At 50.0% G+C, this 113,602-nt stretch overlaps 5 protein-coding genes and 1 long non-coding RNA gene across 13 annotated transcripts; 4 read left to right on the forward strand and 2 right to left on the reverse strand.

Moving 5' to 3' along the window:
- Positions 1-8,588: 8,588 nt before the first annotated feature.
- On the forward strand, positions 8,589-10,922 carry FZD9 (frizzled class receptor 9). The gene has a single exon (XM_009501342.2). It carries the CDS (start codon positions 8,766-8,768, stop codon positions 10,515-10,517), a length of 1,752 nt encoding a protein of 583 aa, XP_009499637.2. The 5' UTR covers positions 8,589-8,765; the 3' UTR covers positions 10,518-10,922.
- Positions 10,923-15,068: 4,146 nt separating this feature from the next.
- On the reverse strand, positions 15,069-73,989 carry BAZ1B (bromodomain adjacent to zinc finger domain 1B). 6 transcript variants are annotated; one of them, XM_064467994.1, is made up of 19 exons: positions 73,715-73,987; positions 67,142-67,258; positions 64,879-65,023; positions 63,785-63,983; positions 57,940-58,061; positions 56,868-57,065; positions 46,496-48,191; positions 41,936-42,074; positions 41,359-41,510; positions 39,666-39,777; positions 32,226-32,324; positions 31,635-31,812; positions 30,276-30,461; positions 26,106-26,253; positions 24,324-24,471; positions 22,373-22,491; positions 19,804-19,976; positions 17,992-18,095; positions 15,069-17,370 (listed from the first exon to the last, which is right to left on the reverse strand). In XM_064467994.1, the coding sequence occupies exons 1-19, from the start codon at positions 73,825-73,827 to the stop codon at positions 17,004-17,006; spliced, it is 4,515 nt and encodes a 1,504-aa protein (XP_064324064.1). In that variant the 5' UTR covers positions 73,828-73,987; the 3' UTR covers positions 15,069-17,003. The 6 variants fall into 6 exon arrangements, with proteins under 6 accessions (XP_064324064.1, XP_064324066.1, XP_064324065.1 ...); XM_064467996.1 differs by having other exon boundaries at positions 41,380-41,510; positions 73,715-73,986; XM_064467995.1 differs by having other exon boundaries at positions 19,804-19,955; positions 73,715-73,986.
- Positions 73,990-74,307: 318 nt separating this feature from the next.
- LOC135316113 (uncharacterized) lies at positions 74,308-82,081 on the forward strand. 3 transcript variants are annotated; one of them, XR_010375563.1, is made up of 4 exons: positions 74,308-74,470; positions 74,858-78,072; positions 79,016-79,062; positions 79,480-82,081. It is a non-coding gene; the product is annotated as an uncharacterized LOC135316113 (long non-coding RNA). The 3 variants fall into 3 exon arrangements; XR_010375564.1 differs by having other exon boundaries at positions 74,858-76,769; positions 77,484-78,072; positions 79,016-82,081; XR_010375562.1 differs by having other exon boundaries at positions 79,016-82,081.
- Positions 82,082-93,662: 11,581 nt separating this feature from the next.
- LOC104051151 (fibrinogen-like protein 1-like protein) lies at positions 93,663-98,874 on the forward strand. The gene is made up of 4 exons (XM_009512158.2): positions 93,663-95,169; positions 96,573-96,716; positions 97,534-97,842; positions 97,993-98,874. The coding sequence occupies exons 1-4, from the start codon at positions 95,166-95,168 to the stop codon at positions 98,619-98,621; spliced, it is 1,086 nt and encodes a 361-aa protein (XP_009510453.2). The 5' UTR covers positions 93,663-95,165; the 3' UTR covers positions 98,622-98,874.
- Positions 98,875-100,563: 1,689 nt separating this feature from the next.
- On the reverse strand, positions 100,564-102,474 carry LOC135316037 (fibrinogen-like protein 1-like protein). The gene is made up of 3 exons (XM_064467593.1): positions 102,368-102,474; positions 101,653-101,763; positions 100,564-101,312 (listed from the first exon to the last, which is right to left on the reverse strand). The coding sequence occupies exons 1-3, from the start codon at positions 102,369-102,371 to the stop codon at positions 100,681-100,683; spliced, it is 747 nt and encodes a 248-aa protein (XP_064323663.1). The 5' UTR covers positions 102,372-102,474; the 3' UTR covers positions 100,564-100,680.
- Positions 102,475-105,565: 3,091 nt separating this feature from the next.
- On the forward strand, positions 105,566-109,553 carry LOC104052054 (fibrinogen-like protein 1-like protein). Its single transcript, XM_064468221.1, has 4 exons — positions 105,566-105,569; positions 106,797-106,940; positions 107,916-107,978; positions 108,750-109,553. The coding sequence occupies exons 1-4, from the start codon at positions 105,566-105,568 to the stop codon at positions 109,376-109,378; spliced, it is 840 nt and encodes a 279-aa protein (XP_064324291.1). The 3' UTR covers positions 109,379-109,553.
- Positions 109,554-113,602: the final 4,049 nt, after the last annotated feature.

The raw sequence follows: 113,602 nt of genomic DNA on the forward strand, positions 1-113,602 counted from the left end.
GGTCTGGACTTCCCAGTGGAGTGTTTCTGGGTGGGGTGTGTGGCTGCGGGAGGGTGCCAGGCAGGTGAGGGGTGTTTGCTGATCATTCAGGGGTGTAAGAGCCTGTCCGACTGGCTCGGCGCGGTGAGGAGCAGAGTGAGCAATCAGGAAACACCTGTTTGGATGTGAAGTCCGAAGCCTGCAGGTGGGGGGAGGCAGCGGGGCAGAAGGGCTCCGCGATCATCTCGAGCAAAGCAGAAAATCTGTTGCCCCAAAGTGGTCAGAATTCAGTGTCCCTTGAGCTGGCTCTGCTGGGACATCAGCATCTGTCCCTTGTAGAAATAAGGCACTGGGGTAATTTGGCTCCTTAATGCAGCAGCCTGTCTGCAGCAGCTCTTCTCCAGGGAGGGCCAAGGGGAGGTTGCGATGGAAGTTATTGCACAACAGCAGCACCCTGGTAAGCAAATTGGGGACACAGCTGGAGAACTTCCCCTGGTGCTGCTCCTCTGGCCAGGTTAGAGGCGGTGGTTTCACAGCACACTCCACGTGGAGGAGAGGAGAAGATGATGGAGGTACTCAAGGAGGAACCACATCAGGGAGGAGGATGCTGGTACTAGATGATTTGTCAAGAGCAAGAAGTGACCCAACCTTGGGTAGTAACCATCACTTTCTGATGAGGACTGTGACCTCAGCATGGACTGATTTGGCGCCTGGGAAGAGAAGAAATGCAACGTGGTGTTTCCCAGTCCTGATGAGCTCTGTCCAGTAACAAGGAAGAGGACAGAAGATCTCAGATGTGTGCAAATACTCAACCAGAGGTTGCAAAGAGAGGAGAGCTTCAGCCTGGGCTGCTCCAGCCTGCTCGTTACTCTTGGTCCAAACCAAGTTGAAACCAACCCAACCCAAAAGCACTGGAAGCGCCAAAATCCTCCCTGGCCAACCCTGATGAATCTATGCAGCTTGGAGGAAAGTGTCTCCATCCAGCTACCACAGCTGAGCTGAACTTTGCAACGACCACAAGGAGGACTTTGACCACAGCACTGCCAGCATTGCCAGCCCATGTATGTGGGGGTGGTGAAAGGCCACCTGTTGGGGCACCCAAGGGGGGTTGCAGGGTGACAGTGCCTTGAGGTTGCACCGGAGACCTTTGGTTTGACTTGGTAACTGAATGGGGAGCTTGGCCAATTCAGTATTAAGTTAAAACCATCTCCAGCAAGTTCTGGTCCTCGCATCCATCTCTGCTCCTGCGGCAGCACAGCGTGGGCTCGGGCTTGGATCTGCAGGGGTGCTCCTGCTTCTGGGGGTTGCTTTGGCCAAGTCCCTACCAAGGTACAGCCCGACCGTCCTGCCCGTGAGCCACATCGGCTTGAACCGGTGCCAATGTTCTTGGCCCGTGGCACCGTTTCTGAAGGGTGGCAGAGAACAGGTGAGCCGTGCACAAGAATGGGCAGGGTATGCAGGAGCTTTCTGCTGGGCCATGAGCACGTGCAGTGCTGGCCTTGGGGCTGGCAGGACTTGAGGGCACTCCCACACTTTCCAAATTGCCTGGGGTAAGGTATCTTTTCCAGCCAGGTAAGGGTGCTGGTGGCCAGGTTCTGTGCCCGGCACGGCAAGCACCTCCCCAGACGCTTGCAGCGGCCCTGGGGCTGTGGAGCTGCCTCCTGCCTGGATTGCATTTGCTTGGATTTCAGCAGCTCCTTCGAGAGACATGAGGCACTTGGCGCCAGACGGGGGGCATGGACATCCTGGGAGACACAGACACTGTGGAGCATCCCGGGACCCTCCTACCCCCTCCTGGGTTGCTCCCAGCCCTGGTGCCGCTGGGCTTAGCCCCAGCCCACGTCCTGCCTGGCTCCAGGCTGCCCTGTGGTTCTCCCCTTCTCCTCTGGATCGTATTTATTTATTTATACGCTGAATGTAATAAAACCCCAGCAGGAAACGGAGGCGATTCCCTGCCATTCCCCGCAAGCCAGCCCTGGGCCGGGGCGAACAAGGAGGCGCATTGTGCGGTGCAGACCTGCCTGCCAGCACCAAGCTGCACGCGGGGCCGAGGGGCGAAGAAAGGGACGTGTGTGTCTGTGCCTGCACCAGGACCCAGTGCCGACACCCTCTGCCCAGCAGCGGGCGACTTGGCGGTGCCATGGGATGGGGTGTCCTGGGGAAGAAGCTTCACTCTGGGGGCTGGGGATGAAAGGGCTCCTGTGCTGGCTTGGGATGTCATCTGGTAGCACTGCAGAGCCTTCTCCCAGCGCTGGGCGCCTCCTCTGCCCGTCCTTGGGCTGTCAGGAAACAGGTGGGCACTGAAGGTCAGCTGCGGGGCAAACAGTTGCCCCATGGCCTGGTCATCATATGACCTGCCCTTCCCAGGGCTAAAACAGCTGGGAGGGAGCTGCTACAAACTGCAGATGCTGCCATCAGTAGGGTTCAGAGTGAATGCCTGCTTGCAAAGCTCACCTGGGTCCTGTCCTCCCCCCAGAGGGGTCTGCAGGGGTGAGTGAGGTGGCTGGGGGCAGGACTTGGCTCAGTCCAGCTTCCCCTTTGATGGGGAGGGGGTCCCCATAGCCAGGGATGTGTGTCCCAGCCCCCCAGAAGGCTGTAAGCAGCCTGTTGTGCTGCACTTGCCCACTAAAACACTGCGGGAGAGGTGGGGGACTGCCCAATGTGCCCTCTCATCCCCTTGCTAGCCAGCTCCCCACCATGCTTCCAGTGGGGGCTCCCCCAGGACACCCCACTGCCCTCCTGCGCTGTCCCCTGAGCCCACAGCTGCATGCGGTCCTTGTCCATGTGCTGGTCCCACAGGCTCCCAGGGCTGCTGGGGGCGGTGGGGACATGCCCTGCACCGCGTGTCTCCTGCCTGCTTCACATCATGGCTGCATTGGCGGGGGTGGCACGGCCCTGGGTCCCTGTGGCCATGGCCAGGGAGGTAGACTGGCAGCAGGACTGTCCCTCCACGCCACCCCCAGTCTGCAGCAGCCACAGGGTGCCCATGGCTCCCCAGCTGTGGGTGACCAGCTTGCAGCACGCATCCCTGGGGAATTTGTGTCACCCTGTGTCCTTGCACCAAGGGCTTGGGTTGTCACCGCAAACACATGCAGGTGACCCAAGGCCAGGAGGTGACCAGGGAGCTCAGGACACCACGTTGCCTGGGGACACTGGTGTCACCCAGCTGCCTGCCACTGCCCCAGGATGGCTGGAGGACCCCCCTGGGCAGGTGGAGGCTGCAGGGGGTGACAATGGGATGGCAGCAGGGGGATGTTGGTGTTGAGCACAGCATCCCCCACACTATGGCCCCATCACCTTGCGCCCGCAGCACCTTCCATTGCCGCAACCACAGAGTTGCCTGTTCATGCAGTGAAGGCAGGCACAGGCTCTTGTGGCTCCTCGAGTTACTGAAACCACACACCTGGGGAAAAGGGGGTAAAAACCTCCAGCTCCTGCAGGAAATGTCTCTGCAACCCCCTCAGCGGTGGTGCAGAGATGTGGGCGCTGCTGCTGGTGGGTGGCAGGTTGTGCAGGGGACAGCCGGGAGGGCAGGTATGCCATCCCGCTGCCCTGAGGGGCACTGGGGCATTTGGGAAGAGGTTTCCTTTCCTGGGATGGGGGGATTGGGTCGGGCCCTGACCTGGATAGGAGGATGGGGCGGGGGGGTCTGCAGCTCCCTGGGGACCCAGCAGAGCCTTTGGCATGGCTGGGGAATGAGCCAGCCTGTGCTGTGTGAGCTGGGACACTCGGAGCACAGGTGGCAGTGGTGTGAGAGAAGGAGGGGCACCCCACCGGGGTTCTCGCTGCTATAATTAATGCGAGAATTAGGGAAGAAATGGCTTTTCCATTCCATTGGCACAGGGTGGGGCTGGGCAGGATCCCTGCTGTGTGTTCACCCAACTCCTCCTGCTGGTGTCAGGTGCCTCCACCTGTTTGTCTGGGGACTGTCCCCCACAATCCCCATCTTCCCAACTTGCTGCCGCCTGCCCACGACTGGGAGCCTGGCAGGTCGCTTGTGGGGCACGGAACAGCGCTTGCCCCATGGCATGCATGGTCTGGTGCACACGTGTGTGCATCTGAATCACACCAGACTGTGCCTGGGAGTAGGAAGGGTTCAGGCTTGAGGATCGCTCCTGCTGGTGCACTGGAGGGTGTCCCCAGGGAGATGGTGGCCTGGGCAGGGTGCAGCTGCCCCTCCAGCTGGTTGGGTGCCAGCCTGCAGCCCTGCATGGTGCCCGGCGTGGGGTGCTCCCAGGATGGAACCCTCCACCTGCTAGCCAGCCCATCCGGCCCCAGCACCAGCATCGCTTTGAAATTGAAGCTGCTGGCCTTTCGCACCAGCTATTCCTGTGAAATTCTTCAGGAAGGGAAAATTATCCGCCCAGATCCCTGTGGGGCTGTGCCATTGCTCTCCCTCCGGGCTGTGCCATTGCTGTCCCTCTGGGCTTGTCCCCCCAGCTGGCACGGGGTGCCGCAGAGCCCGTATTTGCCCCTGAGCATGGCCAGTGGCCTGCCCCTGCTGTTTTGGGTTTTCCCTCTCTGCGGCAGCCCCTGCCTGTGGACCTGGGAGCTGGGACCACCGAGAGTCCGTGGGCTCGGCCTGCTGGGGAGAGGCAGGGGCGAGGGCAGCACAGCTGGTGTGGGACCCCTCACCACCCTGCAGCAAGTCCTGCCTGCCCTGGCCAAGGCTTGACAGGACAGCGCCCGTGGGCCCCTCTGCAGCTCCATCACCCCCTCCCCAAATCCATTGTCGCTTCCCTGCCTCTATCACCCCATCCCCTGCCCTATTGCCTCCCCACCTCCATTGCCCTCTCCCGAGCTCCATAGCCCCTCCCCTCATCCATGGGTCCATCACACCCTCCTCTGCTCCATGACCCCTTCCCTGGCTCCATTGCCCCCCCTTTTCCAGTTCCATCACCTTCTCCTCTACTCCACTGCCCCTTCCCCACCTCCATTGCCCCCTCCCCTCCTCCATTTCCCCTTCTTCTGCTCCATCACCCCTTCCCCAGCTCCACTGCCCCCTCCCTGGCTCCCACCGGGGCTGTCCCCATCGCTGGTGCTGAGGGGGATCCCCAAACCCTGCAACCCAGGGAAGATCCACCCATGTGTGGGCATGAGGGGCATTGCTGCAGCCTCTCTTTATCCTGGGGCGACAGTGAGGATTTTTCTTCACCCTTCCCCCTCCCCTCGCTGAGTCTCTTGCACAGGTTTGCAAGCACTGTTGACGGGAAGAAAGGAAATGGGGCAAAGCTGCTGCCAGGAACCACAGGCTCCTGGGCTCCTGCGATACGGCCCCGCTCCTCCAGGCTGGCCGCTTCCCGGGCAGGATTTCTGTGCAGCCTCTGTGAGCCCTTTCTTCCAGCTGTTGATATTGGATTCCCAGCCCAGGGCCACTTCCAAGGCCGTAAATCTGCTGTGTTGCTCTACCTGGTGTTCTTGTTTTCACTGCAAGGCTTCCAGACCTGCTGGAGATCTCGGCTTCTGTGCATGGCCATGATGTCCCCATCCAGGCGGCAAACAGCATGCGGTCCCCTCCCTCTTTCCCGGCGTACCCCAGGGGTGCGGGCACAGGTGGGCAGGTCACTCCCCAGCAGGGACAGGCAGTGGTGCAATAAAAGGGCAAGACTCGGGCAAGGGTTGGGATGCTGGTGGCACCCCCTGGAACCCCCTGCCCACCACTGCGCGTGGGATGAAGCTCCAGGAAGGGCTCCATGCGTCCTTTGCTGGCCCCACTGCAGGTCTCTGAGGCTTGGGCAGGGCTTGGGCATCCCGTGGAGCATCCAAGGAGGGTGTCAGGGTGGGGAGGAGCACCCCAGGTGCCACCCCCAGTGTGTGGGGTGGAGGTAAGGGGCGGCCGCTCCTCTACATTAAAAGGCGCCCCTTGACTCTGAAAAATCCACATGTTGGTCTTGGCTGGGCTGCGGTGCCTCCTGCCAAGAGCAACAGTTTTACATATTAAAGCTAAATTAAATTAGAAGACATTATTTGTGTGTTTTCCCCCTCCCCCATTAACCCTTCACAGCCCAGGCGACTGGGCTGGGAGGTACAGGGGCACCCACAAGGGTGAGCCAGGATGGTGGAGCTGGCACCTCGGGGTTGCATCCATCCCCTGGCCATGGGTCCTGCTGTGCCCGTTGCCCATGAGAACCCTCACTGGGCAGCCAGAGCTGGGTTCTGAGACGTTTGGGTGTTTCCAGGTGATGTTTCCAAGCTTTCCTTAGCAAATGGCTCCCTAAAAGGAAGGCAAGAGCTGGGCTTTAGGGTGCCCTGGAGCAGTGGCAGTTGCCACCCTTGGGTCCCTCAACCTACATAGGATGTGCATCTGAGGCTGGGGTTGGATGGGATGAGGGATCCCAAGGACAGGTCCCAGCACCCCACAGGTGTCACCTCCACCTCAGCCACAGCAGACACAGCTGTGGCTGCCAGCTCTTCTGTGGGTGACGATTGCCCCCAAACCAGCACCACAGCAAAAAATGCTCCCAACCCACCTGTTTCTTAGAGCACACAAGGAGGAGCATGGCCTCAACCCGAGGTGTGAAGCCCCCTGAAGCTGGCTACGGCTCCATGTCACCCGGGCACATGGGACAGTGCTTTCTGGGACACCCCCGCCCCCCCCCCCCCCCCCAAACTCTCCTCCAGCACTCCAAATAACCCAAAAAAACCCTTTTCCCAGGGCGCTGGAGCTGGGTAAGCAGTTTGCCTGTGCTAGAGGGAAATTCCAGGGCAATGGCTTATCTCCTGCACCATTACAATAACCGATAAGCAGCTCCCATGGAATTTCCTTATAGCGACAAATCGGGGATGTTTAAATAATGTATGGCTGGGGTGTCAGTATGTGGCTGGCGATTAGGAGCCGCGTTGACAGGTTGTTATGTTGTTACTAAAGAAATCACAGGGCTGTGGGAATGCCTAGGAATAGTGCGGCGCCTGGACCCCCAGGCGCCAGCCCGTGCCCACACCCTGGTAGGCAGGGCATCCCGGGGACCCTGCCCCAACTCCCCCAGGACAGCTGAGCTGCTTGTTCCCCCGTTGCAAATGGGTGCTGGGGATGGGTCAGAGCACCCTGAGCAGGCACCCCAGGGCCAAATGTGGCATCAGCAGCTGGTGGTGTCCTGTGAAGGTGGCATGGGCAGCAAAGCCCATCCCCGGTGCGCTGCTACCCCCAGCATGCTTTTACTGCTGGCCTGAGTGCCCTTGGCTCCTCCGGCCGGGCACCCTCAGCCTCCCCTTGCGCCCAGCATGGGCCATTTGTCACCCTGCAAGCAGGACACTGGATTTTGGGGCTGGCACCCCCAGCTTGGCCATGCTGACTGGTGTCACCACCAGTCAGCCCTGGCCTCTCACATCACCACTGCCAGGTGCCATCGCCATCCCCTGCCCATGGGCACGGGGCACCCTGCCATCCCACCAACCCCGGTGACTCCCAGGGACAAGGACACAGCTCTCCCAGCCTGTGCCATGGGCACTGGGGCTCAGCCACCTCCCACAGTTCCCGCTGTTCTGCCACGGCCCCCCAGCCCCGCGGGCGCAGGTACCCTCTCACGGGTGTGCTCTGGCAAGGTAAGTTTCCCCCTGCTCAGCAGCGGGACCAAAGTGGCACTTTCTGTCCCCAAGCTAAGGCACGTCACCCCGCCAGGCTGCGGGGAGGGGGTTTCCCAGGGAACTGCTCCGACCCACCGTGGCAGGGCCAGCCTGGCCGCTACTGTGAGTGGGTGAGCCCTGGGGTGGGCACCCCGCGGCTGCCTGTGCCCCACGCACCATCGCCCGGGTGTGCACAGCCCCTCACCCCCAAACAGCTGCCGTGCTGCAGGAGCCCCGGGGAGCGGGGTCAGGCCCCCGCACCACTCCGGTGGGTTTAGGCGAGGTCATGCGTGTTCCTGCGCCCACGTGATGGGAGTGTGTGTGCCAGTGCACAGGGCGGGCCCCACGGGTGTGCAGGGCCCCACGGTGTGCCAGGCTGCTGCAGGCGTGTGTGTGTGTGCACGTGCGTGTGGCGTGTGTGTGAACGGGTGTGCACGTGTGTTTGCGTGTGCGTGTGGGCTGTGTCAGCAGGGCTGGGGGTGCTGGGGTGCAGACGGGATGTGCGGGGGGGGGGTTGGGGCTGGGGGCGGGGATAGGTGGGGGCTGGGCTGAGTAGGGTGCGTGGTCCGTGCGTGTGCCCCACCGGCGCGGGGGCCGGACGGGAGGTCACCCCGTGGGACCGCGTTGGCGTGCTCACCCGTGGGTGCCCCACGCCTGCGAGGGGTGCGGGGCGGGTGACGCCGGCGCTAGGGTCCCGGCCCCGCACAGGTGCCGCTCCCGGTGCGGATCCCGCTCCCGGCTGCCGCCGCAGATCCCTCTGCCGCTCCCGGGGTGGTTCCCGGCGCCACCGGTTCCGCGCGCGGGGCCCGCCCCGCCCCCGGAGAGGCGTGTGTCCCCGCCCCGCCCCGCGGGCATGTCCCGGCGGGCGGGGCGGGGCGGGGCGGGGCGGGGCGGGGCCGTCCCGGCCGGCGGGCCCTGCGCGGCGCGGCGCGGCGCTGCCGGGGCTCGGCGGGCGCGGGGCGGCGCGGGGCGCTCGGCGGGGCCGCCGCCGCATGGCGCGCGGGGCCGGGGCCGGGGCCGGGGCCGGGGCCGCGGGCGGGGGGAGCCGCCCCGCCGCGCCGCCGCCGCCGCTGCCGCCGCCGCCGCCGCAGCAACAGCAGCAGCAGCAGCCGGAGCCGGAGCCGGAGCCGGAGCTGCAGCCGCAGCAAGCGGCCGCCCCGGGGGCGCGGGGGCGGCGGGGCCGGGCGATGGCGGCGCTGTAGCCTCGGGGCCGGGGCCGGGCGATGGCGGCGCTGCGGCTGCGGCTGGCCCTGTCCGTGCTGTGGCAGCTGGCGGCGGCCGGGCGCGGGCTGGAGCTGGGCGGGCTGGAGGGGCCGCGGGGGCGGGCGGCGCGGTGCCAGCCCGTCGACATTCCCATGTGCCGGGGCATCGGGTACAACCTGACCCGCATGCCCAATCTGCTGGGCCACGAGAGCCAGCGCGAGGCCGCCCTCAAGCTGCACGAGTTCGCCCCGCTGGTGGAGTACGGCTGCCACGTCCACCTGCGCTTCTTCCTCTGCTCCCTCTACGCGCCCATGTGCACCGACCAGGTGAGCGCCAGCATCCCCGCCTGCCGCCCCATGTGCGAGCAGGCCCGCCACAAGTGTGTCCCCATCATGGAGCAGTTCAATTTCGGCTGGCCCGAGTCGCTCGACTGCGGCAAGCTGCCCACCAAGAATGACCCCAATGCCCTCTGCATGGAGGCCCCCGAGAATGCCTCAGCTGCTGAGCCCCACAAGGGCCAGGGCATGCTGCCTGTGGCCCCCCGGCCCTGGCCGCCGGGCACCGCTGAGGGCCGGGGACCCAATGGCCTAGGGGCCTGTGACAACCCTGAGAAGTTCCAGTACGTGGAGAAGAGCCTCTCCTGTGCACCCCGGTGCTCCCCTGGGGTGGACGTCTACTGGTCCCGGGAGGACAAGGACTTTGCTTTCATCTGGATGGCTGTCTGGTCCACCCTCTGCTTTGTCTCCACCACCTTCACCGTCCTCACCTTCCTGCTTGACCCCCACCGCTTCCAGTACCCTGAGAGGCCCATCATCTTCCTCTCCATGTGCTACAACGTCTACTCTGTGGCCTTCATCATCCGCTCGGTGGCAGGGGCTGAGAACATTGCCTGTGACCGGGAGAACGGTGAGCTCTACATCATCCAGGAGGGGCTGGAGAGCACGGGCTGCACCATCGTCTTCCTCATCCTCTACTACTTCGGCATGGCCAGCTCGCTCTGGTGGGTTGTTCTCACCCTGACCTGGTTCCTGGCCGCCGGGAAGAAATGGGGACACGAGGCCATTGAGGCCCACAGCAGCTACTTCCACATGGCCGCTTGGGGCATCCCGGCCATGAAGACCATCGTCATCCTCACCATGCGGAAGGTGGCAGGGGACGAGCTCACGGGGCTGTGCTATGTGGGCAGCATGGACGTCAGCGCCCTGACTGGCTTCGTCCTCATCCCCCTCTCCTGCTACCTGGTCATTGGCACCTCCTTCATCCTCACGGGCTTTGTTGCCCTCTTCCACATTCGGAAGATCATGAAGACGGGCGGCACCAACACGGAGAAGCTGGAGAAGTTGATGGTGAAGATTGGGGTCTTCTCTATCCTCTACACCGTCCCGGCCACCTGCGTCATTGTCTGCTACTTCTACGAGCGTCTGAATGTGGATTACTGGAACCTCAGGGCCCTGGAGCGCGGCTGCCTGCACCTCCCCGGCCGGCGTGCCGCCAACTGCTCCTTGGAGGCCTCGGTGCCCACCGTGGCCGTCTTTATGCTAAAGATTTTCATGTCTCTGGTGGTTGGCATCACCAGTGGGGTGTGGGTGTGGAGCTCCAAGACGCTGCAGACCTGGCAGAGCCTGTGCAACAGAAAGCTGGGCGTGAGGACGAGGGGCAAGCCCTGCAGCGGGGTGAGCTGTGGCGGGGTGCACTGCCACTATAAAGCCCCCACAGTCATGCTGCACATGACCAAGACGGACCCATATCTGGACAACCCGACGCATGTCTAGAGCTGGGGCTGGCCCTTCCCTGGGGACGGTGGGCCAGGGGAAGCCGGCCTCACGGGTAAGGGGCGAGGGGACACTGCTGGGGGGTGAGGGCAGAGGCTGAGCGGCGGTGAGAGGGGGGACGCACACTGGTTTGGGGTGGTGAGGCCCTTGGGACCCACCCTGGCACCGCTCAACCCTGACAAGTAGCTGCTTTTTCCTAGAGGTTGTTTTGTTGTTGCTGTTGCCAAATCCAGTGACTCTTCTAATGCTTTCTTTGGGGGGGGGTGGGGTGGCGGGGACGGGGCAGGGAGGGGAATAATCCAGCCCATGTTTATTTAATTCTGTAATTTATTTTAGATTTTTTTTTTTTTAATCATTAGCTGCGAGGAATGGAAAAAACAATAAACCCTGGATGTGTTATTTCAACCAAGCCTGGTGCTGTTTGGAGGAATTCGAGGGGGCTGAGAGCAGCCCCACGGGAGCCCCCCCAGCTCAGCGGGTTGGGGCTGCAGTCCTCGTGGTGGGTGCGTGCCAGGCCGGGGGGGGGGGCTCTTTAGCTGGTGGAAAGAGGAGCGGGCCATGCTGGGGTGCTGCCGGCTGTGGCAGGAGCCTCCTGTGGTACCGGGCGGGCTCCCTGCGTCCAACTCCCCCTGTGGCTTCCCCAGGGCCCGGTCTGGCGCCTGCTGCCTCCCGGCTGAGGAGGAGGGTGTTCCTGCGCTGTCACGCTAACGAATCATCTTTTCCACTCTGTGCTCTGTAGGTGATTTGTGTCGGCGCCATCGGCTGCCGGGGCCTTGGTGCCAGGCCAGGGGGCTCCGCGCTCCGGCACCTGGGGGCATGGCAGGCCAGGAGCCGGGGTGATGGGCTGGGAGTGCAGGACCTTGGGGCTTTGATGTCCCATGCAGAAGTCCAAGGTGCGGGTAATGGAAACTTCTGCGCAGCCTTATTTATCCCCCCGCTCCGGTTACAATCCCAGCTTGCCTTCCCCATTGTCCGGAGGGAAATTCAAGCCTCAGCTGGTGTCGCTGGGGCTGGCGGGGGGAGCCGGGGCTGTCCTCGCCGCAGGCTGGCCGGACCGTGAGGCAGGCGGTGGTGGCGGGTGCTCAGTGGTGGGGACGCTGCCCGCCCTGCCCTGACACACCTTGGGGAGTCGGGGCGGGGGCAGCAGCTCATCTCTGCAGAGGGTTTGTGGGGCTGTTTGCCCGGCTGCCCCGGGGGTCTACTGTGGGTTCCCAGTGCCAGGGTGGGGAGAGATGGGCTCTGCCTCGGCCCCATGGTGGGCAAGGGGCTGGGAGATGAGCAGCCTGGTGATGTTCAGACTTGTCCATCATCCAGTTGCCTGTTAATTAGCCAGCGTGCAGGCTGGGGCAGTGCTGGTCCCCAGTAGGGTCTCTGGGGCCCCATCCCTTTTGCCCAGGGATCAACAAGTCAGCGAGGGACCGTCCTTTCAGTACCCAAATTAGCACCTACTGCCTGCATCAACAGCTCCCAGCCCCTGCCCCAGCGAAGCCCTTGTTGCTCAGAGCCCCGTGTCAGAGCCGTAGCTGAAGGAGAGGTACGAGACCACCATCCTGAGCTGGAGGTGGTGGCAGGGGCTGGGTTTGGTAGCCCCTTGCCCACTGCTGCGCTGGCTAGGGGCTTTGTGGTGCTGTGACTGATGCAGTGAAGTGCTTTTCATCTGCCCCCCGCTGCCCCATGGGGTGCCAGGGTGGTGGGAGAAGTCAAGCGACTGATCTGAGAAAAGCCTTCACCTCCCCTGGGAGCCGGCATGGCAGGCAAGGTGTGAAGGACCCCCACCCCATCGCCTGTGCAGTGGCAGTGGTGGGGAATGCTGAGGGGCTTGTGCCTGATTTGGGGTGCTGGAGGCAGGGGTGCCCCCGGCTGGCCCGGTGGGCACCCAGCCCTTTTCCCCAGGCGGATGGTGGTGGTGGTGCCAGGGCAGGGACCCTGCCTGGGCCCCACTGCTGGGGCGGGGGGATCGCAGCCTCATGGGCTCCCCCAGGAGGGTTTGTTTGGGCAGATAAAAGGGCCGTGACCTGGGGCAGGAGGGTCAATATTGGCTGCAGGACAAGCTCCAAAGTCCAGCTGATGGAGCTGGGCACAACACAGGGCGGTGGTTGCCTGGGGAGGGGCTGCAGGGCCTCATCCTGGTGCCAGGTGTACAGCCTGTGTGCTGGGTTCCCTGCCCTGGCTGCAGGCAGGCAGCCCGGAGCCAGCTCAGCGCACCTTTGGCTCGCATGCCCAGGCACGTACCGTGGCGATGGTGCCGAGGCGTGTGCGTGTGCCGGCTTGCAGCACCCAGCAGGGACAGCCTGCCCTTGAGCACCCCGGCACTTGCCAAGTAACTCGCTGCCGCGCAAACGGTCACCCAGATAACGGGGCCCATCAGGCCCAGCTATCAGGCAGCAGTGGGGCTGCTGGCGCCCAACCACCTCATGCCATCATCAGCCCCTGCAGTCCGGAGGGAGCCAGCCCCGAGGCGCTGGGTGCGGCTGGCCCTGCTGGGGAGACAGAGCTTTTCCCCAGAGCCTGCCCCACAGTGGAGCTGCCCCTCGGAAGGGCTCTGTGCTGCGTACATCAGCCATCCTGTTGTCACAGCCACTTTCAACCCTGCGCTGGGGAGGCTCAGCCTTCCTCCGTATCCCCACCCCCAGATCATTCCTGCATCCCCCCTCCATCCTACTCGGAGCAGCCCCAAAGGCAGCCAAACACCCGGCTCCAGCAGGGTTGGATCAGCTGCAGCATCCCCTCAGCAAGGGGTAAGCAGGGCTCAGCAGTGTGTCACTGCTGCAGGGGCAGCCCCCCCCCAGCTTGGGTACTGCCACCATGGCTGCCCATCCCAGTGCCAGCGGGAGGGATGGCTGCCGAGGCTGAGCCGTGGCTGCTGCTGGGTGAGCGCGGTCCAGCTAAGCACAGCGAAGTTGAGCCTAGTGCCCCCAGCACTCACTGACCTCTGGATGTTACCCACCCTCGGAAGGCAGGATGGTCCCTCCAGGTTTTGCGTAGCAGAAGGAAAGTCACTGTGCTCTGGGAATGTGCTAAAAATCCCACGTTACCCAGACTATTAATTGGTTCATATTCATGATTAAGCCAAGGGGGGGCCAAGCTCAGGGCTCATGGCCTCATCCTGTGGCCATGCTGGTACGCCAGAAAACAGAGGTGCCCCACCAGGGTTTGTCACAGGCCAGCCTTGGTGAGACAGCGGCACAGCCGGGCCGGTGACCGTCCCCAGCCTGCAGTGCCAGCGGGCAGCAGGCTGCCTGCCAGCCCCATGCACTCGCCTGCCAGGCATGGGGACAGCTATTTATAGCCCCTGCACAGGACACTAATGCCATGCAAGGGCTTCTATAAAAAGCAAGTCTCTGAAAAGGTCTTGGAGCAGATGCTGGTGTGGGGTCTCCATGCTGAGGCCTGGAAACATCCCAGCTTGAGTCACACTCTGATTCACCCAGGTCCTGTTGCAGGCCCAGCAAACCAAACCACCTCCTGTGGCGAGGGGATGAGGCTTCTCTGGAGACAGCAGCATCTGTCCATTGCCGAGAGCCTTCAAGCCCTCAGACCCATCAGGGGATTTCCTTGGCCCCACAGAGCTGAACCTGGCCGGAGCACTCCCAACTCGGTTGCTGAGCAAGGAGGACGATGAAGACACCCGGGAAACCATCACCCTCGGGTCAGCGCAGCACTAGCACAAGTGCAGCCAAAATGCTGGCCAACACATTTGCTTCACAGACAACAGGTTGGACATCAGCACCGCTCCATCGCCTCCCCAGCCTGTGCTGCCTTTGGAGCTCAGTATGTCAGGAGCCCAGCGTGGCCCTGTTCGGCTGCCGGAGGCCAGGACGGTGGGCTGGGAGTCATGCTCTCAGACGCAGTGGGAACGGCCCTTGCTGAGTGCTGAACCGCAGCGCACGAAGCTGTGGTTGCATCGCACACATGAACAGAACCAGGGCGGCAGTTTTGATGGCCACCCACCCAGGCAATGCTGGGGTGAAAGAACAGGGACGTTTCAGCTCCCCCATCACCCCCTTGTATTCCCTTCAGGAGAGCTGCCTGGTGCCAGCCTGCACGCTGCAGGACAGCTGTCACCCCGCCAGCCCACAGGAGAGGTGTCGAAAAGGGGAGCCAGCGGAAGGACTGCTCCTGCATCCCAGTGACCTCGCCCAGTCCAGGGGCAGGAAGAGCACAGCCCCATCTGCTGTCTGCAGGCAGGACAATCGCCAGGGCCAGCTCTGAGCGCACACGTCCACACCAGCATGTTCTTTTGTGCCCAGCAAAGCTTAGGAAAGGCGGTACGTGCCAGCAGCGCTGCTGCAGAGGGCACGGCCCAGCCCGGCTGCCAGAGCAGGTACCGAGACGTAGCCCCGCGGCTGGTACAACGAAACCTGAGCAGAGCACGGCCTAGAAGATGGCTCCCCAGTGCTGTGAGCTGACCTGACCCACTCGCTGCTCCCTCGACCCCTTGCTCTGCAGCTCCATCGTGTCTGATGGGGGCTCCAGGGAAGGCAGACGTGAAACATCCCAGACAGTCCCACATGAACACCGGGCGCCTGCAAAGGACTCGCTGCAAGTCGGTTTTACAAACACAAGTACATAATGTTTATTTTTTGCGCTTCCAATTTATTACAAGTACAGCCCTTAGCAGAAACCCCCTCCCCCCAAAATGACATTTATTTTTAAAAAACGTACAGTTCCAAAGGTTTCACTGTGCAGGACCTGCAGAAAATGTTCTCTATGAACAGGACAAAACAAAGCCTCTGAAGGGGACGTGCGAAATACAAATGTCAGTGCTATTCTGTGGGGCAGAGAGCTGAGGCTGGGGAGAGGGGAAGAAGGAAGTGGCTGGAAACCTGCCTGGTCAGCAGCCATCGACAGTCCAGAACTGAAACGAATACCTGTTTAAAAAAAAAACAAAAACAAAAACAAAATCAACCAACCCGCCCCCCTCCCCCCACCTGAAAAAACCCCAAACAAAAAACCCCCAACCCCAAACCTAAAAAGTTCACAAAACTAGGCCGCAGATTTTAATCAGTGATTCTTTTATTCTCAAATCACAGGAGCCTGCAACGGCTGCTTTTGCTTTTCTGTTATGAAATCAGTGTAGAGCACCCCTGTGGCTGGTTTGTTCCAAATTCAAGACTCCTATAATAAAAAATTCCTAACTGTAGGATCAAAAACTTCCATGGAGAGGGAGAGGTGATGACAAAACACACCCTTTTCTTAGAGAAAAGTCACTGTCTTGGGTGGCAGGACCCACTGCTGGGGTCGCAGCAGAGCGGCCTCCCAGCGGGATTGGGCTGGTCGGCTGGCATCGGACAGTCCTCGCTGTGCTGGGGGAGTATGAGGGAGGTGAACTAGGGAAGGTTTTACTATAAAACATGGTGAGAGCATGGCTAGAGAGGGACTGGGACATCCCCCGCCAACAAGTCCCCTGGAGTAACTCCAGCTACTGGTAGGAAAATGAGTTTTAAGAGGGGGGAATATATAAAGCAAACACGATTTCATATAAACTGTACATGTGCCAAAGCAAGACAACAGTATCTTACAGGTGTTCTTTGTACAAGATCACAGCTAGAAACAAGCCACTTTTAACTAGAAAATTAATTTAAAAAGTTACACAGAACATGTTTCTGCTGCTCCCCTCACACCGGAGCTCCCTACAGGGCATGCAGAAAACCACGCTCTCTTGTATGCTTCTGGCACTCGGTTCGTCCAAAGGGCTACATGATTGTATACTGTTCAAGGTGAGCAGGGAAGCCAATTGCCTCCTCGTTGCCATGTACGTGTGAAGAGCTGAGCTCAGAAGAAACCTCTTCGGAGTGCAACCTCTGGAGATTGCTCCCCAAGAAGAGAGAGGGGAAAAGCAAGAGCACCTCGAAGCCAATTGTGTTAGGATGCTGGTGAAAGCCGTATCTCCATAAATGTAAGTGCTTGCTCGCCCTATGCAGCCCTTCACTAGGGGCTCAAAATTAACACCATATAAATATATACATACAAGAACTAGCAGCCCATTGGCTTGATCTCACCCAGTCCTTCCGTGAAGCAATATGATCCCTCCCTGCACCAGCTCAACGCTGGTTTCACATCACAGGCAGCAGACAGCAGAGGTCCCACCACGCTCCAGCGCTGGCTGCTTGCAGAGGGGAGGAAGTGGCTCGTCCCAAGGAAGCCGGCAGCGCCCAAGCTGGAGTAGGCTTCGTGTTCCCCTGCCCAGCCAGACTTTGGCCAGGCCTTCCCCTTGCCCTCCCACCTTCCCCTCCTGGCAGGACAGACTCGTTAAGAGCTTTGCGGATTTTGCAGGAAGCAGTAACTCATCTCTGCACACTCAGTGGATGACCAAATACTTGAGGAAGCTGCAGAAAAATTAAAATTAGGACGGGCCACATGGAAGGCTGGATTAATAGTTAAGTGCCTGCTGCTTCCCAACTCCCTCCAGACAACCCATCCTGCTGCCCGGCAGCACCAGAAGGCCTGCTCCAGCTCTGGCTCTCCCCCTAGTCTCCCCATTCCTCATTTCTTCCTTTTCCGTCCCCGGGAATGTTCAGGGGGCTCTGTCTCACTGTCCCCTTCCTGCTCCTCCAGTCCCTGGCACCTGGCAGAGAGCTTCTTGTGTTTCCTGCGTGCATACGTGTGGCCAGGCAGGTGTTTGTGCACCATGTCAATCAAACACTGTTCCGTCTTCTCCAGGCACGACAGTACGTGACTCCCGTTCTGGTTGTAGCGCTCGGCGTTGGAGAACACCTGCTTGATGTCGGAGAGGAACTCCTGCACCGAGCGGTAATTGCCACAAGAGCACTTGCTCTGCATAGTCTGGAAGTCCATAGGGTTGCTGATGACCTCAAAGTAATCTTCGGCTTCCTCTGTGGTCACTGGCTCCCTGCCGAACGAAGAGCCACAAAGATAGGAGGAAAATGACGGCCCCAGCCGCACACAGTGCAGAGCTGTAGAGGAGCGAGAATCACTCCCACCCCCTCTGCTTGAGCGGCAGCCCTGACCTGCACCCCCCAAGTGCCATAACAAACCTAAGCAGCACCTCGACAGCGCTACAGACACGTCAGCCCCACAGCAGCCACGGCGCGATGGTGGGAAGGACAGCAGCTTGCTCTTCTGCCCAGAGAGTTGGCCCTGGCAGGGGGAGTGGCACGTGGCCGGTATGGCTACCTTCTCTCAGTCACACTGCCTACAGTCTGCCCTGCAAATCCTGGGGGCTGCAGAAGGCACCCACCCCTGCCTCCCCTCTTCGGCCCACAGCTGACCACCCTCTCTTACACTGCCTCAGAAGGGCCCCACGTCTTCAGTCTGGCAGAGGACTGAGAGCGCAATGGTTTCTTCTGGAGCAGCTTCACTCCCTGTCTTACCATTCCCATTGTAACTTGCTTTTGAAACCCCAGTCTCATGGGCAGCAAGTGGATCCAGCAGGACTGCAGCACGGCCAGCCCACACCTACAGACTGCCTGCCAACAGTTCTGCGCCCTTGGAGGAGGCCACCTGCCCTCACCTGAAGGGCCAGCTAAAGCGGTACTTGATCAGCTTGCTGAGGATTTCCTCACACTTCTGCAGCTCGAGGTTTTGGCGACGTGCTGTCTTCTTTGTTTGAAGGACCTGCCCACACAAAGGATGCTGTTAAGAGGAGGGGAACCACTACTGGCTTTTGTGTTCAGCAAACGGTTTTGAGGCCAAAGCAGCTGATTCTTAGCAGAGCTTTTCTTTTCAATCCTCTCACTTATGAGCTAGTGTCTCAAGGGGTGGGGATATGTAGTACTACTGCAGAAACAAAGTTCAAGCCTTTCAAACGCAGCCATCTTCCACAATAATCAAAAGGCAAACTGCTCTGCTGCAGGATTTTTGATGGTAACAGCCAAGATGTGCAGTGGCAGCTTGAGTTACAGAACAGGAGCCCCATCCAGAAGCTCTGGTGGGAAGAGCACACAACCAGTCTGTCTTTTCTCAGGGGGCAGCAAGCTTTTTCAAGATAGGCTCAAAGACAACACAGTCAAAATAAGCAGCCAAAGAATAAATGACAGCAAATGGGGTGTGTGAATTCCTTCTCCCTGCCTTCTCTGAGCCCCTGGTGGACAGCACGCAAGAGGCAGAGGGAGAAAGCACTTGTGCTGCTGTACTGACATTGCAGAGCCGACCATGCCATTTTAAATACCAAAGAGCAGCTGGTGCCTCAAGCACTGCTGTCCTGCACACAGGCTGAACACAAGGTCAGCCATTTGCCTGGGGATCTGCAGCAGGTCAGCCACCAGCACAGGGACATACCCTAGGCTCGGAACACACAGCTTGTGAGGCATCACTGCCCAGGGTACGTCAGATAACAGGAAGGTCCCACCAACACGGGGTACTATTCCTGAGCAAGCTCCGGTCTCTTCCCAGGACAAAGTAAGTGAAAGAGCACCAGCAGAGACCTCTTCCCCAAGACAGTGTTTTGTTAGACACCCTGACCCAGCTGTTCCAGTACGATTTTCCCCACTTGAACATCCCTCTAGGCTGGCGCTGGCAGCCCATGCTGGGCTTGCTGGTTTGGTTGCTCTCCAATCTGTGACACAGATCAGCTGAAGGGACACTGTTGATCCACTAGCCGGACCACCCACACCCAGCACAAGAAGCAGCGAGCCCAAAAACCGTTATCAAGACTGCTCAAGAAGAGTGACAGGATACACCAGCACTACTAGTGCTGGTCAGTAGACAGATGGCAGGTCTAGCAGAGGCTCGTGACGTGGCCCATGGGGCTAGAGTATCCTCGTGTATCCCCTGTGGCACGTCCCTCCCCAGGACAAACGGCACAGCACACTGCAGCTCCACCCCACCTCGCATGCATGCACACACACACACAAGATTGCTCTGTTCAGGAGCATAAGGTTTTATTCTTTAAATGTCAAGTGAAACCTAAACCAGCCAAATTATGTCCTGGAGGTTGGGGAGTGACCATACGGACAACAACTGTCAGAAAATGGCCAAGGCTGGGGAGCAAGGGTCCAACATTGCTGGCATTCTCTGACCATCCAGGATCCCCTCAGTCCCCCCACCTCTCTGCAGAGAGATACTATTTAAAACCGTTTAACAAGCTGCAGGCTGCCTGCTACTCAAGGCGGACAATGTGTGAAAGCGGCTGGGGAAAGATGCCTGGCATATCTGTGCTCCGTTTGTACCAGGCCCTTAAGGATATGCCTCCTTTGTTAACCCACCCCCAGCCCGGCCTGGGTTTCACGGTATTTCTTTGGGAAGGGGAGGGGAGGAAGTGAGACACCTGTTTCATTTATAACTCACAACGTGAGCAGCCTCCAGGGAGCAATTTGGCTCTTACCAGCTCATCAATGTCTGCGCCGTTGACAGGTGCAGCCCGCTGCCGGGGTCCCCTGGTAGGGTGCAGTGATTGCTTCTTCCTTTGGTGCCTTCCCTGCCTCGAGGAGTACATGGCTGTGCTCTGCTTGCCCCGGGCTGCCTTTCTGGGTCTCACTGAAACATATAAGCCACAGGCTTAGAGGAATGGGTTAACCTAGAAGCAGAGATCACAAGCCCTTTGTCCAGCTGCACACACCAGGCAGACCCTCGCTCACAGTGCAGAGGAGCTAGTGAACCCATGGACGTCTGCAACAAGCCAGCCTGTCAGCCTGTCCTCACTCAGCACATGCTCGTGTCAGCTGTGCTCTTGATACCCTCTCCAGATGAGATATGTGGGTAATTGCCTCCTGTCCAGAAAGAGGCCATTGCTGTCTGGCAACAGCCTTCTGCTAAAGGGTGTTTGGGATGCCAGCCAACAGCACTGACAAACCCTCGAGCTCCGAGGGAGACCTGGGAGCTTCCAGCTCCTCTGCTGCAGGTAAGGTCTGCTCAGGGCTGCAACAGCAAGCCCCTCTGCCTGCAGAACCAAGTGCTGAGAGCCCTGATGCATCAAGACTTGAGGGAGGGCAGAGGAAATAATGCACAGAAAGACAGTTGTCTCAAATATAACTGCAACATCCCTTCTGAAAGCACTGGGAGCAGAAACTTGCAGTTTCCCCAGTTCCTGCTGCCCCCTTGCTCCTTACCAGTTTGGGGATGGGTGCTTTTCCAAGCATTTACAAGTGGCCCACACAGTGGGATAAGCCAGTTGCTAAGCCCCCCTGAAAAGTGAACTGTGTGCAGGGAGAGTGTCAAGTTACTGCAGCCAGGAGCTGCTCCACATGCTGCAAGTGGGGAACAATGGGATTTTATTCCCCGAGACTGGGGCTGCTGCATTATAACCCCTAGAAAGGCACTTCCCCGTTTATTAGTCTGCCTGTCAGAGCTTCACACCGATGGAAATGCAAGCATGCTGACACCCTCCCTTGTCTTAATTTTCTCCCATGACCCCTCTGTATCAGGAGAATGTGTTAGTCTTCTTCCCCAGCCAAGCTCCTTCCACCTGGTCACAAGTGCTTGAGTAAGCTGTATCCAGCATGCTGTAGCACTTCATCTGCAGCCTCTAATCCAACCCTGTCCAATAAATCATCTTGCCGGGCCCCCCGTATGAGAAGCGTGTGTCAGGGCAGTGGGACGTCTGCCTGCTGTCGCTCTGCTTGTGTGTCAAGCGTGCGGCACGTGTTAAATGTCTGACAATCCAACATTCTAGGTTATATCCCTCAGGATAAATGCTGTGAGGATTAATGGGACTTCTCTGTTAAAACAAAGTTTTCCACAGTGACCTTTCCATGTTAATGCTCTTTAAAACCAGGGGTTGCATTTAGCGCTTTATTTTTAGTGACTGCAACCCTCTTTTGCTATTGTTTGGAAACCTTGGCTCAGCTCCTGACTTGGCCATGCAACACAGGCTGAACACACTCCAAGTGTGGACATGGATACACCGCAGAACAACAAGCAGTGCCCATGGCCAGGGGATCAGTGAACATACCTGAAAGCAGAATAAAGAAGGGGAATCAAGACTGGTAAAGCAGGATAGAAACCCTTGAAAGAACATGGGATAATCCTGTAGGTCCCAGTCTCTGGATTTCACCATCTGCCCTGGTTAAGACACGCTGAAGTTAATTTTGTGTCAGTCAAGGGCATTTTGACAGAAAGCAAACGCTGGCAGCGTGCCATGCCAAGATTGATCTTTTCAGTGCATCAAGTTGCCCAAATAAGACTGACTCAAATTCACCTAAAAAACAAAGTGGATACACATACTAAAAAGTGGTTAAGTGGAGAAGCAGTCATTGAGGAGTCTAGAAAATGCTGTTTTATTCCATTCAGCTGCCCAGGAATGAGCCAGTTATGCATCCCGAATGGTCTCTGTATGCAACCAAAGGGTGCTGGCAGTCCGGGTCACACTATACCTCGAGTACTGTGCCTTCCCATAGGAATAGGCAGAGGAAGTGCTAGTCCTACTATCTGGAAATGCCTCCTTGCCAAATCACTAGAAATCCTGCATTTAAGAGGTTATGAGCTGGTAGGAAGGGAAAGATCAAGGAGAGAGGTTGTGGTTAAAGCTCCATTATCATCTATTAACAGCATCCAGTTTACCAACAAACCCTGTAGGCACAGAGACTGCCAACACCAGTAACTGATAATGCTGTTGCCTCACCCTGCCCTGCTGCAGCCTCTGCTGACTGCTCACAGCACTTTTAATGGTCTCAGCAGCGTTTCCCAGGGGAGTGACTGGGCAGTGAGAGAGAGCTCTCTGCAGTTTCAATTCTTGCTATTGCTGACCCCATCACAAAGGGACGAGAGTGCACTCCAGCTCCCCAGGTAACGTACAGCACCACCACAGCCTTCCCCCGTGACACCTCCCAATGTTTCCAAGTAAGAACTTGCTCTGCGTGAAGAAAAGCACAAGTCCCAAATGGGACGAGAACTTTGGACACTGAAGGCAGAGTCTTAATATTTTCTGTTACTTTCTTGCGTGGTCAAAGCCTTACGTTTCAGTCCAGCAACTTCATAATCTTCTTCCTCCTCTTCTTCCTCCTCAGCATCTGGTTCATCAGAAGCTTCCTCACCTTCTTCACCTTCATCTTCAGCAGAATCCTCTGCATAGTTCCTAGAGTAAGGCAGGTAAACACATAAATCACACAAAAACCAGAAAGTTGCATCAGAGCCTGGGCATCACAGGCCCTGGGCTCTGTCCTATTTGTTCACAGGCAGAGACTTGTGGACCTCAATGTAAAATAAACACCCGAATCTCAGACTGAAGCAGTCTGCTGTATTTCAGAGAGTATCAAGTTGCAGCTACAGCTAAAAGGGCACTTCCCAGGCTATCGTCCGAACATCGGGGCTGAAAATCCCTAACAGCTGAATCTGTACATTTTTTGCTGTTCTAGGCACCTCGACCACGTGATAACGGAGTCTAAGATCGTGATTGCTGTGCAATTACTCCTCCGCCACAGGACATGCTGCTGTTTTACCCAGGTCTGCAGGCCTGGCCTAAGGAGTTTCAAAAAGGGTGCTTTATTTGATTCTGCTGGAATGTTTTCCCATTATCTCCTTCCACTGTCATGCCACTTGTATGTGCACTATAGGAAACAGACCTCATTTAATATTATTCACAGCTAAGCCTGTATTTACTAGTGAGCAGAGCATCAGGCTTGTTCTGGGCTGATGTCAGAAGCCATAGAGACTCCCTGCCCAGGACAGTTGTGGCTTCTTGTGCGTGTCTGTTAAAAGCGTTCAAACCATTACAAAAACAGGAATACAAAAGAGCACGCATAGGCAAAAGGGGACAAAGGCTAAGCTGCTGTGGGAGTCTCAATCCTCAGGAGAAAAAGGATCTTGAGCAGTAAAAGGAATAAGAATAAGCTCCCACAGTACAGGGAGGGGCAAAAGTGCTCCCAGGCCAACATTTTTTTCCTGCCTCAGCTCAGAAGACAAGAGCAGAAAGCAGATAACAAGACAGGTGTTACCCCACCTGATGGCTCTCATCCAGGAGCCAAGCAGCTTGCAGGTGACTCTGCCACATCAAAGTAACTATGATCTCAGGCTAGAACAGCTGCACTAAAGCCCTGTCATTTTTGTACAAGCCTGATGAACTCTTAAATGGTGCCCAGGGAGTAAGTAATACTCTTAAGGCCATACACCACCTGCACGTTACAAGTTAGTACATCTCTTACTGTGCTGCTGCTCTGGAAGAGAGGATCTGTTTGTTAACTGCTTATGCTTCAGATGACATTTGATAACCTCACCTTGCTGACAAGCAGGTAGATATAGCACAGTCACAATCAGCAGAGGACAAAGAGAAAAATACATCTCGCAATCATTTAACTGTCAGCTTGCAATTGAAAAAACAATCAACCCCTTGCTGTCAGGGGGCAACTAGCAATTTCTGCTGCACAGAACCACCTTGATTCCTCCTCAAATCATGCTTCCTCTGTAGCCCTATAAGGACTCCTGCCTTGTTAAGGTTTATCAGATACAGAAAACTGTCAGAGTGACATTTTGTAGCCTGATTTTTAGTAGCACAGTAGGGGCTGAGCTGAAGCCTGGAGTAACGCCTGCTCTAACTTGACAAGAACACAACAGTAAGAGCCCAGTGGACTACAGAGCTACACTCCCACGAAAAAGCAACGTAACGAGCTGCTCAAAGAAAACAGCAGCCCTTAGGTGCATCCAATTTTGGTCGATGTTTTGTGCATGTTTTCACTGCCATGCAGAAGTTACTTATTAAAACTCCAGAAGTTGTCATGGGTCAGTACAACACAGGTGTGGTGAAGTTACAGCCTGAAAAAATTGCTTTTCTACGGTGCTAGTGCCATTGAGTTAACTAGTCTACTTCAAACCTTTTAAAGGGGCTCTGTTTCAGGCTGTTTTGGTCCTCCTGTGAAAGCATGGCTAGAACTGTGCATCAGTGGCAATGCAAAGGAAAGGAGGGTCACTCACCTGCCCCGTGAGCTGCGCCTGGCAGTAGAAGGCTGACACGCTGGGCACTGCCATTCACCATCTGGTATCTCATAGAGCGCCGGTCTCAGACAAAACAGGTGGAAGGCTTTGTTACACTCGTCACACAGGATCAGCTTGTCATCCTCACCTAGGGGAGTGCAACTTACTTGTAACTGAGTGCCGCAGCCTTGCTCAACCAGAGAAGCAGAAGCTGCTGCAGCGCTGGAGGTCAGGACAAAGAGAAAGATTCAAAGTACCCTCTGACATCAGGGACCCTTCCATCTTGGTTCCACCACTGCAGTGGAAACCAGCAGCACTTAAAAAACAAGCAAACAAAACAGTGCAGTCTCTTGCCCTGCAAAGACTTCATTTGAGGCAAAGGTAGAGCCTGCCAAATAGGTGCCACCCAGGCTAAATCTCAAGCCAAACACAAGGAGAGAGAATTTTGCTGCAGAGATGCCCAAGAGCCTAGCAAGAAGCTACGAATGCAGCTGTTCTTATTCTAGCCTCAGTCTGGTCAACCTGCACAGCATCATCTTTCTACTAAAGGTAGCAAGCCTACAAAGAAAATCAGTATGCAGCAGAACTAGCCTGCATCTCACTGTTGCAGGGAAATGGGGAGACAGTCCTGAGCCAGCTATTTCATTTACTGAAGAGGAAAAAAAGAGAAAGTGCAGAGAGCTTGCCGGCCTGTCTGTTTCTCTAACAACCCAGTTCTTAAGTTCTGTGAAACTATCATCTGTTAGTCTCAGGTGAGCCCCCCCTCTACATCTGCCCAGAATCCCCTCTCAACAGGAGACAGGACAAGTTTTTGTATTGGTTTGGAATATCCCTGAGGCTCCATAAGTAAAGGAGGATGTTGCACCGGTTCAGCCCTTATTTCTTTGAAGGAGGTGGATGGCATAGCCTTCTGCTAAAGAAAAGTGACCCGGCATTCCCCCAGAGGTCTGTCTGCCCTCATTTCCCACTAGTGTTTCAGCAAATAAAGTGAGACAAAAAGCACATGATGAGGCAGAATGTACTACCAAGCTCTTTCCTCCAGGCTTCCATCCAAACAGAGAGGTTATGGCAGAACAAATACTAGCACTCTGTCACTAGTGACACCCCTTCTACTTCCCCCTCCACCTGCAAAACTCTAAAGCCCTTTATCCTCCAATGCATACAAAGAAGGTGGCCCCTTGTCACCTTTTTGGTTACTTCCCCAGCCTTAGCAGAGCAGCAGCTAAAGGGACATTGCTTAATTTCTCTGCTCTCACACAAGAGGCAGAGAGTTTGCTTCTTCCAGCTCATCAAGCAGTTCTACTCCCCCACTCCAGCCTCAAAGTAGCATCGCCCCACCTTGTGCTCTCCCATTCGGCTACAGAGGAGCATAAACTTCTTGACCATTCCTTGCTCGTTCCTTCTGTAAAAGATGGGATTAACTGACAAGGCTCAGAGACCCAAAGACCGTTCCAACTCAAAAACGAAACCAGGGAATGGACAGTGGCACAAATGTTCCCAGAAGGATTTGTAGATTACTTGTGTCCAAGTGCCCTAAATATCCAGGGGATAGCAGCTCTGCAATGTTCTGCAAGACTGTGTTCTGGTTTCGTAAGAATGGTTTACTGGAGCCAGGGTCAAATGCTTCTGTGAGATCAATCCTTCTGACTGTAAATCCTGACATTCAAAACTCAAAATACAGCCAAAGACAGAGTGACAGACTACAAGGGCATGTTGCCTAAGCAGGGCATGGAGAGGTGACAGCGTCCGACTGTTACGCAGGCGTGGGGCAGGAATGCATACCTTTCTTGCGACACACTTTGCATCTGGCATTCTCTGCCGACATATCCCACTTGATACAGGCATCCAGCATCCCGAGCAGCACATGCATACGGGAGAAGGTCTGGGCCTCACGGATTGCTGTCTTCCACTTCTCCATGGCTGAAGCAACCTGCAGACAGACCTAACAACTTACAACGAAGCACACAGACACAGCTCGCTACAGTCTGAAGATGTTTTTACATCCTTTAGCTGGGGCCTTTAATAACCAAAGCTCAACTCTGCATTTCTTTGCTTCTTTATAGCCTCAGCAGTCAGTCCTATTTGTGGTTTATCCATAACCAGCCTCACTGGATCAGACAGTTTGTTTGTAACAGTAGAGCCCTTATGCATTTCACGGCCAGGCTGAAACAACCTATGTGAACTCCACTGAATTCTTGCTCTGAAAGTCTAACCCAAATCATCAGCAGGCTAAGAAAATAAAAGGCAGAAACCTAGCACTGTAAAATACGGGATGAAAGTCAGGCGACAACTGGCAACACCACTTGAGCACGGTGGATTGGAGCAGCCTGTGCTGCCCTCCAGTGGGTACTGCATCACTTGAGACCATTAGCAAGACCCGCCACATGCGTGTCCTCCTGGTCCTCTGAGCTCCTCAGCTGGCAGAGGGGACCATGACATCAGCAACGATCAGATTTGACAGGCAAAGCATTTGGAGCCTCTAATATGAAACCAGCCGCTTTCCTGAGAGATGCCGACCTCAGCGCTTGTGAAATCCCAGAATTAGCTGCAAGTGAGGATGAAAGCATTAAACCTAAGACTTGCACCAAGGCAACTGCCGGAGTCCACACACAGCAAGCCAAATGCAAAATCTCAAACTCAGCTCTGGAGGTTTAGAAGCAACGTTGCAGTAAGTCGGAAACACACCAGAACAGCGAATTAATCCAGAGCCACCGCATGTTCGACTCCAACGTTAATCCTTTGCTTTACAACAATGAGGTGATGGCCTAGACATGACAGGCATATAATAGGACTCAAGTTAATGTTCTTCTACCCCAGGAGAATGAAAAAACAGTGAAGCATCAGATGGGAAAATCTAAACTCTGCAGCTGACAGCAATTTGGGAGCCAAACAAAACCCAGGATTTTTGCAGAGTTGCACATTCTCCTCCCACTGAATTTGAGGAAGCACAGCATATATTAGATGCTTGGAAAAACACACAAACTGTTCTAAAATGCCAACATCCTTGCTGCCGTTGCTAGTGTGGAACCTGGAGCCCAAGACATTCAAGACAAACGGAAACCTGCACAGCCTACTGTGGCAGATTACACAGCGCTGTGCTATTTCTTTGCAGAACATTGTTGAGGTGCTTCACATACTGTGTAATTGATTTTCCAAGTAACTGTTCCATGGGTTTTGCTGTTAACATACTGGGTAACTGCTGGGCCAAGACAAATCTGCAAAAGCTGTTGGCAAGTTTTGCTTAGATTTTTCTCCCCAAGCCTGTGGAATTTAACAGAATTTTATCCTTGTTTCCCAAGCATCATGAGACTATGGCATTTTAGCAGCACCATTATCAAGGGAGTTCAGACTGCCAACTAGGCAAAACAGGAGACTGAAAGTTACTTAAATACCCTCCTGATTGGAGAGGAACAATCTAGCAGGGAAAACAAAATAAAAAACCCACCACAAAAATACGAAAGTATTTCAGTCACATTTCAACTTCCAAGTGACAGAAAACACCTGCTTTGGTAAAGGTGGACAAACCTCCAGCTAGAAAGGGACCCTAAGACAACAGAAATCCCTCTGAACAGCTGAAATGGTCATTGATTGGTTGTGAAGCTGCTCTTCGAGGTACTGTCTGCAAGTGAAGAGTGACCCCCCAGCCTCCTCCCTTACAAACACCCCTGCCAGCAAGTGGCTAACCTACCTGTGCTCTTCACTACACTCAGGCAACTGTGCCACAACGTCATGCAGCAGAGAGGTCACATATTCCCTGTCCTGTTCTGGGATAGCCCAGAGTGCTGCTGCCACTGGAAATGGGAACATTCGCACACACACAAAGGCACAAGACTGATACTCAGGATCAGCCATAAGCCAGGTCTACATTGCAATGTTTTTGCCACTCAGCAGTGTGATCTCTAGCTATGTAGCTGAGCCAGCAGGAACCCTTAATATAGACAATTGTGTCAGCAAATGGGTGCCTATTAAGCCATAACTTGTTTCTCACAGGAAAAATGAGACATAACCATACCGCAAGACTGCAATTTCACTTGCATAGTCCGTAAGTATTGTATTTTTCCAGTACGGCTATGCTGTATTTTACCTGCTTTGCACTCTCAGTCCAGTTTTGGCTCTAAAAGACTTCGTAAATCTTGGCCAATGCAGCAGATTTGTCTTTAAAAGCCTAATAGTCAGGTTTTTTTTAATCGGATAACTATATCTAAGATCTGTGTTGCTCTTTCAAGGTCATCTATAAAGGTTTTCTGCTTTGGCAAAAAGAAAGCTTGTTCCAGATAAACTGAGGAAAAAAAACCCCAACAAACCCAAACGAACAAAAACCCAAACAAAAAACCCCAAACAAACCCCAAAACCAAAAAAACCAACAAACAAACCCAAAAAAACCAACACAAAAGCGGAACATTACTTGTACCACCACAAATGTCGAGAAAACTCTGAGTCAGATAAAAAAGGCATTGCACTGTATAGATAAATGCTCCAGAGACATTGGCACAACAAAAAACTAATGCTCCGGAGGGAGACCCGCACAACCAGACACTCAGACTGGCAGTACTGAAATCTGTGCCCGTACACCTCTAAGACCCAGCTGTAGAGCTAAGCACGCATCACATTAGACAAACTGGGTAATACTAGAAATAACCAGGCTGCTGTAGCTGAAAGTTCTGCAGCTGCTAGAATGAAGCACACTATGGAAGCCTGGCCTTGCTGCAACGAACAATGCTCCGTAACCACATCAGTGAGAAAGTAATGCTCTACGGTAGAATGGAGAAACTAACAAAACATTCATGATCAAAATGGCTCAATTTTCAGACAAATAAAAGCTTGGGTTTCAAATCTGATATAGCTTTAGCAGTAGTAGATAAGTGACAAGGGTCCAACTACAGATTCACACTGCTGAATTACTATCCATTTAGATATTGTAGTAAATCTGATGTCTTCCCTTAAAGTATGCCCTACAGGTACAACCCTTATGATTATAGCACAACACAGCAAAGACTTGATATTCAAACGGGTTCAGCACATACTGTAGGAGCTTTAAACAAAAACCCAAAATGGCCCCCAAAAACACACATCCCAGTGCCTGGCAAGCATCTAATATTTCTTTTTGAAGATGGGAATTTCAAATTATTCTGTTGATTCAATTCGTATCTTGCTACTTCTGCTGAAGTCAGTGATCAGTCAGGGCAGAGCACTTTGAAGGGGGCAGTGGGGAAAGTCTTGTCATGGGTCACTAATGCAGTGTATACAAACTACCCCTTCAGCACTAGTATCCCTTTTAGGATGAAATGCTGGTACAGCTCAGCTGCCTGTAGGACCCTACCAAATCCTCTCCAGTTCTCCTCTATCCCTTCTGAGCTTTGATTTGGAAGGCTCTGTATTTGCCCTCACAATACCACTTTTCTACTGCAGGCACATATGGCTTGTTTGTCCAGATGTCCAGACAGGCTGTGTGCAATCCATAGTTTGGCGTCTTCTTTGGGTGTCTTCCATATGTACAATGATATTTACCTGAACTTAACTTGCTTGCAGCCACCAAAACCTCACCATGTCTCTCCTCCTCTTTATAGATCAAAGGCATTAAGCCACCGTCAGTCTTCTGTGATGGATACAACTCTTGTTAACTACTCTAAAAATGCTCCCTAATATGCTTTTATTAGAGTACCCAACTTCTGTGAGGAGCTGCATGAAGGCAGCAAAACATTTGACTTGATCCATTTCCTATTCATAGAGAGAGAATTAACTGTTATTCCACAGTATGATTTTCATTTTTCCAATACTTTTACTCTTCAAAATAACCAGGGAACACCTGGCCCCATAAATGACAAAAACCCACTGCACTCTAAACTTGGAACGGGGAGAAGTTGCTCAGGATTTAGTACCCGATGAAATGTATTGTCCCTGCTCAAAGAGTTATATTACAAGACTGATACAGAGCCCTGAAGTTAACAATACCTTAGCTTCTTCTGCCATTTTCTTATCTTCATCTATCTCCTCAGCCTTGGCAATGTAGTCTTCTCCTTGATGTTTCCTTCTCTTCTGTTTGGGGGCCATGAAACCTTGCAGAAACTTCTTAACAATACCAGCTTGGAGTGCAATCACACACTCTCCAAAATCCTTCAAGCTCTCTAGTGAGTATACCTGTTAGGAAGAGCATATGGTCACCTAACAGTTGGATGTTACTCTCTGTGCTTTTTTAGGTGGGTCTGTCCTGCAAACGGATACATGCAATACTTAATGAGGTGTCGTCATCCACCATACTTGGTTATGGAATCAGCACATTGCTGCTCCTTCTGCCAGAGTTCATACATAGCTGAATAGCATTGTTCAAAAAAAAACCATCGTGCCTTGAAAAAAAAACCCCACAAAACCCCAAAACCAAAACCTCAACAAAACCCAAATATATGATGACCAAGCACTAAGCCATTTTCCACTCCTTTAGTGACTTCACTTTTCCCCTTAATACTTACGCTCTCATCTACACGGGAAAGTCTCTGCAGTGGCTCAGGACGCAGCTTAAACAGAGCATTAACCATTCCAAGCCAGACAATGTTGTCCTTTGGTAGGAGGAGCATGCACTAGTCACAGGAGTGCATACTCTACCCATCCCAGGCATATGCATCCCCTCCTCAGTGCACCAGTAATGCTCCTGTGAGTTAGGCTGAACTAGCCAGAGCACTGAAATTCATACTTTAGTTCACCGCACAGTAACTTTTGTACTGACATACCCATGAACAAAACATCCTTTAGGTCCTGGAACTGGGACACAATCATTACCCCAAGCCTAAAGTGGTCTGAATTTATGACATACACACCCCCTCCAAAAAACAAACCCCAAACCCCCCAAAACCCAAACCAAACCACCACAAAACCAAAACCAAACCAAACCCAACCCAAAAACCCACCACCCCCTGCGCCTACCCCCAAACAAACAAAGCCCAGCAACTACCAAAAGACTCCAAAATGGAAAACTGCTGTCTCAGCAAGACATGCTGGTTTTGATGCAGAAGCTAAAAATCAGCTACAAAGAATTCTGCAAATGCTCCATAAGGAAGTCTGCCACCAGATGAAGGAAACAGGACAGTTTAACAGCTGTGCACAACACCTAGCTCCAATATTATGACCCACCTACACCAAAAGGACCTCAAGCCAGTAGCTATGTAATCTTGAATTAATTGTTTAGAAAGAGAGGACATATGAGAAAACTGATTTTCCCTATCCTCTTGTCTGAGGAGAACAAAAGACTCAAGACCTTCCGCAGAAAGTATCAGCTTGCGCTTGTCTTGCTTAGTGCTACTTTGCCTGTTCACTCACTCTTGCTTCATATTCTGGTGTCACATCAACGTATCCCAGGCCTCCTTTTTGCAGCCGAGTTGCAACCTCAATCAGATCACTTCGGAGGTAGTTCAGCAGTTCCTGGTTGCCGTCACAGGATTTGAGGCCCAAGTTCTGTTTCCGAGCCAAATGGATAGAATGTGTGATGTCCTGATACCTGGAAAATCAAAACCAACCGTTGAATACATGCAAGGCCAGTGCCCTGTGAGCTGTGCGGGCACTAGGGCAACAGTGGTATCTATCATGATGTACATGCTCCACCCATGCAAGACGTTCTTTGAAAGATGCCTCAAAGCACATGGTAGTTCTGGCTCTGAGTGAATCAGCACTGCTTTTGTTTCCAGTTCCAAGTTCCAGTTCCAAGGAGCAATGACAGAAATGCTTACCAAGAACCTGCAGTTACTGCCCAGGAAAAGCAGCAATTTCTCATCCTCAGTATCCTCCCTTCTTCAGCACAGGCACGATCAAAGCAAAATGCAGAACGCTGCCCCAGGAATGGAAAAGCTTGCCGTGACAAGGATGTGCTTTGCCTTTGAGAAGGCACACAGAGGAAAAAAAGAGCAGGCTCACCTTTTCTCCAAACGCTCCTTTAGCTGGCTCTCTCTCACTCCTTGTGGGTGGAGGCAATCCAGCAGCTCATCCAAATCCTTCTGACTGTCACAGAGAAACCTGGAAGATACAACACACCCCAACATCAGCTAACGTATCTCTGTGGCAAGACAATTCCTTCTTCTAAATAGTGCACGAGTATTAATAGGCAGGGATCACAAGTAACCTATACCCCAACCCCATGGAGCAAGGTGAAACACTTCCAGTAACGCTGGCATAAGCATTCTGACTCTGACTGGCCTCGTTTCAAGGTCCCCAAATGTAGCCAATTCCAGGGTAAGAAAAAATAAAAACAAAATAAACACAGAACTGATTTACAGATTTTTTCCCCATTAAGTTTATTAAAACATTGGCATTTGAATTTAGTCAGCTACCCCAGGGATTAAATTCACTAAGTTGCAGTCAGTTTAAGTAATCTGAATGTCATTTTAGATGCACTAGAAAAGATTAACATGCTATTCACTGCATAGCATGGCAATTTAATCATTCTTTCTGCATAACCTTCAACTTCTTTCATTAACCCAAGAAGTCCCTAGATTAACAAAGGGTACGTCCTAGCATATACCACAGTTGCTGACGAGGTAGATTTGTGACTGTGAAGGCTATACCCTCCGCAAGTGCAGAAGTCCTCCTTTCTAAGAAGCTCGCCTGAACTTGAAAGCTCTATTGCAGTATGTGGAAACCATGTTCATTAGCTTTAAACCTTCCTGATCAGAAAGTCCTTCTGGACAGCAATGGCGACTGGCAGTTAGCTGAAACTAAAAGGGGAACACTTTTGCAGAGTTCTCTACACAAGGCATTCTCTCTGCAGTTCCAGAGTACAATCAAGTTTTAATGCTGGGTTGCAGATCCAAACTAGCTTTTAGACAGCCTGAAATTCTGCTCTTTTCCTCTTTTTTCCCCAACTCTATTCTAGGATGCCACAGAGCCTCCTCACCTGATGGGGGTGAGGATTCAATCCGAGCTTCAGAGCTCATTTAGAGAAAATAAGACTAATTACATACCTTCTAGAAAAGGACTGCTCCTTAGAAGAGGGAAGCAAGGGAACAGCAAAAATCAACTTTATATGGGAGCAACTGCAAAGGACCACTGTGTGATCCATACCAGCCACAAAGACGACTCCGGATCTAATTTTTCTTCTTAGGCACAAGCTCAGATGAGCCAAGCAACAACTAGAGAAAGATGCTCTTGTGGCTCCTCTTAGAATTACAGTATCCACAATGCTTATTCTTCTGGCAGAAATACTTACTAAATATCGTATCTGAAAATATTCCAGAGTTCTAATATGCTTGTATTAGGGGAATGGCCTCACAATTTGCATTCAATTAGTAAATTAATTACTCTAACAAAACATAGGATTGAATGTTTAAAAATGGAAGAAAAATAGTTTCTTGCCAGTCACCTGCTTCAGCATCCTCCAACCCTGCGGAGCATCCTCACTTTGCACACTGAGATCAAATCTTTTGGCCACCACTACCCTCTGCACACCCTCCCTGTGAGAAACAGCAGAGCTGCTCCAAGTGTCTTTCACCCACTAGAGCCTAGCACAGGCACTTCAGAAGCGGTATTGATTAAAGGGCTGGTCATGAGGTCCAACAGGCATTCACACAAACCCGTAACAACGTAACCTGTGCCTTTTTCTTACAGATGCCACTTATGGTGACTAATTACCATTCCTACATTCACTGGAAGGTCTACAGACAGAGCACTGCGATGACTAGCCTTTCTAAGTCTACTGGACTTCTGTTAAATAAAGACAAATTTCTCTACAATCTTTGGTATCAAATTGCTTCCAAACCCTTGGGCAAATCTTGGGATTGGTCCTAAGCCATATTTTAGTATGAAGAATCTGTCACAATACGGGAATGGCATAAATCACGCTTCGAAACAGTTGCCCTGCAGATACCCAGCAGACAACTACTTCTCGGCCATGTTGAGATGGTTGCTTAGGTTGTGATAAAACAACATCAGTCACTGCTGGTGACACACCACGGGATCCAGCTGGAAAAATATCTGAGACGACCATGCGCAAGCTTCCTCAGCTTTCCCCCATGGCTGCAAATCTAACAGGGGAATTCCCTGCTCAGTTTTGTCTCACTGTAAAAATGAAAGGGCACTGGAAACAGTCATCATATGGTGCTTGGATTCTCTGGTGTTACGTGGTTTGTGGAAAGACACCACAGGCTGCTGGCCAGTGTGAGAAAGCAATCATCCTTTTAAGAAAGCTAGGGATAAGCCCTAGCACAACTTTGTTGCTGCTAAAAAGGAAGTGGGACAGGGAAGGTACAACATCTCCAACAGGTACTCAAGTCTTCCCAATTCATTCCGAGAGTAAGAACTGGGATTTTTGGGAGAGGGAACTGTTCTACATCAGCTTGAACTAAAATGCACAAAATATAAACATACCGAAGAGGTACCTGTGTTAGTTTGATTGGTGACACCTTGTTGCTCTGTGCAGCCACAGCTCCTGGTTCTCAACCCAGTTCTCTGTGCACTCCTACCACCTGAAGGAACCACTTGCACCTCCAACTAGGGCTCCAGCAGCACCAGGCTGGGAGCACAGACACGATAAGACAGGGCTGGCATTTTAAATGGTGGGAGGCAACAGGGCTGTGAGCTTATGGGTCTTGATAAAAGGGAGGGGAAGGAAATCGCTGCCCTTCATGTGGCCTGACACAGAGCTTAAGAACACAATCTAGAGTGATGGGAAAGATGCCTTTGGGAGAATCAAGACCAGATGGAGGTCTTCAAACTGATCAAGGGGGATATGCTGACTGGTGTAAGGACTTCCCACATCCCTGAATAACAGCCTAGATTCTTTTCTTATACTTCTGGCAGTACGAGTCAGCAGACTGGTCAGCAATCAAAACAGAAGGGGCAAATGGCACAAGCAGCAAATCAAAAGGAGCTCTTAGTGCTCACTCAGGCTGAATATTGCTACCTGTTCTCAGGCTACAAGGGATAGAGAAAGGTATAAAACCTGGACCTCAGACTAGGGAATGAAGAAATCAAGAGGACAACATCTAGAGGAGCCCAGGATCAGTACCTGCTCTGGAGGGTTGGTGGAAACAGGGGAACTCCATCTGTAGAATATAGGCGTGAGAATGGAGTCTGTCAGCACCCACTCATGGTTAACTCAAATTGTCTGCTGAGGGGACCCGCCATATCATGGTGTATTCCTAATAGATGAAGAACAACGGGAGTTACTCTGCAGAGATGCCACTGTTTCCAAAATTCAACTGCTTTCTGACCAGGATGAGCAAGAATTCTCCTGCATACTAATATACTGCAAAGGCTGCAATTAACCTGTGGTTCTTGCAGGAAAGACCAGTACATACACAGCTCCCGAAGCACTACAGTATGGACAAAAGGCTTTTTCAAAGACCACATGCCTGGTAGCGTTAATGGGAAGATTTTTTAATAAGCATCAACATCAGTGAAAGAGGTGCACAATATTAGAAACGGGACTGGTCTATCTGTCTGGAGAAGACAGAAGTAACCAAGCATTAATGATTGTGGACGAGAACAATGACTCAGCCTCTGCACTTTTAGGACAGAACACTGGGCCCTCTTCTTTTGGGGGACAATGTCCTGAAAGCAGAAACCACTTCCATGAGATACTGTTTCTGTAGCTCTTGGCAGAAGTGTGGAATCTATTTCTCCCCTACCAGCTCCCATCCTCTGTGAAACAGAACCATTCACAGAGTTAATATGGTGTTCATTTAAAAGTCTCATTGCTCTGGAGTAGAAAAGGGTAAGGCTAAAGATGCTCTACGTGCACTGTGAGGCTACTCTCAATCCCATGTTAGATGTACTACTGAGAAAGAGACAGATGGCAGGAGTTAAGGCAGAACAAAAAGAAATAAAACTTCCTATGCACCACATGCTAACTTTATGAGATACAGCTGAAAAAGTCCTTGTATCCTAACAAGGACTTCAGTGTGGCCTCAGGGCTTCTGAGGGTGCACAAGGACAATGTGCAAAAAGCAGCCAAGGAAGAGACTCTTCCATAACCATCTATGTTCATGGGAGTCCTTGAGACTGGAGAGATCAACGGCAATCACCAGGGAGGAAAATACAGTAACAGGAATATGGATTGCCTCAGAGGGAAGTTCTAGTTACTGGCTATCCCCTGAAATAACAGCTCTGAGGTTGTCACTTGTCTTTTTGTGGAAGCTTACCTGCAAATGGTGACAGCTGTCAGATAGGTACTTAGCAAACAGGCTCTTTGCAGTTCTAGAGCTTTAAACAAAGTCTTTCAGCTGATGAAGCTTACTGCTTATCTGCGGAAATGGCTCTAGGTGGCCCTGTCAGTTAGGAGAAAGTCATGCAGGCAGCACAGAAGAATGCTAAGTCAAAGTGGTTGAATTTTCTCTGAAAAGCTGCCATTGTGTCCCCTGCTCACTTTAAGGGCATGAAGGCCTACATCTGGCTCAGATCTTCCATTTGCACTACTTTACACCTCAACATGCTGACGCTGCCAGCCTGCCTGGCAGAACAATGCACACAGGCGTGATACCCTCAGTAAAAAATCAGCAAGTGCTGTGATCATTAGCAGTCTTTCCTAGCAGGTAACAAAAAGGACAGAAATCAAAGACACTGTGGCAATAAGAGACGGGCAAAAAGAAAAAATCCCACCCGGCTCAGTATCTTGTTTCTGAGTGGCAAAAGGGCAGAGCAGGCATGCAGTGACATTTCTTCAACCTGCCTCTCCAGATTTTAGGATCTGCTGCTTTGAGGACTTCCTTGTGTGCCAGGACAAGAACCTTTGTGCTTAATAGTCCTCAGTGAACTCTTTTCAGCAATTTGTCCAACTGGTGCTTTGAATGGGTACAAATGTGAAAATCCACAGCAGCTGGTAGCAGTGAGTTGCATATATCAGCTGTATGATCTGAAGTAGTACTTTCTTCTCTGTTTCAAAACTGCCATTTGCTAGATTAATTTCCTGATCCCTTTCTTCTTTACCCAAAGAAAATCCCCTTTCTTTAGAAGATTTCCCCATTCTCCTCTAGCATTACTCTCCATCTCCCTGCTGAACATACAAATTAGAGTATTTCTGTAATCTGTTTTGTATTTCTTAGCCAATTATTCACTCATGAGAAGAGCTTCCCTCTTATCCTAAGGCAGGCCCTCTAACCACAGATCTTGTGAAGCAACTGTTCCCCAAGCGAAAAAAAACCTGTTTCGCCCTTGATAAACTTCAGTTTATCATCCTTTTTATTTCCCTCATTTAGACCCAAACACAGTTTTTAAGTAAGCCTTTTTACTTTTAAGAGCTTCCTTATCCTGATGTGAACCGTACTGAGCATGTTTTGTTATTGTTGCTGCTGTTTTGTTTCCAAGTTTCCTCAAACCTGTTTTTCAAAGGTAAGAGGCAGCACTTGTTTTGACCATCTAGTACGGAAACTTTAAGACAATCTCTTTGAAAGCATTTTAGGCTTTTGGCTGCCACTTTAAGCTTCTTCTTTTCTTTTAAACAACCTTCTTAATTCTTTTTTGTTGCTCTTCTTAAAAAAGGAGAATACCGCATCCTGAGAATGTACAGCACCTGGTTCAAGCAGCTGCTTCTCCTGGGCTGCATGACTAGTTACTCTATAAAGTACCTCTACCTTTGTAACCACTCTGATCCCTCTCAGCATGTCGTTGAGAGTTGCCAACCTGATTGAGCAATTTACTGTAATATAAAATACTGTGCTTTTTTCAAGTTCGGCCTAGAATTACAAGTTGCAGGGATTCAGTGTTACTTAACTCATCTGGATTTGGCTCTGTTTTGTCTTCAGTTTATAGCAATATGCACTATTGATTGACAAGCTACTGGTTTCCTTATGTAATTTGTCCTTCTACTGGAACATATCTTGCCATCTCTGCTGAATAAGATCAAGCATTAGCAGAGGCAGTTAGAAAGAGCAGAGAGGACTTCCCTGTGGATCGTACTGTCCTCTACGACCACCTGCTTAGCACCCGTTCCCTAGGAAAGCCCAACTGCTTGAATTTTGGCCATGTGACAAGGTGTAGAAAGGACTAGACTGAGAAAGGGGTGGAGATTTATCATGGCAATAATGGACAAAGCGACGGCATGCAGAAGAAAGTCTGCAATCTCCTATGACCTGCTAGCAATGAAAGAGAAGGGGTAGAGCAATGCAAAGAGTCAGCACTCAAATACTGATGGTTTACATGAATCAAAGCATCCACAAATTTCAGCCTCTGACAGTTCCTGGTGGGGTAGCAGGAACATCTTTAGTAAAGTTGTTCTGTCTTGCAGCAGTGCAACTATGCTTTGAAGCTAAGCCTACAACTGGTGATATTTATCAAAGACCAAGTAACCCTACTTGTGTGTCAGCAGTGGAAAACTCTGGGGAAATGCCACTGCTAATATGGGAGCTGCAGGAGCAAGTACTTTCTGACAGTCACTTCTCAGGGTTATCTAAAAACATGCAGAGTCCTGTACAGGCAGTTTAGCAGGTAAAGCAGTAGCCAGTATTTTCTGGCATGGGGACACTGCTGGTCACTCCTTTCTACACAGGCCAACAGCCGACATAGGAGATTTTCTTTAAAGATAAAAGACCCTGGTAGGGCCGATTACTGGAGCAAGTCACAAAGATGCTCAAAAAAGTAGTGTTTAGATTTGGTTCACTTAGAAGACATGCTGGTGGTTCCGTTTGGCATTGGGATGCATTAAAGGGATAACAGGCTGTCAACATGGAAGAATAATTTTGCTAAGCTATCATTATCAGTAGCAACAAAAATCAGTTCCATGATATGATGCTGTAGGAGAACAAATGGACACCACCACTGTCTGCTGTGAAGCCTAGGAAGAAGACACGGACAAGGAGCTGGGGGTTGGCTCTACATGTCTCACATAGTACAAGAACATGCAGTATATAGGCCTGTCTCCAAAGATCTGAATAAAGACTTTAATGTCATGTGCTCAAGGACCCCGTGTGCCACAGCTCAGGTCTGCTGTGATGAACCATGAAAGAAAACCTAGACACACGTAGCCAGATCACTGGTTCCCTCTATTTTTTTTTTAAAGTAATGCTTACCAATACTGAAAAAAAAATGCACAACAATTCTTTTAATTTCAGCAATTCTTCTGAATATAAAATATTTAAAAAAGCACTAAGTCAAAGCAGAATTTTACCAGCTTAATTTACACTGGCTTTAAGTCTGATTGATTAGGTTGATTGTAATGATTCCCCTGGCTCTTGGACTGGCTGTCCTATTAGCCATTCACTACTAGTAATAATATCAGTAACAGAGGCCTGGAGAGCTGCTAAAGTAGTCTAACTGCAAAGTACTGAAGGAGTAATAGGTATGTAGTAGGGTCTATCACAAGAGATCTGTCTAGTTTCCTTAACCTCTATGCTTTGAGTACTTTGCAGATATAAAAGCATGTGTTACCATAAGTTCTGTCCCTGCTTAGGTGCAGTGGTCTCTGCGGGAAGGTCTGCAGCAGGCACAGACTGGTGAAGCTTGCTCACTCTGCCATCGGTGGCTGTGCTCTTCCGCTTGTCTGCAAAAGAAAAGCACAAGCTCAAGCGTATTCTCATTCATCTTTCTCCTCAGTGAGCACTTTTATTTTGCAAAAACTAAGCTACCTCCAGTTAAGTATTTATATTCAGTATCCGGGCCAGCGATACATTTGACAGGGGAAACTAATCCAGCATTAGTTTGCTAAAGGTCACAGTATATGCATTTATAGAAATACAAAAAAAGATAACAGATTTTTAAAGAAATTACTGCATTATAAAGCACATACATAAAATTAATAAAAGCATTCCTACTATTTCAAATACATAAAACTAGTTTCGCTTCTTAGTTATATACTGACAAAGTATTTTTAGAACTGAGTTATAAACAGGATGTATTTGCATTTCTGAGCATCTTAGACAACAGTCTGACATGAATTTAAACCTCTGCTTATTTCATCCTTTGCTTATCAAGTTTCAGAAGGAGTGTGCTGAAATCTTGCACGCTAGCTGGGTAAATACACAGGCAGCAGTTGAGAAATTAATACAGCTGGAAGCAAGCTGGTGTACATGAACATGGCTGGTCAATATTTGAAAAAGTTCACATAACAAAATACACTCGTTGAGGGGCCACTGAATAATGCCACCACCAGCTCAACGAGTCAGCAAGATGCAGATGGCTGCAAAGTTACGTGCGGAATGAAGTTATCTCACTGTAGGTTTGTCCTGTTCCATTCTTCTACAGGTGTCTACTCTGCCCATTGTCTAAGACAAAATACCACCAGGTGAGGGCTCTCTGATTTAACTCAGCAAAGCCTCTTGCGTGCAGTATTGCTGTAGACAGACTCAGTGTCAGCCTATGCTGCTTCAAAAGCAACAAACGGTTAGGACTGAAACTGCAACTGGAGTCAGATTATAGCATGCTCTTCTGTACCAAGAACTATTTCCACACAGAAGTGTTCCGTTTCCCTCCCCACTGACTGATTTTTGTGCATGTCCAAGTTCTGGCTGCAAGGCTCCACCACCCAGGCTCCAAGTCAGCCAGGCAAAATTACAGAGGAAGCACTAGAACTTCAGCTAGTCATTGCATCCCACCTGCACATTCAGTACAAGCTGAACAGCAGGCTGAAAGGACATATGCAAGAGGGCTCTTTGCCAAAATGGCCTCAATCAGCAAAGCTATAGGTATCTAGAAGATACCTGCTTGTCTCTATTTCACAGGTTAATCTGGGAGTCTTGGCACTGGTGGAACGTTAGCACTGTGATGGATACCCTCACTCTCTGCAGCACAAAACTGACTGCTTGTCCAAGAAGTCTGGCACACTGCAACTCCACAGGTTCAGAGTAAACCAGCGGGATTAGTCCACAATTGACATCAACCTCACTGCTTTTAAGAGAAAGGTGACTGTATCCCCGGGTCCTTATGGGGTATATTGCAGGGACTCTCATGACCCGCAGCAGCAGGAGGGAGATCATCATGAGCATCACTCTCCTGTGTGCAGGCTTCTGGAGTCTAAAGAATGCTTAAATCAGAGTATCCCCATGAAAACGCTCAGACTAGACCATTCTCTCTCACATTCATGAATCCATTGTAACAGTCAGACAGCAACAACAGAAATACCCACAGAGAAGCAGGCTGACTGTACCTCCTGGGCTGTAGTCCTTTTTAAAATCATCTTTCTTCTGATGGGGAAGGATGAATCTGTAGTCTATACTGTCATGTACCCAGCCTTTCTCAATGAACAAGCCAGGAACCTCATCCGAAAACAGCCAATACCTGTAGGAAACATCCATGTTAACAGGTACCTGTCTCCTCTTCTGGCTAGTTACACATATCCACCTTTATCTGTGTAGAGGGGAAAAGCATCTGTGTGCTTCACTCAATAAAAAAATGAACGCATGTATATCTTTGTATTAGCACAGTAGAGGAACATGAAAAGCTTTTATTAGAATCCATTTTAAGAGCATTCCTGTTCAACAAACATGGGGGGTGGGGCAGGGCTGGTAATTAGGTTCTTGAGCACTGATGCAAGCACTTGAAGATCCACAGGATAGTGGATCCTGACCTCCACAGGAAGGCCTCAAAAATGCACAGGGAGTCCTCTCAACACCCTCCATATCACTCACTTCTTGAGGGCTCCTATCTGATAAGGCTTCTCTCAGAGGGGAGAGCTAGCAGCTCAGGACCATTTCCTTTCCCACCTGTTATGATTACGGTCAGTGCCAATTGGGGTCCTGCGCATCACCAGCTTTGCTTTGGCAATTCCATCCTGGAAAGTTTTCTCAGCTGCAGCTTTATGTTTCCGGATTCTCTCTTCCTCTGCTTCTTTCTCCATCCTCACTGTTGGAATTAGCACAGAGAAGTATTACTTCTTTTTTTTTTTGTATCCAGACATCAGTATTCTTTTATTTTACTATACCACGTAGGTAAAAAAAAAATTATTGGTGACTTTGGTTAGTATTCTTTTGGCACAGGCATCCACCCTTCATCTTACTTTCCACCCACCATTCTAGAAAAAAACTCAAGAATTATTAAGAAGTCAAGGCATAAGGATGAACTGGGCTGAGGAAAGAGGAAAGTCTAGATAAAGATTTTCTGGAGAAATTAGTCCTCATGATTATTTCTCATTCTAGATCAAAAAAGTGGCATCCATTGCTGTGCAAACCCATATAACAACAGGGTCAAAGATCTTTAACTACAGCACAATATACATGAAGCACTTCCGCTCTGGCCAGCTCAAGCGTTGGGGACTTTCCAGCTGTGACACCACAGAGGTCAGTGTGGCTAACGGCCACCTGCACTTCCACAGCTGCAGCTATGGGGAGCACTCTCCCCAAAACCTTACCTACCAAAACAACAGATCTGGCACAATAGAGGCCTCTTCCAGGCACAACCGTCTCACAACAGCGACCAAGTCACATCTCCTAACACCTCATGTTTTCATATATATGCTATGACGTGGAAGAGCATTCAGATAGAAACCTCAGGTTTCCCACTCACGACAGAAGTATTAGAATTTCAGTAGTTCTCAACATCCATGCCTGTTGACAAAAAAAGAGTGGAAAGAAAAATAGGTAGTGGCCTAAATCCTGCCATCGCAGGCTCCTCGGCAAGAGTCTTGCAGAACAAAACATGTAATTTCACATCTCTAGGTAAGGAGCAAGAAGCAAGGCAGCTTCTGCCAAGAGACAAATCATTAAGGTCAACAGGATTTGCACTTCTCATGCTGGTTCAAGAATCTCTCTAGACTTTTGCCCTTCTCTGGAGGATAGGTGTACTTTCACCAAGAACTGCCTGAACAAAAAGGAACAAGACATCAAACTGAGTCACACTGGCTCTTCAGAGCCTGATCTCAGTCTAACAAAAACATCACCCCTTCACGACTTGTAGAAAAGGCTACAGGCAACATTCTTCTGTGTCCTGAGAAGACTTGAGGAAAAAATTAAAAAGGACGAAGAAATTAAGACTTATCTTTGCATCACAAAGGAAGGTTCGAAGCAGATGGAATGAGACCATATGAAAGGGGTGAGGTGGATCAGGGCAGGTAAAAGCAAGCATATAGAGAGGTCACATGCTGGCTGCTGTCCCAGGAAGAAAGCTAACTTCTTGCTAGGACTTTTCCCAGGGCTACAACCTACTCTTTCTCTTGAGGCAATTTTCTGTATCAAGACAGGTTTAATAACAGTTGGTTAGTAAATACCTGGTAAGTCTCTGAAGTCCTGCCAATGTAATCAATCCTCAATGATTAGAGGAGTCATGCTGAAAAACATACCCTTACATTTGTTACACCAACTCAATATATCAACTTTTATATAATAATATACCAACAATATACCAACTTACAGTAATTGCAGCACGACAAAATTGTCCTGTTAATCCGTACTTGTCAGACACAAGCAGCTGTGCAACCCGTAAGTCTGTAAATATCAACTCCTCCCTAAACTGTATGACCTCTCCCGGTGTCAAAGCACTGAAAGCAGACAGGGAGCAACAGCCATTCTCACAGTACCAAATGCCTTGTGTCACTTAAGCCTGAGTCTCACAAACCCCATCAGGAGACACATACTATAGGAAGTCTGTTCTCACCTTCCACTAGGAGGAGACAGAGGTGATATGACTCCCCCAGGACTTCTCTCCTTCACACCTTCTCAAGACTCGCTGCCATCACCTGATGCTAGCACAAGGTACGCTTCCCTCTTCCTCAGTACCCTCCCCGCAAGAGCCAAGACTCCAACCAGAACAAGCCACACTGCCAGCAAATTCATCAGCGCTTACAACATGGGATATCGTAGACACTCATGAGACAGGTATTTTTTCTATCTAACTGTAAAGACCAGTTGCAGCAGGTACCATCAAGTGCCAGAATAAGGAAGAGTCAAGGAAAGAACAGAAACTTAAATTTACTCATTTGCCAAAACCATTCAAACAAATATGAGAACAAAGACCCCTAACTAAAGGATTCCTCCCCACATCTCATTTTAAATTGCGATGGCGAGCTAGTCTCAGTTAGCACTTTTCTCTCTGTACTTTCCTCTCTGGTAGGCTTCATTAGCTGTATATGCTTCCAGCTCTCCATTCTCCTCCAACAGACTGTACGGGAGCTATTGCTTCATGGAGTGATAAGGCAAAGAACAATTAGTAACTGCCACAGTGACATGGAAAGGGAAATGACTTGACTTTTACTATCAAGAAAATACAGATAGTAATCATGTTATCAAGAAAATACAGGTATTAATCATGTTATCAAGAAAATACAGATATTAATCATGTTATCTCAATAGGAAGTGCAGGATTCACTTCCTTTGAAATCAAGAAAGAACAAAAAAAATTATGCTTTCTTACACTGGGTTCTTTTTTGAGCTGAGACTAGCTTGGTAGCTCTGGTCGTAATCTTGATAGGTTTAACTTGAAAGAGGTTAGTGCTCCCAGTGTTACAGATGTTACAAGAGCAGTGAAAAGGAAACCTCTGACTGTGAGATATATATCTATATATACATAAATGAGTAGTTGTTGACAAAACACCTATTGTGCAGTGAACCATATATGAACCGCTGCACAATAGGTGTTTTGTCAGCAACTACTCTTTTACTTTCCCCAGAGATACTAACATTATTAAAAGCAAATGCAGCTGAAGTGAAAGCCAGTATGCTGCAAAAGCCCACAGAACACCTGTGTGATGGTAGGAGCACACTGATGCAGTTCTCACTGTGGTTATCCAGAACTACTTTTCACATATTGAAACCACACCAGACCCCAAGTCTGAGGTCCTGAACACATTAGCTCCGAGCTGCCAGCTCTGCAGCCCTAACTACTGCACCAACAACATCAACCAAGATCTTTGGTACTTTGAGGGTACCTTTATGCCTGGTAGCAACTGCTTAACAGGTAAAAGAAGCCTTGGATGCCTGAAATGTTGGGGTTTATTATGTGGAACGGAAGCAACATGAATTCAAACCTTAATGAAAGGCTTAATCCCTCCTACCCTGCCAGAGAGACCTAGTTTTCCTCGTAGAGTCCAAACGAATGAATTAAACTTCCTCAGCACGCAAGCCAAATGATTGTTATCTCCATCAACATAATACTGCTGTTCTTCAGATATAACAAGTACAAACTATCAAGTGAGAGCAAGAAGTATCCCAAGGAGTAGTGTCCAAACTGTATTTAATTTTGCAGTAAAATCTTACCATGAGTTTGAACTTGCTGACAAAAAACGGGATCACTACAAGAACTGGGGCCAAGAGGCCATTCAGCTACAGCATATTAGATATTTGGTATTTTGTTTTTCTGGAGAAGGACAGCACTCCAGATCTTCAGCAGTTTACTGATACTTCTAAGACTCACAGTTCTTAAGAGAAGATCTGAAAGGTCTGTTTATTTCTAATGTGAAGCACAGTTGTATCCAGTCTACTTCCTTAGATGCCTCAGGGTATTCCACATTATTTACCTATTCCTGGTCTCCTAGAACAGATACTCCCAGATTACAGCTAAGGCACATAAGCCAGGCTCCATGTGGGATGCTTGTCCCTCAACTGTTCCAGAAGGGAAATAACAATCCAGATGAGTTATACTATCCACTTCCCTCTGCCCAGTACCCACATTTAAAACCAAAAAAATCCCTGAAGTGTAATTCCAAAGTATTTTGCTCTTCATATTCCACATTCCTTAGCGAAAAGCACTACTTACAGAGGCATACAAAGTTCGGTACTGCAACTCATCATTTACAGAGCTTTGAGTGGACAGTTTATACTTATACAACTCTATAACCAATTCTTTAAAGTGAGAAACTGTAAATTGAAACGTATTGCTTAAGTCCTTATCTGGGAGAAGGGCTTCTAGCATCAGACTGACAATGTGCATGGCAGCAAGGCCAGCAGCAGCTGTAGGGACTAGCGACTAGCTTTTGGGCAGGAAATAGCTCCTCTGTATATAAGAGCCAGAAGATGTTTTGACGTAGACAAATTTTTTTTTTTTTTTGGTCCCAAAACAGATTCTGTTCTCAAACCTTCCTGGGCTTGACAGGACTGGAAAGGTACTGAACAAAAGATGCCCACAGATAAAAATCTAGAAGCAGTTACTGCTTTTTCTTAACATTCCAGATTTTGAGCTTCCACAGGAACCACAGAAGCTGAATTATACTTCTCCAGTGAGTAAATCCCTTAAAACCAGGTAAAGCTTTTTAAAATAGGCTGTCAATTTTGCCATTAACTTATTTCCCTCTACTCCACAACACACAAACGCTCTACCCTCCCGGTATTTCTTACCTCTCATTTGTATTTCTTGTTGTTCCCTCTCTTTCTTGGCCTGGATGGCAAGAAGGCGCCTGCTCTTCACAGCACTGATCATATCATCAGCTTCTATTTCTACCCGGTGCTCTATTTTCATCATCTCGTTTTTTTTCTTTTCATTTCTTCCCATCATATTCTCATCTTTCCCATTCTCCTTGTTCTTGGCCACCATTTCTTTCCGCTTCTGTTTTTCTGCTCTCTTCTTGTCATTTTCTTCCTTCAGGATAGCTAGGCGCTCCTTCCACAGCTCAGCCGATGTCTGCTGCTTGGCCTCCACATGGTCCTGCACCGAGTATGTCATTAGGATCCGGTGGCACAGTGCTCCCAGTATTCGCAATTTCTCTTCAGGAGTCAACTCAAAGAACTCTGATGTCTCCAGTTTCTCCAAAAACTCATCCTGTACTTCATTATCCTCAAAAGCTGCCGAATCCTTGCTTTCATCTACATTATCTGAGACCTCACTTTCCTCTTGCACATCTGATTTGCGTAGGCATAGGCGAACCAACTCAGAAGCAGAATGCAAAGTAAGTGGTATTTCAGAAAGCTTCATCCCCAGCTCAGCATAATCTTCAGCAATTTCATCCTGCAGCAGGGTCTGCAAGAGAATGACCAGTATTCGGTTCAAATAAAGGAAGCCTCCCTTTTCTGCACAAAGTGCTTCCATCAGGGAAACTGCCGTGATGGGATATTGAGCATCTGGCATCAATAACCCTGAGTAACAGCTCAGGAACTCCACCACCATGGCAACATCCCCAAAGAGCGTATTAGGAAGTCCTTCTGGAGTATCAACCAGTTTAAAAGTAGGCAACGTCTTTCCTTTGAGGTCTTGGTCCTCATATCTTTTCTGTTTTTCCAGTTTTTCCTTCATCTCCTTCTCCTTCCGCTCCTTTGCTCTCTCCTTCAGTTTTTCTTTCAGCTTCTCCCTTTTCTTCTTCATGTACTCCTTTCGCTGCTCCTCTGTCATGGTGGCCCATTTCTTCCTGTGCTCTAGAAGCTCGTAGCGTTTCTGTACTAACCCTCGCAAATCCTCGGGGAGACGGGCACGATCCTCATTTGAGAGTAACCTAGCTGTTTTGGAGATGATGCAGGAAAGAGCACTTTTTTTGTCTTCCCGGTCTTTGTTTTCTTTGTAATAGGCAATGAGATGGAGTGCTGCAGGAGGCAGATGTTTCTGGGGTTTGCTGGAAGACCTAGGGGTGCCTCCAGAATTCCTGGGAGCCCTGGAGACCTTAGTGGTACCTTTAGCCATGTCCAGTAGTGTCATTTGTTTCATTTTCATCTTAGGGGTCTTCAAGCCTTTCCTAGGAGACTTTGATTTCCCTGATGACTTCTGGCCATTCAGAACCCTTTTGCCTCTTTGCTTTTTGTCCAAGGATTTGTTGCTGCCCTTCCCCAGTCGGCTCCTCTTTGGAATGTGAAAGTTAGAACCAAGTTTAGCAGGTGACACAATCTTCATCACCTCTTCTAGCTCCTTATTAGGACATTTTGAATTCTTAGAGTTTTTCACTTTCAGTGGAGAGCCAATAATAGATTTCTCCAAGTGCACGTGGCACCACAGAGTAGGGCTCAGTGGCTGACCCAGGGATGATCCATCAGCTTTGGATTTCTTACAAGGCTTTCTGTCAGGTGATCGGGAGGTCTTCCTCTTGGTTGAGGGGTTGAGAGTCATATACTAAAATTAAAGAAAAAAATTATTTGATATTAATATATAAAGGTAAATAAAATTATCTAGATCCCCTTCTGTCAATTATTTTTGCCTATGTTTATTTTTAATATATTTTTTCCAATGAACAAGGAGTACTCAATACGTTAAAGGTAACAGGCTTCTGCAATAGCTTTCAACATTCTGCATTCCAGGAAGTTCACAGTTAACTTTACAAAATGAAACACTACAAATAATTTTAAATGTTTCCTACTACATTAGTTAAAACCAATTTGTTTCTACTTAAAAGGTTGTGGGGAGGGAGTTTGTCTGGAAAATGCTGACATTAATTTAAAAAAAAAAGCATTGCTCAGAAATTTTTTTGTGAGTCATGTAGGGTTCAGCCCTGGACCCCACCCCGCTCAACACCCAGAGGAAAAGTGAAGGAGCACAGAAGTGATGGGTGACAAAAGTTCAGAGACTGGTTTCTGAACTGCCTGAAAGCATCTGTGGCATGATTCAGCCCCAGTCGGCAACTAAACACCCCGCAGCCGCTCGCTCACTGCCCCTGTGGGATGGGGGAGAGAATTGGAAGAGCAAAAGCAAAAGTAAAAAAACCTGTGGGTTGAGATAAGAACAGTTTAATAATTACAATAAGATAATGATAATAATGATTATTATTATTACAGTAATAACAATAATGATAATATAATAAAAAGGAAAAGGGAAAAAGGGAAAAAACCAGAAACACAAGCGACACAACCACTCACCACCTGCCAACTGATGCTGCCTGTCCCAGAGCCGCGATTGCTGCCTCCCTCCCCCACCAGCCCCTCCCAGTAACCTACTGGGCATGACGTTACATGATATGGAATGTCCCTTTGGTCAGTGTGAATCCCCTCTCTGGCTGTGCCCCCTCCCCTCCCGGCTGCTTGTGCCCCCGGCAGAGCCTGGGGAGCTGGAGAAGCCCTTGACTAGCACAAGCGCTGCCCAGCAACAACCAAACCATCGGTGTGTTACCAGCACTGTTTTCACGCTAAGTCCAAAGCACAGCGCTGCACCAGCTGCAGTGAAGAAATTCAGTCTATCCCAGCTAAAACCATGACAGTATCCACCCCTTATTCCAGACCATTTACGTCATGCTCAGGTCCCATACTATCCAATACAACTTCAATAACCCCTACCCACCTTCTCATGCTTTAACAGAATATACAGATTTCATTTATCATTCCCCACTCTATGGACCACCCTGTAAAATGTCCATGAAATGTCCATTGAGTTCATTTAGTCCATGACCTTCGGTTCCATCTATTGTAAGAGTCTTTGAGAGGTGCCGTGTGTGGTGTTGGAGTGTTGCATGCTGAAGTCAGTCCTTGCTCCATCACCCCTGCACTGTTAGTCCTCATTCCATCACCTCTGCACTTTGCTTGGCTCAATCAAAGTTCATTTTTTTATGAATTTGGGAGATTCCCACCATGATACCATTGATATAGCATATAGCAACCATAGTAGTGATGACATACAACATTATGTAGCAATTAGCATCATACCATTCAGTTCATTGGCTGTTTTCACCCAAAATCAAATCCCCTTGAGGTACACATCAGAATCCTCCATCCTCGCGCATCATCCACCAAGTGCACCCAGGTCCTCGAGCAAAAGCAACCCCATGAATGTGTTTGCCTTTGCCTGAGGCAGCAATAACTCAGAATGTTTTCCCCAACCTATTCTTTATATGCACTACAGGGACTCTATCCCTTTCCACAGTACGTAAGGATTCTGACTGGGCAGGGCCAGCTCGGTTGGCAGATCCGCTCGTGTTGACTAACCACGTGGCTTTTGCTAAATGTGTATCCCAGTGTTTAAATGTTCCACCCCTCATTGCTCTCAGTGTCGTCTTTAATAGTCCACTGTATCTTTCGATTTTCCCAGAGGCTGGTGCGTGATAGGGGGTGTGATACACCCATTCATTGCCGCGCTCTTTGGCCCAGGTGTCTATGAGGTTATTTTGGAAATGAGTCCCATTGTCTGACTCAGTTCTCTCTGGGGTGCCATGTCGCCACAGGACTTGTTTTTCGAGACCCAGGATAGTGTTCCGGGCAGTGGCGTGGGGGACAGGAGATGTTTCCAGCCAGCCGGTGGTTGCTTCTACCATGGTGAGAACATGGTGCTTGCCTTGGCGGGTCTGTGGGAGTGTGATATAGTCAATGTGCCAGGCCTCCCCATATTTATATTTCAGCCATCGTCCCCCACACCACAGAGGCTTTACCCGCTTCGCTTGCTTGATTGCAGCACATGTTTCACATTCGTGGATAACCTGTGCAATAATATCCATGGTCAAGTCCACCCCTCGATCACGAGCCCACCTGTATGTTGCATCTCTCCCTTGATGGCCTGAGGTGTCATGGGCCCACCGAGCTAGAAATAGTTCACCCTTATGCTGCCAGTCCAGATCCACCTCAGCCACTTCAATCTTGGCAGCCTGATCCACCTGCTGGTTGTTTCGATGCTCTTCAGTGGCCCGACTCTTGGGGACGTGAGCATCCACATGACGTACCTTTACAAACAGGTTTTCTACCCGGGCAGCAATATCTTGCCACAGTGCGGCAGCCCAGATGGGTTTGCCTCTGCGCTGCCAGTTGCTTTGCTTCCACTGCTGCAGCCAGCCCCACAGGGCATTTGCCACCATCCAGGAGTCAGTAGAGAGATAGAGCACTGGCCACTTTTCCCGTTCAGCGATGTCTAAGGCCAGCTGGATGGCCTTTACCTCTGCAAACTGGCTCGATTCACCTTCTCCTTCAGCAGGTTCTGCTACTTGTCGTGTAGGACTCCATACAGCAGCCTTCCATGTCCAGTGCTTCCCCACAAGGCGACAGGACCCATCACTGAACAGGGCGTTTTGCTTCTCATTTTCTGGCAGTTTGTTATAGAGTGGGACCTCTTCAGCACGTGGCACCCCCTCCTCTGGTGATAATCCAAAGCCTTTGCCTTCTGGCCAGCCCATGGTCAATTCCAAGATTCCTGGGCGACTGGGGTTTCCTACTCGAGCCCGCTGGGTGATCAGTGCAACCCATTTACTCCACGTAGCATCAGTTGCATGGTGTGTGGAGGGGACGTTCCCTTTGAACATCCAGCCCAGCACCGACAGTCGGGGTGCCAGGAGCAGCTGTGCCTCAGTACCAACCACTTCTGAAGCAGCTCGGACCCCTTCATATGCTGCCAATATCTCTTTTTCAGTTGGAGTATAGCGGGCTTCGGACCCTCTGCATCCCCGAATCCAAAACCCTAGGGGTCGACCTCGGGTCTCCCCTGGCGCTTTCTGCCAGAGGCTCCAGGTAGGGCCATTCTCCCCGGCTGCCGTGTAGAGCACATTCTTTACATGTTGTCCTGCCCGGACTGGCCCAAGAGCTACGGCATGAACTATCTCCTGTTTAACCTGTTCAAAGGCTTGTCGTTGCTCAGGGCCCCATTTGAAATCAATCTTCTTCAGGGTCACCTGATAGAGAGGGCTTATGATCAGACTGTAATGTGGAATATGCATTCTCAAAAAACCCACGACACCCAAAAAAAAACTTGTGTTCCTTTTTGCTAGTTGGTGGAGACATGGCTGCTATTTTGTTGATCACATCCATGGGGATCTGACGACGTCCATCTTGCCATTTGATTCCTAAGAACTGGATCTCTTGTGCGGGTCCCTTAACTTTACTTTGTTTTATGGCAAAACCAGCTTTCAGAAGGATTTGGACTATTTTCTCTCCTTTCTCAAAAACTTCTTCTGCTGTGTTGCCCCACACGATGAGGTTGTCAATGTATTGAAGGTGTCCTGGAGCTTCTCCCTGTTCCAGTACAGTCTGAATCAGTCCATGGCAAATGGTAGGACTGTGTTTCCACCCCTGGGGCAGTCAATTCCAGGTGTACTGGACACCCCTCCAAGTGAAAGCAAACTGTGGCCTGCACTCTGCTGCCAGAGGGGCTGAGAAGAATGCATTAGTGGTATCAGTTGTGGCATACCATTTGGCTGCCTTGGACTCCAGTTCGTATTGAAGTTCTAGCATGTCTGGCACAGCAGCACTCAACGGTGGAGTGACTTCATTCACGCCACGATAGTCTACTGTTAGCCTCCACTCTCCGTTAGGCTTCTGCACTGGCCATATGGGACTGTTAAAGGGTGAGTGGGTCTGATGACTCCTTGGCTCTTCAGTTGACGAATGAGCCCGTGGATGGGGATCAGAGAGTCTCTGTTGGTGCGATATTGCCGCCGGTGCACTGTTGTGGTGGCGATTGGCACCTGTTGTTCTTTGACCTTCAGCAACCCCACAACAGAAGGGTCCTTCCAGAGGCCAGGCAAGGTAGACAGCTGTTTAATTTCCTCTGTCTCCAAGGCAGCTACACCAAAAGCCCACCTGTACCCTTTTGGGTCCCTGAAATACCCTCTCCTGAGACAGTCTATGCCAAGGATGCACGGAGCCTCTGGGCCAGTGACAATGGGGTGCTTTTGACACTCATTCCCAGTTAGGCTCACTTCGGCCTCCAATACAGTTAGCTCTTGGGATCCCCCTGTCACTCCAGCAATGCTGATGGGTTCTGCCCCGATACAGTTTGATGGCATTAAGGTGCACTGTGCGCCGGTGTCCACTAAAGCTTTATCCTCCTGTGGGTCGGACGTGCCAGGCCATCGGATCCACACAGTCCAGTAAGCCCGGTTATCCCTTTCCTCCACCTGGCTGGAAGCAGGGCCCCTCTAGTCCTGGTCATAGTACTTGTCTATCACTTCTTGTAAATGGGAATCAAAAGTGTCTCTATTAAGATCAGACAGAAAATCAGCGCTTCTGCTCCTCTGTCTGGGGAATTGCTTACTGGAAACTGGAGCAGCAGCTTTCCTGGAGAAACCCCTCTGAGTGATTGTTTTCCCTTGCAGCTCACGTACCTGTGCCTCTAGGGTTGAGGTAGGCTTGCCATCCCACCTGATCATGTCCTCTCCGTGGTCACACAGGTAAAACCACACGGTGCCCCGTCATGGTGTATCCTCTCTCTTGAGCAAAGGGATGCTTACTCCTAATGGCTGAGATACTGGTTCGTACTGGTGGGGAGCAGGACGTATCTTCTTTGAATTGCTGGAACTCCCAGGACAGTTTCTCCAAAGCTGAGATGAGGGAGGAAGAGATATTTGTTTCCTACTCCCAGAGTTTATCAATCACCTCTGCCATTGTTGGTGTCTTGTCACCTTTCCAGGACATTATTGCCGGTAAGTTTCCATGCATTAATGGTGCCCTCTGTACAAAATTCCACCGCATGGGTCGTGTGCACTGGGCCTCATCTGGATATTTGGATGACTTTTGATCATCCAGGTCACTATAAATCACCTCAAGCACGGCTAGTTCCCTCAGGTACTGGATACCTTTCTCCACGGTTGTCCATTTTCCTAGGTGAAATACAATACCTTCCTTGAAGGGGTACCTTTCTCTCACACCTGACAGGAGTCGCTTCCAGAGGCTGAGGGCTTGTGTCCTTTTTCCAACTGCTTTGTCAACGCCCCCTTCCCCAGAAAGGGAACCCAGTTGTTTGGCTTCTTTCCCCTCTAATTCCAGACTGCTGGCCCCGTTATCCCAGCTTCGGAGCAACCAGGGGACAATGTGCTCACCTGAACGATGGCCGAAATCTTTTCGCATATCTTGCAACTCACTCAAGGATAGGGATCAGGTAGTTTCCGTTTCTTGTATGAGTCCTTCTTCTTCCTCCTCCTCTCCTCATGATGGCCCTGCTTCATCATCTCTTTCCAAACTAGTTGACTTTATCTTCCAGGATTTCTTCTTGAGTATAGGGGCGACTGATACTGGCATGGGTTGATCCTCTGATTTAGCTGCAATGCTTGTCACTGAGGTTGGAGTAGCTGCAGTGTCTGTCATGGGGGTTTGAGTGGCCGCAGTGCTGGTCGCTTTCCTTGTCCTCGTCCTTTGAGATCCAGAGGCCTTCTCTTCCCCTTGGGGGTATAGTGTTGAATAGTGTTAAACAGGGCTCGATAGGCATGGGCCAGGCCCCAGCACACTGCAGTGATTTGTACCTCCCTGGAATTGCCAGGGTGACAACATACCTCCTCCAAATATTCTACTGATTTTTCAGGATTCTGCACTGGTTCAGGGGTGAAGTCCCACGACACTGGGGGTGCCCACTGTCTTAGGCATTTGCCCACACTACCCCACATACCCTGCCACGCATAGCTATCGAGCCTTGGGGCATGATATTCTTAAATTGCTTATTAACCTTAGAGCTGAAATGGTCTGCCAAAGCAATATCAACACATCTATCTTAACTACCCAAGGATGTTCAAGATACTGAAAAGTTGTTATAATGAAGGAAGAGGCATTACAGAAGATGGTAGCTAAGGAGCCGTTCTATATTTCCTCCATAAAAAACCTCTCAAGAGAAGGAGGTATAATTGCTAACTGTATCTATGAGGTGGTACCCGACGTACAGTAATGGCTTCAATATAAACTTCAAATACCAAATAAAACTCAAGGCCAGTGTTTTAAAAACAATTCTCCCAGGCAATACATCACTAATCACTGCGGAGCACAGCAGACCACAAAAACCAACACCAATCTTTAACAGACACAGCAAATACAAGAGCATGGTGCAGATCGGATAAACTAATACTGAGAACAGAGTCTATGCTGTGACCAACAGCTGTTATTGTCTCAACCCTTTGAGCCCCACATTGGGCACCAAAAAGGACTGTTGTGGCTCAGCCCCAGTCAGCAACTAAACACACAGCCACTTGCTCACTGCCCCCACCCCTGTGGGATGGAGGAGAGAATCGGAAAGGCAAAAGCAAGAGGAAAAAAAACTTGTGGGTTGAGATAAGAACAGTTTAATAATTAAAATAAGATAATGATAATAATGATTATTATTATTATTATTATAGTAATAACAATAATTATAATAAAAAGGGGAAAAGGGAAAAAAACAGAAACACTATGCCAGCTGCAGTGAAGAAAAATAACTCTATCCCAGCTAAAACCATGACAGCCTGGAAGGAAGGTGAAACAGGATTCAATTCTCAAGTAATGTGGCTGAATATCTGATTGTTTTTAAGCTGCTGAAATAACCTACCTGACAGCATACTTTTGGCAGAGAGCAGTTTAACCCAGAGCCAAGAGAGACCAATTTCAAGACTATCTCAGGATCTCAAATTCAGTTTCAGGATAAGTCAGAATACCAATATATTTCAAGAAGTGATAAATAAAATACAAGGATATAACCTTTACATAATGGAAAAAATTACTGGAATTTGAGATTCCTTAGCAATAAAAAAATTCCACAGTGGTAAGCACAGAAAAAGGTGCAAACATCTAAGAAGCATTTATTGAAGAACACACATACACAAATGTGATCAGGTTAAGACTGCCATAGGAATATTCAGATTTTCTGGCCCATGGATGTTTGCTCTTGAAGGCTTTACTTTAAGAGCCTTCATTAGCCCATGAGAGAAATTTTTACTGAAGATTGCACTACCACCAAAACCAGCGTCTGCATAACTTAATTCCACAAAAATTCTGTGTTGAATCTTTGCTGAAGAGAATTACCTAAACCAAAAGCATCCAGCATGGATATGAATCATGAGAATTACAAATTCACAAATACTAGATCTACAGCTCATACTGTATATCCAACTGTCGCTTATACCAAGTTATTCTGTCAGAACACTAATTCTGGATTAATACATTTTCCAGCCACTTCTCAAAATTTAAAAACTCAACATAAATTCTATCTCTATGCCAAGTGAGAAAGACACTATGAAAAGCACCGCCCCTGCACATAAAGCTAAGGACTTCTGTAAGTCAAACTGAAGATGTTACAGTTGCATACTTCTTCTTATGCTAAGGGTACGCCTCCATCCATCAGTACGGTGAATAAAAGAATTTGTACACCACCAGCAAATACTTTAATTTCTATTAATGCAGTGACCCTAAATACTACAGCACAGGTGAACGCAGCTCAAATATGAAGAATTTATTTTTCCCTTTAAGCAAATTTACAAGGGTCCAGAAGAGTCTGTAGAAGCTTGCTAGGAAAGGGTGTTCTCCTCCTCATGAGGAAAAAGTGATATAGCAAGTATTTATCTTCTAATTTTAGAATAATGCCTAACAAAGATTGAGTCCATGAAGAAGTGAGTTTACTAAATGAACAAAATAGTGCTTTCTACACCCAAAGATGAATTTTAGAACAGCAGATTTTAACATAACTCAGTTTAATTTACTCAGTTAACAGTGTATTTGGCTGGTCATTACAAAGGACTTGGAAAAAAACACCCCTGCTGCTTAGAGTCTTTATTAGATTTGTGGATTCTTCTGTCACTCAATCCAGCACCATACAAGAACCAAGCATCATGAAGTCAAAACACATCCAGCTTTTGCATTGTAACCATGAAAAGGGCCCAATAACTGACGTTGCCAGCTAAGCACTACAGCTCTCCCATTTGTCTACAAGCAAAGATGTGATTTCCTGGTGCAGTTCAAATTTTCAAAGTAGACCACTGTTTCAGACATTCAATCCTCAGAAGAGTGGGCCTTCCTGCTCTACATCTCTCTATGCTGTTGTAAGCTTGGGAGCACCAAAACCCAACTGGCACACCAAAGTCTCTGCCAAGACTGTTTAAGGGTGGGGAATGGGTGAGAAAGCAAAGTAGGTACTTTTAGGAATTCTTACCTTATGTGGGTCAAGCAAGAAGTCACTAAATTTACTGGGGAGAGAGTATTTCTTCACTAACTCATCCTCCACTACCCACGGGGCATTCTCACAAGTGCCAGCCCGTAGCGCGTTATGACGGATGAAGTACCTCAGGATCTCCTTGTTGGGAGGACGCTCTGTACGGACTAAGCTATCTGCTGGTACGTTGCTGATGATCTTGGAGATAACAAACAGACATACTGTTAACATTTAACTTCTAATCATGTTATAAATACATATCATATGGCTAAAAGGAGCAAGGACCATTTTACTGCTTCATATCCACAAACTCTTCGCTCTTTCAAAGCTGCCTTGCAAAGACTCAAAACAAACCAAACAAACAGAATTTGCAGAACTGAGATGCACAACAGAGATTGGTAGGAGATTCAGCTAGCCGAAAAGGAGGTTAAAAAAAAAATTAATGTTGCAGATTTCCTGCCAAAGTCCACTGCTTTATCTCTGACCTTCCTCCAGCTTGTGCTTGCTACTGATTTTTACATATTACTGTTTATTTTGTTTTGATTTTTTTTTCCCCGAGACCACAGGAGTAACTCTGCAAGTGGTGCTCATTAAATTGAGGTCAGCACTGCCTCTCTTGTCAAACTAGGAAACAGATGACAAAAAGCAAGCAGCAGTGCTGCAGCTACACAGAGCTTCCTGAAGCACAGCGACCTATGACTCTCAGAGAAGCTCAGTTCAAACAAGAGCAGCAACTGCCACTCATCATTTAACTAGTCTAACTCTGACCAAGTGTCATTAACTGCCTGAGCAGAGATAAGCCTGTTAACAGCAACCACCCTAAAGCTACTGGTGCACCATGACTTAGCGTATGGTACCAGAGAATGGTCAGGCCTCTCCACACACAAAACCCAATTATATATAGAAAGAGCCAGGCTAGTCAGCCTCACAGACAACTACAGCCAGCCTGTTTCCAATACCATGACTCTGGCAGAAAGTACTACACTGTGCTGTACAAACACACTGATAATGATTATTTAATTGAACTTGCATACTCATGTTAAAATTGAAAGGATTCAAGCAGACAGCTCACCTTATCTTCATTTTTCAGCTTGACATCATATTTGTGTGGCAGGAATTTAGGTGGAACCCACTTCCTTTCTTCCTTCTTCAAAGATGTGGGAAGCTTCCGAGGAGACCTACGTGCTCGATCGTCTGATAAAGCAAGGTAAGACATTAAGTGTCTCAGTATTAGAATTAAAAAAAAAAAAAAAAAAAAGGTTAAAGAATCCAGACCATCACTGGACCGGGCACCCCACCCCTTGCTATCTACACAGTGTTTTGTTAAACCAGAACATCAGGAAAATATCCCAAATCAGGTTTTAGAAATATCCTGAAGATGCAGGCTGGGAAGAGAGTCCCTAAACAGCTCGGAGGTAGGAGGTAACACCTATCTTCAAGGAGTATAAAGGATCACTTGCAGTATTTAAACCCATCTCTCTGCAGACAATAAGCTGCAGCTACCTATGCAATGGGAGAAAATGTCTATAAAATTCATGAAGGGGAGACAGGTTTCATAATCTAACCAGTAACCTGCTTAGGGAGCTCCTGCCAGGAGTCCCAGCTGCCTCTGCCATGCCATATTTGAAATAATTCTACTGCAGGAATTACTGACTCTTAAAGTAACTTTTAAAATCATTTAACTTTGGTGGCCGTTAAGTGTTTTACAGTTATGAGCCCTATGTGTATGGGCTAGTTTAGCTGGAGATTTTAAGTGTACTTATACAACCAGTCTTTTTATTCTCAAGAGCGATGTAACTGGAAGAGTACAAAGGCATCATATCTTCTTGCCAGCTGCTGTTGAGTCTATTATTTCTATATTCAGGTTAAAAATGTTAATCATTTGAGACAAAATTCAAGCTTACTGAAGAAAGCAATCCCCAAACGTTTTTATGTTTGCGGCTATGATTCAAAGAAAACACTGAACAAGCACAACAGATGAGAATAATTACCTACTAAGTATACGCAGAATACAAGTAGATGTTAGACCTAACTCAGACTTTTAAATATATATAATCATTGTCACAATTGAAGCCCGATAGCATTTAAGCTTCAGCAGCATTATAGCTCACACAGTATAAAAGCAAGTTTCCCCCCGCCCCTTCCAAAATCAGTCACCTTGGTTAGGGAACTGGTCACAGACGCTACTGGCTCACTGCACCATATACATAAATGTGCAGCTACCTCCCACGTTAGTGCTATATTTCAGATAATACAATGTAGAATCCTCTGCTCCAAGCATTGCTCATTATAGAAGTTTTTCTTTAAAATAAAAACCCCTAAATGACGTGACAGTATGTGTGAAAGGAGACTAATCCTCTCATTGCAAGTCAGGCTGAGACATAACTTTTGCCTGCTTTGGTTCCACATTTGTATTAAAAAGTCTCAATAAGCTCACAAACACTGAAGTACCTTTTTCTGCTCAACAGCATAATGGCAGTGGTATACAAGATGCTCCAAGCTCTGTTAAAAGTCTGCTTTCAGAGTTCTGCCTCAATGTCTTTCAAGCAGCTGAATGTTATCTTTACTGAATGTGTGTACCACGCATAGCAAGTTTATATTTAAGAAATAACGTGCTGCTTAGTCCCGGCTCTGGCTTTGAAGGACTCAGGTACACTGTTGCCTCTGTGACAGGCCTGTAAGCAACCTCTCCTTCAATGATTTCCTTTCTAGATTCTAGAAATAGGGATGACTACTTTGAATTTATCAGCAGCCCTGGTTAACAGGGGAGGTCCCGGACAACTGCAGGCATGCTGATGTGACACCCATCTACAAGAAGGGCCAGAAGGAGGATCTGGGGAACTACAGGCCTGTCAGCCTGACCTTGGTACCGGGGAAGGTTATGGAGCGGTTTATCTCGAGTGAGCTGATAAGGCAAGTGCAGGACAACCAGGGGATCAGGCCCAGTCAGCATGGGTTCATGAAAGGCAGGTCCTGCCTGACCAACCTGGTCTCCTTCTATGACAGGGTGACCCACCTAGTGGATGAAGGAAAGGCTGTAGATGTTGTCTACATTGTCTTTAGTAAAGCCTTTGACACTGTCTCCCACAGCATCCTCCTAGAGAAGCTGGCAGCTCATGGCTTGGAGAGGTGTGCTCTTCGCTGGGCAAAAAACTGGCTGGACGGCCAAGCCCAGAGAGTTGTGGCGAATGGAGCTAAATTGAGTCGGCAGCTGCTCACGAGCAGGGTTCCCGAGGGCTCAGTGTTGGGGCCAGTCTTGTTTAATATCTTGTTTAATATCACTGATCGGGATGAGGGGATTGAATGCACCCTCGGTGAGTTTGCAGATGACACCAAGCTGGGCAGGAGTGTCGATCTGCTCAAGGGCAGGAAGGCTCTGCAGAGGGACCTGGACAGGCTGCATCGATGGGCCTGAGCCAATTGTATGAAGTTTAACAAGGCCCAGTGCCAGGTCCTGCCCTTGGGTCACCCCAACCCCAGGCAGCGCCCCAGGCCTGGGGCAGAGGGGCTGGGAAGTGCCCGGCGGAGAAGGCCCTGGGGGTGCTGGCTGACAGCCGGCTGGGCATGAGCCAGCAGTGCCCGGGTGGCCAAGGAGGCCACCAGCCCCCGGGCTTGTGTCAGCACTGCTGTGGCCAGCAGGAGCAGGGAAGTGATTGTGCCCCTGTACTTGAGACTGGTGAGGCCGCGTCTTGAAAATTGTGTTCAGTTTTGGGCCCCTCACTACAAAGACATTGAGGTGCTAGAGCGTGTCCAGAGAAAGGCAGCGGAGCTGGGGCAGGGTCTGGAGAACAGCAGAGACCCCTGTGCTGGGGAGCAAAGGGAACTGGGGGGGTTTAGCCTGGAGAAGAGGAGGCTGAGGGGAGACCTTATTGCTCTCTACAACTGCCTGAAAGGAGGTTGTAGCGAGGTGGGTGTTGGTCTCTTCTCCCAAGTCACTAGTGATGGAATGAGAGGAAACAGCTTCAAGCTGCATCAGGGGAGGTTTAGATTGGATATTAGGAAAAATTTCTTTACTGAAAGAGTGGTCAGGCATTGGCACAGGCTGCCCAGAGAGGGGGAGGAGTTGTCATTCTTGGAGGTGTTCAAAGAAATGTGTAGATGTGGCACTTGAGGGCATGATTTAGGAGACACGGTTTTGTTGGGTTGATGGTTGGAGTTGATGATCCTAGAGGTCTTTTCCAACCTTAATGATTCTATGAATTCCATCAAACAGCACATGGATACTCATGGGTGGGGAAGAAGTCACTGTACATTCCTTGCTAAAGTTATTTTACAAAAAGCACTCTTCATTTGTTGTTGCATTGTACTGTACTAAAACTTATACTCGCTGCACTACTAGAACCTCACAAAGCATTCATATGCTGTTGTCTCCTTCTATTCACCACTTATTTTGGATTTTCCAAAGCAGTATTAGTTTCAGTTACAGCTCAAGCTGCAGAACCTGCTCTCAGTATTTCACCATCAACTTTCAGGAATAACTAGCCTTTCTTCTCAACTCTGCAGATTTTCCAGAGTTCGATCCCTGGGTAACTAAAAATACAAGGCCACTTCAGACCGGACACATGATGCAATAAAGCTGGTATCAAGCCTTATTTTAGCTTCTGAACACAGCAGACCCCTAACCAGAAACACTGAAGCTCTCTCTCTGCCCCTTGCTGCCTCCAACAAAATCAGCAAGTTTGACAGAAGTGTTAGTAAAAATGCTACGGTTAACTCTGCCCCCTTGCGTACACGCAGAAAGATACAGCTCTTATGTCACACTGCTCTGCACAGCCTGTTACTGCTTCTAAATGCTCACTCTTGTGTAGTGACCTCAACCCGTATTACTAGTGGTCAAGTACGCAATTTCTTAGAAAGAACAAGCCCACATAAGTGTGCCGATGTACCTCCAGATACCGTACACAGCCTCCCGCAGGTGTGATTCAAGGCCTGACCCCACTAAACGAAAGCAAGTCTTTAATACTTCTGTAGTATGCTGCATAAATGTAGCAAATCACTGACTGGTGGGGGCTGGCAGGGCCCTCTGGAGACCACCCTGTCCAACCCCCTGCTTGAGCAGGCACATCCAGAGCAGGGGGCACAGGACCGCGTCCAGGCGGGGGGTGAATGTCTCCTGGGAAAGAGACTCCACAACCTCCCTGGGCAGCCTGTGCCACTGCCTTGGCACCCTCAAATGCTAGCTAGTTATTTTAATGGACCCTGGAATACAGAATCAGGAATGAGTTTACTACAAACTTATGTTCTGATACAACCCATAACATAAAAGCATTAGTAATAAAATATCCTTTCAATAAATGCATATGTACAAGGAGAAGGGTAAGAAGAGTGAGTGCTTACTGCTTTTACTGATTAGGTTATGACTCTGCTAACACCTTTGATTTGAAAATGTTGAGATTCACCTCCTACAGGAAGGGTGGGCCAGACCCAGTTTATAGAGGCAACTAAACACAGGCCAGATAATCAGCTGAGTTGGAGTCTGAAAAAGGCCCAGGGATCCCCAGTCCTGCAGTATTCCTCCAGTCTCAGAGCACTATACTAGCGATGTCAGTAAGAGAACAGCTGAATACAGCTGCTTAGAACACCACACACTGACAAAAAAATATTATGGTAGACTTTACTAAACACCCAAGCCCAAAAATGCTGCTGTAAGTTTAGTCCAAGAGTATTTTTAAAGTAAAAAGTACTTCCCATGCCTTTTATGAGGTAGTTTGAGAGAACTACCACTCAGTATAAATAAACAAACAAATAAATTTTAAGCAGCGGCATGCATTAGTCCTTCTCCAAGCACTACTACTGTTTCAAAGAACGAGTATGTGGCCAGATCATTTCTGCAACACTTCTTTTCCTTCCTGGTTATGCAGAGCACTGCAATGAAATCAAAACAGTTCATAACTTTTTCCAGTAGCAAATAGAAACTGTTAACAATTATTAAGGTTGGGACCCGAGCTTGGTAGAACTAGTTTTCCAGCCCCGACTTTGCTATTAGCTTGCTGGGCTGTTATTTTGAGTTTCCTCTTCTCCATATCGGAGGAGGCTATATACGCCTTTCCCAGATATTGAAGTGGCTATTTACAAATGTAAACAGTTTATTACATTTATGTGCCTTTAAAATTAAGCTATCCAGATTAGAGCTATGCTGTGGGGTTGGTTTTGTTTTAAAACACTTTTTGAAATCTCTTTTAAAGAACCTTATAATTCCATTTTTAAGAAGTTACACAGGACAGAGAACTAACTTTTTCTCTCCCCCCCCCACCCCACCCTCTTTCAACAGTACCTTCTCAGAGTCAAGAAAAGCCTTGGACATCCACTATTTAGTTCTGCAGCAAGGAGGAACAGATATGAAAGAGGGGAACAATGTTTCAAAGCATGCTTTATTTTGAACGCTTAAGAAAAAAATAATACGCATTTTTCTGCATTAATTTTGTCTCAGCATTTTAAAATTGGAAGAGGGATAAACCAAAATACAAAAAAGCCCTTTTATGTCAACTGGGGACATGAAAGAGAATTAGAGCTTGTCTCTGCAGAACAACAGGCTTTAGAACTAGAGATGTTTGTTCTGAGGATGAACATCACAGCAGAACTTTATGATTCTGCATGAACCTTTGCTGTTCCCCCTCCCCCCCTGTTTTTTTAAATAGACTTTTTTTACTCTTGAAGCTCATGTTTCATGCATAGCTTTCAGTATTACACCTTGGAATGACAGCACGTTTTCTGCTTTAAAACAGGCAAGAACAGTTGAAAGCCAACAGCACTGATGACACCAAAGCTGCACCACTAACAATGACAATTTCAGGATTTTCATTACACAGCACTGTTTAAACATCATGTACAACATTCACAGCCCAGGCCCGAGACATACATAAATTCAAACACTCACTTCCAGGTGCTACCTACTGGCATGCTGGATTACTACTTACTCATACTTTCCCTCCTGTTGTCATCCTCTTTCAGGATAGCTTCCTTCTGGTTGTCCTGGGCTGCCTGGCTGGAGTTCTCCTTGTCACTGGACGGGGAGTCACAGGCTCCATCGGACTTCTTTTCCGAGGCCTCTTCATCAACTTTCTCCAGGGGATGTATTTTCACAACTTTCACAGGCAACATTTTCTTCTTACCAACCTGCAGGGAAAATATTGATGAAAACCTGAGCAAGACACGTGAAGTAATGAGCTTTAACCCTACAAGGAAGAAAAAAATAAAAAAAGCAGCTAAGACCACCTATGAACCGTAATTTGGCAAAACCCTTCATTGACATTCTCCTTGAGAAGCTCACAATCCCTCTCATGAAACAATTACAGGATTTCTTTCTACCGCTCCTACCTGGAAGTTCTGTACTAATTGCTAAGGAAGAGAGAACTGCCAACCCACAAGTTCTTCCAGTGTTTAATGTTGCTGCTTTCTCAGCCTAAGGAAACAGCATATGTGCAAGGTACAAGCGTGCTCTCTCAGCAGCCCTGGTTGAGAGAATATGTCCTAAACAGATTGCTAACAGAGAACAAGTTTCCCTTATTTTTAACAAGTTTGAGTTTTCTTCATCATTCCTAGTTTTGGAGGAAATCTTCTAATCATTAGAGTATACCAGAGATTTGTAAGCAGTTGACTTCAAGCTATATTAGTTTAAGACTATTACTCCTTCTGGGAACACATCAGGTGAAAAGGTCATGGCGGATTATAATTTTTAACCTCTTTTAACTAAAATATTATTTTTGTATGTATTTAAATATATAGACAGACCATCACATATTTAAGCGGTGTAACAAATAGAGATATATTTCCCCACATGCACACAGATCAGTCATTTTTCTCTTGCCATCAGTATGGGTCATGCACATGCTTCTGCTTACGGAACCATTTTGCATTCAAGAGCAGGTGCTGTCACTGGGATTCTATAGAAAAGAAATTCTCACCAGCTTCCTGACAGTGTGACTAACATATTCTTCCCATCTCCTGCCTTTAGCTATCCCACATGAGCTCTGTGTGAAAGCATGGGATAAAATGGAACACAGATTTTTACCTCAAAATCACACTCTTCTCCCACCGCAAATTTGGTCATGATCTCCAGCCAAGCTGCATCCACCAACTTTTCCAAAGATACAGTGTTATGGTGCACTATTTCCAGTACCAATTTCTCATACCAGATGGGGAACTCCTCCTTCAAGCTGAGGAAGCACGTAAAAAGTTTTCATTATTCACGGTATAAAGCCAAAATGCAAAGTAGTCTCCCATTTCGCAATTCCGGGAACATTAACAGCCAGGACAATGTTTGAGGCAGATGCCACATTAGCATGCAAACATCCAAGGGCTTTTTGCTGCACTCCCTCAGCACCCCCCAAAGGGTTAATTGGCATGAAAATACAAATTGTACTTGTCCTTCCCACAAGGAACACCATTCTGGAAGAGCAGCACTGATGGTGAACCCTTGCTTGCTGATTATTACTGCCTCTATTTTAGATGTTAAATATATGCCAAGACCACGTCATTATTCTGGGGCTTGTTACTTTAAAATTTTTGCTTCCAGCAATAACACAATGCTGATGAGCATTTAGCATTTCTTTCTTCCCAGACTGCTAACACAGTAAAGAAGACAGAGGCAGGCCTACACAAGCAAATTACCTTTCCAGAGAAAAATATTTTGTGTGTTTCACCATGTCACGATCTCCAAACTTTTTCAAAGAGGAGAAAGGACTGTTAAAAATTTACTTGACTGACTTCCCTTCTAAAAGATCAGGGCAGTTAGCTGATAGGAGTACTAAGAAATACATTGCATAAAGTTTTCTGGCTAAAAAGTAAAGTCCATTTTAAGTTACTGTAAGGAGGAACAAGATACTCCATTTTTCCTTTTAGCTTCCCAGGCTCAGGGATCCATTGCTGACAATCCTCAGCTGTATTTGCTGCTCTACAACTGCCATGAACACGTTTATCCCTTTAGCAAACTGCCTAAATGAACTCTTTTTATTCAGACTAATGTCAGGTATTAAAGCAGCCAGCAAACTGCCTGGGAAGCTTTTAATCCCATTGCAAAGAGAAAGGACCAAAATCTCATTTCACAGAGTCTTTTTTTCCCTACATTTAGGGAGACTATAGCTAAATTTGTTATTGAGAAATCTTCCATTTATATTTCATTTACATTAAGAAACGTTTTCAGAAGCGGCCAACCAATCCAACATCGTTAACTGAAAGTAAGTGACACTAGACCAGTGTTTTTTGACTCAGGATTATAAGTTTACGGAGTTGACTCTGCAGCCTCCTCTCAAACAAGAGCACTAGGCAGGAAAGACTGAAAACAGTAATACTTCAACCCTTATAGAAATTAGGACTATTAGCAAATAGGTTTCTTATTTGTTGTCTTTAAGGATGTAATAAACCTTAAATGATGGGGAATTTCTCCTTAGGCTAAGGCTCCTAACCCTTCTGCAAATGAATCAGAAATGTGGGTTTTTCATGAGAGGCAGCAGAAAATTTCACCCTAGAGAAGTACTGCTGACTATCCCCCCAGCTTAAATCCAAGAAAAAGACAGAAGACCAAGCTATCAGTTCACAGAACTGAGAAATACACCATTTGTTTGGCAATATTCTTACAATTTGGTAATCATAAAGTTACAGATGTTGTTTGAGCCAAGGACTTGCACCTTTACAGAAAATTCATCTGTATGGCAAGGGTCATGCTGGATCTCAACCAAGGATTCAGGGCCTGGGCTGGGTGCTAGAGGGGAGGTCAGGGACATGGCAGCCCAGAGGAACACTGGTGCTATGAACGGAATAATGGCTCTTGCTGGTTTCCCTTTGTTCCTTATTGTTTCAAGTAGAGCAGATCCCCAAAATCTCACTCAAAAATAATTTTTTTTTTAATTTAGTACAACAACTAATTCCAATGCAGATCTGGAAAAAAACAATTACAGCTGTGGACCTGGCTGATGCGAACCACTTCCAACAGCCTTTTTTAACTGTTTTTTTACTTTAGCTCCTTCAAGATTTCTACCTCCCCATCTGAAAATTCCTCAAGGGGCTTTAAAATATGCCAAGTAGCATATGTTGAACTATTTTGGTTCAAGTAATACCAAGATAGAGCACTAAAGTACATTACTCAACTGCACTAGTGATGGCATCAAATTTGGACTTAATTTGCTTTCAACTCCAGAATCCCCAGATCTACTTATAGCCAGTAAAAAGCTATTGACCTCACCTCATAAACTAGCAATCGCGTATCATTCCCAAGTCCACTCTTCTCTCCCAATGCCTAAACACAGAAACATACCAATTTCTTCACTGGTACTTACAGCTCAGCAACTTCCTGCTCCTCCTCCCAAGCTTCTTTGTGTGTCAGCTGGCTGCTTCCTGTGCTTTTGCACGTCCATATTCGCTCGCTGTACCTCTCTAAACGCGCTTCGTACTCTCTGTAGAAGCGGCAGCTCAGGAAAATAGGATTTATGCAGTGGAGAGCATAATCACAGTAGTACAAGACAATCAAATTCGATTAAACCCTTACTATTGGGGTGCACAAAGGCTGAAGATCACTACAGTACAGTTTGACCTGTGTCTACCATGGAGATGCCGTGTTAAATCCAATAGGTTTTCAGAACAGGACGCACTGGAGCTTTCTGCAGCTGAAATGCCCATCCCGTTCGGCACTAGCATACAGAAGGTGCCACGCCACCGTCGGTTCAGCTTAACTGCACAAGGAGAATACATACAGCTGAACATTTCATGGCACTGCTAAGTTGCTTTTCAGCTTTTCCAGTCTGATTCATTGGAAAACAGCACAAACAGTATCACAGGCACATTCAGGAGACATAGCATGGACTGTTGCTAAATGCCCAACAATATCTGTTGGGGAACTAACGCCTCAGGGTGGTGTTACATAGTCTAGATGCAAATTACAAGTCTACCCCATACCCCCAACCTTCTGAGGAAAAAAACCAAAAGCTTTGAAACAGAAATCACTAGAAAGGCCACCTTTCCTTCAGTTTCCAACAAGAGCAGCCTCCTGCGTTAGCACAACATGAGGATCTTTCACACCGCCTACATCACCTGCTTCACGTACCACATCCAGCCTCAAGGTTAAGTTATTCTGGCCGTTAGGATTAACAGGCACACAGGCAAGTCACCACGGTGCAGACTGCATTATGAATTACAGCATTAGCTCCACTGTTCTAAGCATCTGTGGCTATGCTCTACCCATTCCACCTAAGCAGTAATTAACTGTCAGTGTAAACAGATACAAGGTACTTCCTACTATCCACAGGTAGAACATGTACAGGCACAATGATCAGAAAAGCTAGCACAGTGTAAATCCATACCAATTTACCCCATGGCAGCCTGCTTAAGTGGCCATATGCTTACTGACGGTAATTTAAGAGGAGAAATTATAAGAGAAGCAAGAAAAGCATCTGTCCCTTCTCCTTCAGTGTGCTCTCCAGCAGAAAAGCATGCACTGAGTACAAAGCATACCTTTAACAACTCCAGTGGCTCAGCCTGCTGCAGCACAAGTGCTAATTATGAGAGTCTCTGTGGGAACAAGCAGATTGCTCCACGCTCCTGGGAAGGCAGGGCTACCAGCCACAGCAAATCACTCATTGCATCCTGCATATACTTTGTCTTTCAAGAAAATTTTAGTGCAACTCACCTATCTTTTTGTTCTTATTTGTTTAAGGCTCCTGTTAGGAAGCCAGATTCCAGCTCGAACAAAGCCATTTTTCTTGGTCATTTCTTCACAGCCCCACGTAAAGCACAACAAGGTACAGAAGCTGGACTGTGGACACTGATATACAGGTATCTTACAGCCACAGCAACTGGTGCTATGCAAGAATATAGGCCAGGAACAGAGACACCTCCAGAGGAGGCTGCCACTGCTGCCAGTATTCCCTCTGCCTGGAGCAGGTCTTAAAACCAAGGAGAAATCCTGTGGCTCCCCAGCTTGCTCTGCTTGTGGAGTCTCCTACTCCTCAGCAGATGAACAGTGAGCTGACAAGTCATTACCCCACTATGTTTTGAGCCCTCTGGGCACTTCTTACCCTCCCCTAAGGTTTCAAAGATGTTTAAGTTTTCATAGAAACAAATGAGGTGCTACAGGGCAGGGTCAGGAAGCGCCATCACTGCAGTGGGTCAGTGGCAAGGGGTAGCCACAGCTTACAGAGGAACTCATCTGCACAGCACCACCAACCAGACCAGAAGCGTGACTTTAACAAATTTTTGTGGTAATATTTTGTAGTAATATTGAGCTATTAGAAAAACAAAGGGAAAAAAAATCAAACAAGAAACTAGGAGTCTTCAAACAAGAAATGAGGAGTCCTTGAATTTACAGCAATTAACCACTTCAATAATAACCTTAATACTATTCCTTCCTATGCCTTTCCCACAAAAAGAAGAGTTAAAAGCAATTTCAACCCTCGCAGTAGACAAGAGCCTAAACATACAAGAAACAGTGGTCTTCAGCTTCATCCAGCAACCGCTTCGCTCTCCCCTACTTTCCTTCTGCGCATCCGTGGACACCACCGAGATACGAAGGACTCGCAGCTGCCATCGCGTGAATACTAAAGGGAGGACACATGTCTTAAGGGTTCAGGACATCATCTTAATAAACCTTCAGTAGTCTAACTATAAACAAATATTTGATATATGGCTGGGAAATAAAATTATTATTTACCTCCTTCCCACATTTATCAACTTTATTCTCTTTAGACCTGCGAGGAGATTCCTTTCCTTCCAGCAAGGAGAGCAAATAAATGCTGATCTCCAGTTGAAAAATAATTGAAATACGTGTTTTTTCCTAACACCATTTCCCACATTGACAGGAAGATCCATGAGAATTTTCCCCTCCTTGTACACATATATGCGAACAAGCTTAATCACACCATATCAGGACCCATGTTTTTCAGATCAACACCAAATTTAAAAGCAGCAGGTATAGCAATTTTCCTACCCAGCTCAGCTCTGCCTCTCAAGTGCAATATAGTTCCACTCACAGCTGGTCAGCTCATCTAACACTGACCCCCAGGCACAGTCCTTAACAAGCGCTCGAGACTCGTGCCCACCTTACCTCTGTGCTCTCCTGTAAGCTCCGGAGACAGGTTCTGCTTTGAAATACTGGGGCCAACACAAAGCCAAAACCCAGGATGTTTTTGCAAAGTTTACTATAGCTCAAAATTTCCACTACACATATGTTAGTTGTCCTTTCCACCCAGATTAGAAACAAACCCCAGAAATTTCAGACTGTTCATCAGGTCTGATTCAGGACTACAAGCAAGGGCTCACTGGCACGCCATAACCAACCCATCTCTCTACACGGCTGGACCTGCCATTGCCACAAATTCCCAGCACAATAATAAAAAATCCTGGACACCAGCTACTTGTGAACATTCCCTGAAAAGCCATGAATAACACACTTGCTAAATTAAATGGCTGACTACCCACTGCGTACCAGTTAATACATCACATCTGTTCACATCACACTGGAGAGGACTTAATGTCAAAAGGCAGAAAACAAAGTTACATTAAAAACAAGGGACCCTTTTAAATAAAAATGTTTAAACGTAAACAAGCTAATCACTGCACAGGATTACTATGAAATGGATACAGTTTACTTCTTCCTGGGTTATCAATGCTCTCCGAGAAATGACTATTGACTCCAAAATAGCTTTAGAGTCTCTTAATTGTTTCAACTTGTGTTAACCAAGAAAGCAAACTAACCAGGAAGGTCAGTACATTTCTAAGATGCTGCTCCCTGAGTGGGTGGCAAAGCTTTCCTAGAACTGCAGAGCGTGACGTGACCATGCTTTGGTGCTGCCATCTTTCAGCCAGTTTAACGAGCTGATATCACACCTGAAGACGTGAAATGCAAGCCTTTAACTTGCATGCCAAACGTGGCCTGATTCCTCATGTTCTCTGTGCTGCTCACCACACAAAAACACTAACTAAAGACAGGCAGCAAGCTTTTATCTGGGGAGGAAAACAACACAGCCTCCCCAAAACCGTACACGGATGGCTGAAGGAAACCTTTGGCTGGAATAGTCCCTTCTTGCTGGTGCAGGCTGGTTAGCTCTCTGACCAGAGCATCTCTCTTGAGCTGGCAGCGTGGTTTTCCAAACCGCAGCCGGCACAGCGGAACACACGCTGCAGCAGCCTCACGCTAACGGAAGAGATGACCTGCTCACCAGGGAACAAATTCAGTGTTTGGTACACATCAAATGCTTAGGGCACGTAAAACAGACCAGGTCCACAGGTGACCTAAACCAGAAAAGAACGCACCACACGCGCAGCATTTGCCTGACACCTCACATATCTCAGAGCAGCTCCCACAGAGCTCCCAAAAGGACAACTTTCTCTCTGACTACCCAGCAATCCACCTCCCAAACACACAATTAGCAAGGCTCACCCTGAGTCAGACACCCAAGTCCAAGGCTTCGCCAGGACACAGCAAGCTCTACACATCATGGTTTCTCTTAGAAGGTTTTGGGGGGATTTGGCAGTCAAAGGCAGGCATATAAAGCTACAAAGAAATACCAGACCCAAATAAACACCTGAGCATTGATGACCAGCCTATCTGTCTGTCCACTGCTTCTAGACACCTTAACACGTGTCCACAGTCAGACTTCTCATATACAATACCCCAGTCTCCATTTTTTCTTCAACCCAACCAACAGTCCTAAAAAAACCAAAAAGGTCTTAAGAACTTTTTGTGTCTTTCAAACACCTCAGTTGTACCTGTGCAGTATAAGAACCCGTACACCCTTTAGGGGAAGAGTTGATCAATAGTTTTTCAAGCTGGAAAAAGAAAAGTTCAGGAGACCATATTCTGCCAGGCCTCAGCATAAACAAGACTGAGCACTGCTCTGGGTGAAGACTCAGGTAGCTCTCGACATACCCCCTCTGCAGGCCGTTCCCATCCACAGAGGCCACTGCTCTGTGCTATCTACGATAAATAGAAGTGACCAAAAAAGCCCCCTCCAAGTTTTCCTTAGGTAACATCTCCCTTCAATTTACTGACTTATTTGCAATTTTCTGTTCCACTTTTTGCCTAGCTTATATTACACACAGTCAACAAAGCAAGATAGAAACCCAACATTACTTAGTTTCTCTTTTTAGCTTCATGACGTCTATCTGCCAAAGATGAACTTTCTAGAACATGCTAGGCTGTCCACCTCCCATGGCATCCCAAGCAGTACTTTCTCCAAGAGAAGAGCACCCCTTTAGAACCTCAGTGCTTTTCTTGGTTTCCTCTTTGCTTCTGACCCTGCAGCTAATGCCATCCCCTATGAAGATGAGAAACTGTCCCTTTTTTTCCTTAATACCATCCAAGTGTCTGCAGAAACATGTCTTCCATCTACTCATAGATCCAAAAGAGCGATACCAACACACTGGTGCTCTCAGAAGGTGCCCCCTAACTCCTCTGTGCTCTTCCTACAAGGTAGAAAATGTTAAAGCCACATCTTCTTTTACAAAAGCAGTAGTTAGGATTAATTTCTGTCTTTCTGATCACTGACAGTTATTCATATGGGAAGCGAGAGAACAGGTCTCTGCCTGGTCAGATGGATGACTGAGCTACTTTCAGTTTGCATGCACCACAACAGCAGGCTTTTGAGTCATGGATTGAATGCTTTTAAATTAAAATACTCTTAAAAAGCAAGTATCTAACACTCTACCCAACCTCATTTTATCGGGCTAAATGCATTCGCAATGCCTATCTGCACTCAGACACGCATTTCCCCTTCAAAAGCTACCTAATCCTTCCTGAGGCTTTCACTGGCTGTTCTTCATACTGAAGTAACAGGACACTCTCCAATACAGGGGTCTGTAGAAGTTCTGGAGTTCCTTTGTCTTCTGCACCGCCAAGATCACCGCCAACATATTATCCTATATTCCCACATTTCCACCTCTCTTCCAGCTTTCCTTCAAACCTCAATTGCTCAGATTTTGATCCTTGTAACACAAAGAGCAAACAAGCCTCCTGAAGCAGCAGTTTGCAGGTCACAGTGCAGAAGCCCTGCCCCTCCAGCCATACACAGGACCTGAGCAGTAACGCTGCCTCCGAGACCGCACACCGTCTGTGACAGTTATCTGCCGTGCCTGCCTCCACTCCCTGCCGCTCGAAGACTGTCACATGCTGCCTCTCACGGAAGCACACAATAAATAAATAAATAAGTCTTTTGCATGCAGAAGCGGCCCAGAAGATACTCACGGTCAGACTGAAAACCTGGGTTCTCCACAGGCAAGCTGCTTCTGTCGCTATTTTACTCTCCCCCTTGCAGAAGTCTCTAGTTCCAGTACCAGCCCTTGCCCACCAGAACGCACACCCCGAGTTTGCACCCCAGCCCCCTTCGAGACCCACTTCTGCGCCAACTGCATTGATCAGCCCCCATGCACCGGTATCCGCTGGCGGCGCAGGCGGCGCCGGCTCCCATCAGCCTTCACCCGTTAGTCCCCTTCCACGGCCGCACCATCTCTCGGCGCTTCAGCCCCGCGGAGCCGCGTCCCGGCTCCCCCCACCCGGAACCGCCCTTGGACCGGGTCAGGACCTCGGCCGGGAACAGCCACCCCCGGCACCGCGGCCGAGCCCGGCGGCAGCGCGGCCCGGGCCCCCCTCACGGCCCCACTGCCCCCACGGCCAGGACTCCTCCCAAGGCCCGGGCACCCCCTCCCGCTTTGTCCTGCCCCGCCGCCCGCTCGCCCCCCCGCGCCGCGCCGGGCCGCCCCCCGGCAGTGTCGGGGTCGCCGCCGAGACCGGCTCCGCGCCCAGCAGCAGCGGCGAGGCCCGGGAGGCCCGGGGGCGGCCTCCGCAGCGGGTGGCAGCAGCGGCGGCGCCGCTGAAGCCCCCCCGCTCCCTTTTCCCCCGCCGCGCCGGGCCAAGCGGATACTCGCGGGTGCGGAAGGCCTCCTGCGTGTGAGGGATGACGAACCGCTCCCCCGGCTCCCCCGGCGGCAGCGGCTTAGCCAGCGGGAAAGGCTTGCGGCCCAGCAGCGGCGCCATGGTGGGGCGAGGTGGGGTCCCGGCCGCAGCCGGCGGATCCGCGCGACGACCCCGGCAGCGGCGGGACCCGGGCGGGAGGATTGAAAAATGGCGGGAGATTCCCCTCCCCCTCCCGGGCGGGCGGCGGGCCGAGCCTCGCCGCGCGCAACCGAACTTGCCTGCTGGTCCGCGGGACCCGCCCCCGCCGCCGCGGACCCGGCAGCCTACTGGCGGGCCGCCCGCACTGCCTGCCTTTGATTGGCTGGGCAGCCCGCCAATCGCGCCGCCTCGCCCCACCCGCCGGCGCAGCAAGTTCGCTTGCACCGCGGGCGAGGTGAGAGGTCGCGTTATGTAAGTGGTAGAGAGCGCGACTCCATTTTGTGTCCCCGTTATCCGCCCGCCCCCCTCCCCGCGGCGACCAATCGGAGCGCGCCGCCGCCCCCCCGCCCATCCGGGTACCGCGGCGGGGCCGCGCGCCGGGCTTTGTCCTCCGCGGTAGGCTCGTGCCGCCCGCCACCTCTTAAAGGGGCAGTGGCGCGCAGGGCATTGTGGGGGTCTGGCGGCTGTGGTGAGGCGCGGGTGTTCTCGGGTGCGGGTCCCAGGGGAGCGTCCCCTCAGCGGTAGCCTCGCCCCGCTGGGCTGGGTGGTTCCGCTCCGCGAGTGGGTGGGGGGAGCGAAGCGGCGGCTCCGCCGGGCCGGGCCCTGGGGCGGGGGAGGCGGGCGGGCCGTGCTGCTGGGCCGGGCTGTTTGTGCCGGCAGCGTTGTAGGGCGGCGGCAGGGGCTCGCCCAAGCGGTCCCCGGGCCGCGGCCCCGCGGGGCCGGGCCGGGCCGGGCCGGGCCGGAGGAGGCTCCCGCGCCCCGAGGCGCCGGTGTGGGGTGGGCGGTGGCACCGCGCGGCGCGCGGAGGCCGTGCCTGCGGCCTCTGTGGCGGTGGGTGCAGCGGGGTGGGAGGCCCGGGCACCCCGGGGGTGCTGCGCCAGGGGGAGGAGGCAAGGCAAGAAGCTGAGAGTTGTGGGTTTGGGCTTTTTATGGTTTTCTGTTTTTTTAATAGACGGTGGATGTGGCAGCTTGTGTTACCCGTGCGTACTAGGGATCGGAGAGGCCGCAGCTCCAGCGCTGCCTGCCAGAAGCAGTCATGGTGAAAAATACAAGCGCAGCAGTGCTCCCTCTAACCCCTTCGTCAGTGATGTGCAAAACAGATTCCATTTATAATCTAGTGTATTAAGTGATATTTGAGCAATCCTGGATCGCTCTTGTCTCATGGCACTGAGGAGTAGGTCTGCTTTGTATAGGCCTGCTGTGGCTGCTTCAGGATGAAAAGCAGCAGCCTTGGCAAACTTGTTAGAGCTGTGTGGGATAAATTCAACTCCCCACATTACCCATAATGTTAGGTACAGCCTTGGTATGACCTGGAGTATAAACGTTGCATCCTCCCATCATGAATCTCCACTAAAAAAGCTAACTGTGTAGAATGTCAGCACAGGAGTTACTGCCTTATCCCAAAGGCTTCGTGTAGGGGCTAAAGAGAGTCGGTAATAACAGCAAATGTTCCCCCCTCCGCCCTGCCAGCCCTCAGTGAATGTGCATGGAGATGTACCTGCTCCCTGGGAACTCATGAGCAGCTGGAGCTCTGCTGGGCCCTGAAGTATGGAACCTCCCCACCGCCGCTGAGCAACAAAGTCAGAAAGTCTCGGTCTCACTGGTTTGGTGTTTGGCCACCTGACTAGCCGAGCCCCCTTCTCCTAAGCATGTGGCAAATCCATGAAAGGTGTAGTGAAGTGTGATGCTATTTCATTGAAAGTTAATCTGGTAGTTTTGAAAAGTTCCCTGACTTTCAGTGTGGTGCATACAAATGATGAGGTAGGTCAGGGCGTCACTAAATAGAAGATAACAATTTATTGGAGGGAGAATTGGGCTGGAGAAAGGTTCACAAGGAGTTGGTTTTAGAGAATGACTTAATTCTGGTAATTTACCAAGCCGTGTACAAGGCTGGGAGAGGCTGCAAGCACAGAGAAGGGTCAGGTGCAGGACAATTGGGGAAATTCCCTTCAGAAGAAAAGCCATACAGAGCACAAACTTGTGTACTGAAGGAACTTCTAAGCAGGGAGTTCTTGGCTGGAAGTAACAGGAGGAGGAAATGTCCTGTTGCATGATTTTTGCTTCTGAAGTCTGCATTTTCAAGCAGATTACTAGGAACATGAGCTCTTTCCTCAGGAAGAGTGAGGAGATGTGACAGAGGGCAAACACATCGCTCAGCTGTCAGCAGATCTTCTCTCTTCTGGTGTGAAGGGGTTGATCACTCGGCAGCAGAGAAAGTCCTACATCTGGTGTACACAGAGCACGTCCATCGCCTGTGCGTCCCTGCTGCCGGCGGGGTGCAGTTTGCACAAACGCTGGTTTGCAGATGTCAGCCTCCTTATGTATTTGGGTTATCTAACACTGAACCAGAGCTCCAAAGGTGGTCTTGCTCCAGCAGCGTGCAGACTGGGGAGGCGGCTGGCCTGAACAGATCTGGGAAGGTATTGCTGCACAGCTGCCGCTCCAAAGCTGACTTTGGTTCTGGTTGTCCTGTTTGGTAGTCACCCTGCAAGTCCCTGGGGGTGTGAGTGGTGGTGACTGCTGCTCTCAGCCTGCAAAGCCTAGTTTCTAATTGAAAGCTGGTTTCCATCTCAGCCAGTTTTTCAGCAGTTTATCTCAACACTTCATGTTCCTGCTGGCAGAAAATATCTGATAAATACACATACCTACTCCAAACGTTTCCTTCCATAGACTTCTGCACCCTGGGTCAGCCTGGAGCCTCAACTAACGCCACTGCAGGCTTCCAGAGCACCTTCTGGAGGCCGATTTCCTTCCTCTGTGCTGAAGAAATGACACTGTGCCCTGCAACACACGCTTTCAAGCAGTGGAGGAAATGCGGTGTGCTGAAGGGCTGTGCCCTGCTGACTCACAAACGCATCTCCTAGGTGTGTGTGCATCTGTGCTCAGCCCCTCAGTGCAAGCGGTAAAGCTTATTCTGGTGCTGTTTCCTTTCTGACAGCAATTGCAACGTGCATAAGTCCATCAAGCTAAATGTCCCCCTGTTTTCAAAGCCAATGCTTCCTTGTACACCTCTGTGCAATGTGCCTGAAGTGGTGCATGGCATCTGTGCAGGGTTCAAGGACAGATATCCCCTCAGGGAAGCTACAAATCCCTTGTGTTGGTGGATGGTATCATATCTCTAAGAGCCTGTGGCATGTTTTTTGCAGCCCTTTCGGTGCAAGAGTGCACCCAGCTCTCTTGCTGCATTGCAAAGAGTGACCCTGGTTACTGTCACTGTACAACAGTTGTACTTCTGATCCCCACAGTGCCAGTTCCCTGCTTCCTTAGCTGAAGATACACCATTTCCTGCGTGTACCCCGCAGGGCATGCTTAGCAGGTATTTTAGCTCCTCACACATTCCCAAAAGCACAGAAACAGCATTTTATTCCCATATGAAATCACACTGACAGCTCTCCTGTATTTTTGCTGCGCTCTGCAAAGTGGCCTTCCTCAACCTCTTTGCATCCCTGAAGCCAAGGCATGAGCACAGCTTGCTGTTGTTCTTTTTCCATATCTGAGTTACTTACTGAAATGTTCATTTCTTTCAAAATTTTTCTTAGTAAAATGATTCTTAGTAATCAAGAATTTTCCTTTCCCAGTTGAAGTCCTTCCACATGCCTTGCCAAAGCACCTTCTGAGTACACAAAGCTCAAGCTGTCCTCTGGGATGGTGTTTGGTACCTCTGACTCTTAGGACAAAGACTCATTCTTGTTATCACAGCAGGGAGAACTGGGAGCCTCTTACCTGTCCACAACCTCAGAAATCCCACCGCTGCTTCTAATAACAGCTCCAGTGGCAGAAAACCTTTTGGATACCAGAGCCAGGAGCCTGGTGCTCAGGGGAAATCCTGCCGGATCAACCCAGGGATATGGGAGCTGGTGCAGCTGCAAGTTCATACCCTACAGGTTCTAGGTCCCCGGGTACCAGCAGGCTCTGCTGCCGCACCCTTCCCCCTTGCCTTCTTAGCCCCAAAATCTTTGGTGCAGTGCTGCTGCTCATGCTGCGGTACTGCTACAGAGCAACAGTCAAACGTGCAGGCAGCGTTACTCAAACGGAGCCCCGAAGAGCTGGAGGATCTTTGCCAATCACCCCACTCTAACCTTGTAATGATGGGATCCAGGCAGCCACTTCAAGGAAGGAGAAGGACCCTGTCACCCAAATCCTGTCCCTCCAAGGCAGCATGTCAAAGTGAGTCATGGGGGCTTGGGAGACCCATTGCTATTTATGAGGTTCTATAAATGATGTCGCAGGCTTCCCAGCACATGGAAAACCTGTGATAGCCAAGAAACTATTCCTACCAGTTTAACAGCTGACAAGAAGGGAAGGAAGATCCATCCAATATGTGTCCTCTGGCAGCAAGTGGGCCACCATCAGTTCCAGCAGACCAGCTCCCAGGGGATCACAGGGAAGGGAATCTGGAATTTGCGACAATGCAAATCCTTGATCCAAGCTGAGTTGCCAAATCCTTGGCAAATCCAAACTGAGTTAAGGCAGTTGAGCATTAGATGTTCTGCACCCATGAGATTTGTTATCCGAGGGTCACAAAGCCCATAGTGAAGGTATATCCTGAAAACGCCCATGCTTTTGTGTGCTAAGCGTCCATGTGCCTCATTGGAGAAACTGGCACCTACTGGGTGATGTGGGTTCTCCTCCCTTGGTCAGAGATAACTACACCAGCTCAGCTATGTCACCTGCAAGCCTGTGGGCAGAGGTGGCGGTGCTTGATGCACAGAAATGTATCCAGGGCTGTCAGTGACTTGCATTCTGGTTCTCCATTCCTGTGGACGCAGAGCAGGCTTGTTCTGGTATCGTCCCTGAGTGACATCTCTGTGTTGCTGGTTTTCTGCTGCTGGGTGGTGCTGATTGTTGCATGGCAGAAATTGTGCTTTGCTACAAGCTGGCGTAGCTAAAGTTTGACTGTGCCTGTGGAAAAAGGCAGGTTTTGTGCCATTCGTACTCCCACTTCCCAGAGAGATGCCTCACAGCCCCCAGCGCTCACTGCATTTCACTTCCTATTCCCAAACCCCACGTTGCAGCTCTGTGCAAGGAGCGCCCTGGAAATGGCCAGCATCTGTCATGTACCGGGCACCTTGGGCTGCTGGTTCTTCTGAGCTTTGGCGTTTTTTTGCAGATGCGGTGAGGAGCTCCCCTGGCACTGGTACATCACCAGGAAGGCAGGTGAATTTCTTACGCAGCTCTTCTTTCTCCCTGCCAGTCTTGAGCATGGCAGGGCTGGCTTGTAGTGCTGACGCTCTGCAGTTTTGCAGCCAGCACCATTAATCTGCAGGTCTCTGAGCTTGAGTTAATTAAAGTTTGCAGTCTCCCTTTGGACTGAATGAATGAAAACCCATTTTGGCTTGATGGAGATCTCTTCAGTGCTGCTCACTTATAGCCTGGTTCTCAGGAACAGAGAGACCTTTTCCCAGCATTTTAATGGTATGAAAGAACCCTAGAGTGCATGTAACTCACTGCTAACTTCCCTGGGTGTAATGCAGAAGGTGATTAATCAGATATATTTCTGTTTTAAACTGCTGGGGGTACTCCCTCATTGAATTTTCCCCATTTCTTTTCTCGTGCTGTGTCCCCCGGCCTCAGCGGTAACCCAAGTGTCGTGGTTCAGCCCCAGTCGGCAACTAAACACCCCGCAGCCGCTCGCTCACTGCCCCCACCCCTGTGCGACGGGGGAGAGAATCGGAAGAGCAAACGAACTTGTTGGTTGAGATAAGCACAGTTTAATAATTACAATAAAATAATAATTATAATAATGATTTTGATAATAACGACAATAATGTTAATGTAATAAAATGGAAAAGGAAGGAAAAAAAAGGGAAAAAAACCACAGAAACACGAACGACACAACCGCTCACCACCTGCCAACTGACGCTGCCCGTCCCCCAGCCGCGATTGCTGCCTCCCTCCCCCCCCACCAGCCCCTACCAGTAACCTACTGGGCATGACGTTACATGATATGGAATGTCCCTTTGGCCAGTGTGAATCCCCTCTCTGGCTGTGCCCCCTCCCCTCCCGGCTGCTCGTGCCCCCGGCAGAGCCTGGGGAGCTGGAGAAGCCCTTGACTAGCACAAGCGCTGCCCAGCAACAACCAAACCATCGGTGTGTTATCTCAACATTTTTTTCATGCTAAGTTCAAAGCACAGCACGAGGCCACCTAGAGTGAAGAAAGTTAACTCTATCCCAGCTAAAACCATGACACAAGATACCAGGAGATGTCAATTTTGTGTTCCTACAAATATGTATAACATGAAAAACTTTATCTGTACTTAAATATAAATATGCCATTTTTGTGTTTGACAAGTCTTCATGTCTCCGTGGAAAATACCTCTGTTGAGAAACAGGAGCAGGACTCAGCTGATTTTGGTATTTTCTTGGCTTTTCCAGTCACTTTTGGCCATCAATGATCCCTTTTACATATAAATTATGTATTGTTTAAGTCCTGAAACTGTCCCAAAATGTGGTTGAAGCTTATTAAGAAATATCATTTATTTCAAGTTGGAACAGCTCATAAGAGCCTTCCCAAGGCAAAGCTCAGGTTCCTGTCCTGTCTCCAACCCTGGGAGCTACGAGCCACTCTGAAGCCCACTTCTTGCCTACGCCACCCTTCCAGCCCCCGTCCCTCTGCTCACTGGGCTTTTCCGTTTGCTGTCTGCCAGGCACTGGTACACCTGTGTTACCTACTTGCACCGGGTGCTGTGTGCCCTGGGGGTTCGGCAGGAGTGGACGTACAAACTGGAACCAGTTCTGCTCCTGAGGGACAGAGCCAATGGTGTCATTCATTTCTGTAGCAGACATGAGAGTATCTGGATCTTGCACTTAACGTTTACCAGATTGTAGGTGTAATTACCGGATTATTGTCATGTATTTGACAGATTGCCTTAGTAGAAGAAGGATCACGTTATTTCTGCTGGTGGAGTAATAAAACCATTTATCTTCACAGGGTGTTTGAGGTGTTTGTAATCTTGGAAACAGATTTGTGCTTTGAGTATCCCTATAACACATCAGTTAATGCACGGAACACGGTGTCTGTTGGCATACAGAAGTCACCTGTATTTTCCACAGCATTTTAAATGATTGTTTAACAGGCAGGAGATAGTGGTAATACTGTAAGATAAGGTTAAAGTGAATTAACAGCATAAGAACGCATACCAGTGGAGGCAGCTACAAATACATCCCTCCCTCTTCCCATGATCCAACGTATGGATCCAGCAGTGTGCTTAGAGACAGGAGGGGATATTTTCCTGATGACAGAAGTCAGCTGCACCCTGGATGCTTCTTCCAAGGTGCTGGAGAGAGCTCGTGTGTTTGGATGACTGCCAGCCCTCACTTGGCTATGGGTGCTGAGGAGGACAAGGCTCATCGCCTGTTATTTTCCTGTGCAAGTGCCCTGTTGTGCAGCAAGAAATTACTTCACAGGATCACTTAATAGGTAGAATGCAGTCACAGAGTGGGTATTTAAAGGGCTTCTCTGACAGCCTGTGTAGGGCTGCTGGACACAGTCTCTCTCTCTGTCCACTGCATTGCTACACCGGTATCTTTAACTTGGCTTCTATGTTTGGACTAAATTTGGGCTCGTTCTTCCTACATGAAAAGGCACATCGGTGTCTTGCTGTGCTTAGCTTAGTCTCAGCCCGGTCACTTCCAAGTTTGTCCATGCAATTGGAACCTCCTCGTCTGCTCCCATGGTGCATCCTCTGCTTGGCTTTATCACAGCAAATGCCCTTCCTTGACTCTCGTTTCTCAGCCAGTTCCTGTATCCTGCCATGGTACTGCCAGAACTGCCCCTACCCATCCTGCCTGGTGTGAGGGCAGGGGCAGGGCCTGCCAGGGTGCCTGGCTTCCCACTGGCATCCTACCATGCCAGGCAAACAGGGATGGTGGGGAGCACCTGGCTGTCCTAAATGATTCTCTGGAAGTACTAATGCCTCCATGGTTTTTCTGTTCCAAGTAAGTGTCTGTCCTGGATTTGGCTGACATAAAGTTAATTTTCCTCCTAGTAGCTGGCACAGTGCTGTGTTTTGGATTTAGTGTGACAATAATGCTGATAACACACTGAAGTTTGTTGTTGTTGCTAAGTAGCGCTTACACTAGTCAAGGACCTTTCAGCTTCCCGTGCTCTGCTGGGTGCACAAGGATCTGGGAGGGGGCGCAGCCAGGACAGCTGACCCCAACTGCCCAAAGGGATATTCCATACCGTGTGTCATCATGCTCAGTATATAGGCTGGGGGGAGTTGGCTGGGGACAGTGATCACTGCTCAGGGACTGGGTGGGCATCAGTCAGTGGGTGGTGAGCAATTGTATCGTGCATCACTTGCTTTGTATATTATTATCATTATTATTATTATTATTATTAATTATTACTACTAATACTAGTATTTTGCTTTATTTCAATTATTAAGCTGTTTTTATCCCAACTCATGAGTTTTTTCACTTTTACTCTTCTGATTCTCTCCTCCATCCCACCATGGGGGGGTGAGCGAGCGGCTCTGTGGGGCTTAGTTGCTGGCTGGGGTTAAACCATGACAGCATCTGTCCCTAATTTCTGCACACATATATGGACCATAAAGTTATTGCTGAGGTATCTAAAGCTTTCTTATGGTCACACTTGCTCTTATTTACTGCTACTACCAGAATGGATATCTAATGCCATAAATCTAGTGGTGAGTTTAAGAATGGCGTTTGAGGATGCCCATTACTTCTGTAAAGTGTTGTAGGAGTCATTTTCAAACCACAGGCAGCACACAGACAGTGAAAAAAGGATTGCGTGGTGCTTCCCATAAACCTTGACTTGATTACATGTAATTTTGTCAGACCTTAAACTGCTTGGGCTGAAATTCCTGCCATGCCTGCCTCTCTGGGCTGCAGGGGAGGGTGAGGAGAAGAGGGAAAGCTGGAGTGCAATGCAAAGAGAAGGGGGTTGGGATTTTGGGGGGCCTGTACAGACCCAGGGAGCAGTGTAGTTTGGGGAGGAGGTGTTTGGCCAAAAGGCAGAGGTGAGCCAGCACAGCCCTGCTGCGGGCTCAGACACTGTGGGGCCGCACGAGGGGTCTGGCTGTGGGGCATGACAATGTGTGGGCAGGGGCCAGCAGGCACGAGGCAGGGGGTAGCCCCAGGGGAGCCAGGGGCAGGGCAGGGGGCCGAAGGAGGCAGGACCCACAGAGAGGGATAGGAGGGTGTGCCACCTGTCTTCCCTGTGTCCAGCATTCAGCCGTGTGCATGTTCTTCCATGGCTCAGAGGTACAGCGACTCCCTGGAATTGGTGAAGGACTGTCTGGTGAAGGTCTGGTTTCCCCCATTTGTGTCTTAGACTGAGACAGCTTGTGCAAGAAACTGCACCAAAGGTACCGTGGGATGGTGAAGGGTGTCTGTTCAGGCCCAGCTGGCTCTCCAGGGACTTCCAGTACAAAATAGCCTGCTAATTTTTGCATTAGAGCCAAACTGCATTACTCAGAGGTGGGAATCGTGCTCTGCTTATTGCGCAGGTTAAACACACGCTGGCCACAGAGCTGTTAATTGACCCTGGATCTCCTACTGAAGCTGCTTTTGAAGTACCCAAAGGTTCGGTTTGCCTTCATGGGAATTACCTGTCATCGCAGTGGCTTCTCAGCCACATGGCCTCTGAGTTACTCCGGATAGAGTACACCGGGATGGAGCACACCAAGTTTCCCAGGTGCCCAGGAGGTGGCAGTCCTGCATTTAGACAATGTGTGCACACCATCCCTAGATGGCACTGAATATTTCCTGAAGAGCAGTTTGAGACTTGAAAGGAAACCCAAGTCACAGGTTCTGTGTTTGGTTCTGTTGGGAGGGAGAGGGCTATCTTTACAGTGACTGATGGCCTGCAGGGACTATTCTGTGAGACACCAAAACTGGGGTGGTGAGCCATCAGCAATGAGGAGCCTGTGCTCAGCAGACAAGTGTTCCTGGGTGTGTGTTAATGGTGTAAACCTCAGCAATGGGAGGTATCACCACAGATGGATGACCTGGAGATGGGAGGTATGTGTGGCTTCAGCTCCTCCAAGTTTGAGGACTTTTAATCAGAGCCAAGTGAAAGCTTCTGTACAAGTAAGGCATTTGACACTGTCTCCCATAGCACCCTCACAGGCAAGCTAAGGAACTGTGGGCTGGATGAGAGGACACAGAACTGGCTCAGCAACAGAACTCAGGGGCGCGATCAGTGGGGCAGAGCCTGGCTGGAGGCCTGTCACTAGTGGTGTCCCCCAGGGGTCTGTGCTGGGGCCAGTCCTGCCCAACGTATTCATCAATGACCTGGATGATGGGACAGAGCGTAACCTCAGCACGTTTGCTGATGACACCAAACTGGGAGGGGCGGCTGATGCACCAGAGGCTGTGCTGGCATCCAGCGAGCCCTGGCCAGGCTGGAGAGCTGGGCCCAGCTCAGGGAATTCAACAGGAGCCAGTGCCAGGTCCTGCCCCTGGGGAGGAACAACCCCCCGCACCAGCACGGGCTGGGGGGGACCTGCTGGGGAGCGGCTCTGCTGGGAAGGCCCTGGGGGTGCTGGGGGGCAGCGAGGTGACCCTGAGCCAGCACCGGGCCCTTGGGGCCAAGGGGGCCAGCGGTACCTGGGGGGCATGGAAAGGAGCGTGGGCAGCAGGGTGAGGGGGGTTCTCCTCCCCCTCTGCTCTGCCCCAGTGAGGCCACATCTGGGGGGCTGCGTCCAGTTCTGGGCCCCCCAGTTTAAGAAGGGTAGGGAACTGCTGGAGCAAGGCCAGCGCAGAGCTGCCAAGGGGATCAGGGGCTGGAGCATCTCCCTTGTGAGGAAAGGCTGAGAGACCTGGGTCTGTTCAGCCTGGAGAAGAGAAGGCTGAGGGGGGATCTCATCGATGCCTATAAATATCTGAAGGGTGGGTGTCAGGGGGATGGGGCCAGGCTCTTTTCAGTGGTGCCCAACGCCAGGCCAAGGGGCCACGGGCACAAGCTGGAACACGGGAAGTTCCACCTGAAGATGAGGACAAACCCCTTCCCTGTGCGGGTGCCAGAGCAGGGGCACGGGCTGCCCAGAGAGGCTGTGGGGTCCCTTCCCTGGAGACATTCACCCCCCGCCTGGACGCGGCCCTGTGCCCCTGCTCTGGGGGTGCCTGCTCAAGCAGGGGGTGGGACAGGGTGGGCTCCAGAGGGCCCTTCCAACTCCCGCCAGTCTGTGATTCTGTGACTGAGCCCCCTGTAATGGAGCCTGACCATCAGCTACCTCTTCCCAGTTGGAGTCATGGCTAGCACCTTTAGCATTAAAGTGGAGAGTGCGTGATGGGAACCTTCCTTTCTTGCCCTCACTGCCAACCCCTGTCCCTACCAGCAGCCCCATCTGTTGCCCTGCTCTCCACTTCCAGCCCTCAGCTGCTGTCTTGCTTCCCCTCAGTCCCCATCCTCCCTCGCATCCCCATGTCGGCCTTTGTCCTCTCCAGGGCCCTCCGTCCTCTTTCCAGCCTGGCTCAGGGGCTGTGCCCTCTCTCCATCTCCCATCCTGCACTCATCCACCTTTCTTGCCCTTTGGTCTGTGAGAGGTGACATTGTCAGTGGGACGGTTTTCTGCTCAAAGGAGGAACAGCAGAGCTGAGCAAGGGGCACAGTTGCTGGAAGGGTGCTAGGAGCCATCCTCCATGCACAGCCCCTCACAGAGGCTGCTGGAGGTAACCAGCAACAACTTGGGGTCTAATTCTGTGTTACTGCAAACTTGTCTTTGCCATTAGGGATCAGGAGGCACATACAATTACTTTTACCCTTGGGATGACGGCAAATGTTCTGTTTGCTAAGCAAAACACTGAACGCATCGAGGAAATCCATCGTTGAACCCATCTCAGTTCTCTCTCAACAAGGGACAAACAACAAACACGTCAGTCAATTGCACCTCCTTGGGCACAAGCCGATGTGCCTCACCTCCCAGGTGCCTGTCCTGGGCTGCAGCTTCAAAATTCTCCTTCCCTTTACTGTTCCTCTAGAAAGAGAGTCATCAGTGTTAGTGATGTGGTGCTGCACAGAGCACCTGCAAGGAGACTTCAGATCGCAAATACACTGCAGATATAGAGCTTCTAAATCTGGAGACAGCTGGGCCCAAAGGGTCAACCAAGGAGAGCATCTTCTCAAATGAGAAGAATCCTGGCATAAGAAAACAGCTTGGGAAAGATCTGATCTTCAAAGCAAGAAAAGGAACTTCTCTGGATTATTTTTAGGTTACAAACAGAACTCTGTAGTGGAAAATGCTGTCACAATGCTCTGCTCAGCACTCCAAAAAATGATGGTTGCAGTCGTGTTGCAGATCCGTAAATTCCTTTGGGAAATGAAACCTATTCATGCCTTTTCTCTTTAAAATCACATAAGCAATTCTAAAAATCCCCCTATTGAAATTCTGTTCTTTAGTAGATGCTTTGTAGTCTTTATTCTTTAAACTTTGCAAATGTTTATGGTTATGTAATACTGTACTGAACTTGTCAGTTATTTCTTGGCCACTTTTCTACTTAAGGATGAAAAACTGCTGTTCTTCAAACTTTTTCAACCCTAAGAGCTTCTTTTCAAATGTTTCTATGTGAATGTAGGAGACTGGTGCCTTTACATCACAGCTGCCAGATGCCATCTCAGTATGTGCCGATGCACACCCAAAAACCTCTCAGACTGGATGCTGCAGAAAAACCTTTCAGCATGAAATATTCACATTAGTCAGGGAATTAATTTGTTATGATTCCTTCGCCAGCTTAGGACAAGAAGGCAGCTTGCTCTCCTGACTGGCCAGTTCTTCCTTTGATGCCAGTCTCACGCTGAAGGCTGTTTAAGAAGCACTGACACTTAACAGGGCTGTTTTAAAGTTGAAAGATGTACATATAGGAAGTAGAAGTGTTTGGACTCATTTGAAACCGCCTTTCATTCCTGTTAAACCCTGGTGGAACTAAAGAGATTTATTTGAGAAAATGAGCTGAATACAAGGAGACAAAACTGCGTCTGTGAGGATGTTGTCAGATTTTCCCTCTTCAGAGACAAAAGCAGATTTACAAGTCTGGTACATGTGTGTTTGGAGAGTGAGTTTGAAGAGCTGGTGACCCACAGGAGCAAGGAGCCAGCGAGCAGTGGGAGAGGTGGCACATGGGTCTCACTGGGCTGGCCCTGCTGCTGGTCCAGCTCACAGCTAGGCAGTGCAGAGCAGGGGCTCGTGCCCCTGTTGCCTGGCCTGAGGGCACCTGGGGAAATGCTGCACTGGTGACATTCCCGGCAGCTTCCAAACACATGCTTTAACTCAGAGACATTTGACCTGCTGGTTTGCAAAACCCTTCTTTGGGTCACTTACTCCCTCCCTTGATGGACCTTTAATTACACAGGATCCCTGGACATAGCGTCCTGCTGATCTATTGGCTGTTCTTGGGTTCTGCGCTTGAAAACTCTTTCCTCTTGTGTTCCTACACCTTGAGCAATGATGTTCCTCTGTCAACTCCCATGACTATTCAGACCTCCCAGTTACCCAGTCCTGCTCTTCCAGCTGGTGGCAGCACCGTGGCCCTGTGGCATGCTGGTGACAGCAAGGGTGGTGCACGCTCTGCTGCCACCACTTTTCTGGTGACTGCAGTTTGGCCTGAGGACCCTGGCCCAGCTTGGAGACTGGGAGCACCACCTGGCTGGAGCCCGCAGTGCTTGCACCGAAACTGTGGGCTGCAGCAGAAAACCCTGCTGGGCCATGAGTCTTGGTGTTGCAAGTGGGTGTTGCACCTTGCTGAAACAGGGGTTTGATGGAACAAGGTCCATGCACAGGAGTAAGGGGCAGTGCATGGACCCAAACAGCTCTGCTGATGGCAAGTCCTGCAGCTGCTCTCAGAGCTTGTTTCTGTGCAAGGCTTTGCTTAACTGTGCAGTGATGTAAATCAGGGCATCTTTCTCTGGCCACAGCTGCACAAAATGGAAGGATGTTTGTGTCCTTCTGGGACCACTTGGCCTGTTACCCCTTGACACAGGCAGCTGAGGTTGCTGCAGACTTCTTGCAGAAGGACATTTCAATCCTTCTCTGTGAGTCTTTTTTCTCCTCCTTTGTCCTGCCCTGTGACTCTCTGCAAGGAAGAATTTTGGTTTCAGAGAGGATTCATGGACTAGCACAAGTCAAACCTGCCCGAAGTGTCCAAAGCCAGGACGAGCCTGAGTTATGACCCTAAATGTGACTTTGGCCATCTGGGTCATGACATGCTTCTCCCCTGAACCCCAGGTAGCTCTCAACAACTGAAACGAGGGTTTGCCATGCACCCCAGTGCCCACTGGACCACACAGTGCCAGGCTCGCACTAGCTCCCTGGCCATTGTGCAGGCAAGAGCCACCATAAGTAAAGCAGGACCTGAGAGCTGGACACGGCCCCTGGGTGGGTGCCTGAGGCTGCCGCTGTGCTGTCCCCACTGACGCTCCTTGGCGAGTAATGTGGGCTCCTGCAGTGCTTCACATTGGGACCTGCAGGTAGCCGATGGTCTCATGTCTTTCCGATAAAAAGGAGAGAGCTGATAAATTCTGGAGCCAGAAGAGCCACAGAATGGGGTCTTCAGGGAGGATTTAGTTAGCAGTGGCCCAGATATATCAAACTGTCTCCTGCACAAAGCGATATCCCATTAGTACTCCTCTTTGTGCAGCACAGCTTATGTGACTTATCCTATTAGATGGCTGACGCTAGTTTGATATATTCCAAGGACGCTGTGCTAAACATTCTGTCAAAGTTTTCCCCAGCTTATTTCAGTCAATCACCTCCAATGGAAACAGCCGCCTGCTGTGGTGCGGTGACGTCTGTGTCCCTGCTGGGCAGGGAGGATCCTGGTGGGGTAAGCAGAGCAGCACCTGATGAGCTTGCAGGGGTCCAGCTGCAGGAAAACCCTGACCCCATCACGTGCCATGGTTCACACATGGCTGGCAGGGGATGCCCCCGAACAGCACCAACATCACTGACCCTCTCCCAGCATGGCAGCAAGCGCTGCCCAGCTCTTGGGCTGATAGCACATGACATGGGTGCCGATCCCATGGAGACACATATAGATGCTCTTTCTCTTTGCTGCTTAATGGCAAGGCATCCCCCTCGTGTGCCAGTGTCACCTCTCCTTTTCTGGCTCCAGCCTGGAGTTAATCCAGCTGGACTCTAGTTTCTTTCCAACATCAGTGAGCTGTTGAACTGGACCAAAAGGCTCTCGCTTTACTCTGTACTTATGAGCCTGGAGCACGTTTTTGGGCCGGCAAATTTGCTAAAGCAGGAGGGGCTGTCAGCAGCCTTCCTTCTGAACGAGCGTGTGCTGGGGGCAGCACCGGCCCTGGTACCAAAGTGCCGGTCCTCAGGTATTGTTTTGAGGGAGATGGCAGTAGATGACCACCCCAGACACAAATATACATATTTATATATTTTCAGTTGCCATTTCACCATCAGAGCCAATAACGCGATCCCTGTTACAAGGGTTTGGTAGCTCCTCAGCCAAAGGCTCGGTGCTGGCACTACAGCACGGGCAGCTGCACCACAGAAACATGCAATGGGCAAACCCCGCTCAACAGCTCAACCCTGACCCTCTCAAAGTCCTGGCCAGGGAACATCTGCTCACAGCTGAGCATTGCCAAGGCAAAACCCTGCCTTGGGGTCCTCCGCAGCTGTGGGGCATCCTGCAGGTGCTGGGGCCTCTTTTGTACCCATACGGACAAGAAGAAGGGAGCTGTGGCCACCTCTGCGCCTGGACGTGGCTGTTGCACCAGACCGCAGCACCTTTCCCTTGGCACCCAAGGGTCAGTTTGAGAAAGGGTCCTCTCCCCTGTCTTTGCTCATCCCCGCTTGCTGTGGCCTAAAAGAAGTACTTTTTATAGGTTGGGAAGTGGGCAGGGAAGCTCCTCCAAATGTGCTGAAAGGGGACACGAGTCCCAGGGCCAAGTCACACAGCTCTCGCTGTAGCACAGCTCTTGCTGTAGTACTCAGTGTTGGCCAAAAGGAGATGATGTCAGGCTGCTGTTTAACCGGTCTTCCCTTTTTGGAGAAGCTTGGTGACCCTAGCTAATGGACGCAGTGCCTCCTCCTGGCATGGTGTCCATGCCCTTGCTGAGGCTTTGCTTCAGGTTCCCCAGGAGCCAGAGCATCTCCCAGGCCACCTGCCACCTCTCACTGTTGCAGGACCATGGGGCTGGACCACGGCGCTGCTGAAACCATCCCAAGGCAAGGGCCAGCCAGGACCTGTGGGGTCCTGGGATGCAGGAATCAGGACAGGGCAGTAATTGCTGCAGTCGGGGCTTGGCTAAGCCAAATTATTGGAAGGGCAGGAAGAAAAGTCACTTTGCTGCCTAACGCCTGGGAAGGTATTTCATGAGACAAGTAGCCTTGACCTCAAAATATTTTCTTTCTGTGGGCAGAGGGGAGAAGATGCTGTAATCGGGTGTTGTAGCACTGTAAAGCAAATTATGTTGTGCTGTACTGATAAAACCTGGCATACACGTCACTGTGGGGCTACACATGCTGTAAGTGCACATGAAAATTCACTGACTTGGAAGTAAAAGGGTGTTAGAATTGTGTCTTTGGAGAATGGCCCTGGGGTGACATGAAGACATCTGTATCATCTTATTTCCTTCATCCTTGGGTTTGGAATATGAAGGATTTGTTTGGAGAGCTGGATTTTACTAATTAATGCTGGCAAACTCAAATGTCCTTGTGTTTCATCCCTGTGAACCCGGCTCCCTGCAGTGACCTTGTGCGGGGTGACACTCATGGGCCTGGCCAAGGGGACAGCTTGGCCCCCATGCGGAGAGAGCGTGACGGATGTGCAGGTAGTGAGGCCACCCGGAAGGTACCAAAGCTCAGCACATCTGTTATATATGGATATGAATAAGGTAGAAAAAGGGATATAATTAGAGAATTTGGATAACATTTTTAATTTTAACTCCAATAAAATTCCCCCTGCACAGCTCTTGTCACACTCAGTCCATGCCAATGCCACCTTTCAAAAGCCATGTTCAAACCTGTTCCCCTGCTAAAGACTGTCTGTGATATCTGTATCTGCACACTGTGAACAAGCCAGTTTTCTCCAAGGACTTGCAGTACTTGCAGTGCAAAAAGTGTTGATGATATCAGCAATGATCTGCCCTACCTGCAAGGTGGCTCCTAACAATCCCAGCCCTTCCCCAGACTGAGAATTCATGACAGACCAGGGACTCTTCTTCCCCATCTGGGAAGATCAAGTATTAAATCATAGCAGTGGTTTAAATACATGGTGCAAAGCTACCACTGTAAAAGCTCTTAATTTTGTTCCTGGCTTGCTAATCAGTTCATCCATGGCAAAAAAGTCCAGGTTTTGGAAGACAGAAAGTAATGAGCAGCATGCCACTCCATCCCTGAACCCGCTGCAGCTGTTTGCAGAGCAGGCTCGCTGGTTTCAGCTTGCTGATGGCTGGAGGCAGGAGATGGCATCACCGCGTAACACTGCGGCTCCCCAGCAGCCATGTAGCCATTCAGAGGATTATATTTCCTGGTCCACATTTGCTAGCCATTAGATCCTCCTTTTTAAGCAATTTCTTTCTCAGTGAGAAGTTTACACACTGGACCAGTGCAACTGGTCATGCAATTCTATTTTCCTTTTCACTCCTGTGCCAGTCAATGGTCATCTTGTGTCTTAAGAGCATTTGGGAGGAAATCCGGGCATTGCAGGTAGGCGACATGTGGTTATATTGTACCTGCTGTGTCTCACCTTGTCCTTTGGGCTCACCAGGGGACAGAAGACATGTTCTGAAGGTGAGAGAGGGGCTACCCTGATGCAGGAAAGTCTGTGCTGAGCTCCTGGGGGACCGAGGCGCAGCTCTGGCCTGTGGCAGCAGCCACTGGGGTAAGCTCTCTGATGTGTTGGGAAATCTGATTTCTGGTAGCTGGTTCTCAGGGGGTCCCACCAGCCCTGGAGGTCCCCTGGCCCAAGACAGCCATGGGGAAGGGGGCTCAGCCTCCTGGCAACCGTGAGATGTTCCTGCCTCATATTTCAGACCAGGAACACCTTGCACAAGATATCTCTGCCCATTCCTGCCCCCAGCTGCCACTGAGGCTGCAGGGTCAGGTTTTCTGCCATGTGGGTGTCAGCATTCCTCCCTGTGGCATCTTCTGATTACTGCTGGGTGCCTCTTCCCTCCCTGCAGAGCAACAGGGTCACAACCAGGAGGGGTGGGATGCGCTGCAGGAGCCTTGCTTACACGATGAGCCTTTAATCCATAACCACATGACACAGGGACTAGGACGGTGCAGTTCCTGGTGATGACCTTTGGTCTTTAGTAGGGGAAGAGGACAATGGCCTCCTGGTTTAATGGCCAGATGCAACTCTGGGATTTCTGTGTGGAAGCAATAAGTCCATGCAGGCTGGGGAAAAAAAAAGGCTGTGATGATCCCAGCCTTTGCTGACCACCTTTGTTTGCTTCGTACATGGTGAATTTTAATTAACCTCACATTTCATCCCACTGGCAGGGGTCAGGAATATCCTTTTCACCTGCTCCATCCCCTCTGCATGCACATTTGGGGTCAGGAGGCAGTTTCCTGGGGCAGGTGGTTGTTGCAGGCTTGCTCTGCTCAGCAGCAAATGTCACGTTGGCTGCTGCTGGTGGGATGCAGGACAACATCAGCAGCCTCCTAGTTGCTTTGCCCCACACCAGTGGTCTGTCATCTTGATGGTCTCATTTACACTGCTTGGGTGAACTCTTCAGGGTTCAGCCAGTGCCTGTGTGGGTCCCAGCAACAGGATGGGAAGGTGGGGAGAGTCAGCCGCTGGCTGGCTCTGACATGGGAAAATCCTTGTAACAGGATTTACAAGGCCTGGATGAAAGCAAATGGAAACGGATCAGCCAGTGTGATATCCGCGAGAGGCAGGGGCCAATCTTTCTGTCTAGAAATCCTGGAAGAGCCTTAAAGTCCCCTCAGTATCAGAGGAAAGGAGCTCCTGCAAGAGCACAGGCAGCAGCAGGAGCAGAGCAAAATGGCCAAGTGGGAGAAGGAAAGGATGGTGGTCAGAAGAATGAGCACGAACACTTGTGCAGAAACAAACGCAAATTCACCGGGAAGGCCCTGGCTTCTAAATTAGGATTCAGGAAGCATCAAAGTGTTAATAAATGGTGCTTTTTGGCATCTTCACTTGCAGGCACTCAAGCCACTGAAACCAAAAAGGAGGAAGAGGTTCGTCCATCGATGAGATGGAACCTGAAGGCCCCTTGCTCCTGGTGAACACGGAGATAAGAGTTTATCAGCTCTTATGAGAATTTATCTCTTGGCCATACTTGGATGATACTAGATCTCTGAGTTTGACCTTCTTGATACACTAGTATTTGCTTTATACAAACTTAATCCTAGTTTATAATGCTGCAAATAGGCACTGAAAGTGACCTTCATCACAGTATAATTTTATGCATATGAACAGGTACATGACAGTGTAGATATTAACGTTTTCTTTATTCAGGCTGTGCTTTGAGATTTCTGCTGGGAAAAGAAAACACTGCTCACACCTCACAGCTGGGAGACAGACATTTCATGTCTTGCATATGCTCCAGAGGTCAATAAGGAAATAACTGCTTAGAAGCAAATGCCCATAAAACCGGTGGGAACAGCTTGCCAGTAGCATGCAGCAGCTGTTCAATAAGCCCATGCCAACAGGAGGGCATCCCTGCAGGGGATGCTGCCTGTTGCCTGCTCGCTGCCTGAGGCTACACCTGTTCCGTGCCTGTGCCCTGGGAGGGTTGGGGAGGACATGGCTGCTGGGGGCTGCTTTTTATCAGCATCAGGGCAGCTCCACACTGGTATCTGTTCAAGGCTCTGAAAGAGCATCGTCTGCTTGGTGATACCCCACTTCACAGGTCAGACACCCCCAGCTTCCCAGACAGCACTCCTTTGAGCTCCGCATGGCTTCGTGGCTACCTCGGGGGACACAGTTCTGGCTGACTTGAGGCATTTACATGGACCTGTCATAAAACAGAAATGCTGGGAATGGGATAATATCCCATCCCTCCCAGGGTAATGATCCAAGCATCACATGCCTGCAGAAATGAGTTATGAGAGGAAATATTTTTGAAACATCATGCAACAGGCAGAGTATGTGGGGAAAAAAGTCACCTACTTTCTTCATTCACTTTCTTGATTAACTTTATTGGAAATCCTGTTTATCTCCCTGTTTGCTCTACTCCAATGGCTGAGTTGCAAGTTAGTGCCCAAGAGTAACTCTGGAAGTGTCTTGGGGGTGACCTGGACGTCTCTGTGCAAGCAATACAACTTGTGTTTCACCTTCACATTCATCTCAGCCTGGCTGGGGAAAGCCCCTTCTTCCCTGAAACTCCTGCTCCCCCAGTAGATGACGTTTTGCAGCTGCTGGTATTCAGTCATTTTTCAAATGTAAGACTTTGGAAAATGTCTTTTCCGGTGTTTTTTTGCAATCATAGCTCAAAGCTTGCTTGGGCAAAAAGTGTCATTTGTCACTGTAGGTTGTACTGCAGGTAGCAGGGGCCTTGCACAGGGATGGCAGGTGGCACGTGGCTGCCCCATGCAGAAGACATGCTGTGAGCCACACAATTCCTGCACTCTCAGTTGCAAAAGGCAGGTGATATCCCCAGCACCAGGTGCTCCCTGGAGTGATACCTGCTTTCATCTGAGACTCGGACAGGAATAGTCTCATGTTTCAACTGGTCTGGTCCCTTTATCTCCACTCCCGACATGACCCCAGGTGTGACAAGCTGGATGGCTGGCACCATTGCTTGGCTCTGCTTTGTGCCTACGACTGCTGTTGAGGCATGCAGTGTGTTTGCTCCAGAAGAAAGCCGGGACGTCCCTGGGGTCTTCCACGGTGCTGGTTTGCTCTATCTAGCTCCTGTCCACCTCGACACAGATCCGGCAGGGGGGACCCCAGGCCCTGCTCAGCTGTGTGATGAGTGGGGCTGGATCTCCAGGGCTGTGCCCTATGGAGGTCACAGGAGGGTGCTCAGCAAATGTCTCCAAACACCTGTTGGTGGCATATCCAGGAAAAGTCCTGCCTGACACATGGGAAGTGCCTAGATGCCTTTGCCGCTCCTGGGCTGTATTTGCTCATGTCCTGATAACGGCTTTTATCAGAGCAGATGAACACCCCTGCCATGGGGAGGTGCCCATTCAGGTTACAGCCCATGTCAGCTCATTAATACACCCCAAGACGAGAACAGGACGGGACCGGTGTCAGCGGTGTCAGCCGCACTCCTCCCCCAGCACGGTGCAGCTATAAATCTTGTGACTCAAAGTATACCTACAGAAACTTTCTGGACCTCCAAGTGTCCCCTTGGCGTTGGCATGGGTGAGTGTGAGTGTGGGGAGCCGGGCAGGGTGGGATTCCTGGTCCGTGGACCCCCAGAAGCAGTGGTGGTGGAAGGGGGGTGTTGAAAACCTCCCCCTGGCAGAGGCCTCCGTTTGCTCCTGTGGACGGAGGACTTACCACAGATGCAGGGGGTGACACAGGGCACGAAGCAGGGACAGACTCAAGGTCTCCCAGGGCAAGTGAGAAGGTTTGAGAGGGATGTGCAAGTCCTCCAGCAGCTCCCTGGGCAACATCGGGGCAGAGGACAGCTCAGGAAGCGCCGGGTGAGGGAACCCACCTACTGCCCTGCCCCAGAGAGTGGAGATCAGAGGAGGGTCAGACCGGCGCTGGGTCATACTCGAGGGCTCAGATTTGCTGGCTGTCCTGCAGACCCAGTCACCGAGCTGCTCTGGCAGGAGGGACAGCGGCTCTCCACACCTCACATCACTGCGAGCGCATCGGGAAGGCTCAGGGTCCAGCCAAAGTGAAGGCAGGTCTCTGCAAACAGGCTCTACCCAGGGCTGTGCTCAGGAGCAGGAGGGCAAAACCTACAGAGGGAAAGTCAGAACGGCCTTTCCCCATGCAAATGGCTCAGTGGGGGCAGAGAAGACTTTGAACAAAGAAAAACATTACAGCAACTCATCTCCTAGGAGTATTGCTTTGTCCTGGCATAGCAGGGACAGATTCAGAGGAAGGGGCAGGTTCATGTCTAGCAGATAGTCACCGTGCTTTATTTCTAGCTCAGCAGAGTCATAAATCTAAATGTAAATGTGTTAAAAATGTAAGATTGAATTAGCTGGTGTATGAAAAGTGTAGCTTTCCAATTGCTACCAAGAGTCCATCATTGTGGGGTGTCGAAAATAGAGGCACCATTGGAAAAGTCATGCCTTTCCAGATATTTTGCAGTCTAACAGAGGTGCAGCTGTGAAGCCATCTTTAAATGACTTCAGATTTCAATCTTGCTATAACTATGATTATAATCAAGTTGAATGACATATTTATTTGATTGTAACTTGTTTTTTTATTTGGATTTTCCAGAGTGTAGAAATACATCTAGCTGTTTAGTGAGCTGGAGGGGCAGAAAATATTCCACAAGGTTTCTGTTAAAGTTTGTGTTTAAATATAAACACTTTGGTCAAGTTTCTTCTGATCTGCAAAGGAAACTCTTGTGATTGCTTGATTTTGCTCCCCAATTCCCTGGGCACCTCGGGCTCTGCCAGGAAGCCTGGGGACAGAAAAGGGTCTGGCTACAATATTTGTGCCCAAAAGGCAACCCTGTGCTGTCCTCACAGGTTTGGGGTGACTTGCAGCTGTTTCACCTCACTGCAGCTAGTTCCCTGCTGCGTGTTTTACACCAGCAGCGGGATGCTGTTTGGCTCTCATGTTGTCCCTTCCTCCCCCAGCTGCCCGGTGTGCTCCCCTCCTGCTCCTTGCCTGTGTGTTGGCCCTGCCAGCCCCACATCTCACCAAGAGCATCCAAAGCCTGTCCCTCTTCAATCAACCTGTCTTGAATAATATCGTGTCTTCTCAGAACACCTTAGTGAACGGTAGGTACATGGAAGATCTCCACCTCTGCCAGCAAGACATGGCTAGGATCATCCCCGAGCAGGCTGTTGGGAAGGGCATCTTCCAACCTGGTGCTCCCCCCGAGCTGTCAGCAGAGCCCCCTCATCACCCAAGAGAGACACATGCCCCAGCATGAGTCACCTGCCCTTCCCCGAGTGTCTTGTGGGACATTGCAATCATAGGCCTTTCTGCTCATGTGTAGGATGTGGAGAAGCCCAGAGGGTTTGCTCTGATCTGCTCCCGAAGCCAAGGCTGTCTCTCCCCACACACCCCCTGCCCTGCGGGAGGACGGTAGGGACAGTCACTGGGAAAGATGCAGAAGAAAGGAAGGGTTCTCCTATGACCAGCATCCCTAGCTATTTTGCTTGTCCCATGGCTAAGAACTAGAAAAGTGGTCTTCCCTTCTCCGAGGGTGCTTCATCAGACTGCACCATCCCCTGTCTCACCCTCAGCCTTGCTCCCACGGTACTCACAGTCCCAGGAGGGTGAAACACAGTTCCTGCAGTGGTGGGAGAGGATGGCTGAGGCTTACTTGGCTGAGGGAACACGTGGCAAACCCATACCCAGTCTCTGGGGCCAAAACACACCAAAAATAGATGGAAATGGAGACTTCAGAAGACAAAGGCTTCTAGGCACCTTCCCTAGCCTTCCCTTCAGAGTGTAAAGGCCCTGCATCTTACTGCCTGGACTCCACTTCTTGAGCCAGAAAGTACCTCCTGATCTGGGTTCCAGCTTTCTTTGGTGACATGTCCCCCCCATTTTCGAATCTCCTCCCTACTGTTGTTTTCCATGTTCCAGGTCAGCTCTGGCTAGTGAATGGCTCCAACCAGTGCTCCGGACGGGTGGAGGTTTGGTACCACAATGAGTGGGGAACAGTGTGTGATGACAGCTGGGACATAAACGATGCCTCTGTGGTGTGTAGGCAGCTCGGCTGTGGAGAGGCAGAATCAGCCCCAAGTAATGCTTTTTTTGGGCCTGGATCTGGGACTATCTGGCTGGACGATGTTAACTGCAACGGGGAGGAGGAGCTCCTCACTCAGTGCTCGATGAACACTTGGGGAGAGAACAACTGCGGGCACAATGAGGACGCAAGTGTTGTGTGCTCAGGTGAGGATGGCATTCGCATGATCTGTGCTCCTCAGGCAATGCGGGTCTCATTAATGTCTTGGTCTTGCAGAACCAGCCATGGAGGACTATGGGATGCGCCTCTGTCTTGTTGCAAAGGGTCTGAGTAACCCACCCTCTCTCCTGCCCCAGGTTGGCCCAAGGACTGCAGCGAGATCCCCACTGGCAGCCCCAGTGGCGTGTACGTCATCCAGCCCACAGGACTGCACCCCATCGTGGTGTACTGCGAAATGAATGCAACGTCCGGGGGCTGGACGGTCCTCCAGAGGAACCGGCACAGCACGGAGATCACCTGGGCCGAGTCCTGGAGCACCTACAAGTACGGCTTTGGGAACGTGCAGACTGAGTACTGGCTGGGCACCGAGTACATCCATCAGATCGCCAAGCAGAAGGTCTACCAGGTCAGGTTTGTCATCTGGGATGCCTCAAACACCACCAAGTTTGCCGACTACAACTTCTTCAGTGTGGAAGATGAGTCCCACGGCTACCGGCTGAGGCTGGGAGGGTACTCGGGGACGGCAGGGGATGCCATGGCCTCAAGCAGTCCTTCCACCATGCACGACAACATGAAGTTCTCTGCTAAAGATCAGGATCAGGACACTTCCAGTGGGAACTGTGCCTCCAGCAACGGGGGCGGGTGGTGGTACTCGGCGTGTTATTCCGTGCAGCTGAATGTCAAGGGGAGCATAACGTGGGGCAGCCTGTGCAGTGGGAACTGCAAAGCTTCTGCCATCCTCATCAAACCAGCTTCCTACTGCTAGGGCTCCATTGCTGCCCATCTGCCCCAGGTACGGAGTCAGACCAGTGCCCTGCCGGGCCCCTTTGCTGGGGGGGAGCAGAGAGGGTTGCAGCCGGGCACACCCTGGGCTGCCCAGAGATTTCTTTCTTTCACCTCTTTTGCCGAGTTCCTTTGCTTCCCTTGCTGGGTTCTTCCCCTTTGAGCTGTTTTTATTTTAATTGCATTATAATCAGACTAACACATTGTAAACCTTGTACTGCTGAAACGTATCTGCTCTGGAGAATAAAATGTGCTTTAGAAATACAGTGCCTGGATAAGCATCACAGGAAAATGTCCTTAATCTTAGCTGTATAAATAATCAGTCCCTTCTCTTCAGGGTTTCTGTCACCCCCTTATTAGCTGGGATGGGGGAAGGGTAAAGATTCCTTATTTCTCAGTAAATCTGAATTAAACCCACTTGCTGAAGATGTGGCCTTGACACCTACACCAGGAGAGCTGTTTTCATCCACACTGTCTCTCAGTTCAGCAGTTATTAAAACCTCTGGTAAAATCCTACATCTAAAACAACACCTATAACCTGGAAATACCTACTCCACATCTCCAGCGTGTTTGTACAGGCCAATATGGAGCAAGCAGCCATGCTAGGGCAGTGCCAGGCTTCTTATGAAAAACATCTGAGGGATTGCAGGGAAAATACCAAATAGGGAATTAATTTTAATAAAACACAGCTACATTTCAATGAAGAAACTGCAAATTTTTGGTGCTGGAGAAGCTTCGGGGAAGGACAGGTAGCTCCGGGTTCTTTGCCCAGCGCTGCCAGCCCTGAGGGGAGAGGAGCCGTTTTGTGCCTGCTGGGCACCCTGTGGGTCACTGGCTGGGCAGGCCGGGCACCTGCACAGGGCATCGCCCAGTGCTCCCACTAAAGCCTGGCGCTCCCATGTGCCCATCCAAGCACAGTCCCACCGCAGCACACTTGTACCGTCGCTGCAGGTTGGGTTGTACAAACACAGGCCTGGCTCACTGGGAAGGAGGTGCCATCCCTGAGCGCCATGTGCTCCCTGGCCTCTGGCCAAAATGCAGGTGTGGGTTGCCCATGGCCTGCCAGGTCCTGGTGGGTCCCAGCCGCCAAATGTCACCCACTCCAGAGCAGGAAAGCACTGGCCGTGATGCAATGCCCTGCTGCCCCTGGGAGCCCTGCAGCCCCTGGCCCCCTGCTGCAGGGAGCTCAGGCTGAGGGCTGTGGGGCTGACCCAAGAACCCTGCTCAACCCAGGTCTCCCCGCCCTCCTGGGGCCTTGAAGCATCACTCTTTCAGTACCCAGCCCTAGGCTGCCAAGGGACCCTGGGGACTGCCCCAGGGACAGATCCCCCATGGCATGAACACCCCTTCTTGTGACTTGGTGCCCCTCAGGGGCACCTTGACCCCCACCCCCCACCCCCGGTCCTTGCTGCAGGGTCAGGCTGAGGTTCTGCCTCTCCCAGCCATGACATGGAGCAGAGCAAGGAAAGAGTGAGCCTCAGACAGCAGATGCAGCAAATGGGTCACCCCCCACGAACATAGTGCCCCGCAGCATTCTCCGCCACCCTGGGACCTTGACGCTGTGTGTGCGTGTGCAGTGTCACGGCCACAAATAGACACAAGGCAGCAAAGTCTGGCTCCAGGGTTTATTGCAGCTGACTTCTCCCACCATGGGTAGCAGAGCTGTGGGGCATATGGGGCCCAGGGAGGGAGCGGGGCCTGAGCAAAGCAGGGATACACCAGTTGCATAGGGAAGGGAACTTGCACTGTCTCCCCCTCCCCAGGACAGGAGTGGGCACACCCACCCCAAACCAGTGCCTGCATCCCAGTGCTGGCCAGCACGGTGGCACTGGGCGAAGCCGCCTGCGTGCCTGGGGCTCCAGGCAATTGCTCCTGAGCCCCAGAGCTTCTGTGTTTCAACAGGTGATGTTGCGGGAGCTGCAGGCAGCACAGGACATGCAGCAGGGCTGGCACAGGGCTGTTGGCAGGCACGGAAACGGGGCACTGAGCTGGGGATGGTGGCACTCCCACAGCCTCCCGGGAGGCTGGGCGCTGCGGCATGGTCAACACACATCTGTGGGTTTGACCAGGATGACGGAGGATGTGCAGTCGCCGCTTGAGCAGATTCCTGGCCAGTAGATGTACCTCTTGCCATTGAGCAGGACATTCTGGCACTTGTCGTACCACCAGCCCCCGTAGCTGCTGGCGCAGTTCCCGCTGTACTGGTCCTGGTCCCTGTCAGTTGTGCTGAACTTCATGTTGTCATGTATGCCCCCATACTTGGAGTGATAGCTGGTCAGATAGTCATCCCCATCACCAGAAAACCGTCCCAGCCTCAGCGGGTACCCGCTAGCCTCACTCTCCACACTGAAGATGTCGTACTCAGCATAATGGGTGACGTTGGCTTTCTGCACGACGAAGCGGACCTTGTAGGTGCCCTGCTGCGTCAGCAGGTGCAGGTACTCAGTGCCCAGCCAGTGATCGCCGCGCACATTCCCGAAGCCGTACTTGTAGGTGGTCCAGGACTCCTTCCAGGTGATTTCAGTGGTGTAAGTGTTTCTCTGGACAACAGTCCACCCCTTGCCTTCGGTGTCCATGTCGCACCACACCACCCGTGGGGGAGACCCTGCCGGCTGGATGACGTACACCCCGCTGGGGCTGCTGCTGCTGAGGTGGCTGCAGTCTGCTGGGAACCCTGCAGCATCAGATCAAGCAAGACATGAGGGACCTGTACTGGAAAATGCTGGCCAGGTTACTGTGGAGCAGCTGTGCTGCTGCTGCTGCTGGTGGATCTCACCGGGTGCTTCGCAACCAGTGGAACTTATTGGGAATGGCTCTTACCTGCTTGTGAGGAGAGGCAAGGATTACCCTACTCTGAGCTTAGGTCTGAATGTGGAGACCTGCTGTGTCTGTGGCTGCCGGTATCGGGACACTTGCACCCAGCACCTCGGAGCCTGGCCACATTCAGCAATGGGCAGCACAGCTGCACCCAAACCTGGCAGCCCATTGACTGTCCCCCCAGCTCCTGTACTCACCACCCTGGAAGCTGGCAGCACGTGCTGGGCTTAGGCAGAGGAGAAGCATTGCCATCACTGTGGGCAGGAGGACAAGGTCCCTGTGGAGCTGAAGTGTCCCAGCCTGGAACGCTGGGGAAGAAAGTGCCCGTCAGGATCCCTGGGTAGCCCCCTGGCCCCCAGGGATCTTGGACCAGGGAAGGCAGAGCCACAGGGTGCAGGCAGGAGCAGGGGGCTCCAGAGGCGGTGGGAGTTGCAGCTTTGGTGCAGGCTCTGCCTCTGCAGGGCTGAAGCAAGGTGAGAAACGGCTTTGTCATCCCCCTGCCCAGCCCCTTCTCTGCACCAGACAGCAACCTGCAGTCACATTTGCTCATACTTCTCGTAAATGTGCGTTGTTTGTTTTTCTACAGGTCTAGATGCAAAAGGATATTTTTAAAGGAAAGAAGTAAATCTATGTTAAGGGCATTCAGAGCAAATAGTTCAAAGCACTGCAGCTGAGTTTGGTATGTAAAACCTGGTGCTCCAGCTGCAGAGCATGCAGTTCACAGGGATGCAGGAAACAACCCAGCAGCAGCAGAGAACTAGAGGGTTGTAAGGGGAGGAGTGGGACAGATGCTGGGTGCTCTCATCAGCTCCCACCCCTGTGGTCCCCCACTGCTGTCACTTAGCTTGGTTTTCTACTTGCATCCCCCAGAGCTGCAAGTGCTGCAGACAAGGAGCCGTGAAGAAAACTCACCCATTGCCGCGGTGCTGCTGAGCAGGTGTCAGTCCCACTGGTCTCAACTCCATGGTGGCCTCTGTCCCTTTATACCTGGGTCTCTCCCTGTACACACCGCCTCTGTGTCAAGATCTCAGCTCCTCTGTTTGCATGGACAAAGTTAATCATTGTGTGCCCATCTGGTGGCTTCTCTTTGCTCAAGATTACACAAAGAGACCCTAAGTTTTGTTTTTTTTCTGAGAAAAAAAAAACAGTACTCCAAAGCTCCCAGCTGTGGGGTGTTTATCAACTGCAATATACTAGACCTGCCCAAGAGTTAAATCTTTCTGGGGATCTACCAACTGCTGCAGGGCAATAAAAGAGCTAAAGTAGAGGGAAGAAGCAAACAAAAGGGAAGAAGTGTGAACACCAAGGGCACAGGGGAGATTTGTGTCATCTGGAGATAAAAGCAAGTAAAACATATGGGCAATGGTTTGTCAACATTTACCAGTTCACAGCATGTCACAAGACTTCTGCGATGGCTGGAGATCTGTCTTGGGCTCCTTCCCAGCAAAAAGCTGCCAAGAAGTTGGTCCCAGAGCTGGGCTGCAAACACTGATGCCTCTTTGTCCTTAGTCAGTAGAGGCTGAGGGCTGAAGGCAGCAGCCTGTCCTAGGGGCCATCCCTGTCCCCTGGATGCTTGGGCAGTAAAAATAGGCTGGGGGGTTGTCTATGCAGTACCCCTTCCCCTGCACTTCCCTTCCTTGGCCCATACATCTTGGTGGGAAGAAACAGACTTGGGAAGGCTCTGCTGACCTCCTCTTCCCCACTGCATGTGGGGTGGGCATCGCCACGGCAGCCTGGGTACTGTCTGGGAAAGCATCTTAAAAGCTCTGTGGTCAGCTCATCAAGCAGTGGCTACAGCTGTTGGGACCATATCTATCAGGGGAGGTTTAACTTGTTTCACACGCTACTGCAGGGTGTTTTGGCAAACCCTCAGGACTGGGTTGGAGTCTCCTCCTTGCTCCTGTCTTCTTTCAATCCTTCTTTTCATACAGTGCCTTGGGAGGCATCAACAGGTCCTCACCCATCGTCTGCCGGCTGACTCTGCTGGACCCACCTTGTGTCAGTCCTGTTGGGCCAGTTAGTACTCCTGTTGTCACCAGCAGTGGGTCGGTGTCTGGTTGCAGTACAGGTCCCACCAGGGGAGTGAGGGCAGGGTAGTAGCGAGGGGGCAGATGCCTGCCCTCATCTGCACCGGAGGCTCAGTTCCCTCTGCCTTCTCTCCCTCACCCCGTAATTCAGCGCCACTTGCCACCTCTGCATGCCTCAGCTGGGCTTGCTCTGAGGCTGCTTGTGCCCCATTGCGGCTCCTCCAAGGGCCAGCAGTGCAAGGAGTGCTCACGATGAGGTACCTGCTTCAGGGGCCTCTTTAATGGCTAAGAAGTAAAGGTGGCAAGGGACGGCAAAGGGTAACAAGCAGGCAGGACCACCCCAGTCCTCACTGGGGTCACATGCAGTGACAGACTAGGATATCAGCCACAGCTTGGCACCTCAGCTTTGGGGCTGACACTTGGTGCCCTGGTGGGTGTGGGAGCCAGCTCTGCTCTTGCGTGGCAGGGACGCGCTGGCTGGAAGACTCTTAACTTTTTGATATTTGGCTGCCAGAAATGTATCAGACAAATGCTACAGCCACAGGTTATCTATCAAGTGACTTTGGGAAGCTCTTGTAAAAAGAAAGGTGTTTTTTTAAAAGAAAACTGCTGAGGACAGTCTTGGATCAGGTCTAAGTTATTCCTTGCTATCCAACAGCATGACAAATATTACTGCAAAGTGGATCTGGCAAGAATCCTTTTTTCTGTGAATACACATGTAATTTTGGAGCTGGCAACTTTATGAGGGGCTGGTGTAGGATGGGGAAGGTGTGTCCCTTTTTGAGAAATGTCCTCTTTGATGTACTGAAAGGAGGATCATTTAATGTTGGGGTAACCCAGAGCAGGGGCTGGGCAGGGCACAGTGAGCTGCTGGCACAGTGAGCTGCTGGCACAGTGCTAGGGTGTGCTGGTGCTGGGGCCTTCACTGCCACCTGCCAGTCTCCTGGAGGACAACAGAGGTGGCAATGCCACCTGTAGATGAAGGACCTAGGGATGAAGGTAGCTAGGGGCCAAATAGCCAGCACAGCCTTGTGGCAGCACAGCCCGTGTGGGTCCCCGGCAGTGCTGGGGAGCATGCCAGGGCCAGTGCAGGGACACACTCTGGTGGCATTACAGCTGCTGCTGTCAAACCATCAGTAAATACCTCACTGCAGTCCTAGATCGGTGTCACTGAGCTATAAGCCTGCATTGCCAGGCTATGCCACTGCCCTCCTTAGCACTGCCATCCCATTCCTGTGCCATTGCAAGGCTGGCTTCAGGCTGGACCACTCAACATCCATTAAGCATTTATTCTACTTAACCCAGAGCCACCTCGTTAATTGTGTCTGCAGCCAGCTCTGTGATGAGCTCTGCTCCCCAGCTTACCCAGAGCTGTGGACCAGAGCTAAACCCTCCGGCAGACCCTCCTGAGGCACCAGTGCTGGACCTGTTGGGAAGGCTGTGGGCCCTGCCCCGCACCAGCACTAGGGCAGCAGCACCTCCACATGCGTGGCTGTCCCATGGGGAGGGTTCAGTGCTGGAGGGCTGGCAGCAAGCCGGGCAGTTGCATTACCATGGCACAGTCAGGGCTGGGGACAAGACCCCTTTGCTGCCCTGGTGTGCGTGGGAACCAGGATGCAGTGTCAGAGAGCATGGCTCCCTCTCAGGTGATGCACCATGCTAGGCCAGGCGGACCCTAAAGGGTGTTTAATGGAGATCTCCATCATGGCCCAGGTCACTGAATGTCCCCACAGGCTTTGGCATCAAATCCCGCAAGTAATAACAAACTCAAGAAAAACCCTTACCGGGAGCATTTGTCAGTTTGGTGGAATTATGTGTGAGCGCCAGGTGCTGTTTCCTGAGGTTTGTCTGGGACCTGTTATCACAGGAGCACAACAGCTGGTGCGTGAGCAGAGGCGCTTACAGCCGGAGGGCAAACAAACTATAAATTTCCAGCCCTGATGAAAACTGGAGAGTGAGTATTGCAGTTTGGGTCAGCCGGCCCCACCTCACCCGCTAAGCCCTATATAACAGCAGGGTTGGCCACCCTGCTGCCTGGCCAAACCCACCGCATCCTGCTCCGCAGGTTCCCCGCAGAGGCGGCATGGGTGAGTGAGTGTGGGATGGGACGGGAGGGCACAGCACCGCTGTGGGTGGCTGGGTATCCCTGCCTCCTCTGCTTGCCTCTGGGCTTCTGCTGCCCAGCAGCTCTGCTTTTCCCATGACTGTTTCTGGCCTTGGGATGGTGGGATGACCCTATTCCTGCTCTACCCTCCAGGTCTCTGTGACCCTCCTGCTCCTCACTCTCTCTCCTCCATTCCCAACCACAGGCAAAACCACCCTGCTCTGGGTGGTGGTGTAAATGCAACATTTATTTAACTTATATGTGTGCCAGAGCCCAAAGCACCGCCAAAAGAAATTGGGATTGAAGCTCATTAATGCATTAAACACCCATCATACTCATAAGTCCTTCAGGGTACTGAAGCTGGGTGGGCAAGCTGTAGACACAAATCTATGGACAAACTGTTAGGGAACGAATGCGCTAGTCTAGTATGGTTCAAAGCAGTCACATTGCTCAGGTTTTCAGGTGCTGGCAGAAACCATCCTTTAAAGCATAGGAAGTCCTGGCCCAGATGTCGGCTGGGATGCACTGACCCTCAGCATATCCCTGCAGAAGCCCTGTTCGTGACACGTAGCAGGGGTCTGGTACTGGGTCAATGGTGCTGACTCCCTGCAGGATGCTCTCCTCCTGGCGTTTTCATGCAGTGGGCAGCTGCAGGATGGTCTCGTGGGAGGGACAATTAAGTGAAGCCCCTGACTCTCAGGGTACCATCGGTGTTTTGGCCACAGTAGCTCCTTTCTTTCCAAGATCTCAGGTCCCTGTGCCTTGTTTATCAGTGCTGTAGTAGCTCCTGACTGTCTTCAGGTAGCAGCAGTACCTCCAAATCAGCATGCCATTCTGCATTTCTAGGAGATGTTTTTCTCAAGACATGCACACTGATGCTGGCTTAACATCTTGATTCTGGGTCCCAGAGCCCATTGCTTTAGCCCAGACCACAGCCAAAGAGCATGACACTGCTCTTGGAAGCTGTAAATTTTAGACCTGTAGGTTGTAGTCAAAGAAATTGTTTCTCTCTGGGGATGTATGCCTTTGCAGAACATTTATTTTTGGAAATTGTTCTTTATACTTCTGCTGCTCAATAAAGCAAAAGCATAATTAATGTTGTGTATTTGCCTACTCTATAAGTTTAATTTAAATTCTGCTGAATTTAGTTAGCCAATTCTCTTTTAGAGAGTTTGCATTTTCAGATTCACCGTGTGTTTTCTTTCTCCAGCTGCTCATCACTCCAATCTTCTGTTCTTCGCCTCCATGCTGGCCCTACTAGCCCCTCTTCTTGCTCTGGAAATTGAAAACCTGGAAAGACTGAAAGCAAATTTAGATGATATAATTAATCTCCATTCAGATGAACCCCATCTGGGTATGTGTTTTCTCTCTTACATCCCTAAACTCTGTTCATCCAAACATCAGGAGCCCTCCCCTCTCTGCACAGGGAGGGAGATGTGGAAAATAATCTTGCGGAAGGGCAGTCACACTCAGAAATAAAAGGAACCTGATCAAATCTTCCTCTAACTTCGGATATTAAGCAAACATCATAAGATTTGGTAGTTCAACTTTCTTTGTTATTGACAAGACCGTATGTGGCAGCTTTTTCTGGAGAGCTGTAGATTTTCAAAGGAAGTCCTTTTCTCTTGCTATCTATAGTCCAGCTGTAGCCCTGAAACTTCAGAGAATTTTTGTATAAGTGACCGACCAAAATGCTTTCTGAAGCTTGCACATGGCTAAATGGTACAAAAAACTTGTCACACCACTGATAGACATCACACTACCAGAGGCTCTTGGGGAATGCTATCTTACAAAGATGGGTGCTGTGATTTCTCTTTAAAGAGAGCATTGCTATCTTATATGCTTTGATTTTCTTTTCTCTCTGAAGGTTTCTGAAGGTCTTTATGAATTGAATGAACGAATTAATCCCTTCTACCACCACTGAAAAGCAATGCAGGTTTACAGCAACATCACTCAACAGTTTAATCTTGGTCTGAAAACACATAGTCTGGTTCCTTCTTGATCCTTCTTCTCCAGCAGTACCTCCGTGTACTCGTCACTACTACTCAGATATGCAGTCTGCTCCATGCAACTCTGTAAAGCCACGATGCTGAGTGGACCAAATAGGCAGCCTCTCAATGACTGCAGTGTTACGTTTCCTACTATCTTATCCTTTTGAAGAATTTACAGCCAAAAACTACTATACCAGAAGTAAAATGAGCCCAGTGGCAGTGTTGAAGTGCCCTACAGAAAACTCATTGCTGGAAAAAACAGGCTGTGGAGGCTGGAGTTATGCCTGTGCCGTGGCACAGGGGTGCTCATCTCACTCTTTCTGTTTTTCCCAATGCAGATGACCATGGAAAAAACATGCAGCAGAGCAGAACCAGTAACCCTCAGCAGGGAGAGCACCGCAGTAAGTGCCCCCACCACCCTGCAGGGAACAGGGAGACGAGTAGGCAGTGAGGGTCCAACAGCAGTGGGTGGGCAAGAAGCCTGGGGATAACCTGTCGCAGCCCCTGGGGGCAAGACTCAATGTGCTCCTCCACAGCACATGCCAAGGCCACTCAGATGCCACTCGTTACTAGTGATAGCTTTGCACTCAACCGTGCCTTACAAGGGCCCAAAGGACTTTGCAGCCGTTGCTTACAAGCTCTCCTGTGCTGTGAAACTCTGCACAGGGCAAGCAGAAGATATGCCTCCCAAGCAATGTTTGCTGAGGTTTTACAGCTGGCTATGGGGTCCGATGCCAAGGGGATGAGGTTTTACGTCTTCCTGACCTCTGGGATGCAGTAGTTGCCAGGGCTGCGGGAACAGCTCACTCGCTCATTGAAGCTTCTGTGTAGCAAGAGCCCTCACCAAGCCAAGCTTGGACCACTGTATTGTTATGAGGGAGAAGAAATATCTGAACATTGGGAAAGGCTGAGGAAACAAGAGCCTGATCCAGAAGAAGCAAGTTCTATGCTTATACCTTCAAAATATATGGATATTCTATTAATCACTGCATTTCCTTACAGAGGTTTTCTGTGTGTTTCTTACTTACAGTAAGAAATACAGCAGTAGACTTTTAAGTACCCTGGCAAAATCCCACATATGCCCGTTTTCTAGAAATCCCTCCCACAGCACCAGACAAGCAGGCTGGGGTGTCGCTGTGCCTGTTGGTCTTCCATGTTCTCTCCTGCCCCAGGTTGGCCCAAGGACTGCAGCGAGATCCCCACTGGCAGCCCCAGTGGCGTGTACGTCATCCAGCCCACAGGACTGCACCCCATCGTGGTGTACTGCGAAATGAATGCAACGTCCGGGGGCTGGACGGTCCTCCAGAGGAACCGGCACAGCACGGAGATCACCTGGGCCGAGTCCTGGAGCACCTACAAGTACGGCTTTGGGAACGTGCAGACTGAGTACTGGCTGGGCACCGAGTACATCCATCAGATCGCCAAGCAGAAGGTCTACCAGGTCAGGTTTGTCATCTGGGATGCCTCAAACACCACCAAGTTTGCCGACTACAACTTCTTCAGCGTGGAAGATGAGTCCCACGGCTACCGGCTGAGGCTGGGAACATACGCAGGGACAGCAGGGGATGCCATGACCTCAAACAGCGCTAACAGCATGCACGACAACATGAAGTTCTCTGCTAAAGATCAGGATCAGGACACTTCCAGCGGGAACTGTGCCTCCAGCAACGGGGGCGGGTGGTGGTACTCGGCGTGTTATTCCGTGCAGCTGAATGTCAAGGGGAGCATAACGTGGGGCAGCCTGTGCAGTGGGAACTGCAAAGCTTCTGTCGTCCTCATCAAACCAGCTTCCTACTGCTAGTTGTGTTTCCTTTCTGTCCAACCTGAGGCTAATTCTGGCTCTGCAAAGAGATGGAAAAAGGCAAATCTTGTCAAATCATGTAATGGCCAAACCTAGTGTCCTAGGGGGTCTTTGCTGAGATTGGTCATATCCTAGCTCCTGAAGAAATTAAGGCATCTCCTGCTTCTTCTCCCTCCTGTAGATTCCTTCTACTCCTCAACTATGTCTTTATCCTTTTGTTCAGGGCCAGATCATTTTAATCATGTTAATAATCAGAACTGTCTCTTGCAAAATCTGGAGCTTCCAGATCTGTAGTATGCTTCAGATAAAATGTGAACTGGCCAGACACCAGTGGATCTGTATAGCTGTGTAAGTTAATTTACATACTTAACTTCAGGCAAACTACCTAATTTTCGCTTGCTGAAAATGTTGCTCAAGTTAGTAATGTGCACAGTCAAGTTCCCACTCTGTACCTTCTACATTTCAGGCTTAATAATTGTTAAATATTCAAATAAATCTGTATTCAAAAAACTGCCTCAATTGTAAAAGTCTATTTCAAATCTTTGAAGTGCTCACAGAGTTTAATGTGTTAGAAGGTTTCCATCACCGAAGCTCAGCTTTCCTGTGGGACAGACATTTGGGACGCAGGCAAAAGCAATGCAAAAAAACCCTCAAAATACTGCATGTGGACTTCTGCCTTTGCACACAGTAGCTTTGTGTAAGCGTAGGAAATGTCAAAACATTTTCACTTTTCTCAGCAACAGTGAGGTTTAGGTTTTGTTGTCCATGCAACTTGCATCCCTATGTGCTGTGGGGAGTCCGCCTCCTAAGCGAGGGCCATGGTGACTTCCAAGAGATGACAGCACAGAGGAAAAGCACCATCCTGCCTTTGCTATTTTGAAACTGAAAAGAGATGTCAAAGTGCCATAAAATTTCCGTGTGGAAAGACCTCCCGTCTCCTGCAGTGCACCCCTCTGGCATCCACAGGACTGCTCCTCGCAGGCAGGCGATTCTGCTGCCGTATCAGCCAGTGTCGTGGTTTGCAGGCAGGCACTGCTGCACTCTCATGGCTTACCACCTGTGGAGAGGGGAACCAGGAGGAGTCCATTGGTGCCTTAATGTTCCCCTGGCAGGAGGATGTGACCTGGAAGCCGTGAAGCCCAAGGTGAGTGAGGGAAGCACCCTGCCCTCAAAAACATTTGCATGACCGCTCGTTCCTGTGCCTGGACTTCCTAACAGCACACCCAAAACACTGCCCGGGCTTTCCAAGAGCTGAAGCACGCAAAAGGCCGCAGGCTTAACACACTCAGGCTCAACAAAGAAAGGCTGCAGGCTTAGCACAATTCATGTATAACTAACACATCCCAGGAAAGGCAATATATATGAGGGATTTTAAGACTCTGTGAGAGGTCTCATTTGTGAAGGAGGGACTTGGATCTGAGCAAAGTGAGGGAGCATGGGAAGGGCTCAGAAAAGCTCTGGCATGAGATATCAGCAGGTAAGTGAACAGACCAACATTTGCATTGATTTATGTCAGGACTCAGCATTACAGCTCAGAAAATGCCAGAGTCTTCAAGCAGGATCTGATATCTCTGCCAGGGTCAAGCCTAAGGACACACCAATTCCATCATTGACCATCAACCCACCAATGCAAAACAACGTTTCCCACAAAAATTATGGCTTTACATTTTTCATGAAAGGATCAATATATTCCCTTCTTTGAGGGAAGAAGAACGTCAGCAGATGACATCCGTTTCAACTTCCAGCCACTGTGGTATTAATGTGCTAAAAATGCCTACATGGCATGTGAATTTTAGAGTGTCTTTGGCTCATTGAGATGAAAGCTGCCTTCCTCATAAAAGAAGAAAGATAGGCTAGCAAATAAAAATTAGTGAAAACAAATCTTTTAATATCTTGTTATGCTTGTGTGGGATTTTTTTACACTATGGTTTTTCTGGGTCTGCGTGTCTGCCTATTACAGTGGTATTTCTGTCCCTGCCTCCTACCGCCTCCTGTTCAGGCCCCCTTTGCAGTGAGTCGTGAGGTGCATGACAGGCAGCTGCCAGCTCAGAATGAAGACTATATTCACTGTAGGAGATAATAACTTAAATAAAATCTTCTCAGCTGTCAAACTTGGGAATTTCTGGTTGCATTTAGAAATCTTTTTTTGGCTAACTCTCTTGCCTTAAGGTGGGTTTGGAGATGCGTGAGTAAAGTGACCCTCTGCTAATGCCCCCCCGCCCCAGCACCTGCTGCGTCCCCACTGTACCCACTGTACCCTGATGTGGTGGAAGGCAGCAGCACCCACCTGTACTGTGTTCCCATCAGCATGTTCCCCTTCCACAATGAGAAGGAAGATACTGTCGGATATTCCATCCTCGTGGTGAGTCTCCTTAGCTAGATGCAGAAAAGTCACTTTTGTACCGTGTCCTTTTGTTATCCCTAAATAGTGTGACTTCTGCTTTTTCTACAAACTGTAGAGCTGCTGTGTGTCCTAAGGTCTCTTCTGCTCTCTCCAGAGAGGCTCAGACAGCTCGTCCTGTAGTAACAGAGACACAGTGTGGCAAGCTATCTCTCTCCAGCAGGGTACTTTTTCTGGACAAGAAATCTAGCACACGTAACCATCATAAAATGCACTTAAAATGTGAAAAGACGTGATTTGAGAGATGTAGAGTCTCATTGCTTATATCTCTCCTGGTCCCCAGAGGGTGCTCTTGCCCAGGGGTTTGCCAGGCAGCTTCCAACGTGAAGGAAGGCAAGGAGAGCCCAGAAATACTGCCTAAGGAGTCAAACTGCAGGCTGCAATCTTCTCTTCCATGTCTGTTGCTCTGTCCTACCGCTGCAAGGAATGCTGTGAGCTCATCAGTACATGCTGTACACACGGGAGCGTGCGCAGGGCCATCTGAGGCAGAACGCACCAAGAATCTCATTGCATGAGTATACAACAGAAAATTTCTCTCCAGGCAGGGGGAATACAATCTCTTCTCTGAACTAGGTTTTCCCAACCTTTTTCAAAGGATTTGACTATATGGGATGCCACCATTTATTTTGGAGAAGAAACTGATATTCTACCTTCCTGCAAAAGCGAAGAGCCTCAGATCCAGAGGGAAGTGGGTACAGTGAGCCCGTGACAAGAGATTTTAGTCTCTTCATTCAATTTCCTTGATGAAGAAGAACCAGTGACCCCATGGGAAATATGCCAAGGCCACCAGCATGGCACCATCTCCTTCACTTGCTCCTGCAAAGCAAGAACCGCTACTTCTTGTGCAAGCACCGTGTTTCTTGTGCCAGCACCCTGCAGTCTAATCATTTAGCTTTAATCTAGTCCTCTCGGTTACAGTTTGGTGTCTGGGATGGAGTTTACCTACAGGAATTTCATCTTCTTCTTGATGGAAAATGTGGGCCTCAGAATTGTCTTCTAGGAAAGGTGGTGAGCTTGCACAAGCAGGGATGGGGTTCAGGAGTACAGATCCTAGGCTATCTTCTGCTACTATTGTGTTGGGAGGGGAGAGCAGGGAGCAGGTTGTTGGCAGGGAGCGGCAGCACTATAGCAGTTAAGCAGGAGCTGGAGGAGTGCCTTGCTGCTTGTGTCTGACATCCACCTCTCTTCAGCAAGGCAGCGAAGGGTAGGAGAAGCTCTGACAGACCACAGCCTCCACAGCACCATTATTTGTCCGTGTCCTGGGTGAGACAAAGCGCAGGTTGGGTATCTTCTACAGGAAAAAAGAGAATGATAGAAAGGTATAATTTGCTTTTTTGCCAAAGTGCAGAGACTCTCTGCAGATGCCTGCACGGGCCTGTGGAACAAATCTCCATGGTCAGTCCAGATGGTTATGACAGGGTAAAGATGCCTCTCACCCTGAAGGTTTGGAAGATTTCATCCTGTGCTCACCAGCTCCTGGCTGAGGGTGAGCTTGTACCTTCATCCTGAATTCCCGTGGGTGAGCTTTTCTTTGCACACGCAGAGTACGTGGACCATGAATTTTAATAGTTCCAGTCCTCCATCAGTTTATGTAACTCCTTGTTGAGTCTGTTTAGACTTCTGGTTTCACAACACCCTGAGATGAACTTGCTGGCTGTCTCTTTGCCAGATGCCCCTAGCTCTTGTATTGTGAAAAGTGCTGAATAATAGTTCTCTAACCGCTCTCTGTTCCCAGTGCATCAGTGTCTACATCCCTAGCACTCACACCTCATTCATCTCTTTTCTAACAGGGGCAGGCCTGATCTATTCAGCCTTTTCTTGCA

The sequence above is a fragment of the Phalacrocorax carbo genome, chromosome 17, assembly GCF_963921805.1.
Source record: "Phalacrocorax carbo chromosome 17, bPhaCar2.1, whole genome shotgun sequence".
NCBI classification, from domain to species: Eukaryota; Metazoa; Chordata; class Aves; order Suliformes; family Phalacrocoracidae; genus Phalacrocorax; species Phalacrocorax carbo.

What these genes read in the sequence shown, in the direction of transcription:
- BAZ1B (XM_064467994.1), bottom strand. Translation starts at nt 73,827, where the DNA reads ATGGCGCCGCTGCTGGGCCGCAAGCCTTTCCCGCTGGCTAAGCCGCTG. An exon ending in CAAAGTGTGTCGCAAGAAAG is followed by an intron (nt 24,472 to 26,105) that starts GTATGCATTCCT and finishes GCACTCCCCTAG; the next exon opens with GTGAGGATGACAAGCTGATC. An exon ending in GCGCAGACATTGATGAGCTG is followed by an intron (nt 18,096 to 19,803) that starts GTAAGAGCCAAA and finishes TTGTGTGGGCAG; the next exon opens with GTCCTTCAAACAAAGAAGAC.
- FZD9 (XM_009501342.2), top strand. Translation starts at nt 8,766, where the DNA reads ATGGCGGCGCTGCGGCTGCGGCTGGCCCTGTCCGTGCTGTGGCAGCTG.
- LOC104052054 (XM_064468221.1), top strand. An exon ending in TTCAGATGAACCCCATCTGG is followed by an intron (nt 106,941 to 107,915) that starts GTATGTGTTTTC and finishes TTCCCAATGCAG; the next exon opens with ATGACCATGGAAAAAACATG. An exon ending in TCAGCAGGGAGAGCACCGCA is followed by an intron (nt 107,979 to 108,749) that starts GTAAGTGCCCCC and finishes CTCCTGCCCCAG; the next exon opens with GTTGGCCCAAGGACTGCAGC.
- LOC135316037 (XM_064467593.1), bottom strand. An exon ending in TGCTGCCAGCTTCCAGGGTG is followed by an intron (nt 101,313 to 101,652) that starts GTGAGTACAGGA and finishes CTGATGCTGCAG; the next exon opens with GGTTCCCAGCAGACTGCAGC.
- LOC104051151 (XM_009512158.2), top strand. An exon ending in TCAGAACACCTTAGTGAACG is followed by an intron (nt 96,717 to 97,533) that starts GTAGGTACATGG and finishes TCCATGTTCCAG; the next exon opens with GTCAGCTCTGGCTAGTGAAT. An exon ending in CGCAAGTGTTGTGTGCTCAG is followed by an intron (nt 97,843 to 97,992) that starts GTGAGGATGGCA and finishes CTCCTGCCCCAG; the next exon opens with GTTGGCCCAAGGACTGCAGC.